Source organism: Petromyzon marinus, chromosome 44 (genome assembly GCF_048934315.1).
Source record: "Petromyzon marinus isolate PM22_M1 ecotype Great Lakes invasive population chromosome 44, UKy_Petmar_22M1.pri1.0, whole genome shotgun sequence".
Classification (NCBI taxonomy): Eukaryota; Metazoa; Chordata; class Hyperoartia; order Petromyzontiformes; family Petromyzontidae; genus Petromyzon; species Petromyzon marinus.
Genome location: NC_133710.1, coordinates 9,566,643 through 9,710,821, shown reverse-complemented (window position 1 = coordinate 9,710,821; position 144,179 = coordinate 9,566,643). Strand labels below are relative to the sequence as shown.

The 144,179-nt window shown below is 47.6% G+C and overlaps 3 protein-coding genes and 1 non-coding gene across 9 annotated transcripts; 2 read left to right on the top strand and 2 right to left on the bottom strand.

The window, feature by feature from the left end:
• Positions 1-42,453: 42,453 nt before the first annotated feature.
• Positions 42,454-61,946, bottom strand: USP1 (ubiquitin specific peptidase 1). Of its 2 annotated transcripts, none has more exons than XM_032970639.2 (10): positions 61,767-61,946; positions 55,351-55,589; positions 53,853-53,955; positions 53,388-53,477; positions 51,710-51,852; positions 50,612-51,135; positions 49,145-49,606; positions 48,530-48,736; positions 45,720-45,915; positions 42,454-44,675 (listed from the first exon to the last, which is right to left on the bottom strand). In XM_032970639.2, exons 2-10 carry the CDS (start codon positions 55,584-55,586, stop codon positions 43,619-43,621), a joined length of 3,018 nt encoding a protein of 1,005 aa, XP_032826530.2. In that variant the 5' UTR covers positions 55,587-55,589; positions 61,767-61,946; the 3' UTR covers positions 42,454-43,618. The 2 variants fall into 2 exon arrangements, with proteins under 2 accessions (XP_032826530.2, XP_075930116.1); XM_076074001.1 differs by lacking the exon at positions 61,767-61,946 and adding an exon at positions 60,790-61,219.
• Positions 61,947-62,309: 363 nt separating this feature from the next.
• Positions 62,310-62,400, top strand: TRNAY-GUA (transfer RNA tyrosine (anticodon GUA)). The gene is given in 2 exon segments: positions 62,310-62,346; positions 62,365-62,400. It is a non-coding gene; the product is annotated as a tRNA-Tyr (tRNA).
• A 6,096-nt stretch (positions 62,401-68,496) lies between these two features.
• Positions 68,497-102,486, top strand: LOC116951977 (ankyrin repeat domain-containing protein 13C-like). Of its 3 annotated transcripts, none has more exons than XM_032970925.2 (14): positions 68,497-68,643; positions 73,801-74,161; positions 79,457-79,498; positions 83,583-83,687; positions 84,377-84,462; positions 86,926-86,971; positions 88,157-88,223; positions 88,653-88,797; positions 91,593-91,724; positions 92,156-92,317; positions 93,627-93,706; positions 94,633-94,731; positions 95,510-95,610; positions 96,652-102,486. In XM_032970925.2, the coding sequence occupies exons 1-14, from the start codon at positions 68,518-68,520 to the stop codon at positions 96,783-96,785; spliced, it is 1,686 nt and encodes a 561-aa protein (XP_032826816.1). In that variant the 5' UTR covers positions 68,497-68,517; the 3' UTR covers positions 96,786-102,486. The 3 variants fall into 3 exon arrangements, with proteins under 3 accessions (XP_032826816.1, XP_032826819.1, XP_075930115.1); XM_032970928.2 differs by having other exon boundaries at positions 68,551-68,964; XM_076074000.1 differs by lacking the exon at positions 68,497-68,643 and adding an exon at positions 72,403-72,512.
• A 3,902-nt stretch (positions 102,487-106,388) lies between these two features.
• On the bottom strand, positions 106,389-143,748 carry EFCAB7 (EF-hand calcium binding domain 7). 3 transcript variants are annotated; one of them, XM_032970700.2, is made up of 14 exons: positions 142,765-143,748; positions 137,684-137,915; positions 136,697-136,908; positions 133,281-133,367; positions 131,692-131,824; positions 126,972-127,144; positions 125,270-125,411; positions 121,514-121,626; positions 120,303-120,469; positions 119,819-119,952; positions 116,761-116,909; positions 115,254-115,463; positions 109,665-109,772; positions 106,389-109,450 (listed from the first exon to the last, which is right to left on the bottom strand). In XM_032970700.2, the coding sequence occupies exons 2-14, from the start codon at positions 137,901-137,903 to the stop codon at positions 109,376-109,378; spliced, it is 1,923 nt and encodes a 640-aa protein (XP_032826591.2). In that variant the 5' UTR covers positions 137,904-137,915; positions 142,765-143,748; the 3' UTR covers positions 106,389-109,375. The 3 variants fall into 3 exon arrangements, with proteins under 3 accessions (XP_032826591.2, XP_032826592.2, XP_032826590.2); XM_032970701.2 differs by having other exon boundaries at positions 143,313-143,748; XM_032970699.2 differs by having other exon boundaries at positions 143,044-143,747.
• Positions 143,749-144,179: the final 431 nt, after the last annotated feature.

Sequence of the window (144,179 nt, the reverse complement as noted above, 5' to 3'; positions counted from 1 at the left end):
GATCTAAACTCTCTGTACAACGACCTTTCTCAAAAACGTAAGCAATCATGGATCTTCAACCATTTAGTTCTGTCCATGATATCTACTCAAGGACTTTGCATGCGATACTCCTCCCAGTTGCATCCAATGTTCAATTACTCATTGTAACTTAATTCTCTATGTTCACCGGCTTCTTGTACCTCTAATTGTACCTCTAATTTTCCTAGTCGCCTATCTTCTGCTGCTGGCAGATTGTTCTCAAATGCCCACAACTTTATAATGACTTTGGCTTCACATTTAATTACACTGTATAACTTTTTTTTGTTCCTGGGTAGTAAGTGTTGTTTCCTAATTGCTTATGCCTCAAAAGTACATAAAATGCCTATTATTCCCCACAAACTTTGCTTTTCTGACCAGGACAATGATATTTTTAAATGTACCTATTTTCCGGAACATTTCAGATAGATTCAGTGCTGAGTAAACTTGGAGTAACTTCTAGAACATTCTAGAACTTTCCAGTAGTATAAATAGTAGTATAAATACAGGGGCCTTAAGCCCGCCAGTTCAGTTTGGTTCCAGCTGCCTAAGTGGATACATTTCTGAATTTTTCTGAGATGGCATTAAGAGGCTGCAAGCATCCGGCTGGCAGATCATCGGAGACTTCTAAATGGTGGCATTCCTGATGGGTCTCCATCCAAGGCGGTTTTATCAAGTTTCCCTGCTATCTTTACATTTGGGACAGCAAGGACACCAAGGTGCACTACCACAGGCGGGACTGGCCACAGCGGACCAAGTTCTCTGTGGGGAGGAACAACATCAAGTGGGAGCCACTGGTGGACCCCCGAAAGGTGCTGATGCCACCACTGCACATCCAATTGGGCTTTATGAAACCATTTGTTAGAGCTTTAGGAGAGGATTCGGCAGCCTTACAGTACCTTCAAGACTTCTTCTCTAAGCTGTCTGAGGCAAAGGTCAAAGCCGGTGTTTTTGTCGGGCCACAGATCATTGCACTCCAGGATTTCAAAGCATTGAAATCCTGGAGTGCAATGAATTCCACAAGAAGCTCACTAGTAAGGAGAAAGCAGCTTGGAACAGCTTTGTCGCAGTGGTTCGTGGCTTCCTGGGCAATCACAAGGTGGAAAACTATGTAGAGCTTGTTGAGACTCTGGTGAAGGACTATGGCACAATGGGCTGTAGGATATCCCTCAAAGTCCATATCCTTGATGCTCATCTTGATACATTCAAGGAGAACATGGGAGCGTACTCATAGGAGTAAGGCGAACGCTTCCACCATGATATACTGGACTTTGAACACCGCTACCAAGGACAGTATAACGAGAACATGATGGGAGACTACATTTGGGGGCTGATTCGTGAAAGTGATTTACAGTATAATTGTCTCGGCCTCGCTGTGCGCTGCGTTGCACCACTATCCGAGTAGATAACCTCGCATTCAATAAACCTTCAGAGCCAGGGTGAACATCCGACTCCAAACGTATTTATTGAATTGAACGAGGTAAACCTGATGGAACAACACAGCACAAATACAGTATCTGTTAATGCTTGGAAATGTCAATACAATGAATGAACACTACAGCATCATAACATTGTCTTAGATAACATGAAACTCAACAATAGATCCTGGATGAACCAGGCACCTACATAAGTACTGAATAGCTATACAAGAGAATAAGCTACTGTGTTAAATAAGAGCACATCGTGTAATCACCATACTGCAGGCTAAATGTATAGCACTACACATAACACTGAACTGTGGATGAGATCATTCGTCATCCTTGCTTCCAAGATCGCAATAAAATTAGATGGGTACAAGTCTGACTCGACTTATCCAATTACAAGTAACATTCACAATAAGGCAAGTGGCAGGCTTCGTTGTTAACTAGGCCTCATATTTATCATAACAATTTACCAGCATTATAAAGGCATTTACAGCATTATAACGGCCATTCTAGCATTATAACAGCATTCCTAGTATTATAAGAACATAAACGAACTTACAGACAATGCTTCTTAAAGTCCCACAATGAACAGATGCCCCTGTCTTCACTGAGACGCTATTTGTGCCACCATTTTGTACTCTGTGTAATGGCTGACACTCTGCCGCATGACTGAGAGAATCTTCAATCGTAACTTCCTGGTCACGTGACCAAACTCAACATCAAAACAGTAAATTCCTATGTACACACACCCCCACACCTGCCGTGAGGTAAAACACTCCCCGTCTGGTATCTAGGAGATACCACAATTTATTCTCTATCTCATGAACAATTGTATAACAAACATCAATGGGTCAACTTATTTGTCCATATCTTTGCGAGAGAAAAGTAGTACTGTCTTCGCAATCATAACCTCGACCTTTAGGACTTTTCCATCGGCACTGGGAATTGTCTTGAGGATGCAGCCCATTGGCCACTCATTCCGTTTCACTTGGTTGTCCTTCAGTAGGACGAGGTCACCTTGGATGTCTGGTATGTTCGACAGCCACTTGCTGCGCACTTGAAGTGTCATAAGGTACTCATTTTTGCAGCGATGCCAGAACGTGTTGGCGAAGCTCTGCACTTGTCTCCATTGACGTCTGTAGAGGTCTGCAGTTCTGACCTCCTCGGTGGGTGCTGTGAGCACGTCTGTCTTCTGGATAAGAAGTGTAGCAGGAATCAAGATGAATGGTGACTCCGGGTCGGTTGAGACGGGGATCAGGGGTCTTGAGTTAATTATAGCTGAGACCTCGGCCATGAGAGTGGTCAAGACCTCGTGAGAGAGCCGTGTAGACCCGACATCACACAGAATGGAGTCGAAAATGCGTCGAGCAATCCCGATCATGCATTCCCAGGCTCCACCCATATGTGAACAGTGAGGAGGATTGAAGATCCATGTGCAGCCTTGGTCACTAAGGTATTTCCCTAAATAATCATCTTCAACATTTTCCATATTGATCTTAAGCTCTTTACATGCTCCAGTGAAATTGGTTCCACAATCAGAACGGATTTCCTTGGCTGGCCCTCTGATGGCAAAGAGTCTGACTCGACTTATTAAATTACAAGTAACATTCACAATAAGGCAAGTGGCAAGCTTCGTTGTTAACTAGGCCTCATATTTATCATAATAATTTAACAGCATTATAAAGTCATTTACAGCATTATAACGGCCATTCTAACTTCATAACAGCATTCCCAGTATTATAATAACATAAACGAACTTACAGACAATGCTTCTTAAAGTCCCACAATGAACAGATGCACCTGTCATCACTGAGACGCTATTTGTGCCACCATTTTGTACTCTGTGTAATGGCTGACACTCTGCCGCATGACTGAGAGAATCTTCAATCGTAACTTCCTGGTCACGTGACCAAACTCAACATCAAAACAGTAAATTCCTATGTACACACACCCCCACACCTGCCGTGAGGTAAAACACTCCCCGTCTGGTATCTAGGAGATACCACAATTTATTCTCTATCTCATGAACAATTGTATAACAAACATCAATGGGTCAACTTATTTGTCCATATCTTTGCGAGAGAAAAGTAGTACTGTCTTCGCAATCATAACCTCGACCTTTAGGACTTTTCCATCGGCACTGGGAATCGTCTTGAGGATGCAGCCCATTGGCTACTCATTCCGTTTCACTTGGTTGTCCTTCAGTAGGACGAGGTCACCTTCTTGGATGTCTGGTCTGTTCGACAGCCACTTGCTGCGCACTTGAAGTGTCGTAAGGTACTCATTTTTGCAGCGACGCCAGAACGTGTTGGCGAAGCTCTGCACTTGTCTCCATTGACGTCTGTAGAGGTCTGCAGTGCTGACCTCCTCGGTGGGTGCTGTGAGCACGTCTGTCTTCTGGATAAGAAGTGTAGCAGGAATCAAGATGAATGGTGACTCCAGGTCGGTTGAGACGGGGATCAGGGGTCTTGAGTTAATTATAGCTGAGACCTCGGCCATGAGAGTGGTCAAGACCTCGTGAGAGAGCCGTGTAGACCCGACATCACACAGAATGGAGTCGAAAATGCGTCGAGCAATCCCGATCATGCATTCCCAGGCTCCACCCATATGTGAACAGTGAGGAGGATTGAAGATCCATGTGCAGCCTTGGTCACTAAGGTATTTCCATAAATAATCATCTTCAACATTTTCCATATTGATCTTAAGCTCTTTACATGCTCCAGTGAAATTGGTTCCACAATCAGAACGGATTTCCTTGGCTGGCCCTCTAATGGCAAAGAGTCTGACTCGACTTATTAAATTACAAGTAACATTCACAATAAGGCAAGTGCAAGCTTCGTTGTTAACTAGGCCTCATATTTATCATAATAATTTAACAGCATTATAAAGTCATTTACAGCATTATAACGGCCATTCTAACATCATAACAGCATTCCCAGTATTATAAGAACATAAACGAACTTACAGACAATGCTTCTTAAAGTCCCACAATGAACAGATGCACCTGTCATCACTGAGACGCTATTTGTGCCACCATTTTGTACTCTGTGTAATGGCTGACACCCTGCAGCATTGCTGAGAGAATCTTAAATCGTAACTTCCTGGTCAAGTGACCAAACTCAACATCAAAACAAGAAATTCCTGTGTACACACACCCCCAGACATGCCGTGAGGCAGAAGAATAATCGTAAATATCGAAAAACTACTCACTTCTAAATCTTCTGTAGTCATTTTTGTATTACTTTAGTATAAATACATGTTAATGTTGATTCATATGTTGTTTTTTTCTGGTGAAATATGTGTCGCATACTGTTGACCGAGGGCAACTGAGGACAAGCACGTGCACGTGTGCAACATGAGGTTGCACGAGCAAACCGCCACCTAAGTTGGGAGAGAAGCTGGTGCAAACCAGGTCAGCCTGGGGTTGCATGCTGGCACCGGAGGTGTTGCCAGGAAGACGTGCAATAAGGGTGTGATTAATGGCCTGACAGGCACCAGCCTGTCTGGCCCTAAAGAGACACAAGGGAGGAGCTGGACAATTGGGAGGGAGATATAAGGACGTGCGTGAGAGCGGAGCAGGGAGTTCGTGTTGCTGGGGACCAGAGAGACGACGTCTCGCTACTGCCGCTCAAGCCGGGAACGGACCTCAACCCTCACGAGTTGCCGGGTGGGTGATGGTTGATCCCCCCCGCCCACGACGGACGAGTGAGTGGGTCTGAGAGAGCATAGGTGAGGGCAGCGGTGGAACGGGGGTGCTGTGTGAGAAGCTGTGTGAGCGCTGCTGAGTGCAAGCCTCTGTGTGAGCGCTGCTGTATGCAAGCCTCTGTGTGAGCGCTGCTCTGTGCAAGCATCTGTGTGAGCACTGCTGAGTGCAAGCCTCTGTGTGAGAGCTGCTGTGTGCGGAGCCTTGAGTGCGGAGCTGCCAAGAGCGAGAGCTGTTGTGTGCAGGTTAGCGAGGTGTAACGTAGATAAGGGTGGGAATTGGTTAGCAGAAGTGACCGTATATTCAGTGATAGGTTTGCTTACAATCGGTGCAAGAATAGGCTAATAAAGTGTAAGCAGGTGACCTATTACAGCGTGTCAGTCTGAGTAATTTTAAAGACACTACATTTGGTGTTAGAAGTGCAAACGAACCTTCACCGTCATGTCCAAGTCGGCGACGAAACAAAGTAACCCACCTGCTGTGTCATCGGACGACGAGGCTGAGCAAGACGTCATCCCTCCAACAGCTCCGGTTGCCGGAGCTCTAAGCGCCCACTCCGACGACGTGCTGCAGTCGGCGCAGGAGACCATGGCGAGTCCAACCCTGCCACCTCCTCTGCAGAGCTGGCTGGACATCACTGGTCATCTGGGGAGGCTGTTGACGGCCGGCGCTCATCTGTTCGAGCGGATGACGGCTGCGTTAACCACCGGACACCAAGACGCGCATATTGCCGTTGTCGTGTCCGAGGTAACGGGAGCACTGGACCCGTCCACAATTTCGGAGGCTGCAGCTGGGCTCTCACAAGTCCACCATTTCACACGATTGGACCACGCCGCAGCAGCAGCCACCGACTTCTAAGGTGGAGGACGCCTCCAAGCTTCGACGACTGCCACAGGTGCACCAGTTTGTACCTTGCGGAAGGAGATTGAATGGCTTTTCGTCATTGGTTCGAGGCCGCCTACATCTCGGTGGGATGGACGCCCTGTGAAGCGATGCAATCTCTTCCCACGGCCTTCGATGACGACTCGCTTGCCGCTTTTTTCGCCAACCCTGAGTCGGATAGAGCGACCCTCACGCGTGCCTATACCGAGATGGCCGCTATTTATGACCCCCCGTCTAATGTTCGTAAAAGATTTCGCCTGCGACAACGGGGCGATGAACAAGACGCCGCTGGCGTATCGCAGTGCTCTCCTCGTGCTGGGACATATAGCTTTTCTGCGAATGGACAGAATCGCTTTGGACTCTCTCGCCTTGGAGCAACTTCTCTCCTTGGCTCGAGAGTTGTGGGTTACCCTCGCGGTGATGGAAGATGATGCCCTAACTTCTCTGCAGGACCGGATAACCTAATGGCCATGGACGGAGCGATGCAGACTCCTGTAGTGGACCGCTCATCACACCCGAGCGGAACCGTCTCTACCCGGGGGGACAGCCCTGCCGCACACACTCGTTCGCGATGCATCGTTTTTCGTTGATTTCACATTCCCTTGCTCGTTGATGTCATATTCCCTTCTTATTATTGTTGTTTTGTTTATGGTCACTGCTTACGATTGTGTTGTTGTTAGGGGTCAGTCACTGGTCACAATAGCATTGTTGTTAGGAGTTGTCACGATGCATGCACACATTTATGTATATTTATAGCCGGGACGGCTGCGGTTTTTTTTCGTGGGGGGGTGGGGGATGATGTAGTGTAGTGAAATTCGTGACGCACACTGTTGGCCGAGGGCAACCGAGGACAAACACGTGCGCGTGTACAACATGAAGTTGCACGGGCAAACTGCCACCTAATTTGGGAGAGAAGCTGGTGCAGACCAGGTCGGCCCGGGGTTGCATGCTGATACCAAAGGTGTTGCCAGGGAGACGTGCGATAAGGGGTAATTAATGGCTTGACAGGCGCCAGCCTGTCTGGCGCTAAAGAGACACAAGGGAGGAGCTGGACAATTGGGAGGGGGATATAAGGACGTGCGTGAGAGCGGAGTAGGGAGTTCGTGTTGCTGGGGAGCAGAGAGAAGATGTCTCGCCGCTGCCGCTCAAACCGGGAACGGACCTCAACCCTCACGAGTCGCCGGGCGGGTAATGGTTGATCCCCCCGCCCTGAACGGACAAGTGTGTTGGTCTGAGAGAGCATAGGTGAGGGCAGCAGTGGAATGGGGGTGCTGTGTGAGAAGCTGTGTGAGCGCTGCTGTGTGCAAGCCTCTGTGTGAGCGCTGCTGTGTGCAAGCCTCTGTGTGAGAGCTGCTGTGTGCAAGCCTCTGTGTGAGCGCTGCTGAGCGCAAGCCTCTCTGTGAGAGCTGCTGTGTGTGAACCTCTGTGTGAGAAGCTGTGAGAGCTGCTGAGTGCAAGCCTCTGTGTGAACGCTGCTGTGTGCAAGCCAGTGTGCGAGAGCTGCTGTGTGCGGAGCCATGAGTGCGGAGCTGCCAAGAGCGAGAGCTGCTGTGTGCAGGTTAGCGAGGTGTAACGTAGATATGAGTGGGAATTGGTTAACAGAAGTGACCGTATAGACAGTGATAGGAGTGCCTACAACTGGTGCAAGAATAGGCTAATAAAGTGGAAGCAGGTGACCTGTTATAACGTGTCAGTCTGAGTGATTTTACAAGACATTACAATTGTAAGGGTATGTCCACATCGAGATTCAGAAACCTTTAATTGAAACGTGTGAATTATTGGAGTCAAGGGTCAGTTTTGAAAGGTAAACACTCGTACAGCCATGCTTGTTTACATGTAAGGTGCAGTCTGATCTAGTAAGAACTTTATTCATACTAGGGGTGTGAAACGATAACTGGTAAATCAGTGAGCATTAATCTAGATTTAAAGTTTTCGTGACTGCAGGGATCCACACTCTTTGATTCTTTCGGTAAAGTCACGTAGGTATAAAATAAAATAGATTAAATCACTACGTTTTGGGCGCAACGCAAGTGCCTCTCATCAGGTGGAACCACTACAGTAATAAACAATTGCTGAAGTGGGCAAGAAGAGGCTGTGTTGGGGAGGCTGACCCCTGACTCCCCGCTCATCTGCGACCCACTGCTCTCCGACTCTCCCCCTCTCGCTGCGGCCCCTCGAGGCATGATTTAAAGGGCTGTACGAACCACCTTGCGAATACGCCGCTGTGCCCCTCTCGCACACGCTAACCACGAGCCGTGCAGTGGCGAGCGCACCCACGTGCGTAGAATACCCGCTCGTCCGCAAACACAGGAAACCACAACGAGCAGGCTCACAACACCATGCACCCCGCTCCGTACTCGCAGAGACAACACGACAAGGTTTAATGTCTACTGGCGATTTATTCTCCGATTAATGATGTTAATCTACCCGTGTCAGTGTGGGCCAGCAGGGCAGATCTAACCTATCTCCTGGCAGTCTAGGACTCAATCTGTCTGGTCTCTCTCTACTCACTCTCCCTAAGGGATATTCCCCTTTGTCTTACCTCTCTCCTCCGTACTTACAATCCGATCTCGAGGTGTAGGAAGCCGCGGAAAGGCGAGGCTGCACGTAGCTTTTGCTGGGAACTGGGCCTGGCTGCTCTGCGACTCGTCTCACGGACGTTCCAGTAGCAGCGGCACGATGACTCCTCCGCTCCCTCACTCCAGCAGAACCCGAACAAAAGAGACTTTGCCCCTAACTTCCCTCCCTTTTTATCGTCCCTACATCAAAGCAAACGTGCCGCTAATCCGCTGGCCTCTTGTCCAATCCGGAGCCTCGGATTTCCCGCTCTTTGTTAATCGGATCGGTGCTCTCTCCGACGTCCGCTCTTTACACACGTAGTACACATGCAACGCAAGGAGGTGGGCCCCCTGCCTTCCCGCCGCTCGCTACTCCGCCCCACCCCCTACCTGCCTGCTGACCCGTGCGTGTTTTTGTTGTTTCCTATCCGCGGTGGCTCGGCAGCCCCGTCGTGACCATGTGATTACAACCCAAGTCACGGCGCCGCAGTGCACGTTAGCCTCGGGGGAGGCCGCCCAATTCCCTGGCCGCAGGAAACCGTGAAGCTTGGTCCCATGAGGGGGCTTCTGGGTGAAAACCTGTCGGCCAGGTGACCTCCCCTCGGGGCTCTATGTGGGGGTGTGTGTGTGCATGTGTGTTCATGTGGGGGGTGGTGGGGGAAGCGCTGTGATGGAAGCCGGGTGGCATCTCTGCTGCAGCACCCCCGCCGTAGGCACGGCTCCCACGGAGCGGCTTCGCTGTTGTGGGACCACATAGCCCCCCCAAGGTGCCAGTCCCCATCCCGGGTTGACTGGAGCACCTCTCCTGGGTTGCCCCCACGAGGTAGCGTCGCGGGGTCCGCGGGACTCGCCCAGCCCTCGTGGCCGGCCTCGGGGGTGGTGGCTCTGCCTCTCGGGGTTCCGGCGGCGGTCTCCTCCTCCACTCCAACGGCTCCCCTCGTCCCTCGGCACCTGCGGGCTGGGGAACAAACTCGGAGGCTGCAGGGTTTAGGGGCCGTCATTCACGCCCCTCCCGGCTCGGGCTGTGACCCTCGGGGCCCGGGGCCCCGTGGGACCCATATACCGTGCGAGGCCCCTGAGCATGGGGGGTGTGGGGACCCCAGGATTTCGGGGTACTCGAACGGCGGGGTTTCTCCCCGTTGGAGCTGGCCTCCATGGTTTTAACCGGCGGACGTTGACCACCATCTCCCGGCCTCTCTCTCCTCCCTGAATCAGCACCGTCAAGGGGGAGATCTGCCATCCCACGGTCCAGGGTCCCCGCCAGTAGGTGGTCAGTTTCCCCACCTGTCCGGCCCCAACGCGAGGAGTGTGCAGCCACACCTTAGAGCCCGCCGAGTAGAAAGGGGGCTCCATACGGGGTCGGGCGCCCTGCTCTTGCCGCTGGTGCGCGGCCTCTCCTTGCGGGTAGGCCCGGCCCCGGGCCCCTCACAGAGTCTCCATCAGGTGCTCCACGGGGTGGCTCCCCTCCTCCCGTTGTGGCGGGGGGACCCCGAACAGCAAATCTGCGGGTAGACAAGACTCACGGCCAAACATCATGAGGAACGGGGTCTGTCCCGTAGACGTGTGTACTGTTGTGGTGTAGGCGAACAGGGCGTAGGGGAGGTGTTCGTTCCAGTCCTGCTGATTTGCGGCCGCCATGCATTTGAGCTTCCCGGCTAGGGTCTGGTTCATCCACTCCACCATACCGTTCGCCTGGGGGTGGTACGCTGTGGTTCGGTCCTTCTGGATTCCGAACTCGCAGCACAGCGCCTGAAACAGCTCGGCCTCGAACTCACTACCTTGGTCGGTAATGACCCGTTCGGGAATCCCGTGCTTAAGTACGTAGTGCTCCACGAATGCTCGGGCTACCACGAGGGCCATCTATTCGGGGATGGCCACTGCTATGGGATAGCATGTGAAATACTCCACTGCTACGAGAAAATATTGGATGCCCCGGTGGGATTGCGGGAATGGCCCTTGCAGGTCGATCCCAACCAGCTGGTTCGTTCGACTGACGCAGAACGGTCTCAGGGGTACCTGATATCACACCGGTTTCTGCCCGCATTGCTGACACGCGCGGCAGCCCTGCACCCAGGCGGCCACGTATTGTGCTAATTTGGGCCAGAGATACTGGCGACGCAGGGTCTCCCGAGTGCGCCATTCCCTGTCATGGCCCCCGAGCGGGTGGTCGTGCACCAGCCTCAGCAGCTGGGGTCGCACCTGGGCGGGAACACAGATGCAGCCTGGCTGGCCGGCTTCGGTTAGCTCTCGTACCACCCCATTCTGCATGCACAACCGGGTATACAAACCACTCCAGGGTCCCGTTAGGGTGCTCTTCTTCTCTCTTAGGGCCGCTGCCACCGCCGCCAGGACCGGGTCCCGCTGCTGGGTCTGTCTTAGTTGCTCGTCGTCCAGGCCCTGGAAGGCACAGCCGATGTCCTCTTGGATCCGCAAGTTCAGGGTGGGGTGGTCCGTCGGGTCCCTTGCCCCTTCTGCAGGGGTCTCTGCGGCGCATACTGCACTCTCTCCCGTGAGAGGGGGTTTAGTCTCGGCGCGCTCCCGGGGCCCCGTTGCCTGTCGGCAGCGTCCCCCCGTGAAGCACGGGCAGGCCTCCTCCGCCCTCGTCTCGGCGCACACCGTGGGCCGCCTTGACAAGGCGTCCGCGTTTGCGTGCGTCCGCCCAGCTCGGTACTCGATCTGCAGGTTGTACTCCTGCAACTGCGCTAGCCATTGGGCCATCTGCCCACGCGATTCCTTGAAGGTGAGGAGGAACTGCAGCGCATAATGGTCCGTGCGCACCCGACATTTCCTGCCATACAAATACGGCCGGAACTGTTTACACGCGAAGATCACAGCATACAGTTCTTTACAGGTCACGCAATAGTTCAGCTCAGCCCCGCTCAGGGTCCGACTGGCGTATGCGATGACCCGCTCCGTCCCACCCTGCACCTGTGACAGCACCGTGCCCAGCCCACTGCTGCAGGTGTTGGTGTCCAAAATAAAATCGGTGGTGAAATCGGGGAAAGCCAGGGTGGGGGTGTGGGTGAGGTGGTCTTTGAGGGTGGTGAAGGCCGTCTGGCAGGCCTCCGTCCACTGATAAGGGTTATTAGGGGATGTGAGTTGGGTGAGGGGGTGTGCAATTTCGCTGAATCCCTTTACAAATCGACGATAATAGGTGGCGAGCCCCAAGAACGACTTGATCTCCGTCAGGTTCCTTGGCTGTGGCCAATCCACCACGGCGCGTACCTTCTCCGGATCGGTGCGCACCCCTGCCTCACTGACTCGGTGTCCGAGGTACCCCACCTCGCGCTGTGCAATGTAACACTTACGCGGTTTGAGCTTGAGATGGGCTGCTCACAGTCGCTGGAATACCTCCCGCAGCCTGGACCAGTGCTCGGACAGAGACCTACTGAACACTATCACGTCTTATAGGTAAATTAGGCACTGTTCCCACTGCAAGCCCCGCATCACCAACTCCATCAACCGCTGGAACGTCGCAGGCACGTTAGTGAGTCCGAACGGGAGCACCCGAAACTCAAACAGTCCCATCGGGGTGGTGAATGCGGTTTTTGGCCGATCCTCCTCCGCCATCTCCACTTGCCAGTACCCGGACACCAGATCGAGGGTGGAAAAATACCGTGCTCCTGCGAGGCTGTCAAAGGTGTCATCGATGCGTGGGATGGGGAAGGCATCGCCGAGGGTGACTGCGTTCAACTTTCGGTAATCAACACAAAACCGGGTCGACCCATCCTTCTTTGTCACTAGTACTACCGGGGCAGACCAGGGGCTCGCTGAGGGCTGGATTATGTTATCGCGGAGCATATTCACGACTGCCTCTTTAATGTGGCCCCGCTCAGGTGCGCCCACTCCGTATCCGGGGATTTTAATGGGTCGGGCGGCACCGGTGTCAATTTGGTGCTTAACAAGGTCTGTCCAACCCACGTCCGAGTTGGGTTCACTGAACACGTCGGCGTACTCCCGCAGTAACCCGCGCAGCTGATCGGCCTCCCTCTTAGGTAAATCTGCCCAGGGTACGTGTAATGCATCCAGCAGTGGGACGGCCTCGGCTCGGGGAGTCGGGCCGACTCGCCAGACCAGGTCCTGGTTGTCCTCGGGGCGACCGGGGTCCTCAGCCCAGAGTGCAAACACCGAGTTGTTAGAGTGGCGCGCATGCAGGGGGTGTATGGTGGCTACCGGGGTGGGTCGTCGTAGCATTGCCGGGGTACTGTGTGGGTTAAATACCTGCTTAAACAGTCGGCCCACGTCTGCGTTGGCTGATCCCACCACTCCGTACTGCGCCGCCAACTCCGGGTGAGGAATTAGCATTACCTCGCCCGATGGTCGGTGTGTGGGGTCGGTGGAGGGTGTTGCCACTGGCACCAGCATCTCGGCGAGCGGCCTGATGGCGACGGCTGACACCAGGGTAGTGGCCACAGGTGTGAAGCGGGGGCGATTTGGCTCTCGTCCCAGGAACGGAATCCGCTCCCCGCTGCCTTCCATAGTGGTGCATCGCTGGCGGGGCTGCACGTTGAGCCCCAGCTTTTCCAGGAGGTCTGTACCTGCGATACACTCATGGCACAACACACTCGAGACATAGAATTCCTGGGTGCAAACCTGGCGTCCGAGACGGACTTCCAGGGTAACCTCCCCAGGAGTCCCATCCCAGCTCCACTCGCCGTGTACAGCGCGCGATCCGGGGTCTGCAGGCGGCCCACATCAATCCCGAGCACGCTGCAGTGTGTGGCGATCACGAGTGAGGCCACCGCCCCCGTGTCCAGCAGAATCCGGATACGCCACCCATTTACCTGTCCCTCCACCAGCGACATTGCTCCCGTGATTCCCGCCACTAACTCCCGTAGCCAGTCGCTAGGAGTCACCGCGTTCTTAGGTGCTGTTGCTGGAATCTGTGTGGAGATCACTCGCTCACCATGATTATTATCGTCACTTTGTGTTGGGACCGCGTCAATTGCACCCCTAGTTGGTCCACTCTCTAGGGGGCGTTGGAGTTTAACCCTGGCGCGTTTCTAGTGCGGGCGATCTGAGGACAGTCTCTCATGAGATGCCCTCGACGGTCGCACGAGTAACACGCCCGGGGGGAGGCCCCATAGGAGGTTCCCTGCCCGTTCCTTCTCCTCTCCCCGATACATGTCTGCCCAAGCTCTGTCTCCAATCGGGACACTCGTCCAGTTAGCCCCCCTACCATGGAGTGCAACTCTCCCATTTCGGACTGAATGGTCTCAACTGTAGACTGTAGTTTGGTGATATGGCCGCGCACTTGGGTCACCTCCCCGCCAACTTGGGTCGTCTTGTTGTCGATCCCCCCGATGCCCATCTGTATCCCCACTACCCAGCCCGGGGTTGTCTTGCGGGATCCCGGATGCTCCCTTGCCTGACCCCTTACCGTACTGGCGAGCTCATCCTCCTCCTCTTTTTCCTCCGGGAGCAGGCTCGCGATGGCGCGCTCTCGTCCCAGCCCCCGGAGCTGCGCGCGTTCACTGGCAAGGTCCTGACACTCAAGCGCACGCTCAACAAGGCTATTAAAGGGGAGGCTTGCACTACCCACTTTGGGCTGCCACCACGCGGTGCGGGCTAAATACCGGAGGATTTTGTCGGCGGCCAGCTCGTCAATTACCTCTGTCGCGAACTCTGGATGGGCGATCCGTGTTAGCGATCGCACGTCTTCGGCGTAGTCGCGAAAGTCCTCGCCGGGTTGGCGGCGGTGCGCCTCTAAGGCCGTCTTTGCCTGTCTCACATTACGCGTGCCGAAGCGTAGGTCGAGTTGGTGCATCAACTCTTCTAACTGGGTTTGGGTGCTTGCAGGGTAGCACCTCCACAAAATCAGCTGCCCGCCCATCTAGATTAATAGTAAGTTGCCGTAATGCCTGCGCGTCCGTCCAGCCATTAAGCTCTTTAGCCCCTATGATGTTGCGGGCAAATGCTTTAATGGGATTGGTGCTCTCTCCGACATCCGCTCTTTACACACGTTGTACACATGCAACGCAAGGAGGGGGGCCCCCTGCCTTCCTGCCGCTTGTTACTCCGCCTCACCCCTATCTGCCTGCTGACCCGTGCGTGTTTTGTTGTTTCCTATCCGCGGTGGCTCGGCAGCCCCGTCGTGACCATGTGATTACAACCCAAGTCACGGCGCCGCAGTGCACGTTAGCCTCAGGGGAGGCCGCCCAATTCCCTGGCCGCAGGAAACCGTGAAGCTTGGTCCCATGAGGGGGCTTCTGGGTGAAAACCTGTCGGCCAGGTGACCTCCCCTCGGGGCTCTATGTGGGGGTGTGTGTGTGCGTGTGTGTTCATGTGGGGGGTGGTGGGGGAAGCGCTGTGATGGAAGCCGGGTGGCTTCTCTGCTGCAGCACCCCCGCCATAGGCACGGCTCCCACGGAGCGGCTTCGCTGTTGTGGCACCACAGCTGCTTGTAACAAGACGCCATATATGAGGCTTTTTGTTACAACCAGCGTCACGAACGGTCTGGGAATTCGATTCCCGACTCGCGCAACTTTCTGTTTGTATGTTCTCTGCGTGCTGTTTGTATGTTCTCTGCATGGGTTCTTCGGTTTCCTCCCATATTAAAAAAGAAACCATGTAATAAAATTGACATTGGCTAAACATCTCAAAGCTGAAACAATCACCTGCAAATGACTCAGTGTATGCATGTATGTTGAACTTCTTTCACACCGTATGTAGCCAAACATGCTAATAGGTTGGGTGTATGTACATGTGTTGAACTTCTTTCATATCATATTTTTAGCTCTTTCGGTAAAGTCACGTGACTTTACCGAAAGAGCTAAGAATATGAATTACTGCAGTCACGAAAGCTTTAAATCAAAATTTCTTTCATATCGTACGCAGCCAACCTTGCTAATCAGAGGTGCCAATCGCAGTGTGGATTACACGCAGCAGCAACTTTGTTCCCTTCCTGCGAAAACCTGGCAGGACCCTCCTGACAAAGAGTCGGTGAGGACCAGCGTAGTGTAAAAACAAGCACAGCCACCAACACCACAACAGCAATATAAGCCGCAGCGTGTCCAGATGGACATGATTTGACACGCCCCCTTAATTTGATTGGCTAAAATCAGCAAGATTGGTGATTCCATCGCAGACCAATTTTATTGTACCACAGCGCTGTCGTACATCACTATTGATTCTTGACTTAAAGCTTTCGTGACTGCAGGAGTTCATATTCTTTGGGTCTTTCGGTAAAGCCACGTAGATAGAAAAAATAACAAAAATGAAAAATCACGACGTTTCGATCGCAACACAAATCAGAACTGCGCCGATTTGATCTAGACAATTTAGACAAGACCCTCTTACAATCACACTTAACATTGACAGAAAAAATGTCTACATCTGATTGGGACCATGTAGATGACTTGACAGCCTCTTCAGCCGCCTCAATGTCAGCTAAATGCAAAGAAAACATGATTTCCAAGTTCAACCTCCTCTCCACGAAGAAGCCAGATCCAGACATGAAAAAGTTATATGATGACAAGATTGTTATCAATCAGAGCAATAGCCCAATTTCCAGCAGCCTAAAATCGGTTCTAGTTAAAGGGCTTAATTTCGCAGTCACCCCTAAACACATCCCAGTGGATGATATAATTGCCCAGGTCAACGTAGCCCTCAAAGGCTAGATCTGAAATCGCTGCTATCCTCAAAAACGCTAAGAAACCCATTAGCAACATTAGCAAGGACGAGCGTTTTGAACTCTCTAAATTGAAAAACAGAGATGACATTGTCATCCTCTCAGCCGACAAGGGCAATGCCACTGTTATGGACAAAACCACATACAATAACAAAATTCAGGACCTACTTAATGATGGCAGCTATACCACAATTAATAGAGATCATACCAACCGCTTGCTTACGAAAACCAACAACATCATCACTGATTCGACGTCTTTAAACGAATAAACCAAGCGGCTTTCCTTAAAACCCTCTGCTGCTAGGCCACCCAGGTTTTATGGCTTACCAAAAATCCACCATTGGCTCACCCACCTACAAACTGGCCCGATTTCTGTCTGAGACCTTGCAACCATTCACTAGTAAGAGCACCTCGGCTGTGCTTAACTCAGCTCACTTTATATCTTAATTTAAGGACATCTCACTATCTCCAGGTAATTTGCTTGTTAGTTTAGATGTGGTATCTCTGTTTACCAAAGTTCCTGTGCCTGACACCATTACAATCATATTCTTGGTTCTTTCGGTAAAGTCACGTTGAAGGGAAACAATAAAATAATAAAATATATAAAACAATAAAGTTCTCACGACATTACAATCATTGATGATTTGGTCCAACAAGGACTGAATGCTGATGTACCGGCCCTGGTTAGGCACTGCCTCACCAACACTTACTTCACCTGGAATGGAACATTCTACAAACAAGTTAAAGGTACCCCAATGGGTTCTCCCTTATCTCCAGTTTTAGAGAATGTTTTTACATAAAGTTTTGCGACAGATGCCATCCAGACATCCACTCTACGTCCGGCCTTGAGGAAGAGGTACGTAGATGATATGTTCGTCATCTGACCATATGGCCGACCAGCTCTGAACCAATTCCTCAACCACATCAATTCCATACACCCAGCCATAAAATTCACCATGGAGGTGGAAAAGGATGGCAAGTTACCATTATTGGATGTTTTAATCGAAAATAGACCTGATGGCTCAATGGGACACTGTCTACAGGAAAGCCACCCACACGGATGCCTACCTAAAACCAGACTCCCATCACCATCCATCCCAGAAGAAATCCCTCATCAAAACTCTATACCATAGAGCTCGTTGTATTTCCAACAGTTACCACCTAACAAGTGAACTGGAGCATGTACACCGAGCCCTCAAGAAGAATGAATATTCAGACTACACAATCCATAAAGCAATGACCCCAACCGTTGGGAAAGAACCATCTGAGGACCCAATCAAAAGCATCACCTTGCCATACATAGCAGGGGTCACCAAAAATATTTCCAAAATCATGAGCAAACACAAAATGCAGGTACAGTTCAACACAGTACATAAAATTCGTGATTTGATCCCATCTTGGAAGGATGTTTTCCCTGACATGCAATACCCCGATGTCTACAAAGTAAGCTGTGTCTGCGGCAGCAGTTACATTGGGGAAACTAAGCGACATGTCTAGGACCGGGTTCGTGAACATAAGGCATATCTAAAACACGATATGACCAATACCTCAGCCGTGGCTGTCTCATTGTTTTAACGCGGTGGGCACACATGAAATTTATTTTGCCAAGACGAAGGTACTCTGCAAACCCACTGGCTATCAGCAAAGATTCGTTCATGAAGCCATCCAGATATATAAACACAGACACAATTTCAACCGAGAAGATGGGTACAAACTGAGCAATCATTGGAAGGACGTTATTAACCAGTTTAGGTCATAACTGGCTGTGATGTTCCTATCCTACCTACCTTTGTTAGCAGTTATTTTCGACTCTCTGAGTTGCATTCACTAACACAACCAACCTTTAGGTATGTTAGTAAATGGCGGCTTGCCACTGAGTCGTCCATGCCCTAGCCGAGCTTGGCCCCCGCCGAGCTTGCATTTACAAGCAAATTTCTCTCGCCTACTCGCCCTCTCCTACTCACTTCTATATTAACATTAGCTGCCCCGCCCATCTCTAAACCTTTATAAACAGCCTGCCTTAGCAGATTTTCCTCTTTTTTTCACTTGAAGATGATTGCTTGTGTTGCGATCGAAAAGTCATGATTTTTAATTTTTGTTATTTTTTCTATCTACATGGCTTTACCGAAAGACCCAAAGAATATGAATACTATTGATATTTGCCAATCAATTGAAGGGGCGTGTCAAGTTATTACTCGATCCATCGATCGATCGGAAATTAATCGACACAGCGATAAACTCGCAAATTACGATGAACCCGGTATTTTGTATGTTTATGATATGTTTACGCCCGTTTTAATATTGAGCAACATTGGATTTTATGTCTGTTTGTATCTTAAGCTTTATACTGGTAGGAAACGTAGTGGACTGGAAGCCCAACCGGGATTAATTCACAAGAGGCAGGGGGATTAATTGTGTATGTCCGTGCATGTCTGTTCACATGGGAGGGGTGGGGCTGGGTGGAGAGGGGAGGGTAGGGAGGGGCTGGGTGGGGAGGGGCTGGGTGGGGAGGGGAGGGTGGGGAGGGGCTGGGTGGGGAGGGTGGGGCTGGGTGGGGAGAGTGGGGCTGGGTGGGGGGTGGGAGGGGTGGGGCTGGGTGGGGTGGGGCAGGGTGAGGAGGGGCTGGTCACCCCGTTTAACCTACTCACGCCGGCTTGTGCCCGCCCTCACAGTCGGGCATATTTGCGGAATACACCACGTGCCGCCGTTGACCCTGGCCATTGACCGAGCAACCCAACGTTCCTACCAGGTCCCTCTGCAGGAATGTGTTTCAATGAGTGCATACAAAATAGTGCAATGGTTACGTCCGATTGGATGTTAACATGTGAGTGTATACAAAACAATTTCCGGGTTCAGGGGTTTACTCCCTCGCTCTCGATAACTTATAAATAGTTATTTATATGATTATTTATAAACACAAGCCTTTTGTCAATATACTGCTGGATGAATGCCTCACTCCCCAAGCCCCCCCCCCCTCCCCGCCTCTAATTCACCATCAGTATCACCAGCCTTTAGTAATACATACAGGACCTCGATAACATCATCCCTCATCATCACAAGAAGTCACGCCAGCCCTTTTGGATCCATGAGCTTAACCTTAAACAATGCGAATGCAACCCCGATGAAGTCTGGGGAGCTGAATGGCGTTCAAAAGAACTCACAAACACCTTGTGAAATACCTAGTACAGAAAGTCCCTGGGTTTGATCTTCCACGAATCTCATGGTCCACCCTGAATCGCATCCGTACAAATCATGGCAGATGCGGATACCCGATGCGCAAATATGGAAAATTAAAAACTCTCCAGCAGTGTGCGACTGTGGTCATCAATTAATTAATTGCCTCCTTTCAAGCAATTACAATGTTTGTATGGGCGGCTTATTTAACGTCACTTGTGTTTGTTGTGGTCAAATCTTGTAATCAAAAGTTAGTCTACCTCCTGTTGTCCAATCAATTCCAAATTTTGCACACGTACTCATATTTGGAGACAATGCATGCCTGTATGAAAATCGGCATCAATTCATCAATGAATTGCCTCCTTTCAAGCAATTACAATATTTGCATGGACAGCTTATTAATTATATATTTTTGTGTAGGTGAAAAACGCCGCGGTCCCTAAACTGTCGAATCACCTCGCACAAAAAGCAGGCGCCGCGTGTCTCAGGCGCGCCACTCTGTTGTGAACGAGTTGCGGCCATCATCGTTCCACACAAAAAAGTACTATATTGAAGATTCCTTTATTAAATAACCAATTATTTGAAGTAAGCGTTGATGTGGGAGCAGGCGCCCGCAGCATTGACATACAAAGAGGTGAAAAAAAACTGAAATTTTTTTATTTTTTAAAACGTTTTTATTTAAAAGTGCACTAAAAAGTTATAAAAAAAGTGATTCAACTTCATTCCTCTGTTTGTATGTCCTGGTCAAATATTGTAATCAAAATATTGTCCAGTTCCCATTGTGCAACCGATCCCAAATTTTGCACACATTCAGATCCAAAGACAATGCATGCCTGAATCAAAATCGGAATAAAATAATCTATGACTTGCCTCGTTTAAAGCAATTAATATTTTGTATGCAAGCCTTATTTGACGAGTGCATTGCGAACAGGTTTTGTGAAATAAATATATGAATACCAACAAACGAGTCCAGAGTTGTTTGTATGTCGTGGTCAAATTTTCTCATCAAATGTCGTCCAGTTCCCGTTGTCCAATCGATCCCAAATTTTGCACGCATACTCAGATCCAGACACAATGCATGTGTTGAGGAGTTGCCGCGAAAGGTTTATTATAGTATATTACAATTACACAAAGGGTGTGACAACTCCCAGGGGTTAGGGGTCCTAAACTAAGTCCTGGTCCAGCCCAGCTAGCTCCGGTCTCTCTCCCTCGAGTCGGATGGGGGAATTTGCCAACCCCACCGACCGGGAAGAGCAGCACCTCCTACGGCTACCACCGGGTTCACTCCAGACTCTTCACTCAATCCCTCTCTACCCCTGGTTCCCTCTCCACCCTTCCCACTCTACCCATTCCCACAGTGACCCCGCTTTTGTCATGGGGTCCCCCTTAAATACTATAGTAGACGTGACGTCATCGAGCCGCCCAGAGCGCATGACGCCACGTTCCGTGACGTTATCGCACTGGACAGCACACATGACGCCACGTCCCCATTTTACTCCTCTACACATGCCTGAATCAAATTCGCCATCAATTCATCAATTACCGTATTTTCCCGCATATAACCCGCGGGGTATACCACTTTTTACAAACAAAACAAGACCCTGCGGGGTATATGGAGGTGCGGGCTATCCCAAAAATATTTTACACGTGTGACATGTCATAACTCGTTTAATTTTTTTCATGGTAGGTCTATCCACTATACTAAAGCGCTGCTGAATAAACCACTCACACTATAATTGCACATGTTATCACGTTTTAAATTATTCGAATTGTTTGTACAATGAAACAACAATGTATTAAGTGGGCACACTTTGTTTACCAGCGACGGGAGAGCTGGGCGGAAAGAGAGAGGTGGGGGGGGTTGGGGGCGAGGCAACGGCGTTACCGTAGTGCCGCTATTGTCTGCGCAGTGCGCAATCTATCAGTACTAAAACTGTACTACTTATCTACCAGTTATGTGTTACTTATTTATTGGATATTTATTTTTGTTACTTATTTACTGTTTTAAGTTCACTCGTTTCCGGTTAGTTTGTTTTCTTTGTGCACGTTATGATTTTAATGTTAACAATTGATAGTGGAATGTATTACAATGTAAACTTCGTATTAATATGATGGAATTAAGCTGCGGTAACGACGTTAAAGATATGAATGCATGCGAGGAAATGGAGGTGCGGGCTATCTAAAATTTGTTTTACACAAAACGCTATTTTTGCGGGGTATATGTGTAGTGGAGTAAAAGATACGCATGGGTAAATTGGCCATATACAGTACATACATACAGACAGTGTGGGTCACATAAGGTCGAGCAGGTGGTGATAGAGAGAGAACCACTGTGTGTGGGGGGAGTGAAGAAGAGACTGTGTGGGAAGACAAGGAGTATGAGCGGACGGTGCTGAGGGGAATTCGAGTGTTCGAGTTGACGGAGCACGGAGAGGATAAATTATAGTGTGTGCGGAACGATGGAAATAAAAGTGATGGTGGAAGAAAGGTGGTTGTCATCCGAGTGAATTCACGGCACTACATTTGGTGTCAGAAAAAGTACGGAACACGCCACGATGTCAAAAAAGCGGCAAAGAAAACAAATGTGCCAGTGGACTCGGGTGGCGACAGCGACAACCACAATGTACAGCCCGGCCAGATGGCCGGCAGTACTCCGGACAGGGACAGCGGTTCGGGTGGTGCTGAAGGCCCGGGATTGCCAGAGGATTGGCAAGTCCTCATGACCCAGTGGGAGGCCAGGATGGAGAAGTTGTCGGAGGAGTTCCGGAACTTCTTGACGGAGAACCGCATTCAACTACCCGTACCGGGTCTACCGCCGGAGGTTGCCGCTCAGCCGGAGCGGGTGGAAGACTCTGACGACGAAGACGACCAGTCGGCGGGACCGCCACGACGGCTACACGTACAACGATTTGAGGCCAAAGTGGGAGATTGGACGGCGTTCATACGAAGATTACGTGCGGCTTACGAGTCCCTGAATTGGACGGAGAGTGCCGCGTTATGAGCACTGCCGATGGCATTGGATGATGACTCCTTGGCGACTTTTAACGGACTCCCTACCGCTGTCAGAAAAACATTGGACGGTGCTATTGCGGCAATGAGGAAAGTCTACGAGCCGCGGTCGGTCGCCAAACGTCGATTTCAACAGAGGAAACGGGAGGCCACGGAGTCCCCCCTGGCAAGAGAAGATGCTACAGCTGGCGAAGGAGCTGAAAGTCGTCTTGTCGCTCCCGGACAAGGATGATGACAACGACGTGTCATCGTTGCTGATCGCCAGGAACATACAAGTCAACCTTGACATACGAGACGAACCAGCGGCGGCGGTGGCGCAGCTGTCGCTGACGACCCCTGCCGGGGCCGGGAGCACGGTGGTGGACGAGACGCCACCGATGGCAGCAGCAGCCGGGGTGTCGACCGGAGAACGACGGCGTCGTCCAGGGGTATATGGAGACGGCGTGCATCGGACATGCTACGAGTGCGGGCGGAGGGGTCATCTCGCCCGCGACTGCTGGAGACGGAGAGGTGGTCCTCCATGGGCGCTGAACAACTACAGCGAGCGGTTCCCCCAAGACCAAGGATCCCGGGTGAGTCGAGATGCATTCAATACAGGGCCGCCCTATCCACATCACTCATCCGCGTCATCTCACCCGTATTCATCGGGTTCAGATAGTACGCATGGCCGGGATACGTGGGGCGCGTTGGTACATCATGTGTTGGGGGCCGCGCCGGGATCGTCGGATGTGATGGCATGCATTCAAGGTGTTATGGTACGGGTTATTGTAGATACCGGGGTGTCGGCGACTCTCATTTCGTTGCAAACTTTTCGGTCGCTGCCGACGTCGCCTGGATCGTTGGCGTCAGTGGAAGGGCCATGCGTAGCGGCAAACGGGGGTAGTTTGGGCATTATGGGCTGCGTGGTTGCGACAATTCAAATTGGGGAGGTGATTGTGACGGGAAGTGTTTTGGTTTCAATGGCCTTGGCGGTACCATGTTTGTTGGGCACGAATTTTTTGCAAAAGATGCCGATTAAGATTTCAGTGGAAAAAAGTTGTTTGGAATTACCGTCGGGGAGATGTATGAAATTTTTGGGGACGCCTTCGAAATTTGCGGTGGCGAACGCTGTGGTACAGGCTGTGGTGAGCCGCACCGTGCGCGTCCCGCCTGCATCGCAAATATTGGTACCGCTACGGTTAAAGAAGGAATTGCCTTGGGATGAGCTGCAGGAGGGAGTGCTGTTGACACCCTCAAATGCTGTATCGAGAATGCCCACCGTGGTAGGGGCTTTGACCATAATACCAACATATTGCGATCCTTTCATTCAAATTGTAAACGCGGGGCATGAAGAGGTTGTTATTCAAGGGGGCACTACGTTGGCGCACGCAACGGGTGCGCCGGGTCCAGAAACAAAAACATGTTTTGCTACGGGACAGGATGAAATGTTGGCAAGGGAGGAGGACGATCCGGAATGGTTAAGGGATCTTTACAAACAAAACCCAGAGTTATCGCCTGTGCAACGGTCGAGTTTGCATGCGTTGCTAGTGGAATTTAAAGATGTCTTCAGTTCAGGGAAATACGACGTGGGTCGAACGACGTTGTTGCAGCATCGTATTGATACGGGAAACGCACCCCCGATCAGGTTAAATTCGCATCGTGTAGGTCCAGCCCGTGGGAAGCCCCTATTGTCCTCGTTAAAAAACGTGATGGAACCATGCGATTTTGTGTTGACTATCAGAAATTGAATAAAGTTTCGGTGGCGGAAGCGTACCAACTTCCACGAATTGATGATTCACTGGACGCCCTGTCCGGCGCCAGAATCTTTTCGACCCTTGATCTGTTGTCGGGCTTTTGGCAATTGCCCCTGGATAAGGAGTCAAGACCTAAAACGGCATTTCGGACACCACAAGGATTGTATCAATTTAAGGTGCTCCCGATGGGACTCCACTCCGCGCCGGCGACCTTCCAGCGATTAATGGAACTCGTGTTGTCGGGCCTGCAGTGGGAGTCATGCTTGTTATATCTAGATGATGTGATTGTTTTCAGTAGGAATTTCGATGAACATTTCCAACGACTGCGAGCCATTTTTGGCAGAGTGCGGCGCGCCGGATTGAAATTTAAACCACAGAAGTGCCAATTGTTAAGAACATCGGTAAAGTATTTGGGGCACGTCGTTAGCGCGTCAGGAGTGGCCACTGATCCGGAAAAGACGAGTTGTGTGCGAACATGGCCAGTGCCGAAAACAGCAGGGGAAGTGCGTAGCTTTGTGGGCTTTGCGTCGTATTATCGGCGGTTCGTTAAGGATTTTGCCATGATTGCTCGACCATTGCATACGCTGACCGGGAAAGGTGTGAAGTTTCAATGGGGGATTGCAGAACAAAAAATGTTCGAAGCGTTGCGGGCCGCACTGGCGGACGCACCGCTGTTGGGATACCCGGATTTTACGAAGCGATTTATACTTGACACGGATGCCAGTGATACGGGCATAGGCGCGGTTTTGTCACAAATGGTTTATGGCGTCGAGAGAGTGGTGGCATACGGCAGCCGGGTGTTATCGCCGGCAGAGCAAAAATACTATGTGACGCATAGAGAATTGTTGGCGATTGTCTATTTTGTTCGGCAGTACCGACCGTATCTGTACGGCAGGGAATTTTTGATCCGCACTGATCACGCGGCACTACAGTACTCGCTGCGCGTGGATCAGCCGTCGGGGCAGATGACTCGCTGGCTTGAGACCCTCCAGGAGTACTCTTTCACGATCCAGCATAGGAAAGGAACGCGCCATGTAAACGCGGATGCTTTGTCGAGGTTGCCGCGACTGGCTGAGACGTGTCGGTGTGCAGAGGGCTCGCTGCGTTGCGACCCGCCGCTGCAGGAGGATCCGCAAACGGTCGCTGCAGCGGGTTCGGGGGAGCCAGGGATAATCCCTGGAGCAGAAATTGGATTGTTGGGGTTGTCATTGAAACAGTGGAAGCAACTGCAGGTAGAAGATTCCTCGCTGACCAGGATGAGGCTGCGTGCCTCTCGTTCAAGGGGATCGAAGGATCGCCCATTTTTGATGTTGACGGAGGGGTTGCTTGTTCGCTGGGATGTGGAAGCACAAAATGTTTTTATTGTTGTCCCGAGGGTGTTGCGGGGGAAACTGATTAATGAGATACATGAGAAATTGATGCATTTGGGGGAGAAGAAGACCGCGTTAACAGTGGGGAATGAATTTTAATGGCCGGGAATGTTTAACGATGTGAAACAGCATGTAAAAGCGTGCCAGGAATGTGCACGGAGGAAAGCGCCGGCACGGCTATATCGTGTCCCATTGCAATGTCCGTTCCCCGTCACCCCCCGAGGGCACAAATATTTGCTCGTCGGGGTGGAATACTTAACTCGTTGGCCGATGGCATGGCCGCTAGTAGACCAGTCAGCAACGTCGATCGCTGAGGCTTTCTTGAAAGGATACGTCTTAGATAAGGGGGCCCCGGAACAATTGCTTACTGACCAAGGCAGAAATTTTTCATCTAAATTGATTAAAGACGTGTGTGACTCGCTGGGGACCAAAAAGATCCGGACGTCCCCGTACCACCCACAGACTAACGGAATGGTCGAGCAGCTGCATAGGACGCTGACGTCCATGCTTTGTCACCAAGTAAACACCGCTCAAGATGATTGGGACCTGCATGTTGCAGCGACGCTGGCCGCGTATAGATTGGCCCCGCATGCCTCAATGGGGTACTCGCCATTTTTTCTAATGTATGGACGGGAACCAGAAACGCCGGCTATTGTTAAATTGGGAATCCGAAAACGGGAGAAATCTACGACGGTGCCTGCTCCGATGCAGGTGGCTTTAGACCGTCCGAGGGAAGCCCGGGAGGCTGCATTGAAAAATACGGCACGACGACAAGCCGCTAACGAAAGATTGTTCGGCAGGCAGCGGCCACGAGAGCCGTGAAGTGTTGGAGATAAAGCCTGGTTGCACTGCCCCATGGTGCCGGTGGGAACATCCCCGAATTTTCACTGCCCCTGGCAGGGGCCCGTTGATATTGTGGAGGTTTTACGGGATCAGAGTGTGCGAATAAAATTCGGTCGTCGGACATGGTTTGTTCACCCGTCGCGCCTGAAGAAATTTGTGTTACCATATGATGCCTCATCCCCCATCCGAGAGCGGCCTGTATTGGATGTGTCCGACGAACCTGTGGGGAGGTCACAAGTGCGTATGTCCCAGAGATCTGCCCCCCGTGTGCCTGCAGGATCGCCCCTTTTGGGCAGGGTTGCTGAACGGACGCCGATTGAACAGCCACAGATCCGGACCAACGCCCGTCCCGACTGTGAACGACGGACAGCCCCGCCAGCGGAGTGTCACTGGGACAGGGATGGGTGCAGGGTGGAGCCCAGGAGCGCCCCTCGTTGGCGAGACGAGTGAGGCCCTCCCTTACCGCAGGGTGTCCCGTGCAGGGGAGATGGGCCGGCAGCGGGAACCCATTCCAGGAGGAATACAATACGTTGACTTTGGGGGGGTTTGGGAATTCTGTATAAAGGTGTTGTGTGAGTGTCGTTGTGTGGTGCGTGTCGGGTGGTTGTACAAAATGGTTATGTGTTGCGAATGCGTTCTGTATATATGTTATCATCGTTCCGTCCGCTTCACTCCACTACTCCAATTCGAGTATAGCGTAGCCGGGGACGGCTAGGTTCTTTCATCACGGGGGGGGGGGGGGTGATGTAGTGAAGTAAAATATACGCATGGGTAAATTGGCCATATACAGTAGATACAGACATACAAACAGTGTGGGTCACATAAGGTCGAGCAGGTGGTGAAGTCACGGGTGGCGTAAACAAACCAAAGTAATTAAGGGAGTCAAGGCACGAGGGCTGTGATTGGTCGAGAGGCTGTTAGCGTTAAGTGGCGGCGTCACGAAGTCTGGGCCGCTGGACAGGTGCGAGCTGGCGGGAAAATGCCAGCGAGACACGTGGCAATTAATTAAGGCTGATTGGAAAAAGGATAAAACGCTAGGTGATTTGGACGGGGAGTTGAGTTGTTGTTGGGGAGTTGTTGGCGAGAGGTGGAGAGAGCAGCGAGAGTTGCGAAGAGGAGAGCCGGCAAATGTTAGGGAAGAATAGATTGAGAGCCGAACCCAAAGGACAGTAAATAGCGATAGGGAGAGTTAGCGTTAGCAGAGGGGTAGTTACGGGAGAGATAGGTACAGGGAGAGTTAGAGATAGACAAGTCACTGTGTGTGACGAGATAGACGAGTCACTGTGTGTGAAGAGATAGACAAGTCACTGTGTGTGCGGAGATAGAGAGAGAACCACTGTGTGTGGGGGGAGTGAAGAAGAGACTGTGTGGGAAGACAAGGAGTATGAGCGGACGGTGTTGAGGGGAATTCGAGTGTTCGAGTTGACGAAGCACGGAGAGGAGAAATTATAGTGTGTGCGTGTGTGTGAAATTATATAAAGTATGTGTGTGTGTGCGGAACGATGGAAATAAAAGTGACGGTGGAAGAAAGGCTGTTGTAGTCCGAGTGAATTCACGGCACTACATATGCGTCTGTGGGTTATATGCGTATGCGGGCTATATGCCGGAAAATATGGTACTTGGCACGTTTAATATTTTTCAATAGCCTATGATGAGGAAACACTACTCGTTGAAAGTTTACAAGACTCAATGAAGGCGATTCACAAGGAATGACTTTGGGCGATGCATTTAATGATTTGTTCACAAATCATCAGTACTAATAACATGATCCAAATCACTAGGAATTATGCATTACGATGACAAATACTACTTCACTGATTCACATTCATGTGGTCAGGAAGGTGCACCGGCAGGCAATGGCAGAGCATGCATAATTGAGTGTGACACAGTTGAAGAACTTTAACGAATCTGCAGACAGTTAACAGGATCAAGAAAAGTTCAATTCACTATCAACATCATACATGTTCATCCAAAAAATGTCATCGTCGATCCAGGGATGCGAGAAGAAGAAGATTCATCATCACATCTGCGACACGCAACGCAAGAAAATATGGCAGCACAAGTTGAATCGATGCCTGTACAAACATCAGTCATGGCTTCGATAGATTGTGATCAGTCAAATGTGGAGGAGGAATACGAAGTCTCTGATAATACTCACGAAATAAGGCATAAAACAACCAACAACATTGTCAACGAAGCACATGAATTGAAAGCTGAAGAGTTTGCATGGTTCTACCTCTTCCCAAAAGGAATCAATGGACTCAAAGAAGTAAGACCTATCAAAATCACTCGATTGGAATACTTTCAATTCAGAATTATGGGTAGTGATACACGATTTCAACAAAACGACTACCTCTTCTACGCATTATCAATGTTCGAGTATTATCGCATCAAATCTAACATCTCAGCTTGTGGAAAGAAGGTTCAAGTACAAGATGGTAGAGTAGAAGATCTTCACCTCTACCTTAAGAACCTTCGAGCATCAGCTGCATATTGGCAAACAGCGTTGAATTAATTGATCAGACAAATACGTTCAATAACATACTTCGGGACATTCAGCTGCAATGATTTGAATTGGCTTGATATGCACAATGCACTCTTAACAGCTGATGAAAGACCCGATGAAGATCCAAACATATATGCCACACAACGATTGATCGAACAGTATCCTGTCAGTCACTCAACACTTCATGATTCTATTGAACGCACTTATGAGATTCTTGACAAATAATCATGAAGTGTTTGGTCGTCGCTTGAAGGATTACTGGTGGTGAATCGAGTTTCAAAATCGTGGAAGTGCACATCTACACATGCTGGTGTGGATAGAAGATCATCCCTCATTCAATACACCTGATGGAATCTATCAATTTGATCAAGTGTGCACAGCAAAAAAAGCCGGATGAGAGTTCTGAGCTATATGACCTTGTGAAAAAGTGTCAAGTTCACCATCATACAAACACATGCAAGAAGAATGATGACGACTCATCAACAGCGTGCCGCTTCAAATTTCCACGACAAGTTTGTGCTGAAACCCGCATCGTCTCTGAAACATCTGATGACTTTATTAGCAATGGTGGTAGCATATGCTTGCTCAAACGACGATACGAAGACCGATGGATGAACAATTACAATCTTACACTACTCAACCTCTGGAAAGGAAATATGGATATCCAACCATGCGGATCAAATGAGTCAATCGCATACTACATTGCTAAGTACATTGCAAAATGTGAACTTACAGAGCTTTCCTCCGGAATCAGGCAAGCAATACAGCAAATTCGACGTGAAGAAAATGATGTGTCGTGCAATCTGTTCAAGATCTGCATGAGAACAATGAAAAAGCGACAGGTTTCAGCGAGTGAATGTGTATTCCGATCGTATCATTGCAAACTTCGAGCGAGTTCAAGAAAATATGTCTTCCTCAATGCTCGAAAAACCCGAGCAGCGACACAGTGTTGAGATTCAATGAACAAGGTCAGGCATCTGGATATTGCGCCAACATCTTTGGACGATACGAAAAGCGTCCTTTGCAACATCAAGATATGTGCTTGGTAGAGTTTGCAATGTTGTTTGAACCACATTATGCTAAAACACAAGACGATCTTCAAGTTAATATCGATGAGCATGCATATGAAGAGGAACACATCTCTGCAAGAGGAAGAGAGATGATCATGCTCACTGATAGAACAAACATGCTCAAAATAAATGTTCCAGCAGTTGTTAGAGTGCCATAGTTTGTGCTTGCAACAGATCATGAAAACTACTATTATAGCCTTCTGGTTCAATACAAACCATACAGAAGTGAACAAGAGCTATTTCAGGACTTTGAGACTGCAAAGGAAGCTTTTCTGGCAAATTAGCAATAGTTAAAACAGATGAGTAAGCATTTGCAAGTGCATCGTGAACGTGACAGACAACTCGAGAATGCATTCAATCAAGTTCATGCACTCAAAATTCTCGAACAAGCTGTATTTGTCTTCTTTGGTTCTTTCGGTAAAGTCACGTAGAATGAGAATAAAATAATAAAATAACACAATAAAATTCTCACGACGTTTCGGCCACAACGCAAGCGGCCGTCTTCAGGTGAAAGGAACAGACCTTCCACTTCAGCACCACGGACAGCTACGAGCCCCGTTCAGACGGACGAGTCCATCCATGGTCGGAACGGAGGAGGAAGGAGGGGAGAAACAGCTGCGAGGCACTGTTATACTCCATGTTATAAACCATACCATTAACCGTGGTGTGAGAGGTATTAAGAGTCAGTGCCAGCGAAAGAGCTGCGGTCTGAAGGTCCTCGTAAAATACAATTGATTAAGAACCGAAATGGTTTAAAACATCTTTCCAATGGTTACTAAGCCAGAATCCATCTTCTCGGTTGAAATTGTCTCTGTGTTTGTATATGTGGATGGCTTCATGAACGAATCTCTCATGGTAGCCGGTCTGTTCCTTTCACCTGAAGACGCCCGCTTGCATTGTGGCCGAAACGTCGTGAGAATTTTATCGTGTTATTTTATTATTTTATTCTCATTCTACGTAACTTTACCAAAAGGACCAAAGAAGATGAATCCTTGCAGTCACGAAAGCTTTAAATCGAAATTTAAGCTGTATCTGTTGAAATGGAAGATGAAGAAGAAGAGGTGCCAGATGTGCCAATAGATGAAGAACAATTCCAATCAGCACCAAGAGCAATGAATGTAGGACAATAGGAAATGTTTAGAATGGTCACAGAAATCATTAACAAGCAATTGCATGAAGACCCTGAGAGTGAAGACTCTTCTGAACGCTTAAGAGTCTTCATCACTGGCGGAGCTGGAGTGGGCAAAATCAAATCAATCGTTGCTTTGCAAAGAAAGCTGTAGTAGTCTGTGCATTAACTGGAGTCGCTTCGCGCCTTATCGGTGGATCAACTATTCATTCCACATTGAAATTGCCTGTTCAAAGAGATGGTCGAAGCGCTACCATGCCACCATTAACCGGAAATAACTTAAAAACCATGCGACTACAATGGAAGGACATTGAATGCATCATGATCGATGAGATATCAATAATCTCATAGCACATGCTATGCATGATTGATATGCGTCTTCGACAGCTGAAGAATAAGTATGCTCAAGTCTTCGGTGGTATGAATGTCCTGCTCTTTGGCGATTTGATGCAGCTTCCTCCAGTTAGACCGAATAAGACCACTGTCACTCCTATATATGATCAGCCAGAACATCTACAACCAGCCACTCATCTATGGAGATTATTCAAACTGTGCGAGCTGAAATAAAATTTGAGACAGCAGAGTGATAATACGTTCATTAATGTATTAAATGCACTGCGAGTTGGAGAAATGAGAGCTGAGCATTTTGCAGTATTGCAAAGCAGACGTCTTCAAGAACCAATGGGAGAGTTTGCCATAGATAAAGCTCTGCGAATATATCCAACGAATAATCAAGTGAATGCTCATAATGAAGCAGTGCTTCAATACTTCAGAGCTCTTAACACCCCTATGTACACAATAACAGTACAAGATCAATTACTGGATGCCACGAGACTGTTTAAAATATCGAAATGAACATAATCATTCCAAAGGACATCAATAAGACTGGAGACTTGCCACGTGAATGTATAATATTTATAGGAGCCAAAGTCATGTTAAGATCCGACATTGATGTCTCTGAAAGACTTGCAAATGGTGAAATTGGATATATCACAAAAATCACTTGGCCTATTCCTAGTCGTGCACAATTGCACAAAAGACAAATACCTTCCCTAGTTGAAATAGACTTTGACGACACACACGAAATTAAGCCCAAATCAGTTCAGTTCCCTGCTACTCGTGGCTATGGTACAGCTGAACGAAGAATGCTGCCACTAATTCTATCATGGGCATCGACAGTGCACACAATGCAAGGATGTAAAGTGGATCATGCAGTCGTGTACTTGGGATCAAAGCTCTTCGAAGCAGGTCAGGCATATGTTGCCTTAAGTCATGTTAGCTCGGTGGATGGACTTCAAATTGATGATTTGGACAACCGAAAACTGACCGGAAACACACCATGCCATAATGAAGCGTTAGCAAAAATTAATAGAATGAGAAACCATCAACCACATTTTTAAAATGGATTCGTGTGACATCTTATACACACAAATATGGTTGAGTACATTTCAAACAACATCAAGGCAATGTATAGAGTTAAGAACAGTGCTCTCGGATCGCACTATAAAATGTAAGGTCCACAAAAGAAGTAGACTTAGTCTTAGACTGAGTCAATTTTTTTTCTATAAGTATTTTCAAAAAGTATCAAATAATATTCCTTGTAATAAATTCTTTGTTAAAATAAAGAAAAGAATTCGAAAATAAACTCCTTAAAATGTAATTTTAAAAGACAACGGTTTTATTTTAAAGTGCAACTAAAAAGTAACAAACAATTTTCTTTCAGCCGTCACCAGCTGATCAGAATATTTTTGGACATTTGTAACTAAAACATAAAACCGTGGGGCGCTCCTTCAATATCACTTATGTCTTGATTTGAAGCTTTTGTGGCTGCAGGAATCCATACTCTTTGACTTTACCAAAAGAATCAAAGAGTATCACTTATATGTTCATCGATGACCAAGAATAGGTAAAGAAAGTTATCAACAAATGTTACTCAATAGCATAACAAAAGACAATAACATTTATTATAAAATAGCACAGATATCTCTTTTTGCTATTAACAATGTCATGATTCTACTTAGTTGCTTGAGATGGCTTCATATGTTAGGAGCACGTTTGGAATCATCTAACCTATTCCATGCTAAAATTCTAGTACTCTTTGGTTCTTTCGGTAAAGATACGTAGGCATAAAATAAAATAAATCACGACGTTTCTGGTGCAACACAAGCGTCTGTCATCAGGTGGGAAAGCATGGTCTTCTGCTGAGGCAGACTGTTTTAAAAGGTTTGAAATGGATGTAGTCCATGGGTCATAAAGAAGTGGCCGGGGCTAGTGATGTTAATGTGAGAAATTAGCATGTAACTGTAAGATAGGAGAGCGGCCTCCTAAACGAGGGCACGGAAGTGGCTATGTTAATGTGAGAGATTAGCATGATGTTAATGTGAGATATTATAGGGGACGGTACAGGATATGTTACTGTGAGGGATTAGCATGATGTTAATGTGAGAAATTAGCATGTAACTGCAGAAAAGGAGAAGAAGAGCGGTCTCTAGATTTGAGGCTTTCGTGACTGCAAGGATTCATACTCTTTGGTTTTATTCGGTAAAGTCACGTAGATAAAATAAAATAAAACAAAATAAAAGAAAACAATTAAATCACGACGTTTCGGAGGCAACACAAGTGTGGGGGCTACCATCCCCCACCATCACCGAATTGTCGGGGCCGTTGCTCCCCGACTCCCCCGTTCCATTCATATCGCTACCCCCCGGTTGCTCTGTCGAGTCCGGGCTACCAATCCCTCGCCCCCCTGTGCCCCTGACTGTGCTGTTGACCGCGTGAGCATGGTTCAATTGATGCGGCCGCTTGCTCTACGCTTACGACGTGCTATGCTGTTCAGTGGCGGCGTGCCGCGGGGAGCACGCTCGCAAAGTAAAAACCCCGTCCCGCACGTAAACAAACAGGTGCGGTGCGCCGACGCGTGATTCCCTCACACACACGCTCCACGCGCTCTGGCAATAACAAACACGCCGTTACCACCTGCCCGGCCCCGTACACCAATCGCACGCGGGGGAGTTGGGGTCGGGGGGGGGAGGGCAGGGCGTCTGCCGTGCGCGTGCTGCTGATTGGAGGGGGTCACTACATCCCGATTTAAAGGGCCGTTCAAACAGCCGCGCGAATACGCGCACGCCTGGCGCTTCGCTCGCTACCTTGCTATAGACAATCGCGTTGGCCCGCGGCCGCAACACAGTCACACGAGCACGCGAGCGTTAAGCACTACTGTAAACAATCGCATAGGCATGCGCGCGCTAACCACCACCGAAAACAGTCGCGTAGGCATGCGCGCACTAAACACTCCGCCTCGTGGGAAACAACCGCGCATGCACGTGGATACCCAGCACGCTCTACCCTTCTCTTCACACTCCCAAAAGACCACACGACACAGTTTTATCCCCCTACTAGTGATTTTATTTACCGTGAGTAACCCGTTAAGCTACGCGTAATTGTGTGGGTCAGTCGACGCCAGCCTATTCCCCCTGGGATCCTAGACTGAATTTACTCTGCCTGTCGCTCCGCTCTCCACTCTCGATTAAATCAAACTCACTTCTCTCTCACTTGCGCTTACTTCCCCTCTGCTGCGCTGGACGCTGTAGAAGGATGAGGCTGTGAGTCGTCTCCATAGAGGGTTGAACCTAGCTGCACTGGAGCTCGTCACACGGACGTCTCGAACGGCAGCCTCTCCTGCTCCGTCGGCCGCGATGATTTGAAGAAAAAGAATAGTTCCTACTCCCTAAACCTCCGCGTTTTTATCCACCCTAAAGGCATTCCGTTGCTCCCGCGCCTGCCCACCCGTGCTCTTTCATATTCAGGTCCGTGACCTTACCTGGAACAATAGGCATTCAGATGCTTCCGTACCCGTGCTGCCCTGCCCAATCGGAGACTGAGTTATTCTCGTCTCTTTCACATTCGGATTCATAATATTACCTATAACAAAAGCGTCCCGCTGTTCCCACACCCCGTGCTGCCGTGCCCATTCAGATGTCGGAATGCTCCTGTCCCGTTGTTATGTGAGTCCCTAATCTTACCTAAACAAAGGCGTACCGCCGTTCCCACGCCCCGTGCCATGTGTGCGTGATTTCATCCACGGTGGCTCTGCGGCCTCCGCCGTGACCACGTAATTTTAATATCAGGCAACAGCGCACCGGTGCGCGTCAGCTACGGGGGGAGATTGCCCAATTTCCCGAGCCGCAGGAAATCATGAAGCTTGATCCCATTAGGGGCTTCTGGATAAAAACCCGTCGGCCAGGTGACCTCCCTTCCCGGCTCTACGTGGGGTGTGTGTGCATTCGTGCGGGCGGGGGGGCGGCGAGGACGCACCGCGTCGGCGTTGTCACCCCCCGGTGGTGGTGTCACGGCGGTGGGTACGGTCCCCGACGGAGCTGCTCCGCCGCGGTGGCACCACACAAGCTTCCGTCTTCAGGTGGAATAGTCAACGCAGAATATCTGTGTCAAGAGCACAGTTCAGAGACGACCGGGATTATATACAGGTTAAGGGAGGGGGGAGGAGTCAGTAAGGGGGCGTGGGTGGGTGGGAGGGCTGGGTTAAGCAGCCTTTTGATAGACTGCTGCGGATAACAACCACTTCGCACTGCACGAGAGTGGGTAAAACCCACATTTTGTTATGCTGCGTGGGGGGTCGGGGGGAGCAAGAGACATGCTGCATTTTTTGAAAGCGGCGGCAAACGGCTGTTCAATTATAAGGTAGCTAAAGTTTGATATACAACCACTGAGAAAAGGAAATGGCTGTACAAAAAATTGAAAGGCAGCTAACGTTTGACTTGATTTATAATATCTTTCCAGTGATTGCTCAATTTGAAACCATCGTCTCGGTTGAAGTTGTGTCTGTGTTTGTAAATCTGGATGGCCTCATGGACAAATCTCTGATAATAACCGGTAGGTTTGCAGAGTACCTTGGTATCGGAGAAAACAATATCATGATCACCCAGAGCGTTGTAACAATGATCAGCCACGGCAGAAGAATTCGTTCTGCCACGTTTCAAATCTGATTTGTGCTCGCGAATTCGGTCAGAGATATGTCGCTTCGTCTCCCCGATATAGCAGTCCCCGCAGGTACAACTCAACTTGTAAACACCGGGGTACTGTAAGTCAGGAATTACATCCTTTACTGACGGGATCAGATCACGGATTTTGTGCGCTGTGTTGAACCGGACCTGGATCTTGTGTTTGTTTAGAATTTGGAAATCTTTTTAGTAATGCCTGCTATGTATGTTAACGTGATGATTTTGATCGGAGTGTCAAGTGGTTGTTTCTGTATGGTGGGAGAAATAGCTTGGCGGATGGTACGTTCATCTTGAGGGCCAGATGTACATGTTTTAATTCACTGGTCAGGTGGTGTTTGTCAGAAATGCAATGAGCCCTATGGATTAACGTTTTGATGAGAGAATTCTTCTGAGTCGGGTGGTGGTGGGAATCAGGTTTCAAGTAGGAGTCTCTGTGGGTGGGCTTCCTGTAAACAGAATGTCCCAAAGAGCCATCAGGCCTTCTCTCAAACAGGACATCCAAGAATGGTAGCTTGCCATCTTTCTCCACATCCATGGTGAATTTCATGGGTGTCTGGAATTGATGTGGCCTAGGAAAAGGTTCAAGGCTGGGAGGCCATGTGGCCAAATGACAAAAGTGTCATCCACATATCTCTTCCACAGGGAAGGGCTGAGGGTGGATGTCTGGATGGCGTCTGATTAAAATTTCTCCATGAAAACATTGGCTATCACTGGTGATAAGGGGAAACCCATGGGGGTACCCTCATTTTGTTTGTAGAAGGTGCCATTCCAAGTAAAGTAGGTGTTGGTGAGGCAGTGATTAATCAACACCGGTACATCGGGGTCAAGTTCATGTTGGACCAAATCTTCGATTATTGTGATGGTATCAGGTACTGGGACCTTGGTGAACAGAGAGACCACATCAAAGCTGACGAGGCTATCGTCAGGAGACAGTACAATGTCCTTAACCATAGAGACCAATTGTGTTGAGTTAAGTACTGCTGAGCTGGTCTTGCCAGTAACGGGAAGCAGAGTATCTGACAGAAAACGGGCCAGCTTGTATGTAGGTGAGTTGATAGTGGACACGATGAGTCGTAGTGGGGTACTTTCTTTATGGATCTTGGGAAGACCATAGAATCTGGGAGGTCTTGCAGCGGAGGGTTTTAGGGAGGGACGTTTGGTTGGTTCAATTAGGGAAGTTGAACTAGTGATGATCTTGTTGGTTTTTATCGTTAGGCTGTTAGTAGGGTCATTTTTTTATTTTTGAGTAACTCCCATCATTGAGTAGGTCCTGGATTTTGTTGAGTTTTTATCCATAATTACAGTGGCATAGCCTGTCAGCCGAGAGGATGACTATATCATCTCTTTTTTAAATTCGCGAGTACAGAGCGTTCATTTTTGCTGTTGCTAATGGGTTTCTTAGCATTCTTAAGAATAGTGGCTATTTCAGCTCTCGCAACGTCCGCTTGGATGTGTCCTATGCCTTTGAGGGCTACATCGACCTGAGAGATGATATCCTCTACTAGTAGGTTTTGGGGTGACAGCGAAATTTTGTCCTTTAGCCAGTACCGTTTTCAGATTGTCCGAAATCGGGGTGCTACTCTGATTAATAACGATTTTGTTAACGTCTAGTTTTGTGATATGTGGTCCTGGGTTATTCTTTGATAGGTGGTTGAATTTAGAGATCAGGTTAGCTTTGCATTTCACTGACAGTGAATCAGCAGAGGCAGCAGTCATGTTGTCAACGTGGTTCCAATCAGAAGGTGACATTTTTTGTGTTAACATTAAATGAGATTGTAGGAGAGTCCTGTCTAAACTATTGAGTTCAAATCGGAGTAACCTTATCCTCTCTGAGATTAAAGCTAGGCTAGCCTTAAGCAGAATCTGTTTAGAGTTCGGTGAAGATACAGCAGCAGATGTGAGTGTGAAAGCGATGGGTATTACCTTGTTGTCGCGGCATCTTTTGAGGAAGGTCAGCGTCTCGATGAGCTGTGACTTCTTATTTCGTTGTCTGTTAAAAGTTCTAACAGATAAGTGAAAATCCTCACCGTAGAGGTTATTAATTCTAGATTTGAAGCTTTCGTGACTGCAAGGATTTATACTCTTTGGTTTTATTCGGTAAAGTCACGCAGAATGAGAATAAAATAATAAAATAACACGATAAAATTCTCACGACGTTTCGGCCACAACGCAAGCGGGCGTCTTCAGGTGAAAGGAACAGACCGGCTACCATGAGAGATTCGTTCATGAAGCCATCCACATATACAAACACAGAGACAATTTCAACCGAAAAGATGGATTCTGGCTTAGTAACCATTGGAAAGATGTTTTAAACCATTTCGGTTCTTAATTAATTGTAAGTCACGTAGGTAAAAAATAAAACAAAAATCATGACGTTTCGGCCACAACACAAGTGGCCTTCATCAGGTGAAGGGACCAGACTGTCTAGAGGACAGCGTTGGAGTGAAGACAGCCAAGCCCAGGTCGCGTCCTTTGATGTGGGGGAGGAAACAAAAATGCCTTGACAAAGGAATTAGCATAAAATGTAACATGAAATGACACGGGGGGGGGGGGGGGGGGGGGAGAGGGGAGTTTACATAATGTTGGTGTGAAGGGAAATAAGCTGCTGTGAAAGTTGTGGATACCACTACTTGAATAAATATACTGCACAATTGAAAAATAGTTTAATGTTTGGTATGATTTAGAACATCTTTCCAATGATTGCTTAATTTGAAACCATCCTCTCGGTTGAAATTGTGTCTGTAAATCTGAATTGCCCTTTGGACAAATCTCTGATAAAAACCCGTGGGTTTGCAGAGAACCTTGGTATCGGAGAAAACTATATCGTGATCACCCACAGCGTTGTAACAGTGGTCAGCTACGGCAGAAGAATTCGTTCTGCCGTGTTTCAAATCTGATTTGTATTCGCGAATTCGGTCAGAGACATGTCGTTTCGTCTCTCCGATATAGCAATCACCACAGGTGCAGCTCAATTTGTAAACTCCGGGGTACTGTAATTTAGGAATGACATCCTTCTACAAACAAAATGAAGGTACCCCCATGGGCTCCCCCTTGTCACCAGTGAGAGCCAATGTTTTCATGGAAAAATTTGAATCAGACGCCATCCAGAGTCAGCTGAGTTGAATTATTAGGTTGGATGTCTATGTATTGACGGGTTGGATGTCCTTCTCGCTCAGTCACCGATGCTGCGGCATACTAAGCTCGTGCATTGATATGCTAATCTCTCACAATACAATGGCAAATTCCACAGCCTCAGGCAGACCATCTCTAGCCCTGCCCTCTTACCCTGAGGCTGCACCCATCTCAGGCCTACATAAGACCTTGTTTTAGTAGCTTTCTGTCTCACCTGAAGACGGTCGCTTGTGTTGCTATCGAAACGTCATGATCTATTAATAATTTTCTAGATACGTGGCTTTACCAAAAGAACCAAAGAGTTTGTCTATGGTTACTCCTAAACAACTTAAAGGAATAGCAATACTGAGTGTTAGAAACGAAGACTCTTTTGATCTTAACAATAAAGTATTCGGCCATATTAATAAAACTGTAGTGGTCTTCAAATGCGTGTATACTATTGTGATGATACTGCTATTCAACTTCCATTCCCAGAATAGTTATTAAACAGCCTTACTCCTACCGGAATGCCTCCTCATGAACTGAAACGTTAAGTATGAGCCATTATTATGCTCCTTAGAAACCCAATGCCATTTAATGGTACAAGACTTACTCTTACTCGAATACACACAAAGCAAAAATTATTCGTGCAGTAAACTCAGACATGGTACTGAATCCAAGAATTCCACTCATTTCATCACACAAATTTCCCATTGTTTCAAATGAAAATAATTCCCCATACAATTGTTGCTCAATCAAGAGCCATATCGTTTGATTCACTTAGTGTAGTGTCAGAAAAGAACCCAGAAATGGACAAGTGTCTTTAGAAATATTTTGATTCAAAAATAAAAGTAAAGAAATGCATGAATGTTCAATTAAGATCTACTAGATTGGCATGTTACGCCTGGTACAGCTGGTGTATTTTACATATCACTCCATATCCGTGGTGGATGGTCTCAGGTACATTCACTCCTTTGGCTGCCAGTCTGTTATGATGGAGAGTGAGCAACCATGAGGGAGCGTACACAGGGAGGTGCGAGCGAGTTGACAGCGGAGAATGACGTCATGTCATGGGTGCTGTGATAGGGGGGTACCTTCGGGAACAAAGGCGGGTCCGAGCTAGGGGGAGGAGCCGCCAAGGGGTACTTAACGGGGACCCCGTGAAGGCGGCGGGGTCGCCGTTGGGAGAGGAACGAGAGCCTGAGTGGACGACATCCCAGCCGCCGCCAAAGAAGGGCTACAGATGTAGAGGTCTCACCTCGTCGCCGGGCGGTGATGGGTGATCCCCTGCCCGGGCAGACGAGGTGGGTAGATAAAGGGGAGCCGTACCGGGTCGTAGATAGCTGAAGGGATGTCCGCGTAAAGGACAGAGTTCTGACGTGCGCCAAAACAGGTGTAAGCGTCAAGTGCAGAGAGTGTAACAACCAGTGAGTGTACAAAATGAAAAGTGAGCAGAATTATAAAACGCCAGAAAGTGCAGTGTAAAGGAGGTCGCACCAGAGTGCAGTGTATAATTCCCTGCCTCCTGAGAATTAATCCCGGTTGGGCTTCCAGTCCATATAAGGGCACCACGGGTGACCAGCCCCTCCCCACCCAGCCCCTCCCCACCCAGCCCCTCCCTACCCTCCCCTCTCCACCCAGCCCCTCCCTACCCTCCCCTCTCCACCCAGCCCCAACCCCTCCGACGCGGACAGACATACACAATTAATCCCCTGCCTCCTGTGAATTAATCCCGGTTTGGCTTCCAGTCCACTATGTTTCCTACCAGTAAAAAGAGACCTGATGGTTCCATGATCCACACTGTCTCCAGGAAAGCTACCCATACCGATGCTTACCTGAAACCGGATTCCCACCACCATCCATCCCAGAAGAATTCCCTCAATAAGACTGCACCATAGAGCCCAATGTATATCCGACCAGGAACACATAGCCAGTGAACTCAAGCACGTACACCAAGCTCTTAAGGCTAATGGTTACTCCGACTACACAATCCGTAAAGCTATCACTCCAACCATGAAGGACCCTCTTGAGGAGCCTTTCAAAACCATCACTTTACCCTACATTGCGGGGATCACAAAAAATATCTCCAAAATCTTGAATAAACACACGATCTAGGTCCGATTCAACACATTACATAAAATCCGTGATCTGGTTCCATCTGTAAAAGATGTGATTCCGGGCATACAGTACCCTGGCGTCTACAAACTAAGTTGCCTCTGTGGTAGTAGTTACATTGGAGAAACCAAACTACATGTCTCGGACCGCATTCGTGAACACAAAGCAGACCTAAAACACGGTAGGACCAACACCTCGGCCGTGGCAGATCACTGTTATAATTCAGTAGGCTCACATGACATTGACTTCTCCAAGACAGAGGTTCTTAGGAAGACATCTGGCTACCATGAGAGATTCGTTCATGAGGCTATCCACATATAGAAACACAGAGACAATTTCAACTGAGAAGATGGATTCTGGCTTAGCAGTCATTGGAAGGATTTGATAAACCATTTCGGGTCTTAAGTGATTGTTCACGTTTACGGTGGTTTTCAGACCGCATCCATTATTTTCGTCTTCCCCCTCCTCTTTTCCGAACATAGATGGACTCGTCCATCTGAACAAACTGTCAAATTGCTCTCCGTGGTGCTAACGTTAAAAATAACCGCCACTTTTTCCCAAATTTCTTGCTGTGGTTTTCACACCTGATGATGATTGCTTGTGTTGCAGTCGAAACATCGTGATAATTTTATTGTTTTATATTTTTATTATTGTTTCCCCTCTACGTGACTTTACCGAAAGAACCAAGAATATGTGAGGTTAATGCAGACTTGAAACCTTGCAAAAGGTATCTATTTGGTGATTGAATATCTTAACACCTGTTTTATTGCCAGAATCGGTAAAACATATTCTTATTTTTAATACTTTTATACCGGAAGAAAACGGTCCCAGGGATAAACTCCAGGTATGCTTACACTTTGCCACCATTGCCCCCTTCGTACTGTGACTATAGTGATACCGCTGGCAACTGCGCTCACTCGATGGGATATGGCCGCCTCTCGGTCACGCGAGATCCAGAGGGACGTCTCCCCACTCCGCGTCGTTTCACCTCGTTGTTCATGAAATGCGACGGCCAAGCGCATTTGGGGAGCACGCGTCGTCCACAACGAACGAGCCTGGGCGACGACAAATGAGCGAGACGACGGATGGAGGCAGCGGTGAGTGGACAACCCCGCTCGGTGGGTGCGAACACGCAAACTCGAAATATACAACAGGCATCAGGGTCGGCATCGAACCAACAAACTCCTTTATAACAGGCGACCTAGTTAGTATCTCGTCACCTTCGTCCAACAACAGCAGAGGTGAAGCATCGATTCACCAAACAGCAATTATAATAACAAAAAACACATGTGATGGCCCTCACAATGAACTGGCGGGACAAAGGAGTTAACACATCCAAGAGGACGTCACCAACAGAGATGGAGTGATGATCGACTCGTGCAGAGTAGCGAGCTGCAGCGTTGTATCATAGCAAGAGTGAGGAATGGCAACAGCTGGGGAAGCCGTTCATCCAGCAGTGGATCGACAATGACTCATGATGTTGGCATATGCATGAAGTTGAGAGAACAATCATATATATAAAAAAGATGTACATCTATGTTTGTATGTACAATATATGTACAGCTCTTGTCAAACCACTGCAGGATGAAGGGCAAAATGATGGCATCCCCATTCTGTGAGCCATGGGGGGAGGGGGTTGTTGATCATATTTCACCACTCTGGACATTCAGGTTGAAGGGGAGAGGGGATCAGGACTAGTTCTAATGTTAACCATAACTGGGAATCAAACTGAGGTGACTGGGAATTACAATATTGAGTCTGATCATCACGCAACGAACATTACTCTCAGTAGCAGAGTGAGTGGGAGAGTGCCGCCCGTTACGATGTTGTCCAGAGGTCACTTGAAGGAATCTTCAAGATGTGGTGTTGTAATATCCGCTACCGTGGGCTGGTGTTTAACAAAAACACTGCAAATAATTGTCTCATAACATCACCCCGATAGCATTGGGGGGAAAAAATAAAAAATAACATGTTGTTTAAATCGGTAAAACAAAGAACTGGATATTGGATTTAATGACCAGGTGGCAAAGAAAGGAATACATCTTTACACGCTTATCTGTTGGACGAGTGTAAAAATTACCTTTTATACAGCAGTTCAACACCGCAGTATAGCTCCTCCTAAAACACTTTCAGCGCAGCCTCGCTTTTAATAAAAATGTGTTGCAGCTCGTTGTACATGAGGCTAATGAAGTCCGGTCCCATGTAACATCAGTTTCCTGGGTTGTTGTTCTTGCTGCAGGAAGCTGACTGCGGCCACTCTCTCGTGCGCAACCCAGTACGCTACTGAAAATAATCAATGAGAAATCAAAGGTCCCTGGGCAGCGCAAACTACCGTGTCTCCTCTTCCTCCCACTTCTCCTCCTCATCCTCCTCACTGCTGAGGCGGTAGAAGAGGAGGTAGGGGGTGGCGCTAGCATTGTCCAGGGGCATCAGCAGCGATGCCATCTCTCCCTCGCTCACAGCATTCACCTCAGCGTCATCAAAGCGCAGCCAGCGACCCTCCCACTCGCCCGCCATTGCACCAACAACGCCGTCATCAACATCAGCACCGTCCTCTCCCCACCGCCGATCGCTGGCACTGTTCGCCGTTGCCGCCGCCACCGCTGCTGCCGCACTCTGAACTTCGGTGAAATCCACGGTTCGCGCCGACCTGCCGAAATTCTTCTTCTTATCGAGCAGCGGCCCGGCGCCGGGCAAGGGAGGTTTGCGCTCGTGCCCGTGGTTCTCTTCTCCGAGCCGCTCCCTCCCACACGCTCCCAGCCTGTCTGCTGGCGGTAATTTCGCTTGCGCCATCCTCGGCGCGATTTCTTTATGGCCACCTCCGTTTTGTCCCCCCACCGTTGCCGCCTTCACGGCTGCAGTCTGTTGGGTTGTGAGACTGTCACGGCGGCGCCGCCCGTCCTCACGCTGTCCTCCGCGTCCAGCGCCATTGGCGGCGCACAGGGAAGCGTTCCTCCTGCTCCCCTCGCTCATCCCGGAGCCGTTTTTGGGTCCAGGCTTTACCGATGTAACAGGGCGACATTTGTCCGCCAGCGAAGCGGCCGTCTTCACGCCATCTCGCTCGCCACCACCCTCAATACCGCCGCCCTCGCCGCTGTTGTAACAATCGCGACCGGGAGAACAATCGGGGCCACCTGCGCTGTACAGCGCACGCCTGGGCCCCACACCGCCGCGGCCAAGTAGACGTGGCGAGCCCACGCGCACGTACGCCGTGTAGTGACCCGCACCGGCCGAGCTCCCGCTGTGGGTGATGAACGCTGTTAGGCGGTACAGCGGGGCCCGGAGGCGAGACCGGGGGCCCCCCACGAGCCACTCGGATACGGAGAGGCAGCGCGGGGTGAGCACCGGGGCCGTCACCTTGGTGGCGCCAACCACCGGGCACAGGCTGAGAGAGGGGAGGTGGGGGGGGACGCAGGTTGCAATGGTGGTTAGTCAGAATCGGAATCTTTATTTAGACTGGAGGAAGCCGATGAACTCTGAAGCTCCTTTCACAGACGTCCAGTAGGGCCGGTCAGAAAGTTACAACAACAATGCAAAACCCGGCAGGAGTGCAAAGTATATGAAAGGTAACCAAGCCACTAAATGTGCATGTAGCAATTCACCGCCCACCAACCGCCTTGTCGTCATGGCAATTTGGGAAATTCTCATGATTGGGGGGGTCCAATTCAGTTAGAGGATAAATTACATTTTGTCTCGGTTTTACCATCTCATTTGTAATTTATCCTTATTCCTGTCTCAGATGTACAGTTTGGTCTGCTCAATTAACTTCAACGTATCAATTGAGCATAGTCCACTTGCAAATAGGCACGTAAATCACAAACAATGGTTTCTCGCACATACAATGCGGTAAGCGTTAGAATCAATTCTAACAGATGAAGCCATGCGTAATTGCATGCCTAGTCAGTGAATGGGTTCAAATCCAGGCCGTTGTAGAGCATACATGGCAAGTAAAATGCTGAGGTTAAAGATTGATCTCAGTAAAAAAAACAGATAAACATGACCAGGTAGCTCAGAGGTCAGAGCTGAGGTCCTGAGTTCCAATCATGGCAGTCACTTTTGATTAAATTGTGTTGATAGTGGTAATGGGGGTGGCGGTAGTGGTTGCTTTGATATTGCAGGGGATCGTGGTGGTGGTGGTGATAGAGGTGGCGAAGGCGGTGATATTGGCGGCGGTGATAGTGGCAGCGTTGGTAGTGGTGGCGGTCACAGTGATAGTGTTGGTAGCGGCGGCGGTTGTAGCAGTGTTGACAATTGCGGTGATAGCGGCAGAGATGGTGGCGTCCTCGGTGACAGCGCTGGTGGTTGCGGTGGTGGCATCGCTGATTGCGACAGCGGTAGTGGTGAAGACAGCGGTAGTGGTGAAGGCGGTGACAGTGGGCGGGGTGGATGGTAGGGGCGGCGTTGGTAGAAGTGGTTGCAGCGGCAGTACCCGATGGCGGAGAACCTCTTGAGGTGAAGCGTGAGGATGCGGGGGAGCCGCCCGAAGCGCAGGGTGCGCTCCGCCTCCGCGTGGTGCAAGCACGTCTCGCAGAAGTACTTGTCTCGCCCCACGAGCCGCTCGGCACGCGCAAACTGAGCCAGCGCCCACTGCACCGACTTGCGGCCGGCCTTGGGCTCCGGCGACACTGCACACGCAAGCACGACCGCACAAATAAGAACTCAACTATTTTTTATTTTACCAGGTAAGGCCAACTGAGCTACATAGCTCTTTTTTAGAAGCGTCCTGGTCACAAATGATAGCTCCAACAAAGTGGCTTATCACGTGGAAATGTATAGAATTTTTTTTTAATTTGCAGCAGTCAAATAATAGCAAGGTTGGCTACATATGGTGCGAAAGAAGTTCATGCATACAATGGTGAGTGCCAGGTGAATAACAATTTTAGCTATTTTTTCAGGCGAGACTTGAAGGTCCCATCTAAGACACTGTTTGGGCAAGTGCTGTCGTGTGCCGGTACGGCACATGATGGGGGTGGGTGGCTAGCACGTGAGCAGTTGTCTCCCAACTGCTGATATTTGCACCGTGTATCAGGCACTAATATTTAAGGCCAAGTTGAGGCCCAGAACTGATTCATATATTAGTCACTGTTATTAGCAGCGAGTGAGAATTGAACTCCAGTCACCGGGTTCATAATGCAGGGTGCTGATCACTATACTACTGCTCCCCACACGTACAAACATGCACACATGAGCGTCATTAGGCCAGTGGAGCCGTGTATTGGAGGGCGGGTATCTGCAGGTCTTTGTAAATGGCTCCATTTGTTGTAATATTGATTTGAGGTGGGCTATCCAATTGGTTCAGTAATAATCGATGATTAGGTCTGTCGGTCGACTAATCAGATTACACTAAAATAATTACAAGACCCCTAGCGTGATAGACCCATTTCAAAATCATACAACATACAGACATGCGCTGTTGCGGAGAGGTGTGGGCGAGCTTCTGTATTTCAACAGGTTTCCCCACTATTGATGACTGGTGATTGGTGAGTGCCAGGTGAATTGGTGACAGGTAGGCGAGTTGATGGTTGGTAAGTGTCAGTTGAATTTAGAACTGGTCAGTGGCAAGGGTCAAGTGAATTGCTGATTGCCGAGTGGTGAGGGTCAGGTGAGAAATAATTGCCTAACAAGCCCAGGTGAGTGTCATGTGAGTGTCATGTCACCCCATTTACATGACAGGCTGCTCGCTAGTGCTGTATCTCTTCTCTTGCGACCGATGTCCGAACCTTACCGCAAAACCTGGCTCTCATTCCAGATGTATCTCACTGTTTACGCAACGGACCCCACTTACTATTAACAATATTCCTACCCATGTCAGCAATCGCCTTCCCACTTAACAGTTTAATAGCCCCGTTAATTACGCTCGCCTCCACTGGACAATGCTAGTCGTGATTCAGTGATTCATTCACTCAAAGACTGTGTGTTTCTCGCACTATTCACATGCTAATTGCCGGGCGATGGTGGCTGTGCTGCACTTGGTCTGTTAATCCAGCACTGTGGAGGCAGGGAGGGTTAGCAGATTACACAAATGTTGCGAGAACTCCTATTCTATGGGTGTCAAAGGAGGTGCCATACCCTGGCTCGTCAGTAGGTTGTACAACAAAGTGTGGAATAATCTCTATCTGTCCCATCTGTATGGAACAGTGTTGCCCGCTCGCATGAATGGGTTTTCTCCGTGTGCTCCGGTTTCCTTTCACGTGTATAAACACTCATTAATTGGCTGAAAACAACTCTATCTGTGGAGGATTGCAGAGCTTTTGGCAATTTCTGGCACCAGCTCATTGACTGGCTGCTGCTTCCTAGCTCGTTTGCAGTTCCTTCTCGCGCCTTTTGAATCGTTCTCTCTCGTCGAGAGCAAGCGAACACTGTGTGGCACCGCATTATAAGTAGATCTTTTTTACAATTGTTAAATTAGTTGTATTTTGACAACGCATTTATTCAAATTCATGTGTGAGTGGTGGTGACTCATGCAAGGGGAAGAACACGCTACTCAAATGGGATAACGAGGGCTAGCAACGCTCGGGCACAGATTGTCTGGGGGATAGTGCTGCCGCATCCATCGCACAGCTTGGATTGCCACCAGTCCCGGTTTTCCTAGGACCGTCACCACAGCTGATGATGAACATAATGATTTTGCTCTTGATATAGCACTCTGTATGTCTCAGAACGCTTCACACGTGATAAGCGACTCACGTCACATTTCATCTCAAAACATTTGAAGGGGAACCCTGGGGTGCCAGCCGTCCATGTGTGACACAGCGTGCCGCCTTAGCACCTGGCCTGCGAGCGAGAATTAGTCTGCTAGTGAGGGGAGATGATTGCTATGTTTAATCCCAACCGAGTCATTTGCAATGTAATTTGCAGATTTGGACCATGATGAGAATGATGACGATGTGCATGTGTGCGTGGACAGGTGTATGAGGAGCAGCAGTGCAGCGGTTAGTGCACTGTGCTACAAACTTGGCGACCCAAGTTCGATTCCTGCTCAAGGTCAACATCGTTGACATATATCTGAGCAGGTCTTAAGACTCCCCTAGGTCGACTCAGTCTAAAATGAATACCTGGTGCAATGTATAAACATCGCCAATTGGGAGACAAAGGCGGTCGGCCGTGGTACTACTGGCCACCCACCCCCTCGTGTTCCGTGCCAGCCTTCATAGCACTGCTCGCTAACAGCACTTGCCCTAAAAGTCTGTCAAGGCTATAGGGGGGATCTTTGTCTTTGTGGGTGAGTGTGGCGCGTACCGCCGAGTACGTCACTGTCAGCATTGAGCAGGCAGCCGTCGGCACCCTCTTGCTCCTCCAACTCCTCCTCGTGCTCGTCCTGCACGGGCAGCGAGACGTCGAGGAAGCTCTCGGTGCGCTCCGAGCCGCACTCGCACTCCAGGCAGCGCGTGCGCAGCACAAGCTCCCCCTGGAAGAGGTCGCCCACCACGCAGCCTTCGTGCCGGCCTGTGGGAGGGAGCAGTGGCGGCGTGAGACGTTGGGAGACACAGGGAGATGCAGTGAGACACAGGAAGAGCCTGCCTGCCACGCAGCCTCCGTGCACGCCTGCAGGACAAGCAGGGATGGAGGGAGACGCAGGGAGATAACAGGAAGACACGGTGAAACGCAGAGAGATACAGACACACAAGATAAAAGGAGACAGAGGGACACAGAGCGAGATACAGCAACACAGAGAGGCAGAGTGAGGCAAAGGGAGGTTCATGGAGACATAATGAGACACTGGGAAATACAGGAAGAGAGTGAGAAACAGTGAGACAGTGAGTGATTCGAATTAAGTAGTCAAACAACTTCCGTGACCAAAACGGTGGGCTGATAAAAAGCTGTAAATTATAATTGTACAAAAATCTCACAAACCTGTTTCCACAGAAGGCAAGAGTGTGCGTGGAGAGCCTTCATCGTGGGAGAGAGGATGACAGCACTTGTCTGCTGAGAGCGAATTCACGTCTGAGCTTCCGTTTCCGTTATCCCGACACCCCAACTCCTTGCCATTCTGCGCGACACCCCCAGCTCTCCGGGAAGCCTTTACGTCGATCCCGTCGGAATGATCTCCGTTCCCGTTGTTCTCCGAACCAGGGGGAGCATGAGCTCCGCTCGCGGAACTGGCTTCCGTGCTGGAGTATTGGTCGTCACCGCTGCTGCTACCGCTGCCGCTGCTTTTGCGGTCGCTCTGCCGGAAGGTGAGCCCACTCACGATCTTGCCGATGGCGCGGAACTTGGAGAGGATGGAGGGCTGGCTGTGCAGCATGGACGGAGCAGGGACGCGCCGGGAGGCGCCCAGCCGCCGGCGCTTGCTGGGCTTGGGTGGCGAGCAGCGGCCTGAGCACAGCGGACAAAATCATGGCCGTGCACGCACGACAACAAAAATGCGTCAAATCATTAAGTATTTTGTATTAAAAAGTAAATCTTTAGCCCTGTAATTAACTCATTTCGATGACGCACGTGAATGTCATCGGTTTTTCTTCTGACGTACACGTACGTCATGGGAACGGAATCGGAAGGCCATGCAGGCGTGCGTGGAACATTTCGATTTAAAGCTTTCGTGACTGCAAGGATTCATCTTCTTTGGTTCTTTCGGTAAAGTCACGTAGAATGAGAATAAAATAATTAAATAAAATTGCACAATAAAATTCGCACGACGTTTCGGCCACAACACAAGTGGCCTTCTTCAGGTGAAAGGAACAAACCTGTCGGGATGACAGAACTTCAATGAACGTTGTTAAGATTCGTAGCGTCTTTTAAGCTGGTTTAGAGAAGTGAGGCACCTTGGCAAAGGGGTTTACATATCACACAGGAGAATTTAGCAATGAAATAGCTGAGGGATTAGCTTGTGACTGGTCACAGAAATGGCTATGTTAAAGTCAAAGCCTACACATCCACAGAGGCACCTAGTACAAATCAAACAGGAGAATTTAGCATTGAAATAGCTGAGTGATTAGCTTGTGACTGGTCATAGAAATAGCTATGTTAAAGTCAAATCCTTCATAGGGGATCTTTGTCTTTGTCACACGGAGAGGCAGTGCGTCTTATGGAAAAAGGAACACGTAAACAAGAGAACCTGTGCAAATTAGATACATCATATATTAACTGTACCTTCCTCAAACTTTGCAGAAGTGAATACTCGATTACTTAATAATTAAGTGGCTTTTTACTTGGGCATAGTATGGCAATCAATTAGGGCTGCAAATTCAGCCATTCGTTTACTTTAGTATAGTATTAGCACGGCTATCTATGTACGGTGCAAAATAAGTTGAACATACATATGAACAAGACAGAAATGTTCTAAAAGAAAACTAAATGTGGTGCGTGCTGAGCCCTCCTCACCTTGCATTTTCTCGGACACGGAGTCGTCCTCGGTGCTCGCCCGCTCGCCCTCGGCCTGAGCGCCAGCGCGTGTCTTCCTCAAGTTGCGCAGCTTCTTGCGCGCGTTTCCTCCCAGCGCCGTTGACTTCTTTCGCTTGCCTGCTCTGCCCTCAATCCCCTCCTCGTCCGAACCCTCTGCCAGGAAACCATCATCGTCGGCACCCTCCTTCTCACCACCACCACCATTATCATCATCTTCCTCGTCAGCTTTCCTCGCATCACTCTCCTCTTTAATTGTTGCCAACTTGTTCGAGGTCGCCCTGGTAGGTCGTTTTTTGTCATAGTCGTCGTCGTCATTGCCGTTATTTTCGTCATCACTGCTGCTACTGGCGGCGTTGCCTTCTGCTGCTGCTCCTGCAACTCTCGGGGCTGGGCCATGGTCCTTGAGGAGGGAGGCACAGGCATCTTGTACGTGCCCGAGCAGACAGCGCAGCAGCTCCTGGGCATCGTGCTGGAGGTATCCTAAGTACATGGGATTCAGATCCCTGAGAGGACAACAACGAGATAACTATTCAAAGTGGATTTCGTCGAGTCAAGTCAAGTGAATTAAATTTATTTTCGGTTAACGTGCGGTGCCTTTCTGGTACAAATCTACCACCCGAAGTGTCATTACTTCATTAAACATAAAAATAAACAATTCTATACATTAAAAATATTTTAAACATGTTGGAGCTGTGAGTTTTACGACCGTATATAAGCAAATCTCAAGATTCTGCACATAGTGGGCTGAGAAACTGTCATAAGCTGAGAAGAGGATGGCCTTGAGCATGGACAGGGAAATCTAGTGGCATTCAATGACCATTGTATGTAATTATTTGAATTTGGAGACTTAGGTCCATGACGTCAGCACACAATGGCCTACTCATTCCGAATGTTGTCATGGAGATGTTTCACGGTCCAGTGCGAAGCATACGGCGTAGCATTTTACGGCTTACATACACCCACAGTATTGACAGTAAAGGGATGCCGGATTTGAATCGCCGCAACCTTTGCAACAAGTGCTGATAACGCTACCGCTGAGCCACCGTGTCATCCCGCCCCACATCCAGGCGTCCTCACCGCAGGATGTCGAGCAGCTCGGAGGGGTGAGTTACGGGATTCTCGTAGGGTGCGAGCGCGAGTGATTCTTGGTGTAGCACAGACATCTTCTCCATGAGGCGAGCCAGGCTGCGAAGGAGAGACACGTCGAGGGGCGCCACCGCCTGAGCCCCCGCGCGCCACACGCATTGCTTTTTAGACTCATGCAAAACACGTACGTACAGTTTATGCTGCGGTAATGTAGCACCCAACTGGGATAGCGGTCTGCTCTCTGTAACGAATGGTAATGGAGAGGCAGCCATGGAATAGAATGTGCCCGATAGAATTTTCACTTTAGAGATAGAGCAATGAGATCGGTTCACGTGCACTAGATGGATGGGATCATTGCATCACGGGATCGTGAAAGGTGGTAGCGGTGGCTTGGGAGGGCTCTCATCCAGCAGTGGATTGATTATGGCCGATGATGTATCATCCATCTAAGTACTATTGGACAGCCCAGAACACAGCCTGGGTAGGTGTCAAAAATCTGTATTTGTCCTTTCAACAGCGTGTTTATCTAAAGCGGCAATATATTTCAGTTGCCAATTACCAAGGCACTGTTACGTGAATTTGAAAAAAAAAACACATTATTATTACTCGGCTTGTTTTCCCAAGAAAGTCTCATGACTAATTTTCAGGAGAGTTTTGTTATTTTTTTTGCAGAAGTGGGTGACGTTGCATTGTGTAATCCCAATCGATTTACGTGCAGTGTAATTTTTCAACACTGGGATGTTTTGGCCAATACCAGTTATTTTGTACGTTTTATTTTAGCGAGGGAAAGAAACTGGAGAACCTGGAGAAAACCCATGCAGATGAGGGGGAGTACATATACAGTGGACATCTATGAAAAAAAGCTTTACAGCTTATCGGATTCCTCAGTCTAATTAAAGATTATGATTCTGAAACAAACTCTGCTCAAGAGTTTGTATTAGCATGTGAATGGTGCCATGAACACAGCCTTTGAATGAATCACTGAATCAAGCACGTTGTCAAGTGGTGGCAAGTGTGATTAACTGGGCTATTAAACTGTTAAGTGGAAAGGTGATCGTACAAGCGAGTATAGAAATTGGTAATGAGTGCTGTAGGTCACGGAAACGGTGAGAGACATCAGCAATGAGTCAGGTTTTACACCGAGGTCCAGAAAATAAACTGCAAAGTGCATGTCGGAGATCCCTTGTAAAGAGTATAGTTACTGCAGTGTGGTGGCACGCGCATGTAATCCAGCACTTGGGAAGTTAGGGTTGGTAGATCAAGCAGCCATCATCAAGTGCATGAAACAGCAAACCACGAGATTGTGGTATGAATAGTAGCATAGCAAAACAGCAAGTAGGTTATTGACCTATGTTTTATCTATTTGCCAAGGGATGTGCCAAGTTACCCAAGTATGCCACATGGAGTATTTTTCAGGATCTTGCATTCGGTGATTTATGATTTATTTAAAGACATTATCAGCCAGTTAATGAGTGTTTATGCATCCAGAAAAAAGCAACATGTGCGAAGGGGCAAAATTCTATCCCATACAGATGGGACAGGTGATATGTATTGGATTATAGGCGTGCATAGTCTCCACTGCACATCTATGTGCCTATGAGGGAGGAACCTGCAATGTAGATAAATGTTTGTGCTTGCAAACAGAATATGTAGACAAACACTTTCTTACCTCGGCCTTTTCCTCGGTCTTGAACTCATGCTCGGATAGCTTGTTCAGTCGTTTGAGGCCAACCCGGAATTCGGGCAAATGATACAGCACCTGAAACATAACGCTCAAGTAAACGATACAGGAGCCAGGACATAAGCTGGTGCTTCATATAAGCTGCATGTTTTTAGCTACGGGAGGAAGCCACAAGAAGAAGAGGGAATCCTTGCAGAGCAGGGGGAGAAAATACAAACAGAAAGGCGCCCGAGTCGGGAATCAAACCCAGGTCCTTGTTACTGTCAGGCATGAGTGTTACCATTGCGCCACTTTGCCACCCAATTATATCATTGCACATGACATCATCTCGCTTGTATTGTGCATCTCGTATAGATGATCCAATACAAACTAAACATTTTGGAAAAGTTTGGCAGCGAGGTTTCCCAGTTTGCAAAACCGACCCACAAGTGTAGGCAACTGTGCGAGTGTTACCTGCAGCACGCTGTTTAGGTAGCAGGTGTTGCCCAGGTTGCCGAGGCCTACGAAGGGCAGGGCTGGAGGAGCTTCCGCACCTCGTGCAACAGCATCACAAACCCTGCACCACAGCACGAAAAGTCAAACACATCCTCGCAACAAAACCTCCACCAAAACATTATCATCTTTGTCATCACCGGCCTCGATCAATCCACCAGTGGATGAAGGCCTTCCCAAGTTGCTACCGCCGCACCACCATCCCTCGATCGCACACAGATAAAAAAATGTAATTGCTCCATCTCCCCAGTGACGTTAAGCATTGTAAAATAACAGTCTGTTTACGAAAATGCATGCATTGAGTCATGTGTAGAGGGAGAATAGATTATTTTCGGTTTGTGAGAATTACATGGAAATTCTATCTCTGGGTTAATGGTAATAATGAATGCGACAGAATGAGATCAAATAACAGTAATACAGTTGACAAATGCAGAATGGTACCTCACAAATGAGACACAATACAAACGAAAAACAAAGTACAAAGGAGCAAGACAGATGGTGCAGATAATGAACAAATGTGATGACAGAAAGAGGTATGTAAAAATTACAACCCTGTGGTACGAAAAAAATGTGTTCGATTCTCAATTCAAATTATGATCCAGAATTGTGACAAAGCACGAATTAGGGGACGATTTAGTCCACATTTGGCGACTGAATTCACTGGCTGCATCGGACATGGCCAGACATCCCATGCACCAGGATCCATGAGAAAATCCCTGCTGGAAAAAAAATACTATTATTATGAGTATGAGTATTTACCAGCTGTAGAGCTGTAAACACCACCAAGAATAAAGAACATAAAAAGATAAAGCACTATTGATTTTGCACGATTTACCTTGAAACTAATTTCCCTAAATGGTAGTCAATACTTATATATAAATCCAATGCAAGTGTCATAATTGTGAAAATGTATTTTATTTAAATGTTACATGCCGACTCCTAATACACTGAACCAGGGTTCCGTCCAATTTTTTCTCACAAGAACAAACCTTTCCACAATGTATTGTGCTAGCGACATTTTGTAAATTCACTTTTAATATAAATTAGTTTATTGAAATTACTTTTGATTATTGAAGAGGTTGTCTGGTACTACTATTTGGTAACTAACCCGATAGTCATTCACATTCCCAACAAAGGAGGCAGTTCATCCAAAAGACCAACACTGCCGGCTTCCCAGTGATTCTCCAAGCATGGGGTCGACCAAGAGCGACCGACTGAGTGGCCGCCTGCCCAGTTGCGATCTCTCAACTTTGCGCCAAGTGCCATCTGGCCAAGTCAAGTGGTAGAACGTATTCCATTACTTGTTTGTCAAGTGACAGCCTAGTGAAATGAAAAATGCATTTTTCATGCTAAAACTGAGTTTAAAATGTTTTTTGTTTTGCAAAACACAAACATTACACACAATTCAAAAGCTAGCAGGGCAATTAGGAGATTTATCCTGGCTTAAAAAAAAACACACTCGTTGAAGGCTGCGATGTCGCTGGCGCACTCCGACGCGGAGTCTGCCTCCTGTGTCGACCGTGCCACGGCAGCGCCCGCCTCCTCCTCGCCGCCCTGAGACGTCGGCGCCGCCTCCCGTCTCCGAGAGAACTTGAGCGAGAGACGGTTCTTCCGCGGCGAGGGCTCCTCAGAGCGATCCGCCGCCACCACCGCCGGGCCCACCGGTCTCGCGTGCAACGTCAGCAAACCAGGCATGTTCTGTATGAAACAAAGACACAAAGGTCCACCCCTTAAGACTTTTTTGGGGAAGTGCTTTTAGCGAGTGGCTCCGAAGAAGGCAAGCACGGCACACGAGGGGGTGGGTGGCCAACACCAAGCCCACCCGCCTTTGTATCCCCAGTGACGATGTTTACACATCGCACCAGGTACTCATTTGAAGCTGAGTCGGCCAAGAGGAGGCCCAGGACCGGTTCAAATAATCGTCACTGGTATTGGCTGTGAGCGGGAATCGAACTCGGGTCGCCGGATTCGTAGTGCAGCGCTTTAAACGCGAACGCAACCGCTCCTCACATGTTCTGTAAGTAAACACACATGCGGGGGAAAGAGGTAGGGGGATAACCCTAAAATAAAAAAAAATTGTGGCCACCGATCCGAGCGCCGCTCCCACAAGTATGATATGTATTTAGTGAAGGAGCAGGCAACTTTGTTAGGCTTTGACTAGTGTGGCCGTAGTTTCCCTAATCCCCATATTTCGCATAAGGCTTAGTATTGCCAACATTGGCGGGTTTGCCAACCATGGCGGTTTCAGTACCGTTACCCCTGCGGTTGGCGAGGGATTGTCGTATTTAAGTGTGAAGAGAAAAATTAACCATCACAAAAAAAATTGCAAAAGATTACATCAGCAACACTAAGAAAAATGTAGTAAATGGGTGCACGAACAATAACCTAAAATTCATAAACACATCATACAAATACCACTAATCGAACATTTCGTTCTTGTGCCCTAAACAATACATCAACCTGAAAGGTGGCGCAAAGACTAGCGATGTGAAGTATGGTAAAGCCCCGTGACCAACAAGGTGCGAGTCATATTCTTAGTTTTTTCGGTAAAGTCACGTTGAAGAGAAACAACAAAATAACAAAATATATATAAAACAATAAAAAATTCTCACGACGTTTCGACCATAACTCAAACGGTCATCATCAGGTGTGTCGGTTTGCATAAATTTATTTTGAAAACGGCATATTTTATTTATTTATATATATAAAAAATAACGTTTGCGTCACGCGCAGCGATTGGCAGTTTGCCCAGGACTAGTCCATCTATTTTTTGAAAAGAGGAGGGGGGAGACGAAATTTGTTTTTATGTGGCTTTCAGACAGCATACATAAAAACAAATTTCGTCTCCCCCCTCCTCTTTTCAAAAAATAGATGGACTAGTCCTGGGCAAACTGCCAATCGCTGCGCGTGACGCAAACGTTATTTTTTTATATATATAAATAAATATGCCGTTTTCAAAATAAATTTATGCAAACCGACACACCTGATGATGACCGTTTGAGTTATGGTCGAAACGTCGTGAGAATTTTTTATTGTTTTATATATATTTTGTTATTTTGTTGTTTCTCTTCAACGTGACTTTACCGAAAAAACTAAGAATATGAATTACTGCAGTCACGAAAGCTTTAAATCAAAATTTAAGGTGCGAGTCTTCATTCACCAGTTGATTAACCATGGTTGATGTGATTATGGTAAATAAGTTAAAATTTACAACCGTTAATTAAACAGATTAAGGCGTCTCTCTCCATGCAAATCATGGGGGGGAGGGGGGTTGTTTGACCATACTTCACCACGCTGGTTCGCGAGGGTTGGTGAAAGTGGCACAGCCAGGACCGTTTCAGGTATGACTCGCCAATGTTAGCCGTGGCCGCTAATTGAACTTAGGTAGTCAGGTTCGTAGCAGCGCACTAACCACTGCGCCACCACTCCAAGGATAAAATACAAAAATTAAGACAAAAGTTGGTGAATTTTAACAACGCAAAGTTCCATGAGTTCAACAGCAGCGCACATGGCTCACTTACAACATTGATACCGTTGCACGATCCAAGTTTCTCGGGCGAGACAAGTCCATCCTATTTAACACAACGGCTGCTGACTTCCTACCCACTGGTACATCACTATGTGCGGTGAGGGCACATCACTATGTGCGGTGAGGTCAATGGCTGGGGAGGCACTGGCTCGTATCAGAGCCAGATTTACACACATATGAACCCGATAGTAGTAGCTTAAATTCACCATTCAATTTGCAGGTTGCACAATGACTATTGGTTAGGCAGCCGTATGTTTCATATTTAATATCAGCATTCTTTACAACACACGAATACAGGTAGGTTACGTATTCGATTCACGTTTTATAGGCGACTGCAGTTCCACTATTCATACTCGTTCGACACAAATGAAAATATATTGCACGGTCTTACCTTTACTTGTTTATTTACAAACCATTCGCCTTTCCTTCTGGACAAATACGTCATTGACTTTGTTGTAGAAGTCCTCTTTATTTTCTTTTAGTTTTAAAAGTCTCTCCATCTCAATGGAGATGATTGCCAGGGATGAAAATCGTCCTTGGTCAGTTCGATTCCGACTGTACCTTTTGAGTCGTTGCAAAGCAGAGAACACCCTTTCAACGGACGCTGTTGTAGCTGGTATAGTGAGCACCAGCTGGTGTAACTTTGTCGCCTCGGGAACCGTCTGCATCAGATCATTCTGGGCCAAAAAGCTGAGGAGCTGTCCGGGTGATTTGCATTCGTTCCTCACCATTTGTGAACTATACAATCCGATAAGATCAGCCTTTAGTCAACAAAGTCAAAGTACCTTGCATATTTTGATAGGCTCTGCAGTTTGGTGTCATCGAAATGTTGTGATCAACCAAACTAAGGAAAGTTAGCTCACTGAAATGATCAAACCTAGCTTTCATTTGAACACTGATATTGTCCAGAATGTTATAAAACATTATTTTCCTCTCATCTCTGATCGGCTGTTTACTTCGGGCATTGTATGTCAGGCCAAGTGTGACGCATTTCTGCTCGAACCGATCATAGAAAGTGTCAAACTCTTGTCTCTGGCGTTCCACAACTCCCATTGTGCCGCGGATTCGCGCACAGCAGAATCCAATGTCCATTACTTTATTCTGCATCACACGAAAGAGTGCATCGGTTTCATTGAAAATGCCCTCATATGCCATTATGAAGAAGCAGGTTCATGCTTTTGACAGCCAGAGATCATATCCGGCGGCCATCATCAGGGTGTCACTGTCCCAACCATCAGGATTTTCGCTCATAATCCGGAATACAGCACGCAGATCAGATTGGTACATGCTGATCGTCTGAACTAGTCTAGAATTTGAGCTCCATCTCATGGGCGCTGCTCTTGATAAACGTCGCTTCACAACATCACGCAGTAGGTGGATAAGCTTGGTCTACTTATTGAAAAACGTCGCAAGTCCCTCAACTGTTTTAAAACACGTTTTACACTCAGGCATACATTTTGCTGAATGCAAGAGCACCAGGTTCAATTTGTGTGCATAACAATGGGTAAACGTGGCTTCAGGTACCGTTTCTTTAATCTTAGCCTGCACCCCATTAAGACCTGATTCCATCACAGAGGCTCCGTCGTAAGTCTGAGCTACCAGCTTTTCAACGCAACTGTATTTCCCCAACACTCCCAAAACATAGCAATAGCTGGTGCTTGTTTGTCATCACTGACATCATCAAATCCGAAGAACGCCTCCCTCACCTCACTTCTAGCCACATAAGGCAACATTACAGAGACCTGGACTTTGTGACATCCGTTGTCTCGTCTACTTCGACTGCAACACATGGGGCTGCATTAATCTCCTCTTTGATATAATTTCTAATTACATCACCGACTGCTTCGATTAAATCGTTCTGTTTGGTTTGATAAGCCAGAAAACACAGTGGATGTCTCCAAATGTCTAGCTAACTTTTCATCTTTCTCAGCAAAAGCATGTAATAGCTCCAAATAGTTGCCACGATTAGGAGAGCTTGCACTCTCATCGTTACCACGAAATGCTAATTCCTGTTTGGCTAGGAAGCACGTCGAATGAATAAGGTCTTTTAAAACCTCACGGTTTCCCTTTACCTTAACATTGTGGATGCTGATATTTAATCTCCGCTGTTCATTCAAAGACAGATCTATCCTTGAAGCTCCAAAAGTTTTTAAAACAATTTGGCTTTGAATGTGAGTTGTCGATTTTTCATGTTTGTTGAGGATCTTTGGTAATTTTTCAAGTAACAAAATCCCGCGTTAGTCCAAACGTTGTCGGTAGTGGAGAACAGAAGGCAGGGAAAGCAGTAAAGGCGATTCTTCGTAGCACAGCCACATAGCCAGTTTTTTCGTTGGTACCACTCCATTTGAAACGACCGTGTTATTTTATGTCCCTTCGTTTGAAGTAGGTCCTTAAGCTCAGGAATTGGTCTTCCATTGTTTATCACTCCCTGTTATGATTGAAACTGCAATTTTGAGAAATTTGTAAGGTTAGATATAACGTTTTCCATTTTTTGCAGCCGCTGGGATTTCTTTTGCTAGAGCTGGCTAACGTGGAGGGAGAGCGAGCGGCAATTACGTGGGCTCAAGACACGCCGCCCTCAGTGAGGCTGATGCGATAGCTGCCTCCCCTGGTGCTTTTTCATTGCAGTTTCATGACGCACATACATGAAATAAGTTACCTGGACTATGGAAGGTGAGGACATGTAATGAAGGGGTCTATAAACATTACATTGGTGACATACAGAGAGATAGTAACAGGCACGTGCTTATTGCCCGCGCTCCATCCAGTTTCTGAGGGGTTGCGCAATCAGAGGGGAGGTTGAACTCGTCGCTGCCTCGCCTCTTGTCTCTCCCTGTATTTGCAGCAGAGCTCTGCAAATTTGGCGATTTTGACTAGAAAAAATTTATTGGAATCATATAGAAATGACATTTATAATCTAGATTTGAAGTTTTCGTGACTGCAGGGATCCATACTCTGGTTATTTCGGTAAAGTCACGTAGGTATAAAAATAAAATAAATTAAATCACGACGTTGCGATCGCAACACAAGCAATCATCATCAGGTGGGGAAACCACAGCAAGAAAATGTATAACAGATCAGTGGAAAAATCTTAATATTTATTTTATGTACTTTCCGTAACAGCTATTTTCATTGGAGTTTGACAGGTGAGGCTCTGCCTCCCCTGAGCGCACGTCCCTGCTTACTATACAAAGTGGTGCTCTTATTTTATCGACTGCTAGCGGGAAGTACCCGGCGTTGCCCGGGGAGAAAACATACTTCAAAACTTCTCATAACTTAAAAACACATCATATACAAATGAAAATAAAACTTTGATCATTATCTCATTAATTAAAATAAAACCGAACGCGCGGTGGAAAAAAAGCTCACGCTCGCGCGCCATGTTTCGATTCTTTAAATCGCGCAAAGGAATCGAATGTTGTAGATTCCTTTTGAATCGGCCTATTCCCGTTTAATCGATACCACAAAAAGATCACCAGATATCGATTCTCGCCAGTGCTGTATGCGGGTTGACGCCACACACTTCATGTTCATCCCCCCCCCCCCCCAAATACAAAAGTCTATTTTTATACTTTATGAATTGTGTACAGTCTGGAAGCTACCCACATGCCAAATTTCAAGTTTGTAGCATGTTGGGAAGTATGCTAAACATTTCGAACGGACAATCACAAATTTCACTTTTATATACTGTATATAGAAAGATAGATTAAGACGGCTAATATATATCGTTACTTTATCGCAAATGCCCGCTGCGCGCGATAGGGGGACATTCATTTAGTACGCACGCAAAAATCTGTCAAAGATTGACCCCCCCCCCCACCTGCGTATGTTCGCCTGACGCCCCCCCGCATCCGAAAGAACGGCCGATATTTAATCCACGTAGAAACGATAAAGGATTACTAATATTAACGTGTTTAAGCAAACAGATAGTCCACCGTCGGACTATCTAACTCATTTGAAGGCCAATGTAGACAAATTATCGAGGCTTCACCCCCCCCCCCGCGTTTCCTATGCGTACATTGTCAGTAGACACCCCATACGCAAGCGTACACATTTTGGTTAAACCCCCCTCCATGCGTACGTACTAAATGGATGTCCCACATGGGTTTCCGTTCAAGAGTTCGCCCATGGCCTAGTTTACCCGCGGAAAGCCATACGCCTTTCCTAGTATTCTCCCCGTGGTAATGAGGCATCTGTCCGGGGCACGAGAGCGAGAACATCTTATCAAAGTTGCGCGTTTAAAATACACAATAATACATTAAGCACGCGGTAAAAGATCGCTAACTGAAACAAATATATCAGTTAACGCGTGGCGAGGTAGAATGTTGTAATGTTGCTGTATTTACCGTAACGGTTTTTGCTTCAATTCCGTCCGAATGTTAAAGATTCCCGCCTTATCATCCTCGTCGTCGACTCTGCCGCTTGTTTTTTTTTCGCTGTCTTCCAAGACGAGTCAGAACCGGTCGGATCTTCCGGTGGTGATCTTCCGTTTTCGGTAGAGGGCCGAATTGCAATTCATTAGCGTGGTCGCGTTTTATTTAGTATCTACCGCTACCGGTAGACTTATTATTCCGGAAGTAGGGAGGGAGAGGGAGGGGGTGTGACCACGTGGTCATAATCATCCAACCACACAACGCGACACAACAACTCCGGCGAGTCAACCAATGGCGTGCGCCGTAACGAGTGGGACCAACACCCCCTTGAAAAATAAATAAAATAATAAAAGGTGGCTTATACGCGACTCTCCAGTAATTTCAATAACTTATTCATCACGATCGCTGTATTTCACACGAGTGTGTGTGACATTGTTTTAAATTAAGAGCAAACACGAAATTTGTTGTCCGTAGGTGAATGATATGAGGCCAGTTGAATTGCTTGGACACTCATCTCCTTCGATAGCTCAGTTGGTAGAGCGGAGGACTGTAGAGAACACTCGCTGTTGAAATCCTTAGGTCGCTGGTTCGACTCCGGCTCGAAGGAAGATAATTATTTTTTTTTAGAAAAACTATATTTTTAAAAGTACCCTTATATTAAAAATATATATAAAAGGTGTAGATGCAGTCTTTCATTTTTCTTTCTCATTTGCTTGCTCACGGGCATTTCTGAATGTTATCTTTCTGGAGAAGGCATTGCTCGCGAAAACGCCACTGCGGTGGCAGAGGCTATGAGAGGGAGGCAACTATATAGAGACGTAAAGTCTCGGCGAAGTCTAGGAATACCCACACTTTACCCCACCGCCACCTGCCGATCAAAGACTAACTGTGGCTGGACCCATTTATATTGCTGGGTAAACAAAGGTTCGGAGGAAGTTTATGCAAAAAATCTACTTAGCACCATTGTTTCAACTGGCGCGCCGCCTTGAGATGGAATCCAACCGGCGTCCTCGAGTGCGCTGACGATTTACATCACTGTGGCAGCATTACCATGGCAATTGCTGCACAAGCACAACTCACAATAAACTCCAACACATTAGTCAATAACACTCTGGCCTACATTTTCAAAAATCTATATACACATTATTTGGGTCTTTCGGTAAAGTCACGTAGATAGGTTCAAATAATATAGTAATAGGTTTTTACCCTTTTACCTGGCAACAAAACTGACACCTTTATACAAGGGATCATGTTTGCATTAACCACAACACTTGCGGTCAAAATGCAAACAAAAAGACAACTTCTTTGGTTCTTTCGGTAAAGTCACGTAGAATGAGAATAAAATAATAAATTGATAAAATAAAATAACACAATAATATTCTCACGACGTTTCGGCCACAACACAAGCGGCCTTCATCAGGTGAAGGGACGAGACTGTCTGGTAGGACAGCGCTGGAGTGAAAGAGCCACGTTCAGATCACGGCCTTTAAGCTGTGTGAGAGGAACAAAGCGCCCTCAACTTTAGGGGCGCTTTGTTCCTCTCACACTCTTTCACTCCAGCGCTGTCCTACCAGACAGTCTCGTCCCTTCACCTGATGAAGGCCGCTTGTGTTGTGGCCGAAACGTCGTGAGAATATTATTGTGTTATTTTATTTTATCAATTTATTATTTTATTCTCATTCTACGTGACTTTACCGAAAGAACCAAAGAAGATGAATCATTGCAGTCACGAAAGCTTTACATCGAAAAAGACAACTGATAATGCATGCCAAAAGGCGCCATCTGGTCCAAAACCATGTGAGACTAGGCTCTAAGAAAAGCTGTCTCGGGTGTGCACCAATCAATTTCAAGGACAGTGCATACATAATCAGAGTTGTCTTTTTGTTTGTATTCTGACCGCAAGTGTTGTGGTTAATGCAAACATGATCCCTTGTATAAAGGTGTCAGTTTTGTTACCAGCTAAAAGGGTAAAAACCTATTACTATATCTTGCTACTGGCAAAAAGGAGGTCTCATTATGTAAGGTTCAAAGAAAATAACAAAAAACTACGTTTCGATCACAACACAAGCGGTCGTCATCAGGAAAAGGGGGGTTAGCTTCTAAAGACAACTGCTTATAAAGGTTTGAAATGTGCATAGCCCAAATGTCAGCAGCCAATGCCAATGCAAGTGGTGGGCAGCGACCGCGGCGGTGGTGGGCTCTCCACCAATCAAAGGGCTGCCGGGAAAGAAATAGCATGTCAATGCAAGATCGTCGAGCATCCTCCACGGCGAGCGTGCCAAGGTGGCTATGTCAATGTAAAAAGATTAGCATGTTACTGGCAGATCGTGAAGCACCATTGCAATCATTGAAGATTTTGTCCAACAAGGACTGAATCCTGATGTACCGGCCCTGGTGAGACACTGCCTCACCAACACTTACTTCACTTCAAATGGAACATTCTACAAACAAGTTGAAGGTACCCCAATGGGCTCTCCCTTATCGCCAGTTGTAGCCAATGTTTTCATATAAAGTTTTGAGACAGATGCCATCCAGACATCCACTCTACGTCCGTCCTTGTGGAAGAGGTACGTAGATGATACGTTCGTCATCTGGCCACATGGCCGATCAGCTCTGAACCAATTCCTCAGCCACATCAATTCCATACACCCAGCCATCAAATTCACCATGGAGGTAGAAAAGGATGGCAAGTTACCATTCTTGGATGTTTTATTCGAAAAGAGACCAGATGGCTCAAAGGGACAAACTGTCTTCATGAAAGCCACCAATACGGATGCCTACCTAAAACCTGACTCCCACCACCATCCAGCCCAGAAGAATTCCCTCATCAAAACTCTACACCATAGAGCTTGATGTATTTCTGACCATTATCACCTAGCCAGTGAACTGGAACACGTACACCAAGCTCTCAAGATACAATCCACAAAGCTATCACCCCCACCCGTGGGAAAGAACCATCTGAGGACACAATCAAAACCATCACCTTGCCATACATAGCAGGGGTCACCAAAAATATTACCAAAATCATGAACAAAAATCCTGGTTCGATTAAACACAGTACATAAAATTCGTGATCTGATCGCATCTGTGAAGGATGTGATCCCTAACATGCAATACCCCGGCGTCTACAAACTAAGCTGTGTCTGCGACAGTAGTTACATTGGGGAAACTAAGCGACATGTCTCGGACCATGTTTGTGAATATAAGGCAGATCTGAAACATGGTAGGACCAATACCTCGGCCGTGGCTGATCATTGCTTTAATACGGTGGGCTCACACGAAATTGATTTCTCTAAGACGAAGGTACTTTGCAAACCCACTGGCTATCAACAAAGATTCGATCATGAAGCCATCCATATATATAGACACAGACACAATTTCAACCGAGAAGATGGGTACGAACTGAGCAATCATTTGAAGGACGTTATTAACCAGTTTAAGTCATAACTGGCTGTGATGTTCCCAGCCTACCACCTTCCGATGTTAGTTGTTATTTTCGGCTCTCTGATTTTTTACATTAACAGATTAAATTTCTCACCAACACAGCTACCTCGCGCGTCATCCTCGAGGCTGCTGCTTCACGATCCCTAATTAACATGTTAATCTCTTACATTAACATAGCCATCTTGGCGCACTCGCCGTGAAGGATGCTCGACGATCTTGTATTGACATGCTAATTTTTGCCTGGCAGCCCTTTGATTGATGGAAAGACCACCACCGTCGCGGTCGCTGCCCACCACCTGCATTGGCATTGGCTGCTGATATCTGGGCTACGCCCATTTCAAACCTTTATAAGCAGTTGTATTTCGAAGCTAACCCCCCGTTTTCCTGATGACGACCGCTTGTGTTGCAATCGAAACGTCGTTTTTTGTTATTTTGTTATTTTCTTTGAACCTATCTACGTGACTTTACCAAAACGACCCAAATAATATGAATTCCTGCAGTCACGAAAGCTTTAAATCTATATACAAAGTTACGTGCTACGAAGGGTCATTGCCCGGAACGTTTCCTGCTCTATGTTTGATTTTAAGGCAATGTTGTTGACGAATATGTTGAGCGGAGTTTGTTGTTGTTTCTGCCTTTGCACCACTGTCAACGCAGCAGTATCACCAAACAATTTGCCTTAAAAGAAAATGTATTTAATAGGCGACATTTCGGGCAACGGTTCCCTATATGCATAGCATATAAATAGTCTACACTGCGCAACTAGAGAGCTCGAACAAAATAAGAATTTGTTGGCACTTGAGTACAGTTGTCTTGCGACGGATGCTAGGAATGTCGTGGCAGGACAGGAGAAGCAATGCAGACGCTCGGAAGAGAATATGGCAGGTGAGCAAGCCGAGTCAACTCACGCGCCGGATGGCGGCTATGCTGCACGTGGCTGCTGACTTTAATCCAGCACTGTGCAGGCAGCAGCGTGGGTTGGTGAACCACACAGATGTTGTATAAACTCACTTCCCGTGGGCGTCGAGGAGGTTGCTACACGACCCTGGCTCGCCACGAGAAGGCGGTACGGCAAAGTGTGGGTGAATCTGCATCTGCTCCGACTTCGCATGGGCGTCAAAGAGATGCCATAACCCTGGCTTGCCATGGCAAGGGGGTATACAGCGAAATTTGGGCTAATCTCCATCTGTTCCAACTCCCTTCCTGTGGGCATCGAGAAGGTGCGGACTCCATCTGTTTCATTTGTACGGGATACAGTGTTGCCCCCTCACATGCGTGTTTTTTCTCCGGGTGCTCGTATCCCACTAACCTCACCCTACCTGTATATGCACTCATTCATTGGTTGAAAACATCTTCATAAAAAAACGAAAATTCAAGACCCTGCTAAAAAAAGAGTAATGAGACTCAGTGGGGTTTTTCTGGGTTAATAACTAACACCTTTGTAGTGACATCGGGGATGTTACTGTATGGTACCGGCCCGGAAGGGCCGTGGCGTTCGATGTTCCTACGTCGCGGACGGCACCGGGTGGGTTGCTGTGTGATGCCGGCTCTAGCACAGCACGGCGTGCGATCCACCGTCATCGCGTACACCCCGTGGGCGGGTGGAGTAGTACCAGCCCTAGTGGGGCTTGGTGAGCGCTGGGATAGCGCGGGCACCACGCATTGCGTGCAGTGCGGGCTCCCACAACGGGGGAGTGGGAGAGTGTCAGCCCAGGTGCAGGGTTGCCCCTGGCTATGGCACTATAGTTGACCCCGTAGACACGTGATCCAGAGTGTCCACAGAGAGGGACCCAGGTGGGGTGGCTAGGGGGTGATCACGTGTCCAGGGAGAGCTCTCGAGGGGGATCGAGAGGGAGCTAGAACGCTCGAGAAGGCGGGCGGGGCCGAGGGCTGAGCGGCCCCGACCCCGGAGGGTATAAGGAGGGTCCCTGAGGGGGACCGGAGTCGCTTCGTTCGACAAGCTGGAAGCTCCACGTCTACAAGCTGGAAGCTCAACGTCCTACGAGGCATCAACACGTGGCCGGGGACCCGAGTGAGGGTCCGACCCTTCGTAGCTGTAACTCCTACGTATAGTGTAGTTAGCTGGGTGGTCACCACCCCAGGCTGTATCTGGTAAAGGGACAGTTATCCCTTCGTATATACGTTTTACAATAAATGTGTTGCCTCTGAAGAATAACGTCTGCGACTCAGTTGGACTCACTACACCTTTAATTATTATGTTTTGTGATGGATGGATGAGGGCCAGTTGCCGAGACAGACATTTGAGTGTTCTCCCATGAGACCTCAGAGCAGATTAAGGGGTACTGTGAGAGCAGAGTTTACGGGTATTTTTGTGAGTCTTTGGGTTTTTGTGTGAGTCTATGGGTCTCTGAGTCTATGGGACTCTGTGAGTCTACAGGTCTCCGTGTGAGTATATGGGCCTCTGTGAGTCTATAGGTCCTTGTATGATTCTAAGGGTCTCTGTGAGCCGATAGGTTATTGTGTGAGCCTAAGGGTCTATGTGAGTCTATAGGTTTGTGTGAGTATATGAGTCTCTGTGCAAATCTTTAGGTCTCTATGTAAGTCTATGAGTCACGGGTCGGATTAAATTAAGTCGCGGCTTATATGGGGCGAATGCAACTAAGTCATGGGTCAAGGGTCAGATTAAATTAAGTCATGGGTCGTATTGAATATTTTCACGGGTCGTATGGAATTTAGTCACGAGTCGCATGAAATCAAGTGACGGGTCGTATGGAATCTAGTTGCGGGTCGCATGAAATCAAGTGACGAAGTGGCATGGAATCTAGTTGCGGGTCGCATGAAATCAAGTGACGGGGTGGCATGGAATCTAGTTGCGGGACGCATGAAATCAAGTGACGGGGTGGCATGGAATCTAGTTGCGGGACGCATGAAATCAAGTGACGGGGTGGCATGAAATCTAGTTGTGGGACGCATGAAATCAAGTGACGGGGTGGCATGAAATCTAGTTGCGGGACGCATGAAATCAAGTGACGGGGTGGCATGGAATCTAGTTGCGGGTCGCATGAAATCAAGTGACGAGGTGGCATGGAATCTAGTTGCGGGTCGCATGAAATCAAGTGACGGGTCGTATGGAATCTAGTTGCGGGTCGCATGAAATCAAGTGACGGGTCGCATGGAATTTTGTCGCGGGTCGCATGAAATCAAGTGACGGGTCGCATGGAATTTTGTCGCGGGTCGGGTGAAACCAACTCACGTGTTTGTCCCAGGGGTGTTGCTGCTGCCGCTATTTGCCGCGTGGTTTATTTGCCCCCACCCACCTATGACGCACTCGCCCCACTGTGGGCCCGGCCCTGCGATATTCCGCCAACACAAACCCCGTCTGGCGGTGCGGCGCGCGTCTCCTCCTTCCCGCTTTGTGCGTCTTCAGTGCCTGTACATCGAGACGGTAGTACAGTACTTTGTCACGCACTCTCATCACAAGAGGATAATTCGCTCGTGTGTGCACGCCGAGACACGCGTCTAGACTCTCTACGTGCGTGCGCTTTGGATTTTCACGCGATTATTTTTTTTGCCATCGTAATTTAGATAACATTCATTCCGCTGCAATAGCATATCGTATAAGGGGCATATATATATATGCGTTAAAATAAATATATTTACTGAGCTAGATTCCTATTCAGGTTGTTGCTTTCGTGTGAGAGAGTCTGCTGCTACTTCTGTCTGAGATCTCAGAGGTGACGGCGGTGGAGGAGTTCGAAGGCTTTGGGTAATAATCAACAACGTCGTCGTCAACTCGTCTGTATTCAGCACGTGTGTGATGTGTACGTGTGTACTGTGTGGTGTGTGTGTGTACTGTGTGTAGTGTGTGTACTGTGTGGTGTGTGTGTACTGTGTGGTGTGTGTGTACTGTGTATACTGCCTGATCTATGTTGTCTGTGTACTGTGTGTGTGTATTGTGTGTGTGTGTACTGTGTGATGTGTGGTGTGTGTACTGTGTGGTGTGTGTACTGTGTATACTGCCTGATCTATGTTATCTGTGTACTGTGTGTGTATTGTGTGGTGTGTGTGTGTGTACTGTGTGGTGTGTGCGTACTGTGTGTGCTGTATCGGTACTTTATGTTGTGAGTGCAATCTGTAACACGTGTACTCTGATGCACATGCGTTTGTTCTGTATGTACTCCCCCTTGCTTATGTGTTGGGTACTTTATATTGCGTCTGTATACTCTGTTGGTGTGTACTGTGTACTCGGCTGTGTGTGTACTGCTTACCCTAATTTGTGTCTGTTTATATCTTCCCGGTTGTGTGTTGCATGCACGTATGGTGTGTGTATGGTGTGTGTGTGTGAATGGTGTCTGTGTATGGTGTGTATGTGTGGTGTGTGTATGGTGAATGGGTGTGTATGTATAGTGTGTGTATGTATAATGTGTGTGTGGTGTGTATGTGTGGTGTGTGTATGGTGTGTGTGTATGTGTGGTGTGTGTATGGTGTGTGTATGTATGGTATGTGTGTGTGGTGAGCGGATGGTGTGTTTGTGTGGTGTGTGTGTGTTGGGTGTATGGTATGTGTATATGGTTTATGTGTGTATGGTGTGTGTGTATGGTTTATTTGTGTATGATGTGTGTGTGTATGGTTTATGTGTGTATGGTGTGTGTCTGTATAGTGTGTGTATGGTGTGTGTGTGTACTGAATGTACAGTATTATGTGCACTTTCTGTCCTGCTGTTTGTGAATGTTTGTGTGCTTGTCTGTGAACGCACCGTCCAGTAAACACGCCAACGTTAGCATGGTTTTTGGAAGCGATGAACCAACGTATGTTTACTGTGTGTGTACTCTGCATGTACACTCGACAAAGACGTGTGTATGTATGTGGAACATTTCTCGTACCGTACGTAGCCAACCCTGCTAATGTGTGTGTAATCTGTACACTCACTGTACTTAAAAACTGAGTGCAAATTGCCCAATTTTGTGTACTCTGCGTATTGTGTGTGAGTACTCTGCAAGTACGTACAGTGAGGGAAAAAAGTATTTGATCCCCTGCTGATTTTGTACGTTTGCCCACTGACAAAGAAATGATCAGTCTATAATTTTAATGGTAGGTTTATTTGAACAGTGAGAGACAGAATAACAACAACAAAAATCCAGAAAACGCATGTCAAAAATGTTATGAATTGATTTGCATTTTAATGAGGGAAATAAGTATTTGACCCCTCTGCAAAACATGACTTAGTACTTGGTGGCAAAACCCTTGTTGGCAATCATAGAGGTCAGACGTTTCTTGTAGTTGGCCACCAGGTTTGCACACATCTCAGGAGGGATTTTGTCCCACTCCTCTTTGCAGATCTTCTCCAAGTCATTAAGGTTTCGAGGCTGACGTTTGGTAACTCGAACCTTCAGCTCCCTCCACAGATTTTCTATGGGATTAAGGTCTGGAGACTGGCTAGGCCACTCCAGGACCTTAATGTGCTTCTTCTTGAGCCACTCCTTTGTTGCCTTGGCCGTGTGTTTTGGGTCATTGTCATGCTGGAATACCCATCCACGACCCATTTTCAATGCCCTGGCTGAGGGAAGGAGGTTCTCACCCAAGATTTGATGGTACATGGCCCCGTCCATTGTCCCTTTGATGCGGTGAAGTTGTCCTGTCCCCTTAGCAGAAAAACACCCCAAAGCATAATGTTTCCACCTCCATGTTTGACGGTGGGGATGGTGTTCTTGGGGTCATAGGCAGCATTCCTCCTCCTCCAAACACGGCGAGTTGATGCAAAAGAGCTCCATTTTGGTCTCATCTGACCACAACACTTTCACCCAGTTGTCCTCTGAATCATTCAGATGTTCATTGGCAAACTTCAGACGGGCATTTATATGTGCTTTCTTGAGCAGGGGGACCTTGTGGGCGCTGCAGGATTTCAGTCCTTCATGGCGTAGTGTGTTACCAATTGTTTTCTTGGTGACTATGGTCCCAGCTGCCTTGAGATCATTGACAAGATCCTCCCGTGTAATTCTGGGCTGATTCCTCACCGTTCTCATGATCATTGCAACTCCACGAGGTGAGATCTTGCATGGAGCCCCAGGCCGAGGGAGATTGACAGTTCTTTTGTGTTTCTTCCATTTGTGAATAATCGCACCAACTGTTGTCACCTTCTCACCAAGCTGCTTGGCAATGGTCTTGTAGCCCATTCCAGCCTTGTGTAGATCTACAATCTTGTCCCTGACATCCTTGGAGAGCTCTTTGGTCTTGGCCATGGTGGAGAGTTTGGAATTTGATTGATTGATTGCTTCATTGGACAGGTGTCTTTTATACAGGTAACAAGCTGAGATTAGGAGCATTCCCTTTAAGAGTGTGCTCCTAATCTCAGCTCGTTACCTGTATAAAAGACACCTGGGAGCCAGAAATCTTTCTGATTGAGCGGGGTCAAATACTTATTTCCCTCATTAAAATGCAAATCAATTTATAACATTTTTGACATGCGTTTTTCTGGATTTTGTTGTTATTCTGTCTCTCACTGTTCAAATAAACCTACCATTAAAATTATAGACTGATCATTTCTTTGCAGTGGGCAAACGTACAAAATCAGCAGGGGATCAAATACTTTTTTCCCTCACTGTACACTCTGTACTCAGAGTGTACTCAGAGTGTACTCTACACACACGCTGCACAGTACAGTTCAGTGTATACAGACTCCGCTTAATGTGTGCATATGGGGCCGTCCATAATTGACGTCACGCGATTTTGGACGATTTTTGACCCCCCCCCCATCTTCACACGGCGTCACAAAAAGTCAGACCCCCCCTCAAAATATGACGTCACGAAGCTCTGCCCCCTCCCCCCCAAAAATATATAAAACATGCTTCAAATCGCTTTAAATTATTGTCATTGTAGTGCGTATTTAATGTGGCGCTCCACTCTGATGTTGTAGGAGAAAACATTCATTAAAAAGTATATTTAATTAAGTAGAACGTGTTTATATTGATTTAAAGTTGCACATTTTGATGTGACGTCACATTTCTCAACCCCCCCCCCCTTGTCACAAATGTCTGACCCCCCCCCCTATGTGCGTGATGTCATTTATGGACGGCCCCTATGCACTCCCCTGCATTTTGTGTGCTTGTGGTTTTGGCTATTGTGTTCTGTATGCTAGTGTGCTGCGTGTTTAAATGTGCTTATTTAGTACAAATGTAGCCTGCTTGTTCAAGTTTATTTTGTTCCACCAAGTGAGACCAGGATGGAGTCTTATTTGCCAGAGCCATCTGGGGTACTGGTCTGCCAGCAGGGGCCGATGATTAGTGGCCCCTAGCAGGGGACATGGGGCAATTGAAGGTGCCTAAGATGTAACAGAATACACAAGCAGGCAATATTGTCTCATGCTCACATATCTATCTCCACGTAAAACACATAAATATGCATGTATGTATTACACATCCTATCAGCCCCACGGACCTTTCTGGGAGTGCATCATTTCGGCAGCATTGATTCAGAGCAATTAAAACAAAAACTTTGGACCAGTTTCGACATTCAGCATCCCATCGGCAGAGTCAAGCTTGACCAGCATTGATTTAAGCAACTGCCAGATGTTTATAGGTAATGGCCCTTCCCCTGTTAGACACCGGTACTAGTTTGACGCAACACAACGCAAAAAAAATATCCTCAAGTAAATTTCGATTTAAAGCTTTCGTAACTGCAAGGATTCACCTTATTTGGTTCTTTCGGTAAAGTCACGTAGAATGAGAATAAAATAATAAAATTCTCACGACGTTACATTGAAGCTCTGTCGTCCCGACAGGTCTGTACCTTTCACCTGAAGACGGCCGCTTGCGTTGTGGCCGAAACGTCGTGAGAATTTTATTGTGTTATTTTATTATTTTATTCTCATTCTACGTGACTTTACCGAAAGAACCAAAGAAGATGAATCCTCAGAAGTAGTTCAGTGATGTCACCTCCCACGAACTGTTCCCTATCACGCAGCAACGTCATACCAGGTTTTTATTTTATTTCGTGAGAGCCACGGATGGAAATGTCTTCCTCTTGGGACACAGTGTCGCTGGCACACCTGCAATTATAATTGTGGAAAAAAAATAACAAACAAATGTCAGGGTGGGTGTTAATTACAGTTGCTAAGCACAGGACCAATGGCCCCGTGATGCAACTTAGCCGGCAAGTGAGATCACTAATAATAGCACAGCAGACAGGAAATAATCAGAGACTCTATTGTGTCTGTCAAGTTGAGCAAGGTTACACGAATTCGGCAAGAAATGTACTGGGAGCAGAGTAGAACAAGAAAGATGTTTTGTCGTTGTGTTACACAGTACGGATTAGCAGCACGTCCTTCCGGCGAGATGGAGCGATGAATTAGCAAGCTAGGTGGAGTATCACATCGCCAGATCGTGAGAGGCGGTGGCGGTGACTGCTTTGGAAGGCTGTCATCCAGCAGTGGAATGACCATGGCTGATGATATCCAGCTGTAATGTCTGGCAAATGTGTGATGTTTATTTAGCGACGTTTTGCTTCAAGGAGTTGGCAACTTTGCTCTGCATACACACGTATGTATGTTGAACTCTTTTTGCACCACCTGTAGCCAACCACGTGTATCTGCCCCTCCACCCCCCAGGGCCCTGGCAGCATGACGGGGGAAACGCTGCACCTGTCGGGGGAGCTGCGCGTGCCAGCCGGCGCTGCTCTCCCGTGCAAGGACGCCGTCTTCCCTCCGCCGACCCCGGCTTCTCCGGCCATCGGAGGGGCCGCCGCCATCGTCGCCGCCGATGACGACGACGCCGGTGGCGGCGGGAACGCGGCGGTGGTGGTGGCGTCGCCTCGGCGGAGCGGGGGGCCTTCCCCATGGCGGAGTGGGGGGCTGCCCTCCTCGGCCGGGCTGCACCCCCTGCACCACGCGTGCTTCCACGGGGACGCACGGCGCGCCCTCGCCGTGCTGGCCGCAAACCCAGCAGCACTCACTCAGAGGGACCCACACGGTGAGCGAGACCCGGGGAGGGAAAGAACTCTGTAGCTCATCGGATTCCTCCACTATAACTAAATATTCTGATTCTGAAAAAAAAATCAGATTCTAAGATGGGAAGACAGAAGGAGACAGATGGTAACAGAGAGCAATATAGAGAGATACACGGAGAGGGAGAGAGTGAGAAAGAGAAACATGGAGAGAGATGGAGAGGAAGAGAGAGACAAGAGACAGGAGGTGAACACACTCATACAGCACACAGTAGCAGCAGTGGGAAGGGATGGAGTAACCTTGGCATGAGATTTCCTTAAGGTGCCATGGGCGTGAACCTGCATGGGTGACCACCACCACAAGGACTTGCCAGGTGTTGTAGACTTAAGGGGATGTGAGGTGTGGCCAGGAGGTGGTAGAGTCGAGTGTCTGCCCCCTCGGCGTCTCTAATTTATGGTTAAGTATCCCCATGTACCAGCAGCACCCTGCTGAAAAAGAGTCTTGAGACTCAGTGAGGCTTTCCTTGGTAAATTTCCTTTCCAGAGGTGAAACGGTGGTGATATGTTAAATACCTCGCCTGGTATACAGGAGATTGTGGGTTCGATCCCGACCCTGATGCCTATATAATTGGAGTTTGCATGTTCTCCCCGTGGATGCATGGATTTTTCTGCAGGTCCGGTTTTTCCCTCCACATTTAGAAACACGCGTTTAGAGTATTTGGCTGCTATGCATTTCCATGCGATAAGCCACTTCGTTGAGCTATCATTTGTCGCCAGGTTCTGATAAAGAGCTATACAGCTCAGTGGGCCTTATCTGCTAAAATCTAAATAGTTTTAGTTTAGTTTAATTGAAGGGAGTGTTGGTGCAGTGGTGCCAGTGATTCACAAAGTACTCTATGAACCCGGGGCCATGGCTAACATCAGAGGAGAGTAATATATGAACCGGCCCTGGGTTTCCCCCGCCAAATATTAACCAAACTTTGGTGACCGTCGTGGTGAGGTACCGTCACGTTTGCACTGGGCACGCAGGGGGCAGTTTGTCCGTAGGCCACGATGAGGCCACGGGGCTCGCATAGTGGCTCTGCTGGGGAGGGGCGACTCGACTGGCAGAGCCGGAACACTGAGGAAAATCCTTTTAGCACTTTTATTTGTTTCTCTCCAAGTTTTGGGTTACGCTTTGATGAATTTGGCTGTTCTTTTTTTACAGCGCGAGTCACAAATGGCAACAGAGATTTACACGCCCGTTTGATTTATATTCTATCAAAGTTACAAGCATTATCGTGGCCCCACGGTTACAGAGAGACCGAGTTAATACTTAAACGCTTTCTACCAAGTTTTGGGTAATGCTTTTATCAGTTTGGCGTGATTGCAGTAGGGTCAGTCCTTAATAGCAACGCAGCTTCACACTAAAGTTCGATTTATATTGGATCAACTTCAAGACATTTGTCCTGCCATCCATGTTACAGAGAGATAAACGGACGGAGCTACTGCGCCAATGCTTTAAAACGTGATTTTTTTTTATATATACACACGTGCCAATTAAACACATACATGGGGGAGATGTGAATCACGAATCAAACCCACCTTACTACCACAAGATTGTGGCGATTGACAGTGTCGAGATGTGAATTCAGAATAGATTTCTGGGTGGGTCCCGCAGCGTACTGACCGAGTGTGTGTCGTGAGTCTCGCTTCCCAAGTTCTTATTTCGAGGCCTGGATATAGTTTTCTTAGCTCTGACGACGCTTGGCATAGTTCCAAATGAACAAGACGTTCACGTCTGACCAGCGTGATGAAGTACGGTCAAATAAGCCCCAAACGGCTTAGGGAGGGGGGTGTCCTGTCAAGCAGACACGACTGTATTCGGACTCAAGCTGGTGCGGTTAAAGAGGCACATCGGAAGCGACTTTGGCAGTAGTTCTGTGAAGTGATCTTCTGCGGCCACACTCTGACACGAAATCATCCACTGACAGCTGCAATTGAAGTGCCTTCATGTGTTGACATAACACGCTGTTGGAGAATAATCTGCGGAGGAAAAATTCATTTCGCAAGCATCGCAATCTGCTGATAAATTCTGTGCAAATTCTTTTTTACGCATATGTACACACACACATTTAAAAATATATTTTCAGCTAAATAAGCGAGAGACTTTTGCTACTGACGTCTAGCGAATTCCGCGTGGGGAACTCGCGATTGCTAGCGGCTGCCGACTCAGTTCCGTCGTCGGTTTCCCTGACAAATCGAGACGTCATTTGCTGAGGGAGCGCTTCTCCTCTGGGGCGTGACGTTATCTGTGGTCGCATCGTTGAGAAAATAATTGCCCGCAGTAGACTCACACAGTGCCACCAAGTCCAGTGCGCTGTTAGTCCGTTATGCTACTACTGTGGCGTTAAAAAACACACAAGTTGTGAAACTGCGTCTTAAATATCTAAGCGAAGTTATTGTGGCTGGACGTTTTAAAAATGTTTTGGGGGGGGGGGGTGGGGGCACGGATAAGTTCAAGGTTCACCGCTCATCTCGCTAACGGCATCACGTGTGGGAAACGGAACGACGCGGCTCGTCACGCGCCCACATCGTTGTTAAACCGCGCTCCGGGTCACATGCGGCGCGGTTCGACCTTCGCCGCGGGTGGAGAAAACGAACGCAACCACCCCCCAGGGTGATAATGATGGCAGCTGCCAGAAGCCAAATGAATGGAGAAGCCAAATGATTTTACGATTGTTTAATTGTTATTCTTAGTTTTTTCGGTAAAGTCACGTTGAAGGGAAACAACAAAATAATAATATATATAAAACAATAAAAAAATTCTCACGACGTTTCGACCATAACTCAAACGGTCGTCTTCAGGTGTGTTGGTTTGCATAAATTGAATTTTTTATTGTTTTATATATATTTTATTATTTAGTTGTTTCCCTTCAACGTGACTTTACCGAAAAAACTAAGAATATTAATTACTGCAGTCACGAAAGCTTTAAATCAAAATTTGTTTAATTGTTGTTATTTAATTTTAAAGATTACGGTGGGCACAGTAGTTACTGCACGGCGCTACGAACCTGGTGACCTCAGACTCGGACTGCCGCGGTGGCGAGATGTTAACTACCTTGCCTCGTATACAGGAGGTCGTGGGGTCGATCCCGACCCTGACGTTTGCTGTATGTATTGGAGTTTGCATGTCTCTCTTTCCCTCCGTGGTCGCTTGGATTTTTCTCCGGGTGCTCCAGTTTTCCCCTCCACATTTAGAAACATGCATTTAGAGAATTTGGCTGCTATAAACTTCCACATGATAAGCCATTTCGTTGGGCGATTATTTAAAGCTGTATAGCTCAGTGGGCCTTACCTGGTGAAATACATAATAGTTTAGTGTTAGTTTTATTATATGCAGCAGTGAGGCCTCTTTGAACTAAGTGGCTCTGTTACACAGAAGACCCACATGCCAAGATCGGTTAGTAGTGGTGGCAGTTATGGGACATTGTGGTTACATAGATCTACATAGAGATCCATAGATGATAAAAATAACACTTTCATTTTATCAAGCGTCATTCATGCCAATGGCATCCCACAACGCTGTACATTCATTATATATAAGGACCAAATCCCATATACTAGAGAACCCAGTTTAATCAGAGCTCAGTCTATCAGTCTGTATGTGAGTCCTATGGGTTTCTATGTGGGTCTCTATGTAAGTCTCTGGGTCCCTATGTGGGTGATGGATGACCAGGCAGAGACCATCAACTCGGCTACACGAGAGAACCTGGTGTATTCACGGGGCGGTTGAACCCAGGATCACCGCTCAGTGTGGTGCCAGTTCAGCGCGTTTGACTTTGCCACATTTAAACCCCCTTGGGTTAGCCGCAGCCAGCTGTGGTTTATAAATAGTGCACTCAAGTTTGCTGAGCGCTATGCTTCGAAGAGAACCGGCCAGGTGGCTCAGAGGTCAGAGATGCTGAGCTAGCACCGCTGTCGTAGCCTGGGTTCTAATCCGGGTTTCGGCTGCGTGGCCACAGCGATAGCACCCAGGTCTCAAGTGCAGAGAGTTGATGGGCTCAGCCTGGTCACCAATGACTCGCACAGAGACCCATAGACAAACATCCCCCGTATTGCCTTAACAGACTCTTTTTTGAGCAAGTGATGTTAGGGAGCACCTATGAAGGCCGGCACGGTACACGACGGGGTGGTTGGCCAGCACAACGCCGGACTAACTTTGTCTCCCCAGTGGCGATGTTTACACACCGCACCAGTTAATCATTTAAATCCTTCTTGACCTGAGACCCATAGATGTACACGGGGACCTGCAGGCTGACATAGATAGATGCTTATAGACTGAAGGTGTTACTTAACTAGGTTGCCAAGTGTAATAGTGAGTTTATGGTTTCAGCGCGGTCAGCAATGACTGCACACAAAAACAAATAACATTATATATTTATTAATAATCACTTGAGTTGGCTTAATTCCACCCCTGAGAATAAAAACACACCCCCCATAGCAGAGTGTGTGGTGGGGGGGGTGGGGTCGGGAGGTGGAGAGGGGGCTCCCCCTACTCGTGTGAAGGGTGAGGGAGGTCACTAGAAGGCCACGCACGCGGTGGTGCACTGCTCTCTGTTGATTTCCCAACCGGTTCCTCCGTCCCGCGTGAAGCCACGACACCGCCAACGGCGCACACTAAATAAATCGGGGAAAGGATTCAAATAAAATAAACAAAAGCGACTTCTGAGATACAGTAATGGATGAAAGTGGAGACACGGATGGTAAATTGATTTTAGATGTATTCTTTATGTACACAGATTGATACGGTTAGAATTTGTGTTATTGTTCGACATGAACACAATTCTAAACGTATTAATTGTGTTAACGTCGTTGTGTTAATGTACGACGGACGCATCGAAGGGAGCCTGACTCACCGCGCTAAATGAATACGTTTGCAATTGTGTTAACATATGTTATCACGATATTAACGCAACTCTCAACACATTAGCATGTGTTAGCGCACAATCTCGGCGTGTAGCGGTGTTCATGGTTCCACTGCTGTCGCAGGCGCTGTCCGGCGCGTAACCCGGGCTGTCCCCCGCATGTCATACGGCCAAGATGTCCGACGTTTTGCAACCACGTGCCGGCCGGGGGGCAGGATTTTTCTGAAGAAGCTGCCAGGCACGTGGAGTGGAAACGTCGTCAGCCATTGCCTAACGGCCGCGCGGTAACATCCGCGATGCGGCGTCACACCTGGAGATTGTGTTCCTTTCACCGTTGCTAATATGTGGCCAACACGCGACTGACACGCGACTAACACGCGACTAACACGTGACGGCGTCTGTGTTTGTGGTCAGGAAACACTGCCCTGCACGTCGCCGTGATGCTGGGCAATCGAGGTGGGTGCTGCTGCTGAGCGTTCCAAGTCTCTGCTGTGTGTGTAGCTGTTGGTGGTTGAGCTGTTGGTGGTTGAGCTGTTGGTGGTTGAGCTGTTGGTGGTTGAGCTGTTGGTGGTTGAGCTGTTGGTGGTTGAGCTGTTGGTGGTTGAACTGTTGGTGGTTGAACTGTTGGTGGTTGAGCTGTTGGTGGTTGAGCTGTTGGTGGTTGAGCTGTTGGTGGTTGAGCTGTTGGTGGTTGAGCTGTTGGTGGTTGAGCTGTGTGTGGTTGAGCTGTTGGTGGTTGAGCTGTGTGTGGTTGAGCTGTTGGTGGTTGAGCTGTTGGTGGTTGAGCTGTTGGTGGTTGAGCTGTTGGTGGTTGAGCTGTGTGTGGTTGAGCTGTTGGTAGTTGAGCTGTTGGTGGTTGAGCTGTGTGTGGTTGAGCTGTTGGTGGTTGAGCTGTTGGCGGTTGAGCTGTTGGTGGTTGAGCTGTGTGTGGTTGAGCTGTTGGTGGTTGAGCTGTTGGTGGTTGAGCTGTTGGTGGTTGAGCTGTTGGTGGTTGAGCTGTGTGTGGTTGAGCTGTTGGTGGTTGAGCTGTTGGTGGTTGAGCTGTTGGTGGTTGAGCTGTTGGCGGTTGAGCTGTTGGTGGTTGAGCTGTTGGTGGTTGAGCTGTGTGTGGTTGAGCTGTTGGTGGTTGAGCTGTTGGTGGTTGAGCTGTTGGTGGTTGAGCTGTTGGTGGTTGAGCTGTGTGTGGTTGAGCTGTTGGTGGTTGAGCTGTTGGTGGTTGAGCTGTTGGTGGTTGAGCTGTTGGTGGTTGAGCTGTGTGTGGTTGAGCTGTGTGTAGTTGAGCTGTTGGTGGTTGAGCTGTTGGTGGTTGAGCTCTTTGTGATTGAGCTGTGTGTGGTTGAGCTGTTGGTGCAGCCAGCACCACACATGCCTGGCCACCTTTGTCTTCCTCCTGCTGACATTAATTCGCGGACTTTGCTACTTGGTGCTCATTTTAGGCTGAGTTAACCTAGTGAACGCGCAGGCCCAGTTTCATATACGTACCACCGTAATAACGACGATGTTCCCACATAGAAAGATATAAATACATTAACTGTTGGGGCAAGTGCTAGTTAGTGAGCACCTACAGCGAGGGAAAAAAGTATTTGATCCCCTGCTGATTTTGTACGTTTGCCCACTGACAAAAAAATGATCAGTCTATCATTTTAATGGTAGGTTTATTTGAACAGTGAGAGACAGAATAACAACAAAATCCAGAAAAACGCATGTCAAAAATGTTATAAATTGATTTGCATTTTAATGAGGGAAATAAGTATTTGACCCCTCTGCAAAACATGACTTAGTACTTGGTGGCAAAACCCTTGTTGGCAATCACAGAGGTAAGACGTTTCTTGTAGTTGGCCACCAGGTTTGCACACATCTCAGGAGAGATTATGTCCCACTCCTCTTTTAAGATCTTTTCCAAGTCATTAAGGTTTCGAGGCTGACATTTGGAAACTCGAACCTTCAGCTCCCTCCACAGATTTTCTATGGGATTAAGGTCTGGAGACTGGCTAGGCCACTCCAGGACCTTAATGTGCTTCTTCTTGAGCCACTTCTTTGTTTCCTTGGCCGTGTGTTTTGGGTCATTGTCATGCTGGAATACCCATCCACGACCTATTTTCAATGCCCTGGCTGAGGGAAGGAGGTTCTCACCCAAGATTTGACAGTACATGGCCCCGTCCATCGTCCCTTTGATGCGGTGAAGTTGCCCTGTCCCCTTAGCAGAAAAACACCCCCAAAGCATAATGTTTCCACCTCCATGTTTGACGGTGGGGATGGTGTTCTTGGGGTCATAGGCAGCATTCCTCCTCCTACAAACACGGCGAGTTGAGTTGATGCCAAAGAGCTCCATTTTGGTCTCATCTGACCACAACACTTTCACCCAGTTATCCTCTGAATCATTCAGCTGTTCATTGGCAAACTTCAGACGGGCATGTATATGTGCTTTCCTGAGCAGGGGAACCTTGCGGGCGCTGCAGGATTTCAGTCCTTCACGGCGTAGTGTGTTACCAATTGTTTTCTTGGTGACTATGGTCCCAGCTGCCTTTAGATCATTGACAAGATGCTCCCGTGTAGTTCTGGGCTGATTCCTCACCATTCTCATGATCATTGCAACTCCACGAGGTGAGATCTTGCATGGAGCCCCAGGCCGAGGGAGATTGACAGTTCTTTTGTGTTTCTTCAATTTGCGAATAATCGCACCAACTGTTGTCACCTTCTCACCAAGCTGCTTGTCAATGGTCTTGTAGCCCATTCCAGCCTTGTGTAGGTCTACAATCTTGTCCCTGACATCCTTGGAGAGCTCTTTGGTCTTGGCCGTGGTGGAGAGTTTGGAATCTGATTGATTGCTTCTGTGGACAGGTGTCTTTTATTCAGGTAACAAGCTGAGATTAGGAGCACTCCCTTTAAGAGTGTGCTCCTAATCTCAGCTCGTTACCTCTATAAAAGTCACCTGGGAGCCAGAAATCTGTCTGATTGAGAGGGGGTCAAATACTTATTTCCTTCATTAAAATGCAAATCAATTTATAACATTTTTGACATGCGTTTTTCTGGATTTTTTGTTGTTATTCTGTCTCTCACTGTTCAAATAAACCTACCATTAAAATTATAGACTGATCATTTCTTTGTCAGTGGGCAAACGTACAAAATCAGCAGGGGATCAAATACTTTTTTCCCTCACTGTATTAAGGTCAACACAGCACATGATGTGGTGGTGTGGCTGAAATCATGCCCATCCGCTTATGTCTCTTGAGTGCTTATATTGTTTTTATACACGACAAGTTAAAATGTCACTGGCAGCTGACGTTAACTGTGGGTGGGAATCGACCTCGGATGACCGAGTTTGTAGCGCACTGCGCTAACCGCTACGCCACTATGCATGCTTAAAACATTCGCCACAAAGTGGCAGGTGATGTCATCACAGCACTTGTGCCAGTCTCTTTGCACCTTAAGACCACGTGAAGTGTCAAAGGCAAGCTGCTGGGTCGACATTCACGGGAAGTTAGTTTCATAGTGCGATCCACCAACCGTCGCTGCCTCGAGTGCTGGATTACAGGCCACGTGCAGCATAGGCTCCTCCGCTCCTGAATACACACACAAAGGCCCACATTACACACGTTGCTTGTGCCATGGTAGGTACATGCAAATAGACAAAGATCCCCCATATAGCCTTAACAGACTGTTGCAGCAAGTGGTGTTAGCGAGCACCTATGAAGGCCAGCACGGCACACGCCCGGCCGCCTTTGTCTCCCCAGTGGCAATGTTTACACATCGCACCAGGTACTCGTTTGAGGCTGAGTCGACCTAGGGGAGGCCCAGGACCGGTTCAGATAATCGTCACCGGTGTTGGCCGTGAGCGAAAATCGAACCCGGGTCGCCAGGTTCGTAGCGCAGCGCGCTGACTACCGCTCCCACTACCGCTCCCACACACAGACACACTCGCATACACACAAGCGTACCCATAGACGTACACATACACACACTTAACCTTTCATGTTCGTGTCATGACCACTCGTACCAGACTAGGTGCACCCACCCACGTGCCACACTGTGGGGGCTGGCTAGAGCCCCCCCCCCCCCCACCCCTCCATCTCCGTGGTGACGTAGTGGCCGGGTTACATATTTCCCGGTTGCGCCGGTTGCTAGGTAATGGCGGTTGCTAGGCAACGCGCTGCTCCGCCGTGGTCTATAAAGCATTGGCGAGCCACTGACGCTCGGACGCAGTGTGGGGGGGGGTCAGCACTGCTTAAAGCCCTAGGGGGCAGGCAGGACAACGTGTGATGTCTGCGTGTGCGGTGTGTGTGTGATGTGCGTGTGTGATGTGTGTGTGACGTGTGTGTGTGTGTGTAGTGGTTAGCGTGCTGCACTACGAACCCGGCGACCCGAGTTCAATTCCCGCTCATGGCCAACACGAGTGATGAATATATGAACCGGGCGTGGTTGCTGGCCACACCATCCGCTCGTGCGCCATGCCGGCCTTTATTAGTGCTCGCTGACAGCACTTGCCCTAACATTTGAGGCTACATGCGAGGTCTTTGTGGTTGTGGTGGTGGTGGTGTAGACTGCACCAGGGTTCTGCTGGCTCACAACGCTCCGGTCAAGTCCCGGAACGCACAGGGATGGAGTCCCCTGGCCGAGGCCGTGAGCCTGGGACATCGGCAAACGAGTGAGAAGCCAAAACACAACAACACAAAAACAATATAACAACACAGCAAAATCAACAACGCCAATAACAGCAACACGACAACACAATGACAACGGCACATAACAAAACGACGACAGCAACAATAACGGCAACAACAATATCAATTTGTTGTCGTTCCCCTGCACCTCCGATGAGCAGGGTTGGCTACGTACGGTGCGAAAGAAGTTCAACATACATACGTGCAACAATAACACAACAATAACAACACAGCAACACAACAGCATCAACTCAACAACACCAATAACACCAACACAACAACACAATAACAACACGACACCATAATAACAGCACAACAACAACACGCGGCAAAATCGTGGCGGCCACCGCTTTGGTCGCCACGCCGTCGCTGTAGCGACACTACGGTCCATCGCACGCCATAAGACCCGCAATCGTCGGAGCTTTCGCAAAATATCATCTTGTCGCGATGATCATCATCATGATCACGATCCATGGGCAGATCGCCTGTAGGTGTCCACACATTTCGTCGCGATGATCAGCGCTCGGGTAATTTTCTAATATTTTCGTCAAAATTTCCTGGCTGAAATGTAGTGTCCCCGGTTATCGTTGTCTCTCTCTCTCTCTCTGAATCACCCCCCAACCCCTACCTGCCCCCGCCACCCCCTTCCCCCTTGCCGTCCGCCGTACTTCAGTCGCATCGCTCGTGAGGAAGTACAAGCTGCAGTCGCGGGAGAGCGCAGAAATCCGCAGGCCTCGCCTCCTCAAGGCCATGCAGGAAGTGAGACTGAGCAAGGGCAGCTGCACCAGCACGTGAACGACACGTGAACGACACGCACACGTGAACGACACGTGCACCTGACCCGCACGCATGCACCTGACCCACACGCGTGCGTACGCGAGTGAACACATGCCACCCCTGCGTGTGGAATTCGCGCCATTCCTCTGGCACAAAGCCGCTGTGTTTCGCTCACGGCCACCGCCAACACCGGCGACGATTATCTGGACTGGTCCTGGGCCTCCTCCCCTATGTTGAAACTTCCCCACGTAGCAGGGCACGCCTGAGAGAGTCTCTAGACTTGGTGTATCCGTACGTACGTGTGTATATTGTACGTAGCCAACCGTGCTAATCGGAGGTAGGTACAGAAGAGGCGCATGTACAGGCAACACTGTGAGCTCCAGGGCTATTTAAAAGGTCCGGTGCCTCAGGGGGGATAAAACTGTTTTTAAGCACCAGACATTCACCTCTGAGATCCTTGATTCGAATCCGTGTTGTATGTACAGTGAGGGAAAAAAGTATTTGATCCCCTGCTGATTTTGTACGTTTGCCCACTGACAAAGAAATGATCAGTCTATAATTTTAATGGTAGGTTTATTTGAACAGTGAGAGACAGAATAACAACAAAAAAATCCAGAAAAACGCATGTCAAAAATGTTAAAAATTTATTTGCATTTTAATGAGGGAAATAAGTATTTGACCCCCTCTCAATCAGAGAGATTTCTGGCTCCCAAGGTGTCTTTTATACAGGTAACGAACTGAGATTAGGAGCACACTCTTAAAAGGAGCGCTCCTAATCTCAGTTACCTGTATAAAAGACACCTGTCCACAGAAGCAATCAATCAATCAGATTCCAAACTCTCCATCATGGCCAAGACCAAAGAGCTCTCCAAGGATGTCAGGGACAAGATTGTAGACCTACACAAGGCTGGAATGGGCTACAAGACCATTGCCAAGCAGCTTGGTGAGATGGTGACAACAGTTGGTGCGATTATTTGCAAATGGAAGAAACACAAAAGAACTGTCAATCTCCCTCGGCCTGGGGCTCCATGCAAGATCTCACCTCGTGGAGTTGCAATGATCATGAGAACGGTGAGGAATCAGCCCAGAACTACACGGGAGGATCTTGTCAATGATCTCAAGGCAGCTGGGACCATAGTCACCAAGAAAACAATTGGTAACACACTACGCCTGCAGCGCCCGCAAGGTCCCCCTGCTCAAGAAAGCACATATACATGCCCGTCTGAAGTTTGCCAATGAACATCTGAATGATTCCGAGGACAACTGGGTGAAAGTGTTATGATCAGATGAGACCAAAATTGAGATCTTTGGCATCAACTCAACTCGCCGTGTTTGGAGGAGGAGGAATGCTGCCTATGACCCCAAGAATACCATCCCCACCGTCAAACATGGAGGTGGAAACATTATGCTTTGGGGGTGTTTTTCTGCTAAGGGGACAGGACAACTTCACTGCATCAAAGGGACGATGGACGGGGCCATGTACTGTCAAATCTTGGGTGAGAACCTCCTTCCCTCAGCCAGGGCATCGAAAATGGGTTGTGGATGGGTATTAAAATGCAAATCAATTTATAACATTTTTGACATGCGTTTTTCTGCATTTTGTTGTTATTCTGTCTCTCACTGTTCAAATAAACCTACCATTAAAATTATAGACTGGTCATTTCTTTGTTAGTGGGCAAATGTACAAAATCATCAGGGGATCAAATACTTTTTTTCCTCACTGTATGTGTAGTGACTCTCGGACAACTTGAACTGTAGAGGTTTCTTTATTTATTATTTAGGGCGTTTCACGCAGATAACTTGGTCAGGGATGACGCACAGATAACTTGGTCAGGGATGGCACACAAGTAGCGACGACGCGAAGACACCGACGGCCCGAAGACGGCGATGGCGTGAAGACAGTCGACGCCGATCCCACGGCAGCCCTGAACTTCGCCTCTCGCTCCTTTTTATTCCCAGCATGGCCCTCGCTCCGTCCCAGGCCGCACCTTCTTTCTCGAATCCTCTAGCACGTTGCCGAACATCCCAGATGGTTCCCCTCTGTAATTACCCCTCGTGACCACTGGCCCACGTACTGTTCCTGCACCCGCACTGTCTCCACACACGCACTGTCCCTACATCCGCACTGTCTCTACGTATGTATGTTGAACTTCCTTTGTACAGTACGTAGCCAACCGTGCTAATCGGAGGTGCGGGTGAAGGACTACAAACTAAACACAAAAAACAGTTAGAAAGAAATTCATTTTCAATCTAGATTATTTTAAAATTCCTAGCTCTCAGTGGCTTTATAATGTTGGAAGGAAGAGCATTCCAGACGGCCGCAGAAGCGCATCTGAAAGCGTGTGTGGCTTGCATGGGTAAATAGGTAATTACTGTGATGATGATGATGATGATAACGATGATGTTGATAGAATTGACGCAATGTTGTGAATTTTGTGTTTCCAGCTCGGAGACTTTTACCTGGAGGTTCACTGGGACTTCCAGAGCTGGGGTGAGAACCCAGTAAACACGGAACGTTGGGCCAACATTAGACCAATGTTAGACCAATGTTGGCCCAATATTGGCATGTGGATTGAAAAGATTGCACAAAGATCACACGGAGCTTGAGGTGCATGTGATTTGTTTTTGACTTGGAGTACTTTACATCATAAGCGTGCATTTATATGTTTTGATTGCGTGTTTGTGCAGACTCGCGTGTGCTCGTGTGGTTGTGCGTGCATGTGTTGTTGCGTGTATGTGATTGTGCACCTGGCCTGGCACAGGCGTCGTGGTGACGTCAACGGCACTTAATGGCGAATGGCAGGCATTGGTATTGGTATATGATTGTGTGATTGGGGAGTAGTGGCGCAGCGTGCTACGTTAGGAACTCGGCAACCTGAGTTCGATTCCCGCTCGCAACTAACATTGGTGATGAATATCTGAACCGGTCCTGGGTCTCCCCTAGGTCGACCTGACCTTAAAGGAATACCTGGTGTGGTGTGTTAAGCATCATGGGGACACAAAGGTGGCCAGTTATGGTGCTGGCCACCCACCAACTCACAGCACTTGCCCCAGCAGTCTGTTAAAGGCTACAGGGGATCTTTGTCTTTTTATAATTGTGCGTTTGCGTGATTGTATTTTGGTGTAATTGTGTGTTTGGACAATTGTGTGACGTGTATTTATGTAATTGCATGTTTGTGTGCACACGTGTCTGTGTTTTTTTTGCTAAATGTGTGCTTGTACGTTCGTTAGCGATTGTGTATTCGTGCGTTTGTGTGTTTGTGCATCCGTGCGATTGTGCGCCAGTGTGATTGTACGTCTGAGCGATTGTGTGTTCATGCAATTGTGTGTCCGTGCGATTGTGTGTTCGTGTGATAGCGTGTCCGTGCGATTGCATGTTCGTGCGATTGTCCATGTAATTGTGTGTTCATGCAATTGTCTGTCCATGCGATTGTGTGTTCGTGTGATAGCGTGTCCGTGCAATTGCATATTCGTGCGATTGTCTGTCCGTTTAATTGTGTTCATGCAATTGTGTGTCCATGCAATTGTGTGTTCGTGTGATAGCGTGTCCGTGCAATTGCATATTCGTGCGATTGTCCATGCGATTGTCTGTCCATGTAATTGTGTGTTCATGCAATTGTGTGTTTGTGTAATTGTGTGTTCGTGAGAGTAATGGCACGTTCCGTGACTCCTGCAGTGCCGCTCGTGTCCCGAATGCTGCCGTCGGATACTTGCAAGGTCTACAAGCACGGAAGCAACATAAGGTGCGCGAGCATCCGTGGTCGTCGTCACATCTCGCTCACCCACTCACGACTCTCTTTCACGAGGATCCCTGATACGTTTTTTTTCCAAAGCAGGGGGGTGCGGTTTCCCCCTTGAATAATATGCAGTGTAATTTTTTTCAAACTCGACAGCCTACGCCCCTTCGGGTGACGTCCCAGGATGTTTGACGTACCGCCGTGAGCAAAGGGGGCCGCGAATACGGTTTGTACGCATGGTGGTCTGCCTGATTCCAACCGTGAGCCTCTGCGACGATCGGCGAACGTGCTTGCCGGCTGGGCCACGTGTGTGTATGTAGCCAACCGTGATAATCACAACCGCGACGCTGCTCCCACTGCGGGGGAAGGACACGGCACAGACGCGCCAAGCGTGCAAACGCGTCGAGCGCATGTGAACGCGTTCACCCGTTCTAGGATGGACACGACGCTGATCGATTTCAGCGACATGAAGTGGCAGCGGGGTGACCTCAGCATCCTGTTCGGTGGAGAGACGACGTCGAGCCAAGCGTTCACCGTGCTCGACAACAGCAGTCGCGTGTACCAGCGCATCCAGTACAAGGTGCGCGTGACGCTCATCACACCACCCTGCTGCTCCCACTCTCATCACACCGCCACGCTGTTCCCACTCTCATCACACCGTCACGCTGCTCCCACTCTCATCACACCGTCACGCTGTTCCCACTCTCATCACACCGCCACGCTGCTCCCACTCTCATCACACCGTCACGCTGCTCCCACTCTCATCACACCGCCACGCTGCTCCCACTCTCATCACACCGCCACGCTGCTCCCACTCTCATCACACCACCACGCTGCTCCCACTCTCATCACACCGCCACGCTGCTCCCACTCTCATCACACCGCCACGCTGCTCCCACTCTCATCACACCGCCACGCTGCTCCCACTCTCATCACACCGTCACGCTGCTCCCACTCTCATCACACCGTCACGCTGCTCCCACTCTCATCACACCGTCACGCTGCTCCCACTCTCATCACACCGTCATGCTGCTCCCACTCTCATCACACCGCCACGCTGCTCCCACTCTCATCACACCGTCACGCTGCTCCCACTCTCATCACACCGCCACGCTGTTCCCACTCTCATCACACCACCACGCTGCTCCCACTCTCATCACACCGTCACGCTGCTCCCACTCTCATCACACCGTCACGCTGCTCCCACTCTCATCACATCGTCACGCTGCTCCCACTCTCATCACACCGTCACGCTGCTCCCACTCTCATCACACCACCCCGCTGCTCCCACTCTCATCACACCGCCACGCTGCTCCCACTCTCATCACACCGCCACGCTGCTCCCACTCTCATCACACCACCACGCTGCTCCCACTCTCATCACACCACCACGCTGCTCCCACTCTCATCACACCACCCCGCTGCTCCCACTCTCATCACACCGCCACGCTGCTCCCACTCTCATCACACCACCCCGCTGCTCCCACTCTCATCACACCGCCACGCTGGTCTAACTCGCCATATCCTCTGGCTTGCCAGGAGATGGCAGTACAGCAAAGTGTCCCCCACCCTGGCACGCGTGGGTTTTTCTCCGGGCACACCGGTTTTCTGCCGCACGTATAAACATTCATTGTTTGGCTGAAACCACCTCAATATATAGAGGACCGCAGAGCTTGGGCGATTGTTGGTCGTGTTTGGTTGTACTTCCCCCACACCTCTGATTAGCAAGGTTAGCTACGTATGGCGTGAAAGAAGTTCAACATACATACCATGTAGCTGGTTTAACAGATTTGCTATAGCAAATTTGCTGTAGCAAATCTGTACATGGAAAACTTTGAAACAAGAGCACTTGCCTCGAGTACATTAAAACCATATTTTTACTTTAGATATGTTGATGACACTTTGGTTGTCTGGCCACATGGTAAAGATTCACTTAATGATTTTCTCAATCATCTCAATGCACAAAACCCGGCCATCCAGTTCACCATGGAAATGGAGGTGAATAACACACTCCCATTCCCTGATATTTTGCTGGTGGCCCGGGTCATCGCCAATCGATTCAACTGTCGGCAGTGGTGGAACATGCTTGTCAACAAGAACACTCAATTGATTTTGATAACGTTGAGGTGTTGTGTAAAACTAATTATTACTGGCCGAGACTAATTAGAGAATCCATTGAAATTGAGAGAAATACAAATAACTTTAATCGCTCTGACAGCTACAGGCTTATTGCGGCCTGGAAGCGTATTATTAAATAAAATATATTACAATTACAATTCCTTATAGGGGAAACAAATACTAATTATCAACAATTGAATGATTACCAATATATTATATAATTACAATACTCTCCTCGCTGCCTCAAATCACTGCACCTAATTGGGTTGAATGATGACGCCACCGTGCTGCTCTATTTTAGACCGGGAGCAGGTGGAGGGCTTCACCATTCTGGCAAATTGCCCGATGATGCTGGGGATGTAATTACCAGCGAAACATCATACTCAAAAATTGTAAATGTTGATTCAAGTAGTGAACTGTTTGTCTTTTGTAAACGTGACACATTTTTTACTGTTTGGCCGTGTCGGGTGGTGGAGGGTTACGACACATTTATAAATAGCGCGATCTAACCCAAAACACCTTTATTACGAATACCATGTAGCTGCTGCTGCTGCTTTCCCGCACATTTGTGGTCCCTCCTCCTGGCGCCTCTCAGTCGTCCTCTCCATCTCTCTTTCTCCACGGGAGCAAAGAGCGAATGCCGTCTGTCGGGTGCGGTGTTACGAGTTGAAGTTGTTACTGCGAGAGCCAATTTACCATGTCCGTATTGGTGATGTATCTGTGCGGCCCCCAACCGGATAATCAGGACTGATTGGTTCATACTGTCTCTGCATGGACGATCTGACCAGGGTTTATCAGGTGTTGTAGACGTTGCGCTGCGAGATATTGTCAGATGGCGGTACGTACATACGCACACACGCATGCACATGTGTGGTGGGATTTACTCACGGTTCTTTGAATTTCTTCCCTTAAGTCGACTCAGTTTTATACAAAATTAGGACTGCCTGGTGCAAAGTTGAAGCAAAAAGGCAGCCAGGCGTGGTGCTGGCTACCCCCACCCCCTCGTGTGCCATGCCGGCCTTCATGGGTGCTGCTTGCTATACAGCACTTTCCCCAACAGTCTTTTAAGGCTATACAGAGAATCTTTGTCTTAGTTGTGTATTACTGAGTGTAGTTGTGTGTATGTCTGAATGTATATGTGTGTCCATATATGTGCGCCGCGCCGGCCTTCATAGGTGCTCACTGACAGCACTTGCCCCAACAGTTTATTAAGGCTATATCGGGGATCTTTGTCTGTGTCAATGTCTGCTGGAACAGGACGCTGAGGTGGACACGGAGGAGGAGGTGGATGCTCTGATGAGTCGCGACATCGTGTCCATCACAATGTCCACCAAGAACATCAGCTTCCACCGTGCTCACTCTGGCTGGCTCTTCTCCAAAGGAAAAACGGTCTGTGTTTGCGAATTGACTCGCCTCTGCCACAGGAATGCAGAATGGTCACCACGTCTGGCTGAAGACACCACCGATATGGTTTTAGTGTCATCCACTAATCCTGCATATACCAATAATAATGTACACAGCCTCTGTCTGCGCACTGTTGAATGAAGGCCTTTCCCACCGTGTATCGATCATACTTCACGCTGGTTATTGCAAGTTGGTGAAGTGTCTCCCCTCTTTCTCCCTGTGTCTCTCCATGCCGCCCAGTGTCTCCTTGTCTCTCCCTGACTCTCCCTGTCTCTACCCGTGTCTCCCCGTGTATCCCTGGCTCTTCCTATCTCCCCGTGTCTCTTTGTGCCTCACCGTGGCTCCCCTATCTCCCCGTGTCTACCCGTGTATCCCTGTGTCTCCCCATGCCTCCCCGTGTCTCCGCGTGTCCCCAGGAGCGAGTGGGGGACTTTGTAGGGGAGCTCTTCTCCATCTCCGGGCTGTGTCTTGTGTCGAGGAAGCGCCGTGAGCATCTCACGGAGAGCGACGTGCAGCGCAACAAGGCCCTGCTCGACAGCCTACGGCAGGGGGGGGCGCCCCCCCACCCCCCCGCCCTGGTGTGGCCCGCACTCACTCAACCTATCCACCAACACATTCACACACTCACCCACTCACTGACCTATTCACGCACTCGCCCACGTACTCACCCAACCAACCTTCCACTTATCCACTCGCCCACCCACTCACTCACTCACCCACTCACTCATTCACTCACTCATCCATCTTGTCTATCCGTCTGTATAGCCTACTGTGTGTCTAGTCATCTGGAGTCAGAGCAGGTGGAGCTTAGTCCACACTGCTGTATCGCCTTCTCCTGGTGAGCTAGGGTACCGCTCCTTCTCAACGCCCACCCACAGGAAGGGAGTTTCATGACATCTGTGTGGTGATCCACGAACCCCCACTACTGCCTCCACAGCGCTGGAGCACTACAGGCAGCCACGTGCAGCAGCGTAGCCACCACCGCCGGCTGTGACAGACTTGACGTTGATCGTCAACGAGAGTAATTGGGCTTGGGGCAAGACATGTCAAGGCTAGATGGCACCATCGTCCACGGTTGAGACTCATGATGCGAAGGGGCAACCAGAGGAGGCAGCCGTGCCTGTGAGGGGACAACCGCCGCAGGAGATGGAGCGATAAAATCGTGCGCAGGTGCCAGGTGGATTGCTGCATGGCTTGACCGTGAGTGGCGGTGATGGATTGAGGTGGGGGTAGGCCTTCATCCAGCAGTGGATATATTTCATTCTCTTCCCTACCCTCTCCCCTCCACTCTACAAGGTCGCACAAATGAACTGCAATACCTCGCTGATCTTGTCAAGGAGCACCATCACGCAAACTGCGGTCATCCTCGCAGCAGCAGCAGCAGCTTTTGGCTGGAAATTGAACAAAGACGCTCACAGCATCACGCGCTTTTGGATGCGCTTCTGCGCATTAGGAAACCACTGGAGCTATGAACTTATAAATCTACATTGAAAACTCGATTCTTTAGAACTGCTTTTTGCGTTTAGTTTGTTGTCCTTCCCCCACACCTCCGATTAGCACGGTTGGCTACGTACGGTGCGAAAGAAGTTCAACATACATACATCCACTCCTTCCTGTCCCTCCCCTACCCTTTCGTGAAGTAACCTCTATCGCTGCCACCCTTTCCTCAATCCTTCTATGCCCCTGCCATCTACATAATTTTATTCGGCCACCGTTTTATAAACTATGTCGAGTGCCTCGAGTGAAGAAGACGTTCCATAAATAAAAATATGAAATAGAGTAAGAGAATGTTAACCCACACGACACCTTAATGGAACTGAATGTTGTAATTCTGTGCCGCCGCCCCCCTCTACCCCGCCGCCATGTGACACATTCCGCCAATCGCAGCCCAGCAAACGGGACTCTTTGGCCCCGCCTCCAAGCTGCACCGTCCAATGGGAAGACTACATCGCAGCGGAGCCTGGAAGGTAAAGGAGTGTTTGTGGATTACATTTTTTTTAATCTGAAACTTTAACTTATGATGATGATAGTGAAGGCGATGTCGGGAGAGATGATGGGGGATGAGGGAGGCCTTCATCCAGCAGTGCTATTCATTGTTGTTACACTTATTTACCCAGGAAGGCCTCACTGAGTCTCAAGCCTCATTCTCAGGAGGGTCCTGACAAGCCTTCTCAGCAGGAGGCGATGTTGCTCTATGTAATCCAAAATGAGTAAATTTGTGCATAATAAGGGTGATAGTAATGGTGATGGTGTTGATGATGATAATCATGGCGATGATGGTGATAGCGATGATGTTAGTATTGATGATGATCATGGTGATGATGATCGTGTGACAGTGATAACAATGGTCATAGTGATGATGATCATGTGACAGTCATAACTATGATCATGGTTATTATGATGTGATAGTGATAACGATGGCAGTAATGGGGGCATCGCGGTGGCGAGATTTTAACTACCTCGCCTGGTATACAGGAGGGCGTGGGTTCGATCCTGATCCCGATGCCTGTATATTTGGAGTTTGCATGTTTTCTCTGTGGTCGTGTGGATTTTTCTCCGGATCCTCCTATTTTTTATTCCACGTTTAGAAAAAACGTGCGTTTAGAGTATTGGGCTGCTATACATTTCCACATGAAGATAAGCCACTTCGCTTCTGAAAAATAGCGATAAAGCTCAGTGGGCCTTACCTGGTCAAATAAAAATAGTTTAATAATAGTTTAGTAATGATCTCGATTTCGGCGATAATCGCGATGATGGCGACAGTCTTCAATGCCGCCGCGTTCGAGTGTGGCTCGTCGCTGAACCCTCCGCCCCAAACTCTAACCCCGTGACCTCTGACCCCACCGCCTCCGCTCCCACCCCCCTCTGCCCCCCCCCCCCCCACGCGGTGCAGACCTCCGGTTCTTGCTCGGCGTCCCATTTGCAAGGAGACCAAGAAGCATTTCCGCGCCACAGTGGCGATGTGTCCCGACTTCCCCGTCAACCTCCACCTGTGAGTCTGCCGCAGCCTCGCCACTCACCGTGCGATCGCGTCTCTGTCTTCGCCTGCTCGCGTCTGTTTGTGTGGTTGTGCAAACTTTTGAGTGCAGTATTCCAGTTGCGCATGCATGTATTGTTGTGGGGAGAAGTAGTGTAGCTGTTAACTCGCTGCGCTACGAACCCGGCGACCCAAGTTTGATTCCCGCTCATGGTCAACACCAGTGGCGATTATCTGAACTGGTCCTGCAATTCCCCGAGGTCAACTCAGTCTAAAATGAGTACCTGGTTGGGTATGTAATCATCGCCACTGAGGAGACAAATGCGGTCGGGCGCGGTGCTGATAACCCACCTCCTCATATACCGTGCCTGCCTTGATAGGTACTTGCTAACAGCACTTGCCCCAACAGTCTGTCAAGGCTATATGGAGGACATTTGTCTTTGCTGTTTATATGATTGTGTGATTGTGCGTGGGGAGCGGTAGTGCAGTAGTCAGTGGCACTATGCTAAAAACCCAGTGGCCAGAGTTCGATTCCCACTCACGGACAGTAACGGTGGTGAATTTCTAAACTGGTCCTGGTCCTCCCCTAAGTCGATTCAGCTTAAATGAGCTCCTTGTGCGGTGCGTATACATCGTCGGCGCCCGGGAGACAACGGCGGCCGGGTGTGGCGTCGGCCACTCACCCACCTCGTGTGCCGTGCCGGCCTTCACACATGCTCGCTAACAGCATCCCAATAGTCTGTTAAGGCGACACGGGGGATCTTGGTCTCCGCGTGTGATTGTGTGTGAACAGGCTGCTCAATGTGCTGGAGGCCGTGGCTCCATTCAAACATTTCAGCAAACTGCGACAGTTCGTGGAGATGAGACTTCCCCCTGGCTTCCCCGTCAAACTGGGTGAGACCCCTCTCTACCCCCCCCCACCCACTCCCCTCCCTCCATTTGGGGAAGCCTTCATCCAGTAGTGAATCAACAATCAAAGATGTGATTATTCACTATGCTTGGTTCACCCAGGAATGCCAGCTTTTCGCAGTAGAGAGCGATTATGTGTACAGTATGTATGTGTGTGTGTGATTGTGTGTGATAGAGGGCAGAGGAACAACGAGCGGAGCGCCGGGCAGTTAAAACACGGCAGGTTTGCATAGTAGGGGTACAGCTAGTACATCTCCCTGTCATCTCAGTCAACCCATGGCACCTGGGTCTGTCCCGTGACCTGCCAGCGGGCGTTCAACACTTCACATGGCCTTAAAGTGCACACAGTCTGGCACAAGCGCCGTGGTGACGTCACCGCCATTTAGTGGCGAATGCCGGTTGTGGTTGTTGGATTGTGTGATGACAGTGGGGAGCGGTGGTGCAGCGGTTTGCACACTGCGATACAATTCCACCGACTCAAGTTTGATTCCTGCTCTCCTGCTCACGGCCTACTCCATTGGCGATTATCTGAACAGGTCCGGGGCCTCCCTAAGGTCCACTCAGCTGAATGAGTACCTGATACAGTGTGTCATCTTCGCCACTGGGGAGACAAAGGCGGTGGTGCTGGCCACCCACCTCCTCGTGTGCTGTGCTGGCCTTCATTGGTGCTCACTAACAGCACTTGCCCCTACAATCCGTTAAGGGTATACAGGGGATCTTTGTTTTTTACGTGATTATATTGCTGACTGGACAAATGCAGGGTGGAAGTTTAAGACATTTTCCCATTGATTCAATGCCGTCCCGGGAGATGGAATGGAACCGGGAAGCTGCTTCGGATCGCATATCCAGCTTGCCGACCAGCACCGTTACCCCGGCACTATTACCAGAGCACCGTTACCACGGCATCGTTACCATGGCACTGTTGCCATGACACTGTCACCACGGCGATAGTGACTACGCCATTACGACGGTGAGGAGAATGCAGCTGATTGGCGTGGCATCTCTTCCCCCCCGCCCCCCACACAGACGTGCCGGTGTTCCCCACCGTGAGCGCCACCGTAACGTTCCGCGAGTTCCGCGCCCAGGACTCCTTCCCGCCGGAGCTCTTCCTCGTGCCGCACGGATACACCGAGGATCCGGCACACTTCCCCGACCTCTGAGAGCAACAGCTCCACTCCGTCCCACCCTCCAATCCTCCATCCCTCCCCCTTTCCCTCCCTCCCTCTCTCCCTCCATCCCACCCTTCATCCCACCATTCCTCTGCACATCACTGGCTCTCCTGTCTCCTGTCCATCTCCTCTCTCTCCCCTCTCTCTTGTCTCTTTCTCCAGTCTCCTATCTGTCTCACCCCCCTGCCCGCCACTGCCCTCTGCTGCCTTGCCACTGCCCTCTTGACGCCTGCCACGTTGCCCGTCATCATGACACAAACACATTTCCCAAAATGAGAGCGACATTTCCCAAAACCCTCGTTAAAATTACACGAAAAATTAAGCGAACAAAGTACGCTGATTTCCCATATCCGTCCCTCCACGTTACAAAAGTTACAGGTAATTAAGTATATTATTTACGTGTCCCAGAAGGCCATTATTTCACCAACATTGTTTTGGGGATCGACAACTCTGGGTGGCCTTCCTCCTCATCCTGAACCTGCGACCCCCTCTCCCTGTCACACGAGTCGATATCGCCAGACGTTGGGCATCCAACATTTCGCTCCATGTGCCCCAGGGTGCTTTCGTCAGGAGCGGCAATGTGACAACGTCCGGCACGTGGAGTGAAATTGTCGGGCGTCGCGCCGAACGCTTCGATAGCGCAGCGCGACCGCAGCGCTACCGAAGCACAACCCCAACACATACCGCAGCACTACCGCAACACGACCGCAACACTACCGTAGTGCTACCGCAGCACGACCGCAACACTACCATAGCGCTACCGCAGTACTACTGGAGCACTGCCACAACACTACCGTAGTCTTAACCGCAGCACGTCCGCAACACTACCATAGCGCTACCGCAGCACGACCGCAACACTACCATAGCGCTACCGCAGCACTACCGAAGCACTGCCACAACACTACTAATGTCTAACCGCAGCACGACCGCAACACTACCATAGCGTTACCGCAGCACGACCGCAACACTACCATAGCGCTACCGCAGCACTACCGAAGCACTGCCACAACACTACTAATGTCTAACCGCAGCACGACCGCAACACTACCATAGCGCTACCGCAGCACGACCGCAACACTACCGAAGCGCTACCGCAGCACTACCGAAGCACTGCCACAACACTACCGTAGCGCTACCCCAGCACGACCGCAACACTACCATAGCGCTACCGCAGCACGACCGCAACACTACCGAATTACTGCCACAACACTACCATAGCGCTACCGCAGCACGACCGCAACACTACCGCAGTGCGACCGCGAACGCCCACGCGGTGTTTCCTGTCTTCCCAACGTCTCTCCCCTGTCTCTCTTTGCCTCGCCTAACCCAGAATGGGAGGGGGGCTCTCCTCTCCGACTGAGAGTCAGATGAATCTCCACATTGCGCTGCAACATACGCAACGCGCTGTGTCTCTGTGTTTGTGTCGCGGCCCCCGAGCGCGTGAACACATTTGTGCGTGAACCCCTTCGCGTTGTTCAGAGATAACGAGAGGTGTCGCTTTCTGCGCGTCGACCGAGCCGAGAGGCCCTCGCAGAGACAGAAGCGAGGAAATTAGAAACACGTTGGCATTGCCGGGTAGAAAATATCCGCCCCCCCCCCCCCAAGTACTCAATGAGTGCTGCTCAAGCTGATGGACATTGGTGTTTGCGGGCCATTTCCAAGTGGTAGGCCTCTTGTTGCCGTGGGCCATGGGAAGTCACGGGCCACGTGAAGTGAAGTTACAGGCCGTATGAAAATATACGGTAATGCTAATGGAGCGAATGGGCCAGGGCAAATGGGACAGAAATATAGTGAGAAAAATTAGGTGGATGATAAAAAGAATACGGTTCAAACGAGTTGGACAACCCCAGTGGACATGACTAACGAGATGTAGACATTCCAAACAAGTCGGTACAGATGAGATGGACGATACAGATGAGACGCACTTACTGAGACAGACTGTCTCGTTAAGGATTGGGGGGGGGGGAGGTTGAGTTGCGTGCCCCCACACCAGCATTTAATGACGAAGAGTGTCCGACAAAATGTTTATGACTGCTGTAGCCGACTCGACTAAGAGAAATGAGTAAACACGAACTTCCGCTGAGCCTCGACTAGAACTCCACAGGCCGCAAGGGCCGTCGACAGTGAGACGACGACTCGATTGCCATCGCCCGACCCAACTGTGCGAGTCTGGAGAATTAACCAAATTATTCGGTGCTGCTGTTGCATTGGCAGTGATGCACAAGCACAAAAACAAATGCAGCTCGACACACTCGTTAAGAACAACAATGTGTGTGTGTTGCCTTTCGAAAGGGAGAGAATATAATTAGGTGATGTTTTGGGCAATGGTTCCTTCGTCACAGCGTCACAGCACGTGGAGAGAGAGGCGAAAGTGTGTGTGTCGAGTGGTTTGTGTCATTTGCGAAAGGGTGAGGTCTGGGAATCCTGACGCGTGACATTTCAATCGTTGTGCTAGAAAAACAGTAATCCCAATAACAGTTGCGAATTAGTGTAATGCAAATAGTAAATATGATTCATTTATTTTGGGGGCTAGATCATCATGTACGTGTAATGTAATTTTTCTAACAACCCTCCACCACCCGACCGGCAAGGCCAATCAAATCAAGTTTGTGACGCCGTTGGCAAAAAATATCGGTCGTTATCAAATGTTTTACGAAAGGCGTTTGGGAGAAGACGTTTACTTTCTTAGAGCGGTTTTAACAAATTACAATTATTATTCCAAGCGGTATCTTTTAAACGAAATTACGTTTAGATACGACCCAAACTTTTATTTTTTAAAATAATTTAACGGAAGACAAAAAACAAGTGGTGTCACCCGTCGAACAATCATCCGGGACCAGCAAAATTAACTTTAGCGTGTGCAGCATGGTGCTGAGTGTATTCTGGTGATGCGATGACCACATTCCAGCGAGAGGTGTTACCGGCGGTAACTCAATAACCCACATGCACGCTTTAAAGATATCCCACGCGGAGGTTTATTGGAACGCCTTGCAAATCGATTTAATTCATTATCGATTTTGTTGGGGTCAGATCGCCGCGTGAGCAAGATCCCAATGTGTCATCTACAACATCAATAAAGTTGTGACGTGAACAAACGCACTATCTTATTATTGTGCCGGCAAAAACGGCAAGTTGGTGAGCGATCTATGCACATTTAATTCTGAGGTACGGACGTTTTGCTGGTAGTTGCAAACAGCATCATCAGGCAATCGCAATTGTGATGACATCACAATTGCGATGATGTCACAATGGTGACGACATCACACTGCCGAAGGCTCAAAACTGGAGGAGATTTTTTCACGATTCTGGCTACCAATGCATGATGGTGCTTGTAATTACCCAGAGAGATGTCGCACCACATTGTGATGTGCGCGTGGATCCCCCGACGGCACACGGCCGTGCTGAAGCATTAACAAATCAGTGCTCATGTTCACGTGGAGAAGGGGTGGACGACACAACATTGGCATTCTACTCGCGCGACGATCTGACCCCCCAACAAACTGTCGGCCACAAGTGCCTGCAAGCGTTGAAATTCTATATTGCTGTCATCCTGTAATCATCTCCAAAGGTGTCCGTAAGACAAACTTGACAATTCGATCATTCTGCCGACTCTCAAGCAACAACCGCTACTGTCAACCGGACACTTTGCGATATTGTGGGTTATCGAGTTTTTATTTATTTAAGTTATTTACCGTGACACAATGTACAAGCACGTAGGGAACAGTGAGGAGTGCTCGATGTACACCCAGTAGCGGTGTAACGAGCGTGGGCCAGGCAGGGGGTGCCTTGCGCCCCCCCCCCCCCGGTGCCCAAAGCTTCGAGTTGGGGCCCCCTTGACAACCACCATGAGGTTTGTTTTCAGCAGTGTTGGGGCCCCACCTGATCGATTGCCGCACCCTTCGGGCTAATTGTGTAGTTACGACGCCACTGCGTACACCAGATGTGATGAACCGCTCGCTAGAACATAGACAACGCCCCGAGTGATGTAGCAGCGTAGCTCGCGATGCTCCGACCTGCCCTCGGGTTGTACAGGCGTGTGCTGTTCGGCACGATGTCCGATGTTTCGCTACACGTGGCTGGGAGTCAGCTTCTTCCGAAGTTGACTCCCCAGCACTCGAGCGGAACGTGATGTCCGACGTTTCGCTCCACATGGTTGGGAGCTTCTTAAGTTCAAGTTTCTGAAAAAGCTCCCGGAATGTGCAACAGAACGCCGGACGTCGTGCCCGTACCGCGTGTTTGTTTGGCAGTTCGGTTTCTAAAGCAGCTCCAGGCATGGTGATCGAAACGTCGGACATCGTGCTGAGGGACACGAAGTGGCATGACCCGATAGCACAATGCGGAGCCACGCGGCACAGCCATGAACACCTCCGCAGTCGTGGCACCTGCTTTAACTTTGCGCATGGTTATAAGATTAATCATATATAATATTACGATACGGTAATGATCGAGCATGCGTGCCTTATAGTGGCAATAGATACGTGAACAAATATTTAAAATTGAACTTAAAAAAATGTTACAATGTGAAGGCTTATTATAATTGTACACTTGTGTGAAATTGAATTCGGCTTACAGAAGACGTGCGTGTTGAGATTTGTATAGATGTGGGGGTGGGGGTCTATCGGAAAAATGCGCAGCCTGATTTGAAGCATGAAGATCCCTTGTAGGGTGTGGAGGGGCAGCACAATTGGTCTATCATCATCATCATTGATTCCCCAAGGATTTCAGAATATTATTTTCAAATATTTATACTGGAGGAATCCGATGAGCTATAAAGCTCTTTTTCACAAATATCTAGAAGGGTTGGGTTATACCGTTACAACAACAAACCATTAAAACACACGATCGGAGTGCAAAGTATAGGAAAAGTCACTTTAAAAATATATATACGAATAAAACTAAACTTTTTTTTATATCTTACCAGATAAAACCCACTGAGCTATGAGGTTATTTTTCAGAAGCGACCTGGCCACAAATGATAGCTCGCCCATGAGAAATGGCTGTCTCCCTTCTTCGCTCAATGAGAGAATCACTCCCTGCGCAGACACGTGGGTGGCACGGGAAGCCAGGCTTGGCGAGCGTGCCCCGACCGAGTCTGGGCACTCAGGGAGAAGACACGGGGGGGGGGGGGGGTACTGAGGGTTGCTGATGAGTCATCATTTGGATGAAACTGGTCCACAGTTGTCTTAACACTTAATCACTGGCCGCCTGTCAGTCGGTCAAATTTGTCAAATTGTATTGTGATGGTGACAATGCAGTTCTGCAGGACCTGCTGAATGGTTTTATTTGCATAAGGCACACACATGGCTGGGTGTGCTTTTTACTCGTGTCTGTGCTCTGCACTTTGCGCATCCTATTAGCGGCACATTTATTATCCACCGCAACGCTACCCATTCTATTATCTGCACATTAATTAACCCTTGCAACGCCACACATCCCATTGGCGGCACATTAATCCTTGCAACGCCACCCTTCCTATTATATGCACAATAATTAACCATCGTAATGCCACTCCTGCTCTATCAGGCCACGAATTTTTCCGATCGTACTTTGTAAGTTATGTATTTACTGTATATGCACATGGGGGGGATGTTACAAATTATGTCAGCAAGAACACGTGTTTAAAATATATATGAACAAAATGAGCTTGTAAATTTAATTTAATTTACCCTGAAATTAAATGGCCTCGGATGTGTAGAGCGTGATCTGGTCATTTGGGGGTGATGGCACGAAGCTGCGTAAAGATGCAGTCACATACCTGTTCACCCCCTTATCAATGCCCTACTTTATTACAGACCAATTCAGGCCTTATTGGTCACCCCGTGCCCTTTCAAATCTCCAAATCTCAACGTTCATCCCATAAAGTCCCTTCAGAAGAGAGAAACACACAGATGAAAACATTTTTGCCCGTATTGAAACGGCTGTACGCCCTATGGACCTGAAAACTCAATTCCCCTGTACAAGAATACTGATAAACCGTCTGGGTTGACAGGTATGCAGTCAGGACCGTCCGTATAGGGGGAGCGGGGCCCGGGGCAAACCCCACCGTGTCCCCACCCCCGACGCCTTCAAACTAAATCCTAAGTATTACATCTGACACCACCGTGACGTCGAATCGCGGGGCCCCCAAAAGTGCGGGGCCCGGGCGGTCGCCCCAATTCGCCCTACGCTAGGGACTGCTCTGTATACAGTACTGTACACACATGGGATGTATGTGTACGTATGGGATGCATACGCGAGTAATCTCTGCTATACAGTGAGGGGAAAAACGTATTTGATCCCCTGCTGATTTTGTACGGTTGCCCACTGACAAAGAAATGATCAGTCTATAATTTTAATGCCAGGTTTATTTGAACAGGGAGAGAGAATAACAACAAAAATCCAGAAAAACGCATGTCAAAAATGTTATAAATTGATTTGCATTTTAATGAGAGAAACAAGTATTTGACCCCTCTGAAAAACATGACTTATTACTTGGTGGCAAAACCCTTGTTGGCAATCACAGAGGTCAGACGTTTCTTGTAGTTGGCCACCAGGTTTGCACACATCTCAGGAGGGATTTTGTCCCACTCCTCTTTGCAGATCTTCTCCAAGTCATTAAGGTTTCGAGGCTGACGTTTGGCAACTCGAACCTTCAGCTCCCTCCACAGATTTTCTATGGGATTAAGGTCTGGAGACTGGCGAGGCCACTCCAAGACCTTAATGTGCTTCTTCTTGAGCCACTCCTTTGTTGCCTTGGCCGTGTGTTTTGGGTCATTGTCATGCTGGAATACCCATCCACGACCCATTTTCAATGCCCTGGATGAGGGAAGGAGGTTCTCACTCACGTTTTGACGGTACATGGCCCCGTCAATCGTCCCTTTGATGCGGTGAAGTTGTCCTGTCCCCTTAGCAGAAAAACACCCCCAAAGCATAATGTTTCCACCTCCATGTTTGATGGTGGGGATGGTGTTCTTGGGGTCATAGGCAGCATTCCTCCTCCTCCAAACACGGCGAGTTGAGTTGATGCCAAAGAGCTCCATTTTAGTCTCATCTGACCACAACACTTTCACCCAGTTGTCCTCTGAATCATTCAGATGTTCATTGGCAAATTTCAGACGGGCATGTATATGTGCTTTCTTGAGCAGGGGGACCTTGCGGGTGCTGCAGGATTTCAGTCCTTCACGGCGTAGTGTGTTACCAATTGTTTTCTTGGTGACTATGGTCCCAGCTGCCTTGAGATCATTGACAAGATCCTCCCGTGTAGTTCTGGGCTGATTCCTCACCGTTCTCATGATCATTGCAACTCCACGAGGTGAGATTGCATGGAGCCCCAGGCTGAGGGAGATTGACAGTTCTTTTCTGTTTCTTCCATTTGCGAATAATGACACCAACTGTTGTCACCTTCTCACCAAGCTGCTTGGCAATGGTCTTGTAGCCCATTCCAGCCTTATGTAGGTCTACAATATTGTCCCTGACATCCTTGGAGAGCTCTTTGGTCTTGGCCATGGTGGAGAGTTTGGAATCTGATTGATTGATTGCTTCTGTGGACAGGTGTCGTTTATACAGGTAACAACCTGAAATTAGGAGCACTCACTTTAAGAGTGTGCTCCTAATCTCAGCTCGTTACCTGTATAAAAGACACTTGGGAGCCAGAAATCTTTCTGATTGAGAGGGGGTCAAATACTTATTTCCCTAATTAAAATGCAAATCAATTTATAACATTTTTGACATGCGTTTTTCTGGATTTTGTTGTTATTCTGTCTCTCACTGTTCAAATAAACTTACCATTAAAATTATAGACTGATCATTTCTTTGTCAGTGGACAAACGTACAAAATCAGCAGTGGATCAAATACTTTTTTCTCTCACTGTAGTTACCATCGGTGGCCAATTACTTGAAGCGCTGCGATGAGATGACCCATGCTGGTGGATCTCGATGGGGGTAGGGAGGGGGGGCTCCTGGTTAATCCACGACCAGAAATCTATGACCCAACAATTAACCGCATTGATGTAACCCATATACACTACAATAGAATACTCGTCACATTTACACGAATCCCCTGACCGTTGCGGCTGAGAGCGCGTGGACACAACAACGCGCCAGATAGGAGGACTCTCCCGGGCGAAGTGCGAGTATCTCGCGATCAACATTGATGTCCTGACGATGGCACTCCACTCATCCTGACGCGGTTATCTGGCTTGACCACCTGAATGTGACATTGTAGTTGTTACTCTGCATCAGCAGCCCCGGGGTCACGCACCCCCCCGCCCCCCACTCTCACAGCAAAAGCCTCCTAACAGTGATAGGCAAGTGAAAAGGTACACCGTGGGCTTAAGTACCCACAATTTACCCCACCACATGGGATCTGCCGACCGGCTGACTGCTAACGTAGTGGCCTTATGTGGAAATGCATAGCAGCCAAATACTCGAAAAGCACGTTGATTATAAATGTGGAGGGGAAAAACTTAACCCGGAGAAAAATCCACGTGACCACAGGGAGAACACGCAAACTCCAAATATATAGGCGTCAGGGTCGGGATCGAACCTAGGCTCCTGCATATCAGGGAAGGTAGTAAACATCTCGCCACTGTGTTATTGACGAATCTGTGGAGTTTTGTTATTGGGTGCTAGCGCACAACTGATCCAACTCAGTATCACCAAATAATGTCATAACTATATAGTGGTTCACACCAGGGAGACGGCAACACGTGTATTAACAATCAAGCCCTAAACACGAAGGGGTATATCTGCCCCTTCACCAGCTAACCGAGGGAGGTATCCCCTCCGGGCTAGCTAACTCTAGCACACACTGGGTGGTGACCTCAGACCGGACCCCGGCTCGGGTCCGGGTCTCGTAGTCGGGCAGGTCTTCGCTCGGTGACGACTTGAGTCTGGCAACAGCCGCCCCACCCGTTCAGCGCTCCGGTTTATATTGTCCGTGGCGGGGCTCACTCCGCCCCTAGCCACGCCCACCTTCTCGTGCCTTCGAGAAGGACCTGGTCCCCCAGTCCCCTCTTTGGGGGCCCCCGGGCTGGTACCTCCAGTCACCAGGCCTCCGGGTTCACACAGTGCCATTGCCCCCTGTGAACCCTTGCACCGTACCTGGCACTAACGTCCCCAACCTCTAGACTCTAGAGGCTGGCACTGCACGTGAAGTGCAATGCTATCCATCCTTGATTGGCGATCTCAGCCAGCCCCCGCTAGGGCCGGTACTGCATCCGCAGTGCAGGCTGTCAGAAGTGTGCATGCCGTAGATTGTGCCTCACACAGCCCGGGTCACACATCATGCAGTGGCATCCCACGATGCCACTACAGCTACACTACTATACACACGTGTCTTAGAGTTGTGTAACATTATATAGTCAAGTGATTTAGATACCAAGCACTTGTACATTTGTTAAATTGGAATTTAGTGTCATGATTCTTTAAGAGCCCCACGTGACTCCATCGTGTGATTTTAGGCTGTTGCAAAGGCGTTTTGTATTCAATTTAAAACCAACAATTCACCACCTAATGCAATTGCGCCCTCTCGAAGCAATTCTCTCGTCCTCTCACGAACCACCAACTCCTAATTTGGAGTTGGCCAGATTACACCATCACGACAACCCATAGGGATGTGATCCATCGTTTATTTGTAATGGTTTTTTTTTCTTCCAAAAATACATAGCTGTTTTAATCACAGGCATGAATGGTTTGTTCCTTGGCTGCAAGGGGGTGGGCAGACCGAGAATCACTGCAAGGCCAGAATAGCTCACATTAACTAGTCACCTGCATACAATAGCAATTCGAAATATAACAGGCATGTTTCAAGCGTTAATAATTACATCTGCACATTCGTATGTGGAATGTTTAGGCTTGAACTGCGTTTTAAAGATTGTACAACATTCAAAGGCAACTGACTGGCACACTAAAACTGATTGGTAAATGAATGCCTAAATCTTTCCACGATTAACAACAGGGATTGTAACAATGTTTGCGTGCTCTTTTGGGGAAGATATGGAAAAGTTTAGAAATATGCATGAAGATCCAGCAAGGTAAATTAAACTACAATTTGGTAGCCAAAAAACATTTGTAAACAAATAAGTGAACACATTTATACCTTCATTTATCCATGATGATATAAGATATACAGTGAGGGAAAAAAGTATTTGATCCCCTGCTGATTTTGTACGTTTGCCCACTGACAAATAAATGATCAGTCTATAATTTTAATGGTAGGTTTATTTGAACAGTGAGAGATATAACAAAAAACTCCAGAAAAAAGCATGTCAAAAATGTTATAAATTGATTTGCATTTTAATGAGGGAAATAAGTATTTGACCCCCTCTCAATCAGAAAGATTTTTGGCTCCCAGGTGTCTTTTATACAGGTAATGAGGTGAGATTAGGAGCACAATCTTAAAGGGAGTGCTCCTAATCTCAGCTTGTTACCTGTATAAAAGACACCTGTCCACAGAAGCAATCAATCAATCAGATTCCAAACTCTCCATCATGGCCAAGACCAAAGAGCTCTCCAAGGATGTCAGGGACAAGATTGTAGACCTACACAAGGCTGGAATGGGCTACAAGACCATTGCCAAGCAGCTTGGTGAGGTGACAACAGTTGGTGCGATTATTCGCAAATGGAAGAAACACAAAAGAACTGTCAATCTCCCTCGGCCTGGGGCTCCATGCAAGGTCTCACCTCGTGGAGTTGCAATGATCATGAGAACGGTGAGGAATCAGCCCAGAACTACACGGGAGGATCTTGTCAATGATCTCAAGGCAGCTGGGACCATAGTCACCAAGAAAACAATTGGTAACACACTACGCCGTGAAGGACTGAAATCCTGCAGCGCCCGCAAGGTCCCCCTGCTCAAGAAAGCACATATACATGCCCGTCTGAAGTTTGCCAATGAACATCTGAATGATTGAGAGGACAACTGGGTGAAAGTGTTGTGGTCAGATGAGACCAAAATGGAGCTCTTTGGCATCAACTCAACTTGCCGTGTTTGGAGGAGGAGGAATGCTGCCTATGACCCCAAGAACACCATCCCCACCGTCAAACATGGAGGTGGAAACATTATGCTTTGGGGGTGTTTTTCTGCTAAGGGGACAGGACAACTTCACCGAATCAAAGGGACGATGGACGGGGCCATGTACCGTCAAATCTTGGGTGAGAACCTCCTTCCCTCAGCCAGGGCACTGAAAATGGGTCGTGGATGGGTATTCCAGCATGACAATGACCCAAAACACACGGCCAAGGCAACAAAGGAGTGGCTCAAGAAGCACATTAAGGTCCTGGAGTGGCCTAGCCAGTCTCCAGACCTTAATACCATAGAACATCTGTGGAGGGAGCTGAAGGTTCGAGTTGCCAAATGTCAGCCTCGAAACCTTAATGACTTGGAGAAGATCTGCAAAGAGGAGTGGGACAAAATCCCTCCTGAGATGAGTGCAAACCTGTTGGCCAACTACAAGAAACGTCTGACCTCTGTGATTGCCAAAAAGGGTTTTGCCACCAAGTACTAAGTCATGTTTTGCAGAGGGGTCAAATACTTATTTCCCTCATTAAAATGCAAATCAATTTATAACATTTTTGACATGCGTTTTTCTGGATTTTGTTGTTGTTATTCTGTCTCTCATTGTTCAAATAAACCTACCATTAAAAGTATAGACTGATAATTTCTTTGTCAGTAGGCAAACGTACAAAATCAGCAGGAGATCAAATAGTTTTTTCCCTCACTGTAAAAGACACCACCACCACTAAGCATTCAAATTATTAAAACATAACAAAAACACTACCCCCAGTGCCACCAATCCCATTCAAACACAAACCAAAATCAATGGTTAAATCACAAGCGGCCACACACAACACTGAATGAGTATGAATGAAAGATGCCACTTTAGAGGCTGTAGAGCGGTAGACTCGCTTCAGATGACAAATAATGACGACGAGATGGAATCGGTGATGAAAAGACGGGATCGGGTCAGAAATTAAGGTACGAGGAAGAAGGCAAGAGTGGTGTCCATCTCAGGCGGACAAGCTGAAAGGCAACTCGGATGGCTAGGACATGCCACGAGATGAAAGGAAACCCGCATAGGGAGAAATTCAATGAACGTGGAAACACCAGCGCACATACCGAGAGGCAGGGCTAGAGAGAGGTGGCTCCCTCGAGCATCTCACGGTGGCGAGATGTTAACTACCTCGCCTGGTATACAGGTTGTGGGTTCGATCCCGATGCCTGTATATTTGGAGCATACATTATCTCACCATGGTTAAGTGGATTTTTCACCAGGTCCTCCAGTTTTTCCCTCCACATTTAGAAACATGTGTTTAACAGTATATGGCTACTATAAATATCCACATGACAAGCCACTTTGTTCAGCTATCATTTGTGGGCAGGTCACTTCTGAAAAAGAGCTATATATCTCAGTGGGCCTTACCTGGTTAAAAATAGTTGAGTTTAGTGTTAGTTTTCAAAGTGGTAAACCGACTGCAGATTGGATTTGGAGATGGTGCAGGAATAGGAAGGGATCGAGAAAAAGGATCAGGAAGACAGACTCCCACATGAGTGGGAAGAATCCCAGGAAGAATCAGAGGAGAGACGATGAGCTCTCTGTGCTTCAGGTCAGCAGAGTCTCCGTGCAGTTGTATACCCAGTCGAGTCGCTCGTTCATGGGCATCACATGGTGGCCGATCTGCAGGAGACAGGAACAGACTGTTATCTACAACCAGACCCTGGTCGTGCTGTGCTGTTATAAGAATGGGCCCGGTATGAAACAGAAGTGGGCATAAGGAACCCCCAATGGCCACGAGCGTTGGCAGCACTGTGTAAGATCAGCACGGTTGGCTACGTACGGTGCAGAAGAAGTCCAAGATACACACAAGATGTTGGGATCGGTGGGATCGTACCACTGTAGTGTGGGGAGGGACTTCAACGGCGAACACGTCCATGCCGCGACTGCTTACGCAGTTCTTGCTCTGGGAGCAGTCGACGCGCACCACAACTTTGATGTCGCGCTGAAAATAAAAGCAACACAACCGTCAATGTGTTTTTAGAACGGCTGATTTATGAAACGTTATTAGCCAATACACGTGGGAATTATTTACTGGGCAATCCAGTTTAATTCGACATGCAAAAATACACATTAAAATCTTCATGTTATTACTGCTACTTTTTTATGCCACACAAATACGTAATTGCAACGTGTCTTGATCTTGCAAGTCAACAGGGAATATACCATCTTAATCAAGGCAGAGTGGTATTAAGGGCTTATAATGTCCTTATTAGAGTAGGAGTAAGCACTTTAGTGATCACTCCTTCATTTTTGGGATGAGATCATCAGCCAGACCTAAAGCCCTCCCTAAATTGGTTGAGAAGCACTCTATGAGACACTTCAGCATTCAGGCATTTACTAATGATGTGCTTCACTCAGATATTGACAAGGTCTGTGATATCCCCAACCTGATTACGGCTTGGGAGACCTTCAGGTACACGTTTCTCCAAATTCTTAACAAACATGCTCCGTTGGTTAGAACCGCCCACCATGGTTTGATATTTTGTATATAAAGCTCATGAAAACTAGGGACAAGGCTTGGGCATGTGCTCAGAAAAGTAATTTGGTCAATGACTGGCTAGAATACAGGATTTTAAGGAATAGATGCGTCAAAAAAATACGGCATGCAAAAAATGCCTACTTTTCCTTCACTCTCCTGGAATCACATGGAAATGCCAGGATTTTTTGGAAAACAATCAAATGTATCGAAAAGGCATCCAAAACAGACAATCTGCCCGTTGAGCTTAACCGAAATTGGGAATATTTTTCAGATCCCAAAAAAATAGTTGACAATTTTAACCTTCATTTTTCTGAAGCTGGTAATCTTTTTGATAATGTATTGGGAGTCACCCCTGCTCATGCAAATCCCTACACCCCTGTCCAAACATTAAACTAATTTAGTTTCCAGCCAATCCACGAAAGTAATGTTCTGAAACAACTGTCCTACCTCAAAGGGTCCTCCTCTACCGGAGCAGATAGTATTCCCGTCTTTACTCTGCTAACTGTTGGTCACCTAATATACAAACCTATAGCCCTTATTTTCAACCTGTCCATCAAAGAAGCATCAGTTCCTCTAGAATGGAAACATTCCTATGTCCGTCCACTTCACAAAGGGGGCCCTAAAGATGATCCAAATAACTACCGACCTATCTCAATTTTGTCCCCGTTGATGAAAATTTTTGAAAAATAATTGACCTACCAAATTAGCAGTTTCCTGTCCACCAACAATCTACTACATCTAAAACAATCTGGGTTCCAAAAAAAATACAGCACCACATCTGCTGCATCAGACTGTCTGAATCACATTTACAGTAGCCTTGATAATAAGCAGTACTGTGCCTGTCTTTTTCTAGACCTGTCCAAAGCTTTTTATACAGTAGACCACAACACCCTGCTTAGTAAACTAAGTTGCCTCGGTTTTTCCGAAAACACAGTAAAATGGTTACAAAATTACCTCTTTTCTCGCACCCAAACTGTATTCACAGATGGTTGGAGGTCAAACAGTGTTAAGATAACAAAAGGGGTTCCACAGGGTTCCATCCTCGGCCCCCTTTTGTTCTCTCTTTATGTCAATGACTTGGGCACTGACCTGGATCATTCCAGGGTAAATCTTTTTGCAGATGACACGATACTGATTACTGCTGGACGCTCTCCGGATGACGTGATTGCTAAGCTACAGGGTGATTTCAACAAACTACAACATCAGCTAGTTGCTCTTAAACTAGTCCTAAATACCTCCAAAACCAAGGTGCTATGCTTCTCACCAGGACTAAAGCAGGAAGTTATTTTCCCCAATTACATTCCTTAAATAATGATCAAATAGAGCAAGTCAAGATCTATAAGTATCTTGGGGTCATCCAAGATTGAAAACTGAATTTTGAAGATTACATTGATTATATTGGTAAAAAGACAAAAATAAAAATTGGTTTTCTGTATCGACACAAGCACTGCTTCCCCCCAATGTTCCGTTTGGAATTGATAAAAGCTACCATACTGCCCCTACTTGACGACTGTGACATCGTGTATAAATCAGCCCCAAGTACTGTACTGAAGAAGCTTGATTCCATCTATCACTCGGCCTTAAGATTTACATTGAACTGCCCATATAGGACTCACCACTGTGATCTCTACATTGGGTCAAACTTAACATCTCTTAATGTTCGACGGCTTGTGCACCAGATCTTATTTATTCACCATGTACTTACAAAAAAATCCCCAGACTACCTGCTGGATCTCCTCTCTGTTTCAAAAAACAAATTTGACCTCAGGTCTTCGCTCATTTACCAGCTTCACATTCCCTATTGCCGTACAAAAACTGGAGGAAGGGCCTTTGCTATTGATGCCCCCAGAGTCTGGAATGCTATTGCCAATAAACTGCAACTTGAATCGCTACCAATGAGATCTTCTCTCAAAACTGCTCTAGAGGAGTTGTACACCCCTAGCTGCCACTGCTATTCATTGGCGTAAAATAAAATGTTTCACTCCGGATGACGCTGCAAAGTATTATCTGTATTTTGATTTAGTGTGCTGATCTTAAAGGTGCATTGAAAAATTTGATACTCCGACTGATGCTTCTGTTGTTGTGGAGTAACTCATGCAGCCAGCTATGGCTCTAGGATTTGGTGTTACATGTTATTTATGTAGTTTATTGTAAAAAATCGGTCACAGTCCCTATGATCACTGTTACGTTGCAATTATGGCTTTATTTTTTGGTGATTTCGAAAACGTTTTTTGGTTTGGACATGTATGTTTTGTTGTAGTACTGAGTTAGACTGATGGCCTTAATCTAAGTTTTCTTGTGGTTGTTGTTGTTTGACTTGCATCTCACTGGGATTTTTTACAAAAAGCGTTTGTGTACGGTGCATTTTTCAGGAATATTTTGCTGTTTTTTTCATATATTTTCTGTTTGCACAGTCACATAGTCACTTTAAGATGTGTTCTTGTTCGTGTTTTTGGTTTTTTGTTTGTTGTGGTTGCACCCGATTCAAGAGCCGAATGGCTCACAGGGCTAAACCAAAATAAATAAACTAAAAACTGAAACTTTTGAGATTATCTCTCTGGCCTGTGTATTTATATGCTATGAAAAACTATAACTAGTCTATTTTTATTTTACCAGGTAAGGCCACTGAGCCAAATAACTAATTATGCTGCCCCAGACAATCACAGACGTGGGCCAAAACATTAAACTAAAGCTAAACTATTTTTTATTTTGCCAGGTAAGATCCACTGAGCTATATACAGTGAGGGAAAAAAGTATTTGATCCCCTGCTGATTTTGTACGTTTGACCACTGACAAAGAAATGATCAGTCTGTAATTTTAATGGTAGGTTTGTTTGAACAGTGAGAGACAGAATAACAACAAAAAAATCCAGAAAAACGCATGTCAAAAATGTTATAAATTGATTTGCATTTTAATGAGGAAAATAAGTATTTGACCACCTCTCAATCAGAAAGATTTCTGGCTCACAAGTGTCTTTTATACAGGTAACGAGCTGAAATTAGGAGCACACTCTTAAAAAGAGTGCTCCTAATCTCAGCTTGTTACCTGTATAAAAGGCACCTGTACACAGAAGCAATCAATCAGATTCCAAACTCTCCACCATGGCCAAGACCAAAGAGCTCTCCAAGGATGTCAGGGACAAGATTGTAGACCTACACAAGGCTGGAATGGGCTACAAGATCATTGCCAAGCAGCTCGGTGAGAAGGTGACAACAGTTGGTGCGATTATTCGCAAATGGAAAAAACACAAAAGAACTGTCAATCTCCCTCGGCCTGGGGCTCCATGCAAGATCTCACCTCGTGGAGTTGCAATGATCATCAGAACGGTGAGGAATCAGCCCGGAACTACACAGAAGGATCTTGTCAATAATCTCAAGGTAGCTGGGACCATAGTCACCAAGAAAACAATTGGTAACACACTACGTACGCCGTGAAGGACTGAAATCCTGCAGCGCCCGCAAGGTCCCCCTGCTCAAGAAAGCACATATACATGCCCGTCTGAAGTTTGCCAATGAACATCTGAATGATTCAGAGGACAACTGGGTGAAAGTGTTGTGGTCAGATGAGACCAAAATGGAGCTCTTTGGCATCAACTCAACTCGCCGTATTTGGAGGAGGAGGAATGCTGCTTATCCATCCCCACCGTCAAACATGGAGGTGGAAACATTATGCTTTGGGGGTGTTTTTCTGCTCAGGGGGCCGGAAAACTTCACCGCATCAAAGGGACGATGGACGGGGCCATGTACCGTCAAATCTTGGGTGAAAACCTCCTTCCCTCAGCCAGGACATTGAAAATGGGTCGTGGATGGGTATTCCAGCATGACAATGACCCAAAACACACGGCTAAGGCAACAAAGGAGTGGCTCAAGAAGAAGTACATTAACGTCCTGGAGTGGCCTAGCCAGTCTCCAGACCTTAATCCCATAGAAAATCTGTGGAGGGAGCTGAAGGTTCGAGATACCAAACGTCAGCCTGGAAACCTTAATGACTTGGAGAAGATCTGCAGAGAGGAATGGGACAAAATCCCTCCTGAGATGTGTGCAAACCTGGTGGCCAACTACAAGAAACGTCTGACCTCTGTGATTGCCAACAAGGGTTTTGCCACCAAGTATTAAGTCATGTTTTGCAGAGGGGTCAAATACTTATTTCCCTCATTAAAATGAAAATCAATTTATAACATTTTTGACGTGCGTTTTTCTGGATTTTTTTGTTGTTATTCTGTCTATCACTGTTCAAATAAACCTACCATTAAAATTATAGACTGATCATTTCTTTGTCAGTGGGCAAACGCACAAAATCAGCAGGGGATCAAATACTTTTTTCCCTCACTGTAGCTCTTTTTCAGAAGCGACCTAGTCACAAATGATAGCTCAACGAAGTAGCGTATCTTGTGGAGATTGCAGCCAAAATTCGAAATGTGGAGGGAAACACCGGAGGACCTGGAGAAAAATCCACACGTCCACGGGGAAAACATGAAAACTCCAAATATACAGGCGTCAAGGTTTGAGATCGAACCCATGACCTGTATATTGGGCGAGGGAGATAACATCTCACCACCGTGGCACCGTTGCATGAAGATGTGCCCTGTAACAGGACATAATGAACCCCGCGACTGATTGAATGATAAACTATGTTGGATTATGTTAAATCATTCAGATTAACGTTTTTTGGGTTAGATCGCGTAAATGTAAATGTGTCGTAAACCCACCTCCACCCGATGCAGCCAATTAGTAAGGCTTGTCATGTGAACAGAATATGGCAATTCGAAAAAATGCAGGATCCGGAGAAAAATCCACACGACCATGGGGGGAGAGAGAACACGCAAACTCCAAATATAGAACAGGCATCAGTGTTGGCATTGAACCCACGACCTCCTGTATACCGGGCGAAGGAGATAAAATGTCACCGTTGCCTATTCCAAGTAATCACTCGTTTAGCACTCACCTTGTTCTGCAGCACGGTGGTGATACGGCTCTCGCTGCGATGCACGTGCACCACGACGCTCTCACTGGCGTCCAGCAACCGCGCCTCCCCCTTGCCTGCCGTGGCCTCGCAGACGGCGCGGGCGAGGCGCCAGCCCAGCGCCTCCACGGGCAGAGCGCTTAGCCGTGGACGCACCTCCTCCGCGAACACATCCAGCACCAGCGGGCACGCCTGGCGCGAAAAGACATTTGCCAACATGTCAGCCCGTGCAACAGTTCCACGGAATCAAAATATTTGTTCATACTGGAGGAATCCCGATGAGCTGTGAAAGCTCTTTTTCACACATGTCCAGCCGGTAGGAGTGAATTGGAATGTTACAACAAAGTATAGGAAAGGTAAGCAAATCACGAAAACGAAGCAATTTTTATTTTACCAGATAAAGCCCACTGAGCTATTAGCTTATTTTTCAGAAGTGGCCTGGCCTCAAATTACTCTTAAGATTGATATAGGGGTTGTGACATGGCCCAGTGGTCGCGCGTTTGCTGGTTGATGCAGAGGTTCATGGTTTGAGGCCACCAGCCACCCTGGTTAATATTGCTGCGGGTGTATTAACCTAAGACTATGCGCCATCTGATTCGCTGATGTCATGGTCCCAATATACTACAAATAACCCAAAAACTACTCAAATTGTAAAATCTCAAAGCAACACCCCTATCTTCTGGCAGACTATCTGTCTGTGAAAATTAGCATCTCCATGATAGCTTTGCACATGTTTACCAAAGGTACTTAGTTTTTCTATTTATTAAATTCTTATAATAGCATGTGCACATAGATATTTTGGGGTTCATGTATACACCATTATCAATTATTTGTGCAACATGATAGACTATAACAAGGCAAGGCCCTTTGTCAATGCAAAACTGGATAAAGCCCTACCCATGCTGTGTCAGTCAATGGGGTCGTTTGACCATACTTCACCAAGTTGGATCGTGCAGGTAAAGGGGGGCGGGGGTCAGAACCAGTTTAGATATCATTCAGTACTGATGTTAAACTAAACTTTATGAAACTATTTTAATTTCACCAGGTAAGGCTTACTGAGCTATATAGCTCTTTTTCAGAAGCGACCTGGCCACACGTGAAAGTCAAACAAAGTGGCAAATCGCGTGAATTTAGAGCAGCCAAATACTCTAAACGCATGTTGTTTATAATTGTGGAGGGAAAAACCAGATGAGAGAGAGACACGCATACTCCAAATATACAGGCGTCAGGGACGGGATCGAACCCACGACCTCTTGTATACCAGGCGAGGTAGTTAACATCTCATCACCGAGACGCCCATGTTAGCCATTGCCGGGTAACAAACTCAGGCAGCTGGACTCAGAGCGATGCTCTAACCACTGCACCACGACTCCAACCAAAACAACTTGTGCTAAAGAAATAAAATAACAAAAACCACAATCAACTTCCCAACAGACAGTACTGGATGTGTTTGCATGTTTCAGGGCAATGAGGATGCTTGTGTACGCACCTCATCCAGATGCAGATCCCGGTTGTATCCCATGGCCTCCAAGGTGACCCACAAATCTCTAGGGTCGCCACCCTGGTCCCTGGCCTCCATGAGCGTGAGGTCCAGGAAGCCCTGGCGGGTCAGCTCGTTTCTCTTCATGTCGAAGTTGGCTGAGTGCGCGGGAACGTGCACAGTGACATTAGCGGGCTGCTTCTGCATTCCACGCCAACATGGGGCTTCAACAACTAACATACGTACCTACATGTACGAAAACAAAATGCATGTAACTATGCACAAAATCATTGGCTGAAATCAATTCTCATTCTCATGACACACGCATCAGAATCGTTCGTATATAAATTAAATATATGCAATTTATAAGAATTGTGAGAAATGTGCTAATCTTGCATTTAGACGAATGCAGGAAACTGTACACACAAAATAGTAGTACAAATGTGACAAGAATAATAAAACAAAAACAACAAGAAAAATTCCTTTTTAAAATATAATTGTGACCACTCTATCAATGTGTAGTGACTGTGAATGTCACTGTGTGGTGCCGGGCTTACGAAGCCACAGCGGATAATGTGTTGGCATTATGTGTAGCCCGCTTACTGGGCGTAGTACCGGCCCTAGCGGGGCTTGGGTGAGCGTTGGTCAGCGCGGAGGCACCACGTAAAGTGTGCGGTGCAGGCTCCCGGTGAGGGAGCGAGAAGGAGTGTCAGTCGGCCAGGGTTACGTTGGGGCATGATACGCTGGTTGACCTGCCAACACGTGACCGGATGATATTGGAGGGGGGCCACCGGTGGACGGGGGCTGCTGGGCGGTCACGTGGTATAAAAGAGCTCTCGGGAGCCTTCGGGAAAGAGCTCGAGAGATCTAGAAGGTGGGCGGGGTGAGGCCGCTCTCCTATCTTACAGTTACATGCTAATTTCTCACATTAACATCACTAGCCCCGGCCACTTCTTTATGACCCTTGGGCTACACCCATTTCAAACCTTTTAAAACAGTCTGCCTCAGCAGCAGACCATGCTTTCCCACCTGATGACGGCCGCTTGTGTTGCGCCAGAAAAGTCGTGATTTATTTTATACCTACGTGACTTTACCGAAAGAACCAAAGAGTATGTGTTATGTTATATTGAAATAAATAGTGTTGCTCCCAAGACAACGTCTGGACTCACTACACATGCATTTAATCGCTGGTATTCAAAATAGTTGAATGCCTATTAAATAACCCATACTGTCATCCTCTGACCACCTCACACAGCAGTTATTCACAAACTTTGCATTTCATGCACATACAGTGAGGGAAAAAAGTATTTGATCCCCTGCTGATTTTGTACGTCCCCTGCTGATTTTGTACGTTTGCCCACTGACAAAGAAATGATCAGTCTATAATTTTAATGGTAGGTTAATTTGAACAGTGATAGACAGAATAACAACAAGAAAATCCAGAAAAACGCATGTCAAAAATGTTATAAATTGATTTGCATTTTAATGAGGGAAATAAGTATTTGACCCCCTCTCAATAAAAACGATTTCTGGCTCCCAGGTGTTTTTTATACAGGTAACGAGCTGAGATTAGGAGCACACTTTTAAAGGGAGTGCTCCTAATCTCAGCTTGTTACCTGTATAAAAGACACCTGTCCAGAGAAGCAATCAATCAATCAATCAGATTCCAAACTCTCCACCATGGCCAAGACCAAAGAGCTCTCCAAGGATGTCAGGGACACAATTGTAGACCTACACAAGGCTGGAATGGGCTACAAGACCATTGGCAAGCAATTTGGTGAGGAGGTGACAACAGTTGGTGTGATTATTTGCAAATGGAAGAAACACAAAATAACTGTCAATTTCCCTCGACCTGGGGCTCCATGCAAGATCTCACCTCGTGGAGTTGCAATGATCATGAGAACGGTGAGGAATCAGCCCAGAACTACATGGGAGGATCTTGTCAATGATCTCAAGGCAGCTGGGACCATAGTCACCAAGAAAACAATCGGTAACACACTACGCCATGAAGGACTGAAATTCTGCAGCGCCCGCAAGGTCCCCCTGCTCAAGAAAGCACATATACATGCCCATCTGAAGTTTGCCAATGAACATCTGAATGATTCAGAGGACAACTGGGTGAAAGTGTTGTGATCAGATGAGACCAAAATGGAGCTCTTTGGCATCAACTCAACTCGCCGTGTTTGGAGGAGGAGGAATGCTGCCTATGACCCCAAGAACACCATCCCCACCGTCAAACATGGAGGTGGAAACATTATGCTTTGGGGGTGTTTTTCTGCTAAGGGGACAGGACAACTTCACCGCATCAAAGGGACGATGGATGGGGTCATGTACCATCAAATCTTGGGTGAGAACCTCCTTCCCTCAGCCAGGGCATTGAAAATGGGTCGTGGATGACTATTCCAGCATGACAATGACCCAAAACACATGGCCAAGGCAACAAAGGAGTGGCTCAAGAAGAAGCACATTAAGGTCCTGGATTGGCCTAACCAGTCTCCAGACCTTAATCCCATAGAAAATCTGTGGAGGGAGCTGAAGGTTCGAGTTGCCAAACGTCAGCCTCGAAACCTTAATGACTTGGAGAAGATCTGCAAAGAGGAGTGGGACCAAATCCCTCCTGAGATGTGTGCAAACCTGGTGGCCAACTACAAGAAACGTCTGACCTCTGTGATTGCCAACAAGGGGTTTGCCACCAAGTACTAAGTCATGTTTTGCAGAGGGGTCAAATACTTATTTCCCTCATTAAAATGCAAATCAATTTATAACATTTTTGATATGCGTTTTTCTGGATTTTTTTGTTGTTGTTATTCTGTCTCTCACTGTTCAAATAAACCTACCATTAAAATTATAGACTGCACATTTCTTTGTCAGTGGGCAAACGTACAAAATCAGCAGGGGATCAAATACTTTTTTCCCTCACTGTAACAACCTCTCTGGGAATCATCAATCTTGCCTAATAAATGCTGGGGTATAGTCCCTGTATAACAGTGCCTGACAAGACAATGTACCCTTGTATCTGTGATGCTGCTGCTGCCACTACATTATGCTTGACCCATTGAACTCTGACCTTTGCACACCTCCCAGGCGCTGGTATCGCACTCCTCCCCGCTGGTGCGCAACTCAAACAGGTTGTACTCCTCCAGGCTGAGCAGCCCGTTCCCATCCAGATCTATGATCTCGAAGATATCCGACAGGACCGTCCTGCATGCACACACACACAATGTGTAATGAATCTATCAATAACACAAATCAGATATACAAAAATTATAAGAAATATAATCATAAAACATGAATAGAAAAATTTACACGAACCAAACATAACCCTTTTATCAATTTGGCCAGTTTTCAGTCAGGCAAGACCTTCATTAGCAACACATTATACAAAAATGTGTTCATACCGGACTAACTTCATGAGTTAAAACGCACCCCCGCTCCCATTACGGATAAACAGACAGACGGACCGGCAGAGCAAATGCATACGTCCTTTCAACAGCCTCAGTTGTGATGTGTTAATTAAAACACAAACCCCCAACGCAAATCAGCGAACCGACCGGAACTGGCGCGTGAGCTCCAGTTCCCCGTTCTCAGCTGTCGTGATGAGGGCGGTGCTCCTGCTGGCGGTGGCGGCAGTGCTACTCCGCTTACGCAGGCGGCAGCCCGTGGTGAAGGGCAGAAGGAGGTAGGAGCCTTTCTGAAGGTCCCCGCGCCAGGCAAACGTCTGCCGATGGGAGGCAAACGCGTGTCTCATACCCTCACCGATACATTAGCACAGTGGTTGTCACCCAGGGGGTACGCGGGCCCTTTGGGGGCACGTGGCAATTATACCAGGGATGGTATGTGAGGTGATTTAGAAATGTGCAAAATTATATCATGCGTGAGAGTCATTAGTAAATAACCATGTTTGAATGGGGCAAAAAAAATAACTATCATGACATTTAAATCCATATTGTAACTTAGAACTTATTGATTGTAAACAATGTGGTTTCCCAGAGTAACCAGCGAGCACAAACAAATTACATCACACATGCAGAGCGTCCGTTGATTTTTTTATTCGCCTGCAGTTACTAGCTAGTTATGATACTTCACAAAATGAACATTTGGTAAGAAATATTAATGTTCATTATTCATACATTGATTTCTCAGATAACCATGTTGGGTCAGGCAAGGGGGTACGACTCGGGTGGGGTACAGTAGTAGCCAAACAAAGTTGAGAACCATTGCACTAGCGGGTCCACCCAGGGTCCACCTGCTTTCACTGAGCAAGGCTAAGGCTTCAGCAGAATTATGTTGTATAAGTTTCAGGAACTGCAGTGTACTGCGCGTCACAAAGTTGCATATTCAACACAATGGCGATCGAGGTATGGGCGGGTATGTGACAAAAGGTCAGGTATCTGAACGTCGACGTGAAATGACAGTTACAACTATCGTGCACCAATAGGTTACTGGATGAAAATACATCTGAAACTGCTTTAAACGTAGAGAAAATGCATGACTATATTAGAACGAAGTGAATACATGCGACATTAAGATTGCATTACCGTATATGAAAATGTGGGACTTATAAACTTCTGAAACTGCTTTAAACGTAGAGAAAATGCATGACTATATTAGAACGAAGTGAATACATGCGACATTAAGATTACATTACCGTATATGAAAATGTGGGACTTATAAACTTCTATAGCAGAAAATATGAAATTTACACCGTACACAAACATCGCACAAATATTGCACGAATAAAAATCCGTGGCTGGAATTTTACCTCCTTGTGACAAAGCTCGGTAAAGCTGACCAGATCCTTCGCGTTAGCAGAGTCACCGTTCTCTCGCAGTATGAACACAGCTGTGTCCACACCAAACCAGGTAGACCTTGGGCCTGTTGGTAGGGCCATCATTAGTACATGCTCCATAGCAGCCTACCGCGATGATATCTGCTATTGAACAAGTACTGATAGGAACCTCCTGGTTACACCAGCCCACAGGGGATTATTGTGTCCGTCCGCCGTGCATCCAAAAATGGGAGGGGTGGGGCTGGGTGGAGAGGGGAGGGTGGGGAGGGGCTGGATGGAGAGGGAGGGGCTGGGTGGGGAGGGGAGAGTGGGGCTGGGTGGGGGGTGGGAGGGGTGGGGCTGGGTGGGGAGGGGCTGGTCACCCCGTGGTGCCCTTATAAAACTCAACGTTTAACCTACTCATGCCGGCTTGTGCCCGCCCTCACAGTCGGGCATATTTGCGGAATACACCACTCCGCCGTTGACCCTGGCCATTGACCGAGCAACCCAATGTTCCTACCAGCTCCCTCCGCAGGAATGTGTTTTATATAGACTACAGTTCGAGGAAACTAATGGGCAAAACTCTTGCTCAAGCCACAAGCCTCATTAAGAATTATAATTTGCTTTATATCACCCGACAATTCCTGCTGCGCTTGAGTCAACTTGAGGATAAGACTTTGCTAGAGAAGCCAACCAACTAATCATGTTGCCCCAGAAAATCGCAGACGTGGTCCAAAACATTCAACTAAAACAAAATTATTTTTGTTTTACCAGATATTACGCACTGAACTATAAAGTTATTTTTCAGAAGCGACCTGGCCACAAATGATAGCTCAGCGAAGTGGCTTATCATGTGGAAATGTATCGCAGCCAAATAATCTAAACACGTGTTTCTAAATGTTGAGGGAGAAACCAGAGGATTCAGAGAAAAATCCATGCGATCACGTGGAAATAATGCAAACTGCAAATATACAGGCGTCAGGGTCGGGGTTGAACCCATGACCCCTGTGTAGTGCAGTAAAATACGCAACCGAGGGCAGGCAGGTGCGCGTGTGCAACGTGAGGTTGCACGAGCAAACCTCCACCTCATTAAGGGGAGAATCGGGTGCAGACGGGGTCGGCCCGGGTTTGCACACTGACAGTGGAGGTGTTGCCAGGGAGACGTGCGATAAGGGGTGATTGATGGCCTGACAGGCGCAAGCCTGTCTAGCCATCAATCACCAGCCTGTCTGGCCCTAAAGAGACACAAGGGAGGAGCTGGATATTTGGGAGGAGGATATAAGGAGGCGCGTGGGAGCGGAGCGGGAATTTGGGTTGCTGGGACCAAGGTGAAGACATCTCTCCGCTGCCGCTCAAGCCAAGGATGTACCTCAACCCTCACGAGTCGCCGGGCGGGTGATGGTTGATCCCCCCGCCCGGATCGGACAAGTGAGTGGGTCTGAGGGAATGTAGGCGAGGGCAGCGGCGCAGAGTGAGGGAAGCTGTGTGCAAGCCTCTGTGTGAGCGAAGCTGTGTGCGAGCCTCTGTGTGAGCGAAGCTGTGTGCGAGCCTCTGTGTGAGCGCTGCTGTGTGCAAGCCTCTGTGTGAGCGCTGCTGTGTGCAAGCCTCTGTGTGAGCGAAGCTGTGTGCGAGCCTCTGTGTGAGGGAAGCTGTGTGCAAGCCTCTGTGTGAGCGCTGCTGTGTGCAAGCCTCTGTGTGAGCGCTGCTGTGTGCAAGCCTCTGTGTGAGCGAAACCGTGTGCGAGCCTCTGTGTGAGCGAAGCTGTGTGCAAGCCTCTGTGTGAGGGAAGCTGTGTGCAAGCCTCTGTGTGAGCGAAGCTGTGTGCAAGCCTCTGTGTGAGCGCTGCTGTGTGCAAGCCTCTGTGTGAGCATTGCTGTGTGCAAGCCTCTATGGGAGCGAAGCTGTGTGCCAGCCTTTGTGTGAGCGAAGCTGCGTGCGAGCCTCTGTGTGAGCGCTGCTGCGTGGAAGCCTCTGTGTGAGCGTTGCTCTGTACAAGCTCTGTGTGAGCGCTGCTGTGTGCAAGCCTCTGTGTGAGCGCTGCTGTGTGCAAGCCTCTGTGTGAGCGCTGCTGTGTGCAAGCCTCTGTGTGAGCGCTGATGTGTGCAAGCCTCTGTGTGAGCGCTGCTGTGTGCAAGCCTATGTGTGTGCGCTGCCGTGTGCGCTGCCGTGTGCAAGCCTCTGTGTGAGCGAAGCTGTGTGCAAACCTCTGTGTGAGCGCTGCTGGGTGCAAGCTTCTGTGGGAGCCCTGCATTGTGCAAGCTTTGTGTGAGCGCAGCTGTGTGCGAGCTCTGTGTGAGCGCTGCTGTGTGCGAGCCTCTGTGTGAGCGCTGCTGTGTGCGAGCCTCTGTGTGAGCGCTGCTGTGTGCAAGCCTCTGTGTGAGCGCTGCTGTGTGCAAGCCTCTGTGTGAGCGCTGCTGTGTGCAAGCCTCTGTGTGAGCGCTGCTGTGTGCAAGCCTATGTGTGAGCGCTGCTGTGTGCAAGCCTCTGTGTGAGCGAAGCTGTGTGCAAACCTCTGTGTGAGCGCTGCTGTGTGCAAACCTCTGTGTGAGCGCTGCTGTGTGCAAGCCTCTGTGTGAGCGCTGCTGTGTGCAAGCCTCTGTGTGAGCGAAGCTGTGTGGAAACCTCTGTGTGAGCGCTGCTGTGTGCAAGCCTCTGTGTGAGCGCTGCTGTGTGCAAGCCTCTGTGTGAGCAAAGCTGTGTGCGAGCCTCGGTGTGAGCGCTGCTGCGTGGAAGCCTCTGTGTGAGCGTTGCTGTGTGTAAGCTCTGTATGAGCGCTGCTGCGTGGAAGCCTCTGTGTGAGCACTGCTGTGTGCGAGCCTCTGTGTGAGCGCTGCTGTGTGCAAGCCTCTGTGTGAGCGAAGCTGTGTGCAAGCCTCTGTGTGAGCGCTGCTGGGTGCAAGCCTCTGTGTGAGCGCTGCTGTGTGCAAACCTCTGTGTGAGTAAAGCTGTGTGCAAGCCTCTGTGTGAGCGCTGCTGTGTGCGAGCCTCTGTGTGAGCACTGCTGTGTGCAAGCCTCTGTGTGAGCGAAGCTGTGTGCAAGCCTCTGTGTGAGCGCTGCTGGGTGCAAGCCTCTGTGTGAGCGCTGCTGTGTGCAAACCTCTGTGTGAGTAAAGCTGTGTGCAAGCCTCTGTGTGAGCGAAGCTGTGTGCAAGCCACTGTGGGAGCGCTGCATTGTGCAAGCTCTGTGTGAGCGCTGCTGTGTGCGAGTCTCTGTGTGAGCACTGCTGTGTGCGAGCCTCTGTGTGAGCACTGCTGTGTGCGAGCCTCTGTGTGAGCGCTGCTGTGTGCAAGCCTCTGTGTGAGCGCTGCTGTGTGCGAGCTCTGTGTGAGCGCTGCTGAGTGTGGAGCCTCGAGTGCGGAGCTGTGAATGCGGAGCTGCTAAGAGGAAGAGCTGCCGCAGGCAGGTTAGCGAGGTGTAAAGTAGATAAGGAAAGTTAGTCAACAAAAGTGACCGTATAGACAGAGACAGGAGTGCCTACAACTGGTGCAAGAAGAGAGTAATAAAGTGTAAGCAGGTGACCTGTAACAACGTGTCCGACTGAGTGATTTTACAATACACCACACCTGTATACCAGGCGAGGTGGTTAACATCTTACTACCTTGGCGCTGGAATTTCCAAATAAAACGGTCAAAAATGTGCACTTTCATTATTTCCAAAAATACACAACAAAAAAGATTACCAACAGCTACATTACTGCTAAGATGGGGAATCTTTGAGCGGTTATTGGTATGAAATAAATCGGTACGCACCATCCTCTGGGCTCAGGTCTAGAGGCTGCACGGTGATGTAAACACTGGTTGGCTGTGTCAGCTCCAGACGGTAGTGATGGCTCGCCAAGCTGCCATCCTCCTCCACGAAGAAGCAACCCTTGCTGCGGATGTGTTTCCAGTCCTGCAGAATCCCATCAGAGCAAATGCAATGTGCTCACAACCACTAGCTTGCGGGGGAGATGTATAATAATAATGCCTGCTCGCCTTATCACCTGACATTTAAGTATAATAAAGGAGTAAATAAGGTATGAGCATTTGAAGATAGACAACTACCATGCGCTCTTTTTTTTACATCAAGTAATGTAAATAATTTGTGATTTTATGAATGAAAACGTGACAAAAATGCGTACATAAACAACATTTTGAGCAAGAGTACTTTACTGCAACTATAACCTCTAAAAATGTTTTATTACAGACATTACATTGTACCATTCTCATGCGCTCTTTAATCTAGTTACCTTTGTTGTCTGCTATTTTGCATGGGAAATGTAATTCTAAAACTAAACATCGCCAACACACAGCACACTTTTCCTGGATCAATTATTTATTACCACTTAGTGACGTTAATAGTCACTATGGCGTTTAGCGCCAGCTACTGTCACAAGAGTGGAACTGTACGTCTTGGGCCTCCCTCTGGCACCAAAGTAGATATGGCATGAAAGCGCGCCGAGGGGACATCGTTCGGGTGACGGTCTGAGGGTGGGCAAGTGAGGACGTGACAGTCTGGGTGAACCCGAGAGGGCACGTGACCCGGGCAGGGTAGCGAGGGGGGCTTGAGGGACACGTGATATATGGCCCAGAGCTTTCTAGTAGGATCTAGAAGGGGGCGTGGCCGAGGGCGGAGCCAGGCCACACTCAGAGGCATAAAAGGGAAGTCCCGAGAGCCGATCCGGGCTGTTTGTTGGAATGCAACCCGTCGGTGCTATGTCTCTTCGATCTTCGGTCTTTACGCTCGACTTCGTGGGTCCGGCAGTATGTTACTGACTGACCCGGTTATATAGTTACCCAGTTGTGGCCTAGTTAACCAAGTGTACGTTTATGGAGTTACCATGTTGGGGTGTTATAATAAACGTGTTGCCTCCAAGTTCTAGTGTGTGTCTCCGTGGAACCCACTACATCACAATAAGAGCTCCTTAAGGCTTAATGATTCTTTGTATATACCCAGTATATAAAGCAAAGCAATTACATCTTTTTCGATCTCCAAGGCTTCCAAAATGACTGGAATGTAACATTCCATACCTGCTCTGCCTGTGATTGCATTTAGTATTGAAAAATCGGCAGGAATCAATGTACTTGTGAAATTTGTACTTCATATGTACAAAAATCGATTGCACTCCCCGACTGGATATTTGTGAAAAAGAGCCTCATAGGTCAGTGAATTCCTCCAGTCTAAATAAAGATTCTGCTTCCGATTCTGTACCTTTAAAGTATCTTCAACGATAGCATGCCATTTTGGTTTTTCCTTCTCTGCCTTGTGGCTTCTTATCCCTCATCTTCCTCCAGTAAAAACACAATTCTCATTTATCTCTCCTGTCTCTTCAACGCACATCTCACTCTTTGTTCAGCGTTATCGGATATGATAACACTTCGGCGCTGTATAGATCCACATCCTAACTGCATTGTCATTCACCCGCCTACACGCGATTGCGTCCGTCATGCTCCATAGAGGCGTGCGCATCACCTTAAGGTTCTTTGGCTCGGGAAGTTTTCCACGTGCCTTGCCAGCTGAGACGCTGACCACGGAGGACACGGAGGGTCGGCGATCACGCCCCGACGATGATGGCCTGGAGGCCGCCCGCATGGCCGGCTGCGGAGTGACACGTGGCGACGCTCGGGGCGAGGCTTCGCTCTTGCCTGGAAACAGTCAACGGTTGGGCGCCACGCAGGCGAGATGTTATCAACCTTGCCTGGTATACAGGAGGTCGTGGGTCCGATCCCAACTGACGCCTGTATTATTGAAGTTTGCATGTTCTCCCTGTGGTCGCGTAGATTTTCTCCGGGTCCTCCGGTTTTTCGCTCCAAATTTAGAAACATGCGTTTATAGTATTTGGTTGCGATAAATTTCCACGTGATAAGTTAGTTCGTTGAGCTATCATTTGTGGCCAGGTCGCTTCTGAAAAAGACCTATATAGCTCAGTGGGCCTTACCTGGTTAACAAAAAAAATTGGGGGGAATTATTTTTGCCGATTCTCGACCCGTATGCGAGAGATTGAGATTTGGGACAGCAGTGAGTGATGACTGCCATTGCTTGCAGACCAACTGCTCTCTGGCCAAGCCTCCCTTTGAGTCAATCAAATTAACCGATTGCTTGGACTGTGTTGCGAGTCCCATTTTCAAATAATTCTGTCAATTCACGGCTGAATGAAGGCCTCCCCATGCCCGGGCAGTCACACGGTATTTGAAGATGCTCTCTCATACTGATCAATTTGAGTGGGTAAAAGAGAGGGGCCTAGGACTGGTTCAGATATCACTTGCCACTGGTGTCAGGCGTGCCCGGATATCAAACTCAAGTCACCGGATTCACGGCACAATGCGCCGACCACTGTCCCTTACATAAGTACCAATAACGACCCACCCCACGAGTTACTCCACGACCCACCCCAAGAATCCAAATTAGCTGCAACATTTCCATATGTGTTAAATAAAACACGTATGATGGAAATAATGAATGTACGTATATTGTGATTTAATAAGGATCAATTTTAATCGATGAATCATGAGACATCCCTAATGTCCACTCTCTGTGTTTCTTCAAATCCAGACTCAAAACATCCTTTTTTCCTCCTACCTATGACCAACGGCCTCTAACTCAAACAAAATATCCCAACCGTTCTGAATAGTGGTTGCATTTATATGTTACATGAATGCAAATTGTATCGTATTGTATGAGACGACTACTACTTTACAATAGCTTCTTTTAAAGGATGTACAAATATGGTAAGAAGTGCCTGACAGGGCAATGGCAAGCACGTGAGGGCTGCTGTGCGAGACTCACTGCACACTAGCAGGATGAGCGCTGCAACAGGACGGATAGAATGATAAATTACGTTACTGTACAGGGCAGCCAATGATTATCAATGGGTGGGATAATGGCCAAACATGCCAGCAATGGGCTTTGTCGATCCACAAGGGCCTGATAAATTAACATAATTTGACGTAATAATTCGGATTTTGCGACCAATATTATTCAAAATAAGGTTTTTGGGTTATATCGCATAAATGTGTCATAAACCCGCCTCCACCCGACACAGCCAATTAGTGAGGTTGGTCACGTGAACAACGCACCGGTGTGCTTAAGTAGTTGCGCGTTTTGTTCACGTGACAAACCATACTAGTTGGCTGTGTTGGGTGGAGGTGGGTTTACGACACATTTACATTTACGAGATCTAACCTAAAAAAGCTTCCTCTGAATTATATAACATAATTTAACATAGTTTATCATTCAATCAGTCACGGGGTTAATTTCCTGTTACAATGCACGGCCTGATGCAATGGCACCGTGGTGGCGAGATGTTAACTCCTTCGCCTGGTATGCAGGAGTTCGTGAGTTTGATCCCAAACCTTGATGCTTGTATATTTGGAGTTTTCATGTTCTCCCCGTGGACGTATGGATTTTTATCCAGATACTCCGGTTTTTCCCTCCACATTTAAAATTTTGACTGCAACAAATTTCCACACGATAAGCCACTTGAGCTATAATTTGTGGCCAGGTCACTTCGGAAAAAGAGCTGTATAGCTCGATGCGCCTTACCTGGCAAAATAAAAATAGTTTAGTTTTATTTGAATGTTTTGGCCCACGTCTGTAATTTTCTGGGGCAGCGTGATTAGTTGGTTGGGTTCTGTAGCAAGTCCGATCCTCGTGCTTACTCAAGCGAAGCCGGAATCGGCGGGTGATATGAAGTAAATCGTAATTCTGGATTAGCGTTGTGGCTTGAGCAACAACATTTGTGACCAGGTGGGCCTTAACCTGGTGAAATAAAGGGAGTATTAGTTCTTAGCTCTTTCGGTAAAGTCACGTTGAAGGGAAACAATAAAATAATAAAATATATATAAAACAATAAAAATTCTCACGACGTTTCGACCATAACACAAACGGTCATCATCAGGTGTGAAAAACCAACGGCAAGAAACATTAGAAAGCAGTGGCGGTCCGCATTTATTTATTAGCGGTGTTCGTATTTATTTATTTATAAAAAACGTTAGCACCACGGGCAGCGATTTGGCAGTTTATTTAGAAGGACGAGTCCATCTATGTTCTGAAAAGAGGAGGGGGGAGACGAAAAATTAATGTATGCTGTCTGAAAGCCACCGTAAGCGTGAACAATCAATTAAGACCTGAAATGGTTTATCAAATCCTTCCAATGATTGCTAAGCCAGAATCCATCTTCTCGGTTGAAATTGTCTCTGTGCTTGTATATGTGGATAGCCTCATGAACGAATCTCTCATGGTAGCCAGATGGCTTACAAAGAACCTCTGTCTTGGAGAAGTCAATGTCATGTGAGCCTACTGAATTATAACAGTGATCTGCCACGGCCGAGGTGTTGGTTCTACCGTGTTTAAGATCTGCTTTGTGTTCACGAATGCGGTCCGAGACATGGCATTTGGTTTCTTCAATGTAACTACTACCACAGAGGCAACTTAGTTTGTAGACACCAGGGTACTGTATGTCCGGAATCACATCTTTTACAGATGGAACCAGATCACGGATTTTATGTAATGTGTTGAAGCGGACCTGGATCTTGTGTTTATTCAAGATTTTGGAGATCTTTTTTGTGATCCCCGCAATGTAGGGTAAAGTGATGGTTTTGAAAGGCTCCTCAAGAGGGTCCTTCTTCATGGTTTGAGTGATAGCTTTGCGGATTGTATAGTCGGAGTAACCATTAGCCTTAAGAGCTTGGTGTACGTGCTTGAGTTCACTGCCTATGTGTTCCTGGTCGGATATGCATTGGGCTCTATGGTGCAGAGTCTTGATGAGAGAATTCTTCTGTGATGGATGGTGGTGGGAATCCGGTTTCAGATAAGCATCCGTATGGGTAGCTTTCCTGTAGACAGAGTGGCTCATTGAACCATCAGGTCTCTTTTTTATTAGGACATCCAAAAAAGGTGGCTTGCCATCTTTTTCGACTTCCATGGTAAATCTGATGGCTGGGTGTATGGAATTGATGTGGTCGAAGAATTTGTCTAGAGCAGGCCGGCCATGTGGCCGGATGACAAAAGTGTCATCCACGTACCTCTTCCATAAGGTTGGGCGCAGAGTGGCAGTATGGATGGTATCAGTCTCAAATTTCTCCATGAAAATGTTAGCTATAACCGGAGATAGGGGGGAGCCCATTGGGGTGCCCTCAGTTTGTTTGTAGAAAGTTCCATTCCAAGTGAAGTATGTATTGGTTAAACAGTGTCTCACCAGGGGGGGTACCTCAGTGTTTAGTCCTTGATGAACCAAGTCTTCAATCATTGCGATGGTGTCAGGTACAGGAACTTTGGTGAATAAGGAAACTACATGAAAACTGACAAGCAGGTCGCTTTACCCTACATTGCAGGGATCACAAAAAAGATCTCCAAAATCTTGAATAAACACAAGATCCAGGTCCGCTTCAACACATTACATAAATTCCGTGATCTGGTTCCGTCTGTAAAAGATGTCATTCCGGACATTCACTACCCTGGTGTCTACAAACAAAGTTGCCTCTGTGGTAGTAGTTACATTGGAGAAACCAAACGCCATGTCTCGGACCGCATTCGTGAACACAAAGCAGACCTTAAACACGGTAGGACCAACACCTCGGCCGTGGCAGATCATTGTTATAATTCAGTAGGCTCGCATGACATTGACTTCTCCAAGACAGAGGTTCTTTGTAAGCCATCTGGCTACCATGAGAGATTCGTTCATGAGGCTATCCACATATACAAGCACAGAGACAATTTCAACCGAGAAGATGGATTCTGGCTTAGCAATCATTGGAAGGATTTGATAAACCATTTCAGGTCTTAATTGATTGTTCACGCTTACGGTGGCTTTCAGAGAGCATACATTAATTTTTCGTCTCCCCCCTCCTCTTTTCAGAACATAGATGGACTCGTCCTTCTAAACAAACTGCCAAATCGCTGCCCGTGGTGCTAACGTTTTTTATAAATAAATACAAACACAGTTTATAAATAAATAAATGCGGACCGCCACTTCTTTCTAATGTTTCTTGCCGTTGGTTTTTCACACCTGATGATGACCGTTTGTGTTATGGTCGAAACGTCGTGAGAATTTTTATTGTTTTATATATATTTTAATATTTTATTGTTTCCCTTCAACGTGACTTTACCGAAAGAGCTAAGAATATGAATTACTGCAGTCACGAAAGCTTTAAATCAAAAGAGTGTTAGTAGTTTAGTTTGGGGAGCAACGTGCCTGCGCGTGACGAGATGCCCCTCTCGGGTGCTTGGCTGCCCAGTTGCCACACTCTTCCCCTGCCGTCCGCTTCTAGTCGCTCCAGCGCCATCCGCTCACACTGCCGAGCGGTTTCCAACACCATCCGGCAAAACTGGCACAGGTAGTCGAGAAGCATCCGTGAATTCATAAGAGTTCTTGGGTGTGTGTACTTGTCGCGTGTTAAAGTTACACTGATATATGATTGTGTTTTGTCTGTGGATGTATAAACTACAAACGCATCATTGAAATGACCTGCATAATGTTGTACGCATGTATGTTGAACTTCTTTCGCACCGTACATAGCTAACCGCGCTCACCAAAGTATAGAAAGGTCTGTCGATATATTTGCAAATGGAATATTAAAAGTGTGGTTGAATATAGTATATGAAAGGAACACTTAAATATCTGAAAAATGGACAATGCTATATATTTTTTTATATATATACGACAGAATGTACAACCCTTTCATCAGTGCACTGCTAAATGAGGACCTCTACATGCCCCGCGCGTCAAAGCGTGTTTTGTGACCATACTTCAACACGCTGATCAGCGCGGGTTGTCAAAGCCCGGCAGCATAGATGTGATGGCATAGAAGTACAATATATTTTTGCTGCAGTTCCCTGCATTTTATACATATGGGTCTAAAAATAAGCGTGAAATGTTACTACAAAACTTATTAATTATATTTCTACAGACTTAAACTATCAGAGGTGGATTGATAAGTTTAACAGTGTTATATAAAATTATGTAGGCATATATTTTACTGGTAGGAACCTCCTGGTTACACCAGCCCACAGGGGATTATTGTGTCCGTCCGTCGTGCATCCAAAAATGGGAGGGGTGGGGCTGGGTGGAGAGGGGAGGGTGGGGAGGGGCTGGGTGGGGAGGGAGGGGCTGGGTGGGGAGGGGAGGGTGGGGAGGGGCTGAGTGGGGAGGGTGGGGCTGAGTGGGGAGGGGCTGGGTGGGGAGGGTGAGGAGGGGCTGGGTGGGGAGGGTGGGGAGGGTGGGGCTGGGTGGGGGGTGGGGCTGGGTGGGAGGGGTGGGGCTGGGTGGAGAGGGGAGGGTGGGGAGGGGCTGGGTGGGGAGGGTGGGGCTGGGTGGGGAGGGGAGGGTGGGGAGGGGCTGGGTGGGGAGGGTGGGGCTGGGTGGGGGGTGGGAGGGGTGGGGCTGGGTGGGGAGGGGCTGGTCACCCCGTGGTGCCCTAATAAAACTCAACGTTTAACCTACTCACGCCGGCTTGTGCCCGCCCTCACAGTCGGGCATATTTGCGGAATACACCACGCCGCCGTTGACCCTGGCCATTGACCGAGCAACCCAACGTTCCTACCAGCTCCCTCCGCAGGAATGTGTTTTCCCATCTGTTCAATGATATATATTTTTAAAACTATCCCTTCATCAATCCACCAAGACCAGCATTGTGCAGAATCAATCCTCCATGACCTAAAAGTGTAGGAAGGCTTTCATTCAGCAGTGGATTAATTGTTAAAGTGCTGTAATATACATCTTACACAAGTACAGAGCAAACTCAATGCAAGCATTGTTTATTGATGAACGTGAGTATTTCTCACCTCTGCATAATCCAGCTTTCCATCACGGTTAACATCGGCATCTTCAAACACTCCTTGTAACTCTTTCTCCGTCATCCGCTCCCCTCTCTGTGCATGTGTACAGAAAGTAGAATGCGACATTGTAAAGTTAGTTTTGTAACAGTTGTTTGGTCATTTTCCATCAGTTTTATCCTGAGAATACTGCGAGACAAACCTTATATTGGGATTCCTCACACGGAAAGTGCAACCCTTTGTGTTAGGGAATGGCCTATGGAAGCAAATATCACAGAGCTACCACTGAGATCACTTTACGTGACACGGTCTATAGAGTAGAGGGCAGCACTTTCCCACTCGCTCTGCTATATGAAAGTGAAGTTTGTCATGTACAGTGAGGGAAAAATAAAGTATTTGATCCCTTGCTGATTTTGTATGTTTGCCCACTGACAAAGAAAGTATCATTTTATAATTTTAATGGTAGGTTTATTTGAACAGTGAGAAACAGAATAACAACAACAAAATCCAGAAAAACGCATGTCAAAAATGTTATAAATTGATTTGCATTTTAATGAGGGAAATAAGTATTTGACCCCTCTGCAAAACATGACTTAGTATTTGGTGGCAAAACCCTTGTTGGCAATCACAACAAGGGTTTTAGCCACCAGGTTTGCACACATCTCAGGAGGGATTTTGTCCCACTCCTCTTTGCAGATCTTCTCCAAGTCATTAAGGTTTCGAGGCTGACGTTTGGCAACTCGAACCTTCAGCTCCCTCCACAGATTTTCTATGGGATTAAGGTCTGGAGACTGGCTAGGCCACTCCAGGACCTTAATGTGCTTCTTCTTGAGCCGCTCCTTTGTTGCCTTGGCCGTGTGTTTTGGGTCATTGTCATGCTGTAATACTCATCCACGACCCATTTTCAATGCCCTGACTGAGGGAAGGAAGTTCTCACCCAAGATTTGACGGTACATGGCCACGTCCATCATCCCTTTGATGCGGTGAAGTTGTCCTGTCCCCTTAGCAGAAAAACACCCCCAAAGCATAATGTTTCCACCTCCATGTTTGACGGTGGGGATGGTGTTCTTGGGGTCATAGGCAGCATTCCTCCTCCTCCAAACACGACGAGTTGAGTTGATGCCAAAGAGCTCCATTTTGGTCTCATCTGACCACAACACTTTCACCCAGTTGTCCTCTGAATCATTCAGATGTTCATTGGCAAACTTCAGTCGGGCATGTATATGTGCTTTCTTGAGCAGGGGGACCTTGCGGGCGCGGCAGGATTTCAGTCCTTCACGGCGTAGTGTGCTCCCAATTGTTTTCTTGGTGACTATGGTCCCAGCTGCCTTGAGATCATTGACATGGTGGAGAGTTTGGAATCTGATTGATTGATTGCTTCTCTGGACAAGTGCCTTTTATACAGGTAACAAGCTGAGATTAGGAGCACTCCCTTTAAGAGTGTGCTCCTAATCTCAGCTTGTTACCTGTATAAAAGACACTTGGGAGCCATAAATCTTTCCGATTGAGAGGGGGTCAAATACTTATTTCCCTCATTAAAATGCAAATCAATTTATAACATTTTTGACATGCGTTTTTCTGGATTTTTGTTGTTGTTATTCTGTCTCTCACTGTTCAAACAAAGCTACCATTAAAATTATAGACTGATCATTTCTTTGTCAGTGGGCAAACGTACAAAATCAGCAGGGGATCAAATACTTTTTTCCCTCACTGTAAGAGTCAACCCAATATTTTAATTGTCAGAGATGGAAGTTGGGAAAATTAAGCGCAGAACCAAATGTTTTGTGACGCCATGATTTTGTACAGTTATTAGAAACCGGGCTGAGACCATAAACTCTAATTCTAATGTACAGAGTGCTTTCACTCAAGGCGCTAGACATAGCTTTGAAAACGGTGACAGAATGGAATGCTGTAGTTGACTGGGACGTACATGTATTAAGGAATGAGTGACATTGATAGAGGTACATAGGGATCACAAAAGGGTAGGAGAGGGACAGGAAGGAGTGCAGTCGCGAGGGGAGGGAAGAAGAAGAGAATGGGCGACAGAGAAGAGGTGAGGATTTAAGATAGGAACAGAAGGAGCTTAAGGAGGGGGACTGCTCAATGTACAAGGGAAGTTTATTCCAGTGGAGGGGAGCAAGAAAGGAGAAGGAATTGATATACTTTTACAAATTGTAATGATATACTTTATATTTATTTATAGTGATTTGCTGACCTTTCCAATACTTTGTATTTCTATTGTTTTTGTATTGCCATTTTTATTTTCTTACCTGCCCCTACTGGACATCTGTGAAAAATAGCTTCATAGCTCATCGGATTCTACCTCGAGTCTAAATAAAGATTCTGATTCTGAGAAGGACTGAAAACGGGGAAGGGGCACAGGGAGAAGGAGGGACAGAGAGTGAGAGAGAGAGGTTTTGAAGATACAGTGGTTGTAAATGGGAAGACAGTGGCGTTGAAGGAGGAGAGGCAAAGCGTGAGAATTAAAGGGGAGTTTGAAAATAATTTGTGCATAAGCATTTGAAATTGTTGGACCGGAGTGGGAGCAGAGGCAGAGACCAAGAAGAATAAAATTGCAGTAGTCCAGACGATTAATGAATCAGAGAATAAATCAGGCATCAAACTCAACTTCGTGCTCTGGCCTCTGAGCCAACCAGCCCACCTCCAGTTTTGTAACTTTAAAATAATTGTAATTATATTTTCATTTTATTCCAAGTATTACTCTTCCCAAATATGCTTTAAAACATCTATTTCATAGCCCAGTAAAGACAAAATTGGCCAACATCCCAATGCAGGACTCTCCTAAAACAATAATTTGAACTTAATAATATTAAATGTGTCATATTGTGACTGCCAATTTACATAAGTCAATTTCATTTAACATTTTTATGCCAAAACTATCAACTAAACATGAAACATAAACAAACATGGGTGGCTGGATATACTACTTATGTCAGTGCACTGCACTGGCAATGCAACATTCTGGGTTCCAATACAAATACAGTAGAACTCCTCTAACCATGCTACAATTATCCCAAAATCTTGTTTTTCATGCCCTAAATCAATCCGTGAACACTCCTCGTATGCAGACATTGATTTTAGTTAAATTAGAAACGGCATTACCAGTTCAAAAATAATGCCCTCTAGTACCTGTTTAGAGTGGCAAAAAATATTCCAGCAATGGATCAATATTGTTTGTCGGCTGTTTTGAAGTGGCTGGCCTAGGTTGCCTGGGCCTGGTTTCCAAGGCCGCCATGGCGGTGAGATGTTAACTATCTTGCCTGGGATACAGGAGGTCATGGGTTCGATCCTGACCCTGACGGCCGTATATTTGGAGTTTGCATGTTCCCTCCGTGGTCGCGTGGATTTTTCTGCAGGCCATCTGGTTTTTCCCTCCATGGTGACTTTCGGTGAGCACCACTAACCGTGGTGAGCACCCGCCGGAGCTCGTCGCACGTGAGGAAGCCGTCGCTGTTGCGGTCGATCTTGCGAAAGGCATCGAGCAGCTCCTCACGTGCCACGGGCCTCTCCTGCCGTGCCACCTCGCACACGTCCTCAAAGTCCAGCGCCGACATCGACACCGGGAAGTATTGTTCCAGCGCACGGCGGGACGGGCTCCTCCCGGCATTCTGCAGAACTGAGAGAGCGGGTACCGGTGAAGGCTGAAGGCAGCAAAGGGGCCCAGGTGCACAGTACAGCTCTGCGCACCAATCCTCCGATTAGCACGGTTAGCTATGTACGGTGGGAAAGAAGTTCAACATGCATATATAAATATATACAACCCTGTCTTCAAAGAGCTTACAGGTCTGTGCCACCAGATGAATGTGGGCCCAATTGATGTGTTGACGAACGTTCCTTATCAAACTATTTTTTGATCTGGGCTGTTTCGTCAACAAGTCCAATCTATGAGGTGGCCGGGTGACTCAAGAGGTCGGAGCGCTGCTCTGGAACCGCTGAGATCCTGGGGCTTGAATCCAGATTTGCCTGTGATTAAACCGGATTCTTAAGTGTAGCGAGTGACATGGTATCAGCCTGGTTACCACTGACTGCACAAAAAAACCCTCACATTTGATTTATTCCAGTGCTTAATTTGGTTAAAATCCAGCTCTGATCATTAAAAACATCAGTTGGGTTGCCACAACAACAAACATATCTCTCAGTGGTTTGATGAGTGGGAAAGTGCTGCCCTCCACTGTGTAGAACAGAGATCACGGGAAGCAATCTCAGAGGTAGTTTTGTGATATCCCCTTCCGTGGGCCATTCTCAAACATAAAGGATTGCACTGCTTAGCAAAGCACAATCGGAATACAATTGGAGGAAAATATGAAAAAATTATATTACAAAAAATCTGTGACTTTGCATTAACAAAGAGCTGATAGGTCTCCTGTAACAACAGGTAATTGGAAACGCACCTTGACAAAGCTGCTGACGAGTGGTTATCTTCTCCAGCGTGCTCTTGCACACCATCAGGTAGGCGGCTCTACACTGCCGGTAGAACTCCTCCTCTCCTGCCCGTCCATTCAGTTCTGACTTTTCGCCAACATCTGACCTATCAAAGACTTCTGACCTTTTGACAATGGCATCTGACTTGCGGCTTGAAATGGAAGCCACGCTGTTCTTTCGACTGCCCATGTCTAACGTTCACTGCGAAGTAAACAACAAAATACGCAATGGAAAGTCAACTCATTCAGTCCGTCTACTGTCAAGCCAGTGACGTTTAGTTTTGCTTATATCAAATTAATACTCAAACATAAACATATACAATGAGAAAAAAGACATGTACCAATTATCTCCCTGGTAAAATGAGCAATGGGGTAATGGTTATTCTCCATTGGCAAGGCTTGGGCAGTGGTGGAAATTTTAATTTCATAATGCAGGAGCCAAATGAACCCATAGGAGACTGGCACTGTTTTGATGTTATCAAGCAGTGGATGAAAGCCAGTCAATTCATGACTGGAATTTGAAATCACAACCTTTTGACTTGAGTCAAGTGTTCCAACTACATTATCACCAGACGTATACAGGCCAAAGTCCTTGACCTATAAAACCTGAATTAAACTATTAAGATAAATTTTTATACGTTTAGGCTATTTGGTAAATGTTTTCGTGAGTTTTTTTGTGAAGAAGAGAACCAGAGTATTCAGATACACCCGTAATTGATACAGCTAAGCCTCTGCAAGACTTGTCTCTCTTTTTCTGGAGGGTCCTGTCCAGGACCGGATTAAGGTCCTAGGCATTTCTGTAGACCTTCAGTGACCTTCAGTGATAACTTTCGACAGTTGGTACTGCTGCCCATGTTACTACCGCTGCTGTCACTCGCTTGTTTCACGCGTACTTCGTCCGGCCGCCGGAAAAATGAATCATTTGGCGGGACCGCGGGGTCCCGCAAAAATCAGGTCAATAATTATTATTTTTCAGTCCGCCCACTCGTGATCGCCAAGAAGTCCTTTTCGATCCCCGCCGATTGCCTCGACTACTATCCAGCCATCCCGCCCAATCTCGACAGCAACGCGCCGCCCGCCCAGACTCGCGCCAACAAGCGCCAGCAGGCGGCGATCAACACGATGGGCGCCACCCCACCGGCCAAACACAAGCCCCGGGGGGCGTCTGCCGCAGCCGTCGATCCACAGCTTCTTTGCCAAGGCGAGCCCGCCCCCGCGGTGATTTTAACGTGTTTATGTAATTTTTAAACTTTTTACGAAACTTAGTGCCCCGAGTAGCTCTCGACGAGGCCAATCGATTGACCACTAGTTTTGTTGTCGGTAAGGCAAGACTCGTGTCGCTACGCGGTTTTTTCCACCCCGGGGCAGTGATGGGACCCCGGGGTCCCGCCAATTGCTTCAAATGTCGTTCCTGATACGTTCATTATTTAGTCTGTGCCCTAATTCGATGGGAGCGTGCTTGTGCCGCAAATAAGCAGATTTAAATTTAAATTAGTGAGAAAAAAACACAAGTTAAGCCTGAAAATATTACAAGCGAAAGTGTCAACTATATTTTTACTATGATTATCATATCGGATGACAGCTTTAAAAGGATGCCGTTCATTTTCATCAATAACACTCAATGTTCTGATAGGACAGCCGCATGGTGAGCGCCATGTTGCCTTTCATTTTAGCTTAAAGATTTGTTTGAGTGTCATTTTAGGTGTAATATGCCTCACTTACGGGTTGACGACTTGTTACCACTGCAAAGACATTGCAACGAGCAGCCAACAAATTATGTGCCGAAAATAATGAATGAGATTGTGCGAAAAACACCATTTGAAGATGTTACTGCTAATTTTTCAATGAAAAACTCTCGTAAAGTCAATCTCCGGTGTTAATTTCTCTCACCTTATGAAAAAAACGATTGACATGACTGTCTCTTTGTATAAACACGGTGCCAATCCTTGCTATATACATATATTTATTCAAGAAGATATCTTCGTTACATTTTTTATCATACAAACAAAAAAACATGGTAAAATTGTGTTTTCGTAGGCCCTATTGGATAATACGGCCCTGGTCCTGTAGTGGGATATTTTACCAACTGCATTTAGTATGTATGTACAACGTATGTAGAACTTCTTTCGCACCGTACGTAGCCAAGCATGCTAATCGGAGGTGCGGGGGAAGAACAACATTTTAAAGATCGGTTTGCGTGTGGAGGAAATCAGGATTCCCTAGAGAAAACAGATGCCTGCAAGCTCAACGGTCTACACAGATTTGGTCACAAACTCACTTGCTGAACAAATATCTTTCAGTCAGAGCATAGCCTCAACGGCTTGAGAGTTTACAAAACCACATGAATCGGCATGCCTTGCCTCGAAAGTGTCGAATTAGAGCCATGTGGAACTGTGCTGGACGCATGCCCATATGAGGCAATAAGCAATTCGTCAGAACAGAAAGTTAAAGAAACATATTCTCTTTATTGACATATACTCGCAACGGTCCTGCAGGCTGAAATCAGCACAATTAAATACAGTACAGTACTGTACTGCATCCATTAGTCAACAATTCAGCCTGCCACAGCACTTGTAATACAGGCGAATATTTCCAAAACGTCTGGCAAATACTGTACTCCAGATGAGATTTACTTACGACTCTATATGTGTCCTATGACTTGTATGCCTCTTATCACCACCATGCCACATGGCCAATTCCTACGGTTTAACCAACGACTGCTGATGGTCAACGTGCATGATTAACGTGAATGACGAGAGAGCTGAAATATAGAACTATATTAAAAGAAAATCCCTGTACAGCGTGCTACTGCAGTCCTCTCTAACTTTACTGCGGCTCTGATGGACCAAGGATGCTTCCTAGTGCGGCACAAGCAGTCCGGAGTTAAATGTGTTTTTTTAGTGTGTGTTGATACATGGCTGCATGAGAGGTCCCGAAAGAGGCAAACGATGTTTTTCTAACATGCCAAGTCCCACGCCCCTACCGTGAGAGGCACATCTTAAACCATCACATCCAAAACCGGATTAGTGCTCGTTGGGGTGGGGGGCTGCCTGTCGTATGTGTCTGATGTATGCACTTTGACATTTACGACAATGGCTTTAAAGCCAGCAGTAAACGTTGCAGATGGAGTTGGGGCTCACTCATTCCTCCCTGCCTTTTTTAGTATTTGGCACGTGTGTGTGTGTGCTCCAGCAACTTCGTAGCGGGGTTGGCGATTCGTGCAGAGATTGAACCTTCGTGTTTGATACACCCAACTGGAATGGCACTGATATTCCTGTAGGCACTATATCAAGTAGGTTTGGGCACCAGAATTTTTGAGTGTTATCCCATCGTTTGAATGAGATTGTTTTTTTTCCCCCCCAAGAACTCCAATTTTATAAACACGAAAAAAAGTTATTCGATCTGAATTGGGCAAAAATATCAATGCAGGAAACATACGTACGAGTACGTTGGGTAAACACAAAGCGTTACAAAAAAATACCCGTGAAATCCCATGGTTTTAGTCACTACACAAATAATCGTGTCCAATATATGTCACGGGCAATTTTCATTTAAAATGACGATTTGTAACTTCTAACTAAAATATCGTAATGAGAATTGACGTTGTGAAATTCTAGAACTCCATAAGAAGAGCATGGTGAAACATAACGAGTTGTTTTACCGATGTTAAAGGTCACAACAACATGTCATCGTCCGTACCACGAGGGCCTGGGTCCTTCTGGTTACAATCAGCTCGTGACTCAACTCTCGTTACGACACGAATTACTCGTGAAGAAAAGTGACTCATCCAGATTAATGACGTTTCTTATGTAGAATGTAAATAGTGAAAGTCAAAAATTGTACTCCCCAGTAGAATACATTCGGATATGAGCAGGTCGACCGTATCAAGAAGAGTGGAGAAATAATTTACTGGATGTATGTCTAGCAGAACGAAGTCCGAATTGGTATAATGCTATGACCATGTAAAATCTTTACATGGTCATAGCATCTTTAAATTGTCCGAGATGTACGTCCGATAAGTAATATTTAAAAATAGTTTTTTTAAAACACGCTTTAATGAAATGTACCGTGCTAGTAATGGAAAAACTCCACGACTCCAGGAAGTGGCCCCGAAGCGTGCCACAACGTAAGGGGGCGTGGCCAATTACAATTAAACCCAAGCCGAAACATAACATATACAAATTAATGTTAAAAAAAATATTTTTTGTATTTTTAATGATAGAATATAGTATTGTCATCAGTATGACATAAGTATACCAAGTTTGCAGTCGATTCCACATTGGAACGTGGGTAAAAATTGAGTTACAGGATTTGGGGATACAACAGAGTGAGTTAAATGAAAGCGTGTACAGTAATAAAAATAAACGTGTGGATTAGACATGTAAGTATAGCCTTAACAGACTGTGTCGGGGCAAGTGTTGTTTGCGAGCACCTATTAAGGCCGGAACGGCACACGAAGGGGTTTGTGGCCAGCACCACGCCCGGCCGCCTTTGTCTCCCCAGTGTCGATGTTTACTACACACCGCACCAGGTACTGTACTCATTAAAGGCTGAGTTGACCTAATTGCACGGGCAAGTTATGACCAACAAGCACGTGAGCACCAACAGGCACGTCTAAACATGTTCAACACTTTAAAGGGCTTAGACATAGCAAAACCTTTTGCTTGTATACTGTATGGTGAACTACCATGTACAGTTGCTTACAGATGTATACAGTACTGTAGCGAGTATTGTATTATTGTCCAGGGTAGCCCAGATGTTTTGTGACCCCCCCCCCCCACACACAATTTAATTAAGGTTTATTTAAAACAGAAACGAACATGCAAAGAAAACTTCGGGGTCGATTAATTGAGGGGTCACAAAAGATCAGGAGAACCACCCTGTACACAGGAACATGATACAGTGTTGATAAATAAGCAACACAAACACACACGAGGTCTTTTAAAAGCCGACGAGTGCGCAATCTTTACATTCGTACGTTTGAGTAGTTTGAATAGTTATTAAAACGATGGCACACTCCGCTGTGAACATTTGCAAAACAAGTTCGATACCCGGCTAACGTTGAGTGTTGGCCCTTCACCAACCCGCACCGACCAGCGTAGTGAAGTATGGTCACAAAAATAAACTCCCATCGACCGGCACGGCGTGAGGATGTCTTTATCGAAGAAGTGGATTGACGAAGTGTAAATGTAATCTGTTTTAATAACGTCAAGTCAACGACTGTTGCGGTATTCACCACACTTAACAACGCCTCGCTGCCTTACGATTCTTTAAACCCATTACAGCATTTTTATATATATTTTAAAGCTATTATACAGAGCAAAGCGTACCTTGTAATAGAGAGCTTAATCGCTAATGTGTTCGTGTGTTTATGTTTTGAATACAATACGATTAACAGTAACTTTTTGTAAAGCTAAAGATTCCACGCTGTGAGCGGCAAACAGCTGGGACGTTTCCATGGCGACGGGGCGGCCCGGCCTAAGCAAACAGGCTCCACTGCGCAAATAACGCCGTTAACTTTGCACCCTTTTACACCACGCTACACATTGTACACGCAACTATTATACATTTTTTTTTAAAATGGTACAATTATTGATACCAATTCAATTGCAGCTGACGATTTGTGATTGTTGCACTTTACGCCGAACGTGCAAGGCCGCGCCTGCCAATGGCTAAACAATTGACCCGGAAACACTTCACGTTCATTTATAAATGTTGGCATATCTTCGGTTTTACTGAAACTAAATACGAAAGGGTTTCTTTAGTTTGTTTAAACAACGTTGCCATGATACTTTTAAAGAGATGGACATTAAGTAATTCTCATATATAAATGGGGTTTTCCCCGTGCATGTTCATGGTGGCCCAGATGTCTTGTGACTCCCAATTCATTGACCCCGAAAATGTTTGTTCCTTTGGAACTTAATTTCTGTTTTACATAAACATAACTTTTATTAAATGGGAGTCACAAGACATCCGGACCACCCTGTACAATAATTATTGTCTCATGTTAAACATTCAATTATATTACTTAACTAGCTTTGGGGCCGTCCATAAATGACGTCACGCATCTGGGGGGGGGGGGGTCAAACATTTGTGACGATGTGTGACGAGGGGGGGGGGGGGTGAGAAATGTGACGTCACATTAAAATGCGCAACTTTAAATAAATATAGACTGCACGTTCTAATTAATTAGACTTTTTAATTTCTCCTACATCAGAGTGCAGCGCCACATTAAATACGCACTACAATGACAATAGTTTAAAGCGATTTGAAGCATGTTTTTTGGGGGGGGGAGGCAGAGCTTTGTGACGTCATATTTGAGGGGGGGTCTGACTTTTTGTGACGCCGTGTGACGACGGGGGGGGTTAAAAATCGTCCAAAATCGCGTGACGTCATTTATTGACGGTCCTTTTACTACCCGGCTTCGCCCGGCCGCCTTTGTCCCCCAAGTGGCGATGTTCACACA

What these genes read in the sequence shown, in the direction of transcription:
- EFCAB7 (XM_032970700.2), bottom strand. Translation starts at nt 137,903, where the DNA reads ATGGGCAGTCGAAAGAACAGCGTGGCTTCCATTTCAAGCCGCAAGTCA. An exon ending in AGACCTGAGCCCAGAGGATG is followed by an intron (nt 121,627 to 125,269) that starts GTGCGTACCGAT and finishes CCCTACCAACAG; the next exon opens with GCCCAAGGTCTACCTGGTTT. An exon ending in GAGCTCACGCGCCAGTTCCG is followed by an intron (nt 119,953 to 120,302) that starts GTCGGTTCGCTG and finishes GTGTGCATGCAG; the next exon opens with GACGGTCCTGTCGGATATCT.
- USP1 (XM_032970639.2), bottom strand. Translation starts at nt 55,586, where the DNA reads ATGCCTGGTTTGCTGACGTTGCACGCGAGACCGGTGGGCCCGGCGGTG. An exon ending in TGACAGTGACGTACTCGGCG is followed by an intron (nt 45,916 to 48,529) that starts GTACGCGCCACA and finishes TTGCGTGTGCAG; the next exon opens with TGTCGCCGGAGCCCAAGGCC. An exon ending in AAGAGGTTCTCCGCCATCGG is followed by an intron (nt 44,676 to 45,719) that starts GTACTGCCGCTG and finishes CCCCTCTCTCAG; the next exon opens with CCTGTGCCCGGTGGTTGGCG.
- LOC116951977 (XM_032970925.2), top strand. Translation starts at nt 68,518, where the DNA reads ATGACGCACTCGCCCCACTGTGGGCCCGGCCCTGCGATATTCCGCCAA. An exon ending in CACTCAGAGGGACCCACACG is followed by an intron (nt 74,162 to 79,456) that starts GTGAGCGAGACC and finishes GTTTGTGGTCAG; the next exon opens with GAAACACTGCCCTGCACGTC. An exon ending in ACCAGCGCATCCAGTACAAG is followed by an intron (nt 88,798 to 91,592) that starts GTGCGCGTGACG and finishes CTGCTGGAACAG; the next exon opens with GACGCTGAGGTGGACACGGA.